Source organism: Carettochelys insculpta, chromosome 12 (genome assembly GCF_033958435.1).
Source record: "Carettochelys insculpta isolate YL-2023 chromosome 12, ASM3395843v1, whole genome shotgun sequence".
Classification (NCBI taxonomy): domain Eukaryota; kingdom Metazoa; phylum Chordata; order Testudines; family Carettochelyidae; genus Carettochelys; species Carettochelys insculpta.
The window spans coordinates 1,130,262-1,252,157 of NC_134148.1; the positions used below are offsets into that span (position 1 = coordinate 1,130,262).

Genomic DNA, 121,896 nt, shown 5'->3' on the forward strand with positions numbered 1-121,896 from the left:
ACAGCAATGACAATATGACACGCACTACCAAGAGTGCCATATACCCAGAGGCTAAAGACCTCACTCCTCCAGCATCTGTCTACACCCAACCTCAAGCCTCCAGTAAGCAGATTTGAGTATTAGTCGAGAACATGAAAAACATCCTTTTTCTTCAGTGGCTACAATGACCTTCCAGTTGTTCCCCTCCTGTCAATTACCACTGCTCCACAACTGACAAGCCATCACCTTGGCTCATTTGGATCCTGGAAATTGCCCACTTGGGTATACCAACTGATTTACATCCCCATGCCTCAACCATTTCTCCATCTTCAGGGACACTTCTCATGTGCAGTTGCCCCACAATGAGGTGCAATGCCTCATTCACCTTGCGGTAGTAGAGCCAAAACCTACTCAACACAGGGGGGAAAGGGTTCTACTCTTGTTACCTTTCTATAGAAAAGAAAAATGTTGGATGGCCATGCACTTTAGACCTCTGAAGTATGAACAAACGTGGACAGAAGAAAAAATTCAAGATGGTTATTATCTCTACAATAATTCTGGCACTGGCTCCACAAAACTGGTTTTCAGCTCTTGACCTCCAGGATATATATTTTCATATTACTATCCACATGGCACATAGGTGCTTCCTAAGATTTACTCATGAAGAACCACTACCAATACACTGTTCTTTCCTTTGGTCTCTAGGCAGGGGTACTAGTTTTTTCAAAGCTACTGGTGGTGGTAACAATGCACATAAGGAAACAGGGCCTTATAATCTTCCCTTAACTGAAAGATTGTCTACTGAAGTCTTCAGCCTCCAAGCAGCCACCATGACAATATAGCGCTTGCACAACTTGGGCCTGTAACTAAACGGAGACAAATCAATGTTAATGTCTACCCAACAAACTTACTTCATAGGCTCCTTCCTCAACTCTACCACAAGTCCTTCCTCATTTCCACCACAAAGATTCAGTGCAATCAGCAGTCTCTTTGCCACCATCTGCAAATTGAGGTCACGGATCAGGGTTGCCTACTCCTTTGTCATCTCCACTGCCCACCTATATGGGATATGCTTTGAAAGCTGGCTAGCTTTGGTATGCAAATTAAAAGGACATAGACCCCCACGTGTTTTCCAAGGCCACCCATTGTCAAGAACTCTCTCCTGTGGTGGACTTTCCCTTTGTATATGTGTTTAGGAGACCTATTCCAACAATAATAGCAGAGAAAAAAGAGGGACAAGGCAGAACTGGGGGGCAAAAACAAATCAGTATTTTAGATGCCTATATAGAGATGCAAGAAACATGGGTAATAAGCAGGAAGAACTTGACATTTTAATAAACTATGATATAGTTGGTATCGCAGAAACTTGGTGGGATAATATGTATGATTGGAATATTGCTATAGAAGTATATAACTTTCTCAGGAAGGACAGGCATGGTTAACAGGGAGGAGTTGTTGCCTTATATATTAAAAATGTGCACAGCTGGACTGAGGTGGAGATGGATGCAGGAGACAGACATGTTGAGTGTCTCTGAGTTAAGTTAAAAGTGGTAAAAAACAAGGATGATGTTGTGATAGGGGTCTACTACAGACCACCTAGCCAGGTAGAAGAGGTGGATGAGCCTTTCTTTAAACAATTAACAAAATTATCCAAAACACAGGACTTGGTGGTGATGGAGGACTTCAGCAATCCAGACAAACGTTGGGAAACTAACACAGTGTGGCACAGAATACGTAGAAAGTTTTTGGACTGCATGGATGAATTTTTTTTTTTTTTTTGTTTCAGAAGGTGGAAAAAGCTATTGAGGGGAAGCGGTTCTAGATTTGATTTTAACAAATAGGGAGGAATTCGTTGACAAGTCGAAAGTGGAAGGTGGCTTGGCAGAAAGTGACCATGATTATCATAGAGTTCATGATTCCAAGCAATAGTGAAAGGAAGAACAGCAAAATAGAGACAATGGGTTTCAGAAAAGCAAATTTTGTTAAACTCGGAGAGCTGGTAGGTAAGGTGCCATGGGAAGCAAGAGTAAGAGAAAAAACAACTGAGGAGAGTTGGCAGTTTTTCAGCAGGACTTTATTAAGGGCCCAAAAGCAAACTATATTCCTTCATAGGAAAGGTAGAAGGTATGGTAAAAGACTACCTTGGCTTAGCCAGGAGATCTTGCGTGACCTCAAAATCAAAAAGGAGTCACATAAAAAGTGGAAAGTAGGCGAAATTACAAAGGATGGATATAAGCAAACAATACATGTACACAGGGGAAAGATTAGAAAGGCTAAGGCACAAAATGAGCTTAAACTAGTTAGAGACATAAAGGGTAACAAGAAGACATTCTGTAAATATATTAGAAGCAAGAGGAAGACCAAGGACAGGATATGTCCACTGAGAAACAATATCAGGAAAGTTGGAAATGGTAGATGTACTTAATGACTTCTTTGTTTCGGTCTTCACCAAAAAGTCTCATGCAGAAATGCCTAACATGGTGAATGCTAGTGGGAAGGGGTTTGGTTTAGAGGATAAAAATCCATAAAGAACAAGTAAAAATTTTTTTTGAAAAATTTAGATGTCTTCAAGTCAGCAGGGCCTGATGAAATGCATCCTAGAATACTTGAAGAGCCGATAGAGGAGGTTTCTGAGGCTTTAGCTGTCATCTTTGAAAAGTCCTGAAAGTCAGGAGAGATTGCAGACTACTGGAAAAGGGGCAAACATAGTGCCCATCTATAAAAAGGGAAAAAAGAACAACCCAGGAAACTACAGACCAATCAGTTTAATTCCTTCATTATTTGCTCCATTATCTTTCCCAGCACAGAAGTTAATCCGCAAACATCTGGAAGAAAAATAAGGTGTTAGGTAACAGCCAGCGTGAATTTGTAAAGAACAAATCATGTCAGACCAATCTGATAGCATTTTTTTTTTTTTTTGGACAGGATAACAAGTTTGGTGGATAAGGGAAAGGCAGTGGATGTGGTATATTTAGACTTTAGTAGTGAGTCTTTGCTCACAAAAGCTCATGCTCAAAACTTTTCTGTTAGTCTATAAGGTGCCACAGGACCCTTTGTTGCTGTTACAGATCCAGACTAACACGGCTACCCTTCTGATACTAGACTTTAGTAAGGCATCTGACGTGGTCTCACATGATCATCTTATCCATAAACTAAGCAAATGCAACTTAGATGGGGTCACTACAAGGTGGGTGCATAACTGGCTGGATAAACGTTCTTGCTGGAGATATTTAAGAACAGGTTAGACATCTATCGGGGATGGTCCAGACAGTGCTTGGTCCCACTGGGCGAGCAGGGACTGGACTCAATGAGGTCCCTTCCAGTTCTAGTGTTCTATGATTCTGTGTGATTCTATGTGCTTGCCGTATTCAAGCTATCAAAGCCCAACTGAGGGCTGCAGCAGGAAGTGTGTATGGTAGGGGGAATAACTACAGCAAATACAGACCCCCGTTCCTTTAATATTCATATTGCTCTTTTTCTTTCAGCATTTGTGATGTCTGTAATGATATCAAGCAGGGCTAATGGAGATAAATATGTTAAAATGAGTATCAAACAAGATACGTTTGTGTTGTGTTGTACAAGCAAGGTACTAGCAAACTTCAGCAGAACTTTATTTATGAAAGTGAAACCTATTTACAAATCTGCATCATTCTGTAGCTCTCCTAAGCCCCTGGCTAATCTCTTCCCTTCTCCTTCCTGTATACTATCCTTCCAGACTCCCAGCAGCCAGTGCTCCCCCTTTCGGCCATTACAAACAGTATTACATCTGAACATCATAAATTGGCAGTGCAAGTGAATTCCTAGGAAACCATGCACTTCTTGTAATAAAAAGTCAAATTATAATAGTGAAAGCTTTCAGGTATGGGTATGGAGGTGCAGTTAGCTGGTCATCTAAAGGTACGTCTGGTTACTTCTAGTTAAACATCCCATACAGTGGTTAAATTTAGATGGTCAAACTTGTATTATCCTACTGCTCCCATACTAAAATCCTGTCAAAGCTACGAAAACTTGTGTTGTGGGACCTGGTTACAGTATGGTTATTCCCTGATGTCAGTGAAACGCTATTGTGACTTTGCCTTATAGAGTGGACTAAGTTATGATTCAGCATTGGACTTTGCAGTGCTGTAGGATAACTTGGAAACATGAGTAAGATGGTTAGAGCCCTGCCTCTGCTGTAAAGTCAGTATTAGGCATTACCTTGGGTGGGGGGTAGCTTTTTGTGGGTTAGAATGATCCCTATATCAAATTACACTTAATATTCTTTCAGCTTGTCTAAGTGTGCAAAGTCAGCCTTAATTCTGGTATTTTTCTTCCAGGGTTTATCCATGCAAACACAGGTGAGGCTAGATTTTATTTTAAACTGTCCAGCAGGGCAGACAACTGCTTGGGAAAAGTAATGTCTCCAATGCTTTGACCCTCCGGGGATTAATATGCTTAAAGCCTAAAGCATCTATTGGGAAATCTTGATAATAAAAAACCAAAGATGATTCAGAATCGAAATAGTCTCTTCTGCCAAAAGATGGTTCCCGTATACTGAATTTTGGGCTATTTTTATACTGGTAAAGAGGTGGAGGGATGCAAATACATTCGCCTTGCTTGCTCCCCCCGAGATCCCTTTTCTTTCTGCTAGAAAGCACAAGCAGAAAGGAAATCAGAAATCTTTAATTTTAGATGAGATTGTTCAACCATTAAGGGATCCCCTTCTGTGGCTTTAAATTGGACTCCAACCAAGATACCATGGAGTTACAATACATATTTAAAACATGCTTTTTAAGGTTTGTATCGCTCCTTAGAAATGTTACTATCAGTCTTTATGCACATGATTGTAACCCGTGGGTAATGTGACCAATGATTAGCTGACAGGTGAGATGACAGAGCTGTCAGGAAAGCACCCTCCCCTCCCCTCCCCTCCCCACAGATTGCACGTTACCAGATTAGGAGATCACTGAACTGGCAGTGCTCTTCCACTGAGTTCTGTATAACTCATGTATACCGAGGAGGCTGAAGTTTAGCTTGGCACCACTCTTGATCCTTGGTAAATCTGTTGTTCTGAAATTAGCTTAATAAAAGATGCATCTCAGGACTATGCTCTTGATCCAGCTGAGAAGTTGCATGGTTTGGCCAGTAGAACCTAGACAATGAGTGCACTGCACGTAAGAGTAAAGTCTGACTTTTTTTGAGCCGTGCTCTCTAAAATTTGTTGTCTCCTGTTCTGTGCTCTGGGTCTGTTAGCATGATGTTTTCCTAGTATTCTGGTGCTGTTAGTTTACCAGTGTTACATTAAGTCGTCTTTTGGTACTCTTTCAATTTTTGAGTTTTCCTAGCTATCCTTACAGAAAGTGTTCCTTCCCTTGAATGAGAATAATTTGATTCTAGATCTTAATGAATCTGCACATGGTACAACTACTGCAGAGTTGGTAATCCGTACTTCCTAGATAAGTACAACAGGGTTATTGCTGGTCAGACTTCATATGTATTGATGGAAAAGCACATGGAAAATGTATCTATACTGACTAGTTCTTAGGCCATGCCATCCGTCTCTTGAGCAGTGTTTCCTGTAACCTGTGTGCTTTTGTGAACACTCAGGAAAGATTCACATGCCATCCTGCTGATTGGTTTCTTCTTCTTGGTGGCCACTCAGTGGCAAGTAAGACGCAGCTGATAGCACGGCAGCGCCCCAGCTAGGGTTTTTGGTTATGTTGATGGTGCATATTCCTACATGCCTTGGTGTATACAGACATTTATTCCACACATGGATGGAAAAGATGAGAGAATATTGCTCCTGAGCACTGTCTTATATACTTTCCAGAAAAAAATCTTAGCTATTGAACTTGTAATGTAATCTGAAGAACAGTGCTGTAGAAGAAATAAATTACAAACATTCAGAGATAAATTTAGGTTGATAACAGCAAGTAAATGTTACCCAGAAATGCAGAGCTTCCTGCTGTATTTTGTAGTGTCATCTGCCTTCTCCTCCATGGCACTATGGAACCATATTGAGGCTTGGTGGTAAATCTTGTGATGAGGGGCTTCTCAGTGCCACCACCTACAGGAGACAGCTTTTGTTTTTTTCTGTGGTGCATTTCTCTCCCTGGCAGCATACATAGCAGTCAGTAATTTACCAGTGATTGTAATTAAGCTCAACTTCCATATCATGCACCTTATTGAAAATGAGACTGTTTCTTGCAAGCATTGCCATTTGTTTATTCTCGGGATATCATGCCTGAGCTCTTTTTGCCTAGTACACCACAGTTATTCTGTAACTTTGCAAAAGGTCCACAGAGCCTTTTCTTTGATCATCTGCTAGATGGACTAAAGACCTCAGTTAAATATATGCCTCTCCCACTCCCTTATCTCCTTTGCTCTATACAGCATCAGCATCAAATATAAGCCCAATTTTTATGTGATTTAGTTAGGCCAGGTGTGCCATCATGACATTTGCAAAGTCCAAGTAAGACTGTAATTCTCACAGAATCATTTTTGGGATTCTCAAAAGTCACTGATGTGACCAGGGTGCATTCAGTTTTAAATCTGTAGGCTAGAAAATCTGAAGGAAGGCAATTTTAAGATGTGAACTTTTTGACCAGTTTCCCTGCCTCATCTGTATAGAGAATAAGCTTCTTTTGGGGGCGTCTTAAGAATACGTTGTTCATCCTTTAGCACTCCCTTCTGAATATTTGCCTTTGTGTCATGCTACAAAACCCTTCAAGTGTGTACATGCCATGGGGCAAAACCAAGTAAGGAAAACTTTCTGGCTCCAGAAGCCTCTTACATAAGCAGTGAAATCGGTACAGTGTCCTTCTGTTTACTTGGTTTTGTACATTTTAAGGCAAATTTTGACAATTGCCAAGCAGCAAGAATTCTTCAGTTAAGTTTCTGATCTTTTCTTCCATTATGGAAAGTGCTCTATGTGCATATTCTATTTTTGAGTAATCCAAGTGATGTGGATGAATTTCATCTCTGCTTATAGCTGCTCCCTGGAACTCTTTCCTTGTAAGAAATGGGTCAGTGAAAGTACTGCCTGAAACTTGCTGATATCATTTGGTGTGTAGCTGTTACTGAACCAGTAAAAATGCAGGGTGCTAAGTCACATGTAAAAGTTGATAAACTTGTGTGACATTTCTAATCATGCTACTAGTCTCTTACTAATAAGGCATTTTCAGAGTATGCTTTGTGTGGAGAGGTTTCCCCTGCCTTCTCACTTGAAAATCCTTCCAGGGTTCCATCCTTTTGTGGAGGGAGCTGTTTTGCAAACCCTAAATATCCTATGTGGTAGAATGTAGTTTTAGTTTATCTCTTCACTTAGGCTGTGTCTACACTAGAGAGTTTTGTTGACAGAAGGGGCCTTTTGTCAGGCATAACTTAGGGAGCGTCTACACTCACAAAGCGTTCTTTCGACAGTCTGCATTTGTCTCAACGGTGTTATCCCTCCAAAATTTGAGGAATAACACTCTGCCTACAGAGTTCTGTTGACAGAAGTGCAGTGTAGACGCTTCTGTCGACCAGAGAGGGTCCTCCATGGCAGGAGTGGAGGGAACAGTGCTGGGCAGAGCTCATGGGCCATGTGGTTGCACTGATGGGTGACTGACAGGCCCAGGCAACCCAGGGACCCCCAGCCAGCTCCTCCGCCCTTCCATGCCCTTGCCCCCTCTTCTCCCCTCCACCCCTGGTGCCCCATTGTCCCTTCCTCAGGTGGTCCTTGACCTGACAGCCTGGATAATGTCTGCCATCGGCACCCAGACCCCTCACCCATGCTAGACCCCATCGTCCCACCAGGCCTCCCAGCCCCGATGTGATCCCTGAACCCAGGGCAGCAGGGGTTGTGCAGACACCATGTGTCCCAGCCACCCTCCACACCCACTCTGGGCTAAGGTGCCCCCCACAATGTATATGGTTAATCATTTTTGAAGTTTTCCCACTGTCCAGGTTACAGGTGTTCATTTTCTGTTAGAAACAAGTGATCACCTATGTGCAGTAAACGTGGTGTTCAATAACCCTCCCGTGTCCCTCGTCACTGGTGGGGCCTCCCGTATCTGCGCCCCATCACAGTGGGCCTGGCGGTTGGGTCCTGCACCTGGCTTGTCATACATGGAGGCGGCATCTGACAGCCAGCCTTGGAGGAAGTCCTCATTTTTGTTGTCTGCTATATTGTGGAGTATGCAGCATGTGCCCACCACCGTTGGGACGTTCTGCACCCCCCATGTCCCAGCTGCATGTGCAGACATCTGAATCAACCCTTCAAACGTCCAAAAGCCTGCTCTGTTGTCAGCAGGAGCCAGTTGAGGCGGGCAATAAATAGCTCCTGACAGGCATCCAGTGTATGGCCGCAGGAGCCAGGGCAGGGGGAATATGCTGCATCTACCAGATTGCTGTGCAGCACGGTGGCATCCCTCATGGGCATCTCCCATTGGGACACGTGTGCTCCTCCATCCTCCAGCAGAGGCTCGAGTTCCTAAAAAAAAAGTCATGTCACGGGCCCTGCCCTACCAGCTGTCGTACACGTTGGTGAAGCATCCCTGGTGTCCTACCAGGGCCTGAATGACAACCGAGTGGTACCCCTTGCGGTTCAAGAAGCAGCCTGCACTGTGGTCTGGGGCACAGATGGGAATGTGTGCGCCAGCGAGCGCAACAATGCAGTTCGGGAATCCCAGTGTTGTGAAGTCAACCATGACTGCCTCCACATCCCCAAGCTGGGTGACCCTCTGCAGCAGGATATGGCTGATGGCCCTGACAACCTTTAAGGGGCAGAGACTAGGCGCACATGTGAGGGGCTGAGGGGGGCTAGCCCATGGCTGCCCATCCCTCCAAGGCCCTCCTGTCCCCTCCAGGAGCCCCCTGCTATGGCAGGCATGTGCTAGAGTGGGATGGCGCATTACCTCGGGGATGGGGCTCCCCCTTGGCTCTCCCACCCCTCCCCTGCCTCCTACTTTGGGTCCCCCCCATGGTAAGGCTTGGGGATCCAGGTGCCTTACCTGTATGACCACAGCCCTGACAGTGGACCTGTACACCTCAAACTTATTCCTGGCAGAGCAGTAACTGTCCTGGGTGGCAAGTTTCCACAGGGCCATGGCCACATGTTTCTCGACAGGGATGGCATGTGGCAGCCGCATGTCCCCCTGGTGTAGGGTGGGGCAAACAAGGTGCAGAGCTCAAGGAAGGTGGCTTTGCACATCTGAAAGTTTGGGACCCAGTGCCAGTCATCCCGTTTGCCTAGCTTGACCCGGTCCCACCAGTCAGCACTTGTTGGGTACCACCATACCTGCCTGATGGTCAGGTGGGGCATCTGGGGGAGGCACCACCACTGCTTCAGGCTCAGGGCCCCCCATGGTGTGGGGGTGCACAGGCCTCTGGAACAGGTAAATGACCACTGCAGCCAGGATGAGCAGCAGCTGCTGCAGCTCCTCTGGGGTCTGGTCCTGGCCTGTGGCTTGGTGGTTGGAGCAGGGGGCTGCCTCGGGTGTTGTGCTGTCGCTGCACCCACCTGTGGTGTTCCTCCTGGTGTGGCACAGGCTCGGGACTGCAGGGGGTGGCTGTTTTGGGGGGACCTCTTTAAGGGCTCATGGTGCTGGCTGACCTGGGAGGGTTTGTTGGCCATGTGACTACATCTGTGGGCTTCCAGGTCTCCACCTGTCGTTAGAGAGGCCTGACTGTGCGGAAGCAATCTGTCAGCAGAGCAGATCACTTCGCCAAACTGCTTTATAGTTGGAGTTGTACTCGTTAACAAAGCAAAAGAGCAGACTAGTGGCACTTGAAAGACTAACAAAGTAATTTATTAGGTGATGAGCTTTCCCAGCTCTGTCAACAGATGTTTCTAGTGTAGATGTAGCCTTGTGGTTTAATGCTAAGCTCTCTTATGTTCATGGCAGAATATTTTCACTTGCAGGGCTATGTAGAACGCCAGTGGGAGATGTTAATTCATGTTTAACTGGAGTGTGTGCAACTGCAGCTTCTGTGCTGTTCCAGATAGGAGACCCCATCTGAGATGCCTGTCTTTGAAACCCATCTCAAGTGAAACAAAACAGCAGTAATGTAGCACTTTAAAAACTTCACAATGATTTATTCAGTGATGAGCTTTCATGGGACAGACCCACCTCATCAGATCAGTAGCATTTCCAGTACACACTGACATCTGTAAGTACAGAGGCCCAGAAAAAAAGTAGGCCTCTGTGTTACTGCTGTTGTGTTTTGTTAGAATGCAGACAACACTGCTACCTCTCTGCTACCATCTCAAGTAGTTCTAAAAGGTAGCTTTCAGTTTCTTTGAATGCGGTATGAGCAGCTGTCTGCAGAGATTACAGATCTGGTTACTCAGATCAAGTTGGAGCTTTGTATTGAGACCTCTAATCTCACAATCAACACTCTGGTCTTGAAGATTGAGGCAGTTGATATTTACTTAAAAATGAAGTTAGATGTAGTGTGAGGGCTCCTGGTGAACTACCAAAATGGTTCTTGATTGACACAGTTTATGCCTAGCTTAAACGCACATGCAGAATTTTAGGCCTTGTTTAAATAACACGTAATGGGTTAGCTCAGTTGCTCTGAAAGTGCTGGAATCAAAAGCAAAGATTTTCTTATCCATACTTCAATTATGGGTGGCTGGAATAACATGCATAATTCCTCTTAGAGAGATGCTTGTTGTAATATTAACTTCCCAGTATACAATTATTGTTCGTTTGGATTTCATTTTACCCCCGTTCATCAGAAGTGTATTGAGTAGCAAACGAAGGAACGAACTTTGGAGCAAGAGTAAAGGGTTGTGGTTCAAACCGTCTGACAAGGGACTGAAAAAAAATTCATCTAACCAGTGTGCTTTGTGGAGCTAAGCATCACATTCCTCTTCTACCCTATCCCTTATAGCAGAGACCAAAGGCTTGTTTTCCCACACCACTTTCTGTAAGGAATTGTTTGGGGCTGGGGAGGCCGATCCTGCTGATATGTCTATTTTATTCATGGTGTACAGGTCTGCCCTCTCTGCTCCCTGGTGCCTAGAGAGAATCCAGCATAGATATGACAGGTTTGGCTGCATAAGCTAGCTGGCTTGCTGCTTTTTCCAGAATTTTTTGTATACAAAAAAACTGGCTTTAAATCTGTACTAGTTTCAGTTGGGTAACTTCCGAAATAGGACTTGATGAACAACTTAAAACATAGTCAAATGCATTGATAGAGTAATTCTAGTAAACAGGGAAATTGATGTCACAGAAGGGTCTCCCAGTGGTTTTGGTATGAATTACAACTGTTCAACTCTTACAAAATGACTTCACTTTTAACCTATATAGTTATTCAGTACTGACAGTTTCTCAATTAGTGAAATAATTTTACCATTTTGAATGTGTAAGAAAAATTCCTATCATGCATTGCAGTGGTAGGAGAATCTACTGCTTCTAGCTGCAATAATCTAGTTACTGAGGGCAAGTAGGTCACTTACATTGAAGGGAATTCCCTGCCTCATAAGTTCATCATAGACAGAAAAAATGGAGAGTAGAATTCATGTGGAAAGCTGTATAGGACAGAAGCTTGCTCTTTTTCTGTAGTTGGTGTTTGAATAGGTGTCTGTTTTAGTGAGAGTGCTGAGAATGAACAAGGGAAAGGCTACTGTTGGACACTTGTAAACCAAACAGTTCAAGAAGCTAGCAAGAGAGCCCCATAATTTGCAGTCTGCTTACCCATAGCTCTCTGATGCTTTTGCTTCACTGTCCAGTTCCAAAAGGGGTTATGTGTTTGCTGTGTGTGGTTCTCCTGATACAGCCTCCTATAATCCAGTTTGACACCGTAGAAAATCCATCTTAAAATGCTGATTCTGGTAGTCTCCCAAGAACTGTTCCTTGAGTAAGGTATGTTGTGGTATGAAAACCATAATACACCTTCAAGCTAACAAAGTTTGCAAGTGGTCAGTGTGTTGTGCTTTCTTTCTATAAAAGTCTTGTTAGCACCTGTTACTGTAAATGATGATGTCTGTTATCTAATCCTTTGTTTTCTGCAACTCACTTGCTTTGTTCTTTATAACATCTGTTGTTTTCTGCTAGTCTATCACTACATTTCTGCTGCCCCTCCCTCTAGCTGGGTTTGTCAAGTCGCCCATGTCAGAAACTAAACTCACAGGGGATGCCTTTGAGCTGTACTGTGACGTGGTTGGGAAACCCACTCCAGAGATCCAGTGGTGGTATGCTGAAGTCAACCGGGCTGAGTCTTTCAAACAGCTGTGGGATGGTGCTCGGAAGCGCCGTGTCACCATTAACACCGCTTACGGGGCGAACGGCGTGAGTGTGCTGAGAATAACTCGCCTTACACTGGAAGACTCTGGGACTTACGAGTGCAGGGCCAGCAACGATCCCAGGAGGAATGACTTGAGGCAAAATCCCTCCATAACGTGGATTCGAGCACAGGCTACGATAAGCGTCCTTCAGAGTGAGTTCAGCACCCTACAGTAGTAGTACTGTAGTAACTAGAGGCAGTCCAGTGATCCTTCTCCTCCCCCCATGACCCTGGATATTACCCCCCTTTGTCTTGTTTTTTGAACCCAAGATTGTTCCTCCAGTTGTAGTGCTTGAAAGTGTCTGCCACCTTTTTCTGTCTCTCTCTTCCATAGGATCAAAGGACTTGGGGAAATCTATGGAACTGTGCTGTAGCACCTGTGGGAAAACAAGCTCAATGTTGGATTTTTTTTTTCTTCCACTCCCCTTTACTTTTTATAGTAGGTCTCCTGCATCCTATCGCTGGCTCCTTCATCAGTGCCTTTCTGTTTTGTGTTTTTATTCTTTGTGAGCTAACCACTTTTATTTTTTCTGTTTTCTTGGAATCCCTGAATAGCTTACTCAGGTACATGGTTTTGAGTTCATAAGTTCCTGTACAAATCCTTCCCATTTTAACTTTGTTACGTGTGACTTCTAAAGCCGTGAGGTTTTCCATAAAGTCATGGAAATTCTTCTCTCTTCTAAACAAAATGTATCCTAACATTCTCTCATACAGCAGCACCTTACTGATGCAGCTGTTCTTACATGGTGGTGTGAAAGTAAGTAACACTCCAAGTGGAGGGATGTTATCAACTTACTGTGCACAAGCTTTAGCCAAATAACTCCCGACTAAGAAGAATACCATTTGCTTTCTCTTGGATGTAGTAATTGTAGATGCAGGCTGTTTATCACACGCTTGCAGTGAGATGTGTGCAGAGACCTAACTGTGTACGAGCATGTGGAGCAGAAGGTGAAGGAGGGTTTTTGGTTAGTGTAAATATCTCACTGTTTAGGGCTGTCAATAACAGAGGCTGGATGTTATCTTTTAACACTAGTCTGTATACGTTAACTGCAGTAGCATAGAAATGTAGTGTCTAGCTCCAACCTACAACATCTTATTGAGCTTCATATTGGATAACTCAAACTCTCAGATTGTATAATGACATCTGACAAATTGATGTTGTAGCTGAGGCTATGTCTAGATTGTGGGCTTCTGTTGGGAGCCCAGACGTCTCCCGACAGAAGTCCGCTGCTCCAGGAGCCCTCTGCTGACCTCCTGGTAATCATCGTTCCTTGAGGAAGAAGGCTGGTGTCAGCAGAGGGGGTTTTCCTGACATTTGGCCCAGTGTAGATAGGCAAAATGTTGGGAAAGCCTCTCTTGACAGAACTATCAGCAGGAGATATGCAGATTGAGCAAATCATTTGTGTATCTTTTGCTAACAGATCTCTTCAGTCTAGACATAGCTTGAAGGAGCCCCCATTCAGATGTAAACCTGGTAGCTAGTGTGCAGGTGAGGTACAAGCTGAACTATCGGAGTATTACTGTGCTGCAATATGAAAATGATTTTGGCAGAAAACAGGCGACCTGCTGCAGTCAGTACTGGTGGAGCCGAGAACCTCTCTCTGGAAAATGGAAAGAACATGAATGTATGTGGAAAAATAAACAGAATTAACCCAATGACATGGATTTAATTTTAAACCCAAGGATCACTGAGTTGTTTGACTTGACACACCTGTTTGGCTTCCAGCCCTAAGACTTAACCTCTTCCTAGCCCTTAGAGGTCACACTTGACACATACCTGTAAGTTATTAACGTCAGTCACAGCAAGTGCCTTCTGATTTCACGCAGGCCTGTGTTCGCTCAAGGCAAAGCTGAATTGTCCTGTCTCTTGGAAGCTGGACTCCTATCTCTGACAGAGTGTAGTTGTACCTATATTGGTCTCAGGATATTAGAGTGGCCAGGTGGGGAAGGTAATATTTTTATTGGACCCACTTCTGTTGTTCAGAGAGACAAACTGTTGAACCAGGCAGAGCTCTTCTGCAGGTCATCAGTAGAAGTTGGTCCAATAAAGATATGAAACAGGAGAGACTAGGTGCACAATATGCCCACCGTGTGTTGCCCCTGCGGGTCTGTTGTATTTCCCATCTCTATTCCTTGCCTACCCAGTCTCCTTTTAGCAGTCATTTGGAGGTGGGAGACCTTTTTTTGAATGAAAAAGCTACTTTAAGTTCTTGAAGCATGTACTTAGGGTGAGTCCTTGTGAAAATGTTTCAGATTGTGTTTTCTCCCTCAAATATATTATTTGAAACTAAGCTTTTTTTTATCTGGATGGAGATTCTGAGCTTCCATCTCTTTCCTGTCAGAAGCCCGTCTTTGCTCTTGCATACTTGCAGTTCAACTATCCAATGTGTCCTAATTTTGGATTGTGTATTATGACTATATTGCCAAGTACCTTGTGACTGTGGCACTCCCCTATTTTTTTTTGTTTCATTTAATTTTGGTGAGGTCAGTGTTTTTCTCCAACACATCCACAAGGGAGGCTTGAGCTGCTACGGTTTGTGGGAATCTGAGCTCTAAGGTTTAAACCTCTAGGTGACTGTACACTGGAAATGGAGCTGAAGGGAGCCCTAGCTAAAGAAACTCAAGCTGTACCAGCAAGGCAGAAATACAAGTCTGAAGTGTCCCAGGGTGTTTAGATTACACAGGCAGAACGCAATAGGGCAGTTTCTACTCCGTGCACTATAACTTTATTTGGATAAATGCATCTTATATGGCTCGTCTACACTAGCCCCCTCCTTCAAAGGGGGTATGTAAATGAGCCTGAGCAGTGAATAGCAATGAGGTTCTGTGCTGCATATACAGCACCTCATTAGCATAATTCTCACCACACACATTTCGAAGTCGCTGACTTCAGTGTGTCAGCGAGCAGTCTCGCTGTGGCACTTCAGAGTACCTGCACAACTTCAAAGTTCCCCTACTCCCAACGTGTTTTGGAAGTAAGGGAACTTTGGAGTAGTTTGAGCACTTCGAAGTGCCCCCAGCTGGACTGCTTGACAGCGCTTCAAAGTTGGTGTGGTGAAAATTATGCTAGTGAGGTGCTGCTTATGCCATGCAACCTCATTGCTATTCACCGCTCGGGCTTGTTTATATGCCCCTTCAAAGGAGGGTGCTCGTGTAGATGAGCCCATAGAGTATTAAATAGTATTCAAAACGAAGGCTTCTGATTTAAACGGTGTTTGAGTTTTCTGCTGGTCTCATATGACACTAGCACCTTGGGTATTCAAAAATAGACACAGTAAGCTAGTAGAACCTGCTTTAATTGTGGTGGCTAAAAACAAAATGCCATTGGCTAATATCAAAAGAGAATGCATTGATGCCTTTCCAGATGATGGTGGATTACAGTTGCATTCAATTTTAAAAATAGCTATGTATAATTGAGACCTTAAATGGAAAATCCGAACTGTACCTTCCTTATGAGACTCTTCAGCATGCACCTGTTTGAACTGAGGGGGGTTTTTTATGGTGCACATGTAACCCTGTACCCCTTCCACAATGCATTATCTCCTCAGAACTAAACAGAAATGCCTGCTTGTTTTTTCTGTTCTTTTACAGATCTGTTTAAGCTTAATACTTAAGAGTTCCCTAATGGCTGACCACTTTGTTACGTTCTCAGTCTTCAACTTTTCCTGCTTCAAACATCTACATTCAGTAATTTCCATATATTCCCAGGGTAGATATGAAAGCACTCAACAAGTCCTGGAAAAAGGCTTGTTGTTAACGTGGTTGCCATTATTTCATTCAGTGGCACAAACTTTTAAGTGACATATCACAGATGTTGCTCTGTAACTGACAGGTGGGTAAGAATAGATATAAATGGGCAGAGGCAGCCGTTAAAGTCCCAAGAAGCTTACTTGTTCTGAGTTCCAGATCATCAGCATACAGAAGAAGAGAGCTAAAATGGTTGTGTTGGCTGAATATCAAAAACATTTGGAAAATAAAGCATTTTCGGATTAAAATTCTGTTACATGCATCTTCTCTGCCTACAGACTAGATTAAAACTGTTTTCCATTACTTTCTTTTTGCTGGTAGCATTCTTGGATAGTGTCATGTTTGCTTCCATTCGAGTCATACTGTAGGGTGTGCTCTCTTCTAACAGCCACCATAATGTGTGTGCTGCGGACAGCATCAGACTGCCTCTGCTAACGACTCTCTTTAAGCATACCCAGTTTGCTATTACAGTGTCCAGGATACTTGTTTTACCAGTTTCCTCTTTTAACAGGACAATGCTATTAATAGTTCATTGACATATGTAAAACGGAGTATATTTCTTTCAATATTAAATGAAAATTTCCTGTAAAACAGAAGCAAATATCAGTCAGTTCTTATAAAGCTGCTGTCTGTTTACAAAATTCCCTGAAATTGAGTTAATATTGCTTCAAAGCGTTGTTTCTGTCAAAGTATTTCCACAGTTGATGGTGTGTTTTGTTTGGATTCTGTGCATGCTCATTGAGAATGATATTGGGGTGTGAAAGGAGAGAAGAGTAGTGGTGGAATTGTGAAAGCAAATGATTTTCCTTCGAGAACCTGATCTCGAGGCCCATGCACAGGTAAAATTCATATTGCAGGACATAGTGGGCAAAAATGAACAGTAGTGGTAGAGGTCCTGTGAAAGAAGAAAGAAGAAACTCCCAGCATTTTAATAGCTGCAGCATTGTGTCTGGGAGGGGAATGGTTAGTACAGGGACTTCTAAATAACTGCAATACAGAGATTTCCTTCCTAATTCTAATAGGTTGGCTATGCAAAGATATGCAGGTGTTAAGTGGTTGTTGTAAGGGGCTTATTGGGCATCAGTAGTGAGATTTCTCACTTTGCCCTATGTTGCAGCAGCAAGAAGGGGAAGTATTATATTATTGTTATAATACGAAAAAACAACCTTCACATTGCCTTTTTTCCCCCATTCAAGTTAATCATTTGCTTTCCAAAGTGCTTTACAAGGTGAGTCTTCAGCAGACATGGTGTGACTTGATCTATACTCCAAATATGTTTAAAATAGCTGTCAGCAAGGCATATGGCACTGACTCTGAATTTCACTGACTTTCAGGTATTCTTAATTAGGAACTATATGGATGTTGGCATAAACCACACCCTCACCTGTCAACCTAGTTGCAGCTTCCTCTCTTACTGACTGGAATGCAAAGGAAATTCTTTTATTCTGCAATATTAGCATTTTTCTAAGCTGACCTAAAAAAGTTATTTTTTAAACTTTTATTTCATTACTTAATTTTTTAGTTTGAAGGTAGGCAAGACTTTTCTTTGATCTCAGTAGAAAAATTACTTGCTTTTTGTAGTTTGGAAAACATTTTATTCACTCGTAGCGCCAGTGGCCAGCTTTCAGAATTCACTGGTCTTGGATATTAGCTCTTAATTATGCATAATGCTGCTTTCAAATTTAAGGGTATAATTCATAATTTTCACGTTCCCAATAATAATTTCTGAAAGGCTTCATATACGTGGTTGGAGTCATTCAACTTACAAAGTCTCACTGCCACTCAGGGTTGAAATGGCTTCAGAAAATAGAATATTGCCAGTAGAGTATGTAACTCTCATGTGTTTCATACTGTTGTTGCAATCACATTCAACCTGAGTGAACAAGAAAATGCTTCCTCTTAAATAAGATTAAGGACATTCCCAGTCCAATTTGAGTAAAGACAGGAAATATATTCTTTCCTGCTGATTTAAAAAGCCCCTTAAAAAACCTTTTCACTCCAACTGCTGTACAAGTGGGAGCTTTGTCCCCTCAACTACAATTGCAGCCCATACTGGAAACTCTCGTCCTTATTGGCTACTGTTCCACACAGCCTTATAATAGAACCTTTTCAGCCCACTTGTGTTAATGGACAACAAATGTTCAATTTTCTCTGTGGGGTGAGACTCTACTTCCCCCAGGAGCCAGGGAGTCCCCTTTCCTCTCCAGTACTTGTTACATACTGGAAAGATGTGTGTAGATTATGCTGTGCAACTGACTTGCATACTGTCGCAATTCGTATATTGTGTGACACAACACTGTAGGCTTGTCTACACTAGCCCCCTTCTTTGAACGGGGCATGGAAATCAGCCCGATCAAGGAATAGTAATGAGGTACTGCATACGCATCGCAGCATCTCATTAGGCTAAGTCTTGCCATGGGAATTTGGAAGTTAGCAACTTTGAGGCACTGGCAAGCTGTGTAGCTGTGGGCATCTCAAAGTACCTGCACATCTTTGAAGTGCCCTTGCTCCCAACACGTGCATCACAGCACCTCATTGCTGTTCCCTGCTTGTGCTGATTACCATGCCCCCTTCGAAGTGTAATGTAGACAACCCCTGTGATAAGTGTTATGGATATATCTGGGCAGGGTCTTCTGGCCTGAATGTAGACTGCAATTATGGGGCCAGAGTTACAGATGGCCTGCAAAAGAGAGGATATGCTGTCTTTATAATGTATGAAGAAAGCTTACATGTGTGTAAAAATTTCTGCTAGTTTAACTTCAGAAGTATAAGGAATGTTAAGTCTTGTCCATTCGCTTTGCAGGAAGACTTGCTGCATGACTAAAATGAGGATGGGGGCTTTGACTTTGGAATAGCATTGAGTGTTGTGTTGAATTATTAATAAAATAAAATTCCTCAGAGTGAAATAAAATGGCTTTAATAAACATGAGCTTTAGGTAGTGTATAAACACTACATTTCTGCTCAGCTAGCTTTGTTCTTTGTTCACGTCCTCATCAAACTTTTTTGTTCTCATGTAGGCAAAAATGCACAAGTTTGAATTCTCAGTATGAAAATACAAGGAGAATATAAATTCATTTCAAGCAATTACATATAATAGGAGCAATGTAGGTGCTTTAATGGAATCTCTTTTCCTTCACAGTTCATCTTTTGGCTTAGCATTGCACATTTCCTGAATTTTGCAGCATTTAGTTGATGTGATTCACTTAGAATAGAAGCCCATGTTCCACATTTCTTCTGCTTTCATTTAGCTTTATGGCACTCCTGAGACATCAGGAGATGGTTGTAGACACGTCACCCATGTGTCCCATGAATGAACATTCTAGAGATCCATGTATGGTACTTGTCAAAGAAGTCAATGCAACATAAATTTACTCCTATGCACTTTAAAGACAACACTCTCTCAACCCCAGTTCAGGTCTTTCAGGTTTGCGACTCTCAACTTAACCTACGCTGGGGATTTGCTTGAATTTCAGCCTTTACTGGCTACCGACTGGTGAAGCTGCTCTTTTGTATGGACCGGATAAAAACTTTATAAACCAGTTTCCACTGGTGCAGCACATACTTAACTTCAAGCAGAACTAAGTTCCTCTAGGAGAAAAAGCAATTCTGCCCATTTCCATTAGGGGTTTCTACTGTTACAGTTGCACTGATGACCATAAAGAGAGCATATCCCCATTACAGACATGGTCTTGTTCCTAAGACTGAGGCTACGTCTACACTAGGAGATAAAATCACAATTACCAATATTGGTTTTGTAACTCCAGCAATTATAAATTCCAATTTGACTGTCCTCACCTCCCCACATGCTCCCACAATGTAGACTTATTGCTGCTACACTCAATTGGCAAACCTTGACTGTTGCAGCGGTGCATTGTGGGAACCTTTTTCAGAGTTCCCTCATCCCATAACAGTCTGGGTATGCTCGCTGGCCTTTGACATCTTCCCATGTTGCATTTTCCTCATTCCCCTCCCCTGTTAAGCAAATGTCCATTTTCCCATTGGAAGGAAGGAAAAGTAGGGCATCCACAGATGGCAAAAAAAGTTAACAGAAATCCCTTCTGTAACTGATTTCTCAAGTGGCCATCTACTGACTGTCCCCACTCCCATGACTGCATCCGATCCCTAAAAATAACAGGGGGACAGACAGTATTCTCAACTGGCCCTCCACCCACTCTTCCCTGTGAAGGGGTCCAAAGTTAGAGGATAGAAGAGGCTGGGAAAAATTTGTTTTGTCTTCCTCCTTCATTACACAGACATTGCCAACATGGGGTATGGCAGTGAAATCTCATACACTGAACTTACAACAGAAACAGCGATCTCAACTGGCCCTCCACCCTGTGTTTTTTGGGGGGAGGGGACAAAGCATGAAGAAAGATAGGAAATGTTAGGAAAAAGATTTTGTAACAAATATCAAACCAGCAGCTGTCTGCCATGGGCAGCAAGCCCCCGAAAATCTTTCCCATCCTTGGAGCCCTAATCATGCACAAGTCAGGGCGTGGTGCTGCCTAGCAGCATGGCCAGCACCGAACAGCAGGCGCGTCCTTTTATTGTGTCGAGGACTACCCACATGATGTGGCTGAGTGTGGAAAAGACCCCAGCTGTGCAGCATCCATGGGGGAGGGAGAGGGGTTCATGCACAATGTAAACTGCTGAGAAGTAGTTTCCTGGCCTCTTATGCAAGCACAACCCCCCACAACAACCATGAACTCCATGCTGGGCTATTTGTAATGGGTAGATGGGTTCTAAGTGCTAATAGTAAAGAAAGAGAGAGACATTTCTCAGGCTCTTATACAAACATGATCTCTCAGCCACAGGCTTCCTGGTCCTCATTTGAAATTCACAATCTTCCTGTTACCTAATTCCCATGTACCTGGAGAGCTGCGGCCAGAGCAGAGCACCAAGGGGCATTGTGGGACAACTCTGGAGTATAATAAATGTGATTTTAAGACACTTCCAACTGGCCTTTTTTTCGAACTTTTAATCTGAATTGATGCTACACCCAGCAGGTGCTGACAATATTGTGATATCAATATTAGTGCTAAATTGAGCTAATGGTATTTACAGTGAAGACAGTCACGTGGTAATATTGAGCCAACTGCCTTAAACTTAAATTTCTCATAGTGTGGATGCAGTCAGACATACGTTTCTTCCTGGGAACTGGACACCCAAATAGATGCATGTTGTTTGCCAAAATAGTCTGGTTGTGTTTGAAGGCTCTAGATATAGAATTTACTTTTTTCTGATTGAATAAGTGCATTATATTGCCAGAAACAATAATTTTCTTCCTTAAGCAGGTGAGGAAAAGAAGCTGATTTTGTTTGCATAGTCACCCGATTTGCAGCTTCTCTCTTTGTATTTCACTATATACAAAAGGTTTGTATATACTGAGGTGTGTAGAAGATGTCTTGAAGTGTGAAAGTGAAAAATCTAAAATCCTTTCTTTTTCTCATTATAGAAAAACTGGTCCTTAAACTGTTGCCTTTGCTAGCGGTTAGCAGTTTGATTCTTTCGTCTCCCAAATTAGCAATGCGTTAGTTGAGATTTTTGACTCTTCAATGTGCACTTTTTTCCAGAGCCCAGGATCAATGCCAGTGAGGATGTGACCATTCAAGAGAGTTCTTCCATCATGCTGCAATGTAACCTCACAACCAGTCCCAGCCCCCTCACTTACAGCTATTGGGTGAAGAATGGGGAAGAAATTTCTGGCACGAAAAAGAATTCCAATACCACAGAGTACAAGTAAGTTTGTAAGAGGAGAATTCTCTTCACTGTAGCATCAGGCATGGTTGTTTTGTGATTAAAGTAGGGCACAAAGTCAGGACTTCAAGCTCTGTCCTGGCTCTGCTACAGGGTGACTGGACAGTTTGCGTGAGATTCATCTGAGGTAGCGGGGTGAACAATTTCTAGCCTCAACAAAACAACTCAACAATTGTAAATAAACCCTAATTCTGAAAGGGATTGGCATCTCCATAGCTATCCAGAGTAGGGCGTAGCACAGACGTCCAAGCACAGCTCCTCACAGCTTTCTTGGAGCAGGTGTGACTGTAAGGACAGAAGTACAGACACTGGTTTCAGTTCCCAGCTGAGCATATTATATGTGGTACGTACCTTGCAAAATGTGTTCTTGCGTGTGTGCATATTGTATCTGAAGAGAAGAGCTGATCAGAGCATATTACTGACATGGTGAGTCTCTGTGCCTTGACAGATGAAAGCCAGTGCTCTGAGTTGTCATTAAAGTATAGGAAGGAGTATTACAAAATTGCTAATTATGGATGGGCTAAGTGAACTAGTGCAACTCCACTACCATAATGGTTCATCTTTGTCAGCTCAGTAATATTTAGACTGAACTCCGGGCTAGTGCATTAGTGCTGGAGCCTGGAATATTTGTGAGTTGTTACTCCTGAGGGCATTCTTTATCAAAAAATTAAAAATTTGGCATGCAGTATCTTAAAATTCTGTAAAATTCCACAGGCTTTGTCAAAATAACGCTACATAATCACACCACTTTCAATTATATTGCTAATTTATTTTAATGTGTGTCAGCAAGGCTGTATTCTTCTTCGAGTGTCCCCGTGGGTGCTCCACATTAGGTGTCGGGCTCGCCCGGAGCCGCAGATCGGATCTTCCAAGCAGTTTCTGCCGAACAGCGCATGCGCTGGTGTGCGCAGCTCCCTTGCGCGCTCCTGGCCACGTGCGCGATCCGGTCCCCGCCAGTTCCTCTTTAACCGCCGTCGGCTGCAGACGGAATCTGACTAGGCTACGGCCAAGTTAGCGTATTCAGTGGTTTTAGCTGTTTTCCTTAAAGTTTTCAAGTTCTTAGTCTATTGTTAAGTTAGCCAGTTGTTGTTTTTCAAAAAAAACAAAACAAAAAAAAAACAAGAAACAACAAGCGGGACGGCATTCAGTCCAGTCCTAGTAACAAGCAGAGCACCGGAGCCAGGAGCCTAGGGCCATTAGCCCTCCTGCCACGGCAGGCTATCCGAGAGGGGGAAAACAGCACAGAGAAGGTGCTAAGTACCCCATTAACAACTAAAAGACTCACCAACAATGTCCTCTTCAGGATTCAAGAAATGTGAGTCTTGCCAAGAGGCAGTGCCAGCATCTGATGGGCACAGTCACTGTATAAGGTGCCTTGGGGAGTCCCATGTCACGCAGAAATGCTCCTTCTGTGCAAAATTAACAGCCAGAGCAAGGAAGGACAGGGAGATGCGGCTTGAAATGCTGCTCTTCGACAAGGCCCTCCAGCCAGACATGCCAGAGCGGCCGCAGCAGGAGGGACCCTCCGAGGCCCATAAAAGGAAAGCTGCCTCCCTCACCCCATCAGCGCAAAAACGGAGGAACGTCTCCCCAACCCGATCCCTGCCGGCAGTGAGCGGGACGGGAGGAGCGCACAGCCCCCAGCCGCAGCAACAGCTGATCGGCGGCGGCACGGAGAGCCACGTGGAGACAGCTCAGCCTCCGATGATCAAACAGCCGCCCCGCACCGCAGGCAGGGCGGCGGCTAAACAAGCGCTGGTACCGGCGGCACCAACCCCCGGGGAACCGGCGGTGCAGAGCGCGCAGGCACACAGCCTGCAGGCATGGGAGGACACCGCCAGCGCGGCACCGCCCAAGAGCGTGCCGAGCGCGGCGCAGATGGGGCCGAGATCCCCTGCACGTCAGGGGGTGGAGCCGCCCCCTCAAGGGATGGGGAAGGCTGCACAGAAAACAAGGCACCACAGCCCCTCTCCAGACGGCGCTGCAGAGTTGCTTTCTCTCAGCCCTCCGCTCATGCTGCGGACTCCAACTAGAAGGCAGGGGTCCCCCCTAGCCTACCCGGAGCCCCCGTCTCCATTTTTACAACCAGCCTCGCCCTGGCTGGGACCACCTTCACCCTTCTTGGGGTTTGAGCCGCTGGAGTACTATCACAAATCGCTCTCTCCAGTGTCCCATGTCTCTCAATGATCTCGCTCCCCCAGACGCAGGGGGTACGCACCAAGGGAGTGGTCCAGGTCACCTTCCCAAGAACAGTGCCCATGCTGCCATGGTCGCCCCTATCACGCGGGGCATAGACACCACCGGCAATCTACCAGGGAAAGATCCCCAGAGACGGTCCCGTATCCCCGAGGGCAATCGCGAACGGGGATAGAGACTCAAGTATCTCAGGGGGAACTGGTTATGGAACCCTGAGATTTTTCCCTCGCAAGCTTCCAGCGAGCGGATGTACCATCGCTAACGGGGACCGGAAGGGTCCAGAGAGGCGTATCCTAGTGGTTCCTCGCTCTCCTCCCCGGACGGGGCTACGGCCCCGGGGAGCGTCCATCCTCCGGACGATCTCAGACAGTTTCAAGAGCTGTTTAAAAGGGTGGCCTTCACGTAAGGCATCGAGACAGCAGAGGTGCAAGAGAAACACCATAAGCTCCTCAAAAATCTGAGACCTCCGGCCTCCTCCAGAACAGCAATACTGCTTGATGAAGCAATCTTGGAGTCCGCCACTACGATATGGCAGACCCCTGCGACTATTCCGCCTGTCCACAAGAGAGCGGACAAGAAATACTTCGTGCTGGCGAAGGGCATGGAGTTCCTGTTCAGCCACCCACAACCAAATTCCTTGGTGGTGGAGTCGTCGCAACAAAGATCAAAGACATCTCAATTCAAGACAGGGGGAACAGACAAAGATGCCAAGAAGCTAGAGCTGTTCAGCAGAAAGGTCTACTCCTCCTCCACACTACTGTTGCGAATGGCAAATTATGCAGCGTATCTAGCGAACCACAATTTCGACAACTACACTAAGTTAACCTCCCTCATGGACTCGCTTCCAAAGGACAAGAAACCGGTGCTCAAGGCCGTTGTGCAAGAAGGCTACGCGGCCTCGACGACGGGAGTTCAGATCGTCCTGGATGTTGCGGACACAGCAGCACTCTCCACAGCTACGGCAGTGTTAATGCGAAGGGAGTCCTGGCTGCAGACTTCGGGTATACCGAGGGATCTGCAGGCAAAGATTGTCGATCTTCCCTTCGACACGCAGAAGCTGTTTGCTGAATCAACTGACTCGGTCCTTCATTCCAGTAAAGATTCAAGAGCCACACTTAGGACCCTGGCGATTTACACCCCTCCATACAGAAAGAAAAAGTACTACCCTCAACAAAGACGGTACCAGTACCAGCCACAGCATCCCCAGTACCACAGGGGTTACGAGCAAGGGCGACATCAACAGCATCAGCAGTACAGAACTCCCAGGCGACGTTCCCAACAGAGCCATGCGTCCTCGGGGCAGGGCCAAAGGCCACAAGTTTAACACACAGATCCAGGGCTGCGCCATCACTACCATCGCACAAGGTCATCCGACACTGTTATTCCACCATCGCCTCCAACCATTCTACGACCAGTGGCAAAGGATCACCACAGACAAATGGGTGCTGGAGATCATAGCCACAGGGTACGCCATCCCCTTCCAGTGGCTCCCACTGCCACGACCTCCACCCAGGCCCCACCTCCAGGAGGCCTCCCACGTAGTGAGGCTCAAGCAGGAGGTAGACCATCTCATGCTCATAGGGGCAGTGGAAAGCGTGCCAGAGCAACTAAAAGGGAAAGGGTTCTACTCGAGGTACTTCCTCACGGAGAAAAAGACAGGAGGCTGGAGGCCCATCTTAGATCTTCGAGGCCTCAACCGGTACCTGCGCAAGCAACGCTTTCGGATGATCACAATCGCCTCCATCCTTACGGCACTGGACGATGGAGATTGGTTCGCAGCCCTCGACTTACAAGACGCATATTTTCACATAACTATCCATCCGGCTCACCGACGATTCCTCCAGTTCATGGTAGGCAAAGAACATTTTCAATACAAGGTCCTACCGTTTGGCCTCTCCTCGGCCCCCAGAGTCTTCACCAAGACCTTGGCAGTGGTCTCAGCCTACCTGCACAGATGGGGGTATTTTATATTCCCGTATCTGGACGACTGCCTACTCAAAGGGGCCTTGAAGGAGGAGGTACTACGCATGATACGCATCACAGCAGGCATGTTCTCTTCGCTCGGCCTGGTTATCAATCTGGCAAAATCAAAGATAGACCCCACACAGGAAATAGAGTTCATAGGGGCACGCATAAATTCTATTACAGCGAGAGTGTATCTACCAGAGACACGCTTTCGGGCCATCGGCTCCCTCGTGCAAGTCATCACCTTCAGCCCTACGGTGCCGGTTCTGATGTGCTTACAGCTGCTGGGCCACATGGCAGCAGCGACATTCGTAGTACAGAACGCCAGGTTACACATGCGCAGCATGCAGCACTGGCTGGCGAGCGTATACAAACCGGCAGCACACACCGTTCACAGGGTGGTGTCACCCACGACAGAGGTGCGCAAATCCCTGCAATGGTAGGTAAACCCCAAGAACATGCTAACAGGGGTACCCTTCCACCAACCACAAATATTGGTTTTTCTTACTACAGATGCCTCCCACGTAGGGTGGGGAGCACACATGGGCGAAGAGGTGACACAAGGACTGTGGTCCTCCACGGAACAGTCACTGCACATAAATATACTGGAGCTCAGAGCAGTGTTCAACGCCTGCAGACACTTTCAAAACCATATACAAGGCAAAGTAGTCGGGATCAGTACAGACAGTACCTCCACCATGTTTTATATAAATCGGCAAGGAGGAGCTCGGTCCCGTGCCTTATGTGCGGAAGCAGTCTGGTTGTGGAACTGGTGCATCGCCAACAATATAACCTTGAAAGCCTCATATTTACCAGGCGCTCACAATGTGAAGGCAGACCAGCTGAGCAGGCGTTTCGCACTCACGCACGAGTGGCAGATCCATCCCGATCTGCCATGACCGATTTTTTCACGCATGGGGCTTTCCCCAGATAGACCTGTTTGCCACTCCAACACAACAAGAAGTGCCCACGATTCTGCTCCAGGGCAGGACTGGGACGGGGGTCCCTGGGGGACACATTCGCTATCTCCTGGAGGGGCCCCCTGCTTTACGCTTTTCCTCCCACAGTGCTGATTCACAAAGTCTTGCAGAAAGCCAGGAGGGAAGGAGCCCAAATGATCGTGATAGTCCCAACGTGGGATCGACAGCAATGGTTCCGCCTACTCCTGCGCATGTCGGACCATCCACCGATGCCCCTTCCGGTGGCGCCGGATCTGCTGACGCAAGCCCAGGGGTCCATAGTGCATCCGCACCCCCAAGGCCTGCGACTACAAGCGTGGTCAATCCATGGCTCAGCTCCCTAGAGAGCACATGTACGGAGGAAGTGCAACAAGTCCTAGAAAGTAGCAGGAGGACTTCCACCAGGAAGACCTACAAGCAGAAATGGACTCGCTTCACGGCATGGTGTTCTACCAAACAGCTAGCCCCTCTTTCCGTGCCTATACCTGTAATATTAGAGTATTTACTGGACCTCAAGAGAGGAGGACTCTCACTATCCTCGTTAAAGGTCCACCTTGCCGCCATTTCGGCGTTCAGACACAAAGAGGAAGGGCACACGGTGTTCGCCCCTCCCATGGTTACCAGGTTCCTCAAAGGGTTGGTAAACCTATACCCCCCTCAGAAACCGCTTCCACTTTCGTGGAACTTGGATCTGGTGCTTAATGCGCTAACGGGACCACCGTTCGAGCCTTTAGCTACGGTTTCCCTCCGCCTCCTTACGATAAAGATGACCTTCCTTCTTGCAATCACGTCAGCTCGCAGGGTGAGCGAGCTTGCGGCAGTTATGGCAACGCTACCCTGCACTGTTTTTTCCAAGGAGGCGGTGACTCTACGGCTGCATCCAGCCTTTGTTCCTAAGGTTTCTTCAGAGTTTCATATTAACGAACCTATTGTTTTACCTTCATTTTATCCAAAGCCTCATAACTCTAACAAAGAGGCGCGCCTACACCTCCTGGACGTGAGGAGGGCGCTGGCCTTCTATATAGACAGGACCAAGCCCATCCGGAAAACGGATAGACTCCTGGTCTCTCTCGCTCCCAAATCAAAAGGAGAAGGTCTCTCTTCGCAGAGAATCTCGAACATAAGAACATAAGAATGGCCATACTGGGTCAGACCAAAGGTCCATCCAGCCCAGCATCCCATCTGCCGACGGTGGCCAATGCCAGGTGCCCCAGAGAAGGAGAACAGAAGACAATGATCAAGTGATTTATCTCCTGCCATCCATCTCTTGCCCTTGTTCTGAAGGCTAGGGGCACCATACTTTATCCCTGGCTAATAGCCATTTATGGACCTAACCTGCAAAAATTTATCAAGCTCTTTTTTAAACCCTAATAGAGTCCTGGCCTTCACAGCCTCCTCGGGCAAGGAGTTCCACAGGTTGACTGTGCGCTGTGTGAAGAAAAATTTCCTTTTATTAGTTTTGAACCTACTACCCATCAATTTCATTTGGTGTCCCCTAGTTCTTGTATTATGGGAAAAGGTAAATAATTTTTCTATATTCACTTTCTCCACACCATTCATGATTTTATATACCTCTATCATATCGCCCCTCAATCGCCTCTTTTTCAAACTGAAAAGTCCCAGTCTCTCTAGCCTCTCCCCATATGGGACCCGTTCCAAGCCCCTAATCATCTTAGTTGCCCTTTTCTGAACCTTTTCTAATGCCAATATATCTTTTTTGAGGTGAGGAGACCACATCTGCACGCAGTATTCAAGATGTGGGCGTACCATACTTTTATATAGGGGAAGTATGATATCTTTTGTCTTATTATCTATCCCTTTTTTAATAATTCCTAACATCCTATTTGCCTTACTAACTGCCGCTGCACACTGCGTGGATGTCTTCAGAGAACTATCCACTATAACTCCAAGATCCCTTTCCTGATCTGTCGTAGCTAAATTTGACCCCATCATGTAGTACGTGTAATTTGGGTAATTTTTTCCAATGTGCATTACCTTACACTTACCCACATTAAATTTCATTTGCCATTTTGCTGCCCAATCACTCAGTTTGCTGAGATCTTTTTGTAGTTCTTCACAATCCCTTTTGGTTTTGACTGTCCTGAACAACTTGGTGTCATCTCCAAACTTGGCCACCTCACTGCTTACCTCATTTTCTAGATCATTGATGAACAAGTTGAACAGGATCGGTCCCAGGACTGACCCCTGAGGAACACCACTAGTTACCCTCCTCCATTGTGAAAATTTACCATTTATTCCCACCCTTTGTTTTCTGTCTTTTAACCAATTCCCGATCCATGAAAGGATCTTTCCTCCTATCCCATGACCACCTAATTTACATAAAAGCCTTTGGTGTGGGACCGTGTCAAAGGCTTTCTGGAAATCTAGGTATATTATGTCCACTGGGTGCCCCTTGTCCGCATGTTTATTAACCCCTTCAAAGAATTCTAATAGATTAGTTAGACACGACTTCCCTCTGCAGAAACCATGCTGACTTTTGCCCAACAATTCGTGCTCTTCTACGTGCCTTGCAATTTTATTCTTTACTAGTGTTTCTACTAATTTGCCTGGTACTGATGTTAAACTTATTGGTCTATAATTGCCAGGGTTTCCTCTAGAGCCTTTTTTAAATATTGGTGTTATATTGGCCGTCTTCCAGTCATTTGGTACCAAAGTGGATTTAAAGGATAGGTTACAAACCACTGTTGTTAACTCTGCAATTTCACATTTGAGTTCTTTCAGAACCCTTGGGTGAATGCCGTCTGGTCCTGGAGACTTGTTACTATTCAGCTTATCAATTAACTCCAAAACCACCTCTAATGTCACTTCAATCTGAGTGAGTTCCTCAGATTTGTCACCTAAAAAGGCTGGCTCAAATTTAGGAACCTCTGTAACATCCTCAGCCGTGAAGATTGAAGCAAAGAAATCATTTAATTGCTCCGCAATGGCACTGTCTTCCTTGATCGCTCCTTTTATATCTTTATCATCCAAGGGCCCCACTGCTTTTTTAGCGGGCTTCCTGCTTCTAATGTATTTAAAAAACATTTTACTATCGTTTTTTGAATTTTTGGCTAGCTGTTCCTCAAAATCTTTTTTGGCTTTTCTTACTACATTATGACACTTAATTTGGGAGTGTTTATGTTCCTTTCTATTTTCCTCACTAGGATTTGACTTCCACTTTTTAAAAGCTGCCCTTTTCTCTCTCTCTGCCTTTTTAACATGGCTGTTTAGCCATGGTGGTTCTTTGTTAGGTCTCTTACTGTGTTTTTTTATTTGGGGTATACATTTAAGTTGGGCCTCTAGTATGGTGTCTTTAAACAGTTTCCATGCAGCTTCCAGGGATTTTAGTTTAATTACTCTACCTTTTAGTTTCTGTTTAACTAGCTTCCTCATTTTAGTGTAATTCCCCTTTTTGAAATTAAATGCCAGAGTGTTTGACCGCTGCAGTGTTCTTCCCAACACAGGAATATTAAAAGTTATTATATTGTGGTCACTATTTCCAAGCGGTCCAGTAACAGTTACCTCTTGGACCAGATCCTGCGTTCCAGTCAAGACTAGATCGAGAATTGACTCTCCCCTTGTGGGTTCCTGTACTAGCTGCTCCAAGAAGCAGTCATTTAAGGCATCAAGAAATTTAATCTCTGAATCCCGTCCTGAGGTGACATGCACCCAATCAATATGGGGATAATTGAAATCTCCTATTATTACTGTGTTTTTTATTTTGATAGCCTCTCTAATCTCCCTTAACATTTCAGCATCACTATCACTGTCCTGGTTAGGTGGTCGGTAATATATTCCTAATGCCATATTCATATTAGAGGAATGAATTGTTATCCATAATGATTCTATGGAACATTTTGATTCCTTTAGGATTTTTACTTCATTTGATTCTATATTATCCTTCACATATAGTACCACTCCGCCACCCGCACGACCTGTTCTGTCTTTCTGATATAATTTATATCCCGGTATGATAGTGTCCCACTGATTGTCCTCATTCCACCATGTTTCTGAGATGCCTATTATGTCAACTTCCTCCTTTGATATGAGGTACTCCAGTTCACCCATCTTATTAGACAGACTCCTAGCATTAGTGTAAAAGCACGTTAAAAAACTACCACTATTTATATGTCCGCCTTTCACAGACGCGTTGGATTTTTTTATATGAGATTGTTTCACATCTGATCTTGCCCATATAGTCTTTCCCACGTTCCCTATCTGACTAACTTCTAGGGAATCCCTATCTATGGAGCCTCGTGTAAGAGAAGTCTCCGTCCGATCCAGGTGCTCCCCCGCACCAATCGGCTTTCCCCCACCTCTTAGTTTAAAAACTGCTCTACGACCTTTTTAATGTTTAATGCCAGCAGTCTGGATCCACCTTGATTTAGGTGGAGCCCATCATTCCTGTATAGGCTCCCCCTACCCCAAAAGTGTCCCCAGTTCCTAATAAATCTAAACCCCTCTTCCCTACACCATCGTCTCATCCACACATTGAGACTCTGAAGTTCTGCCTGTCTATCTGGCCCTGCGCGTGGAACTGGAAGCATTTCAGAGAATGCCACCATAGATGTTCTGGATTTCAGTCTCTTTCCTAGTAACCTAAATTTGGCCTCCAGAACATCTCTTCTACCCTTCCCTATGTCATTGGTACCGACATGTACCACGACCACCGGCTCCTCCCCAGCACTGCCCATAAGTCTGTCTAGATGCCTCGAGAGATCCGCAACCTTCGCACCAGGCAGGCAAGTCACCATACGGTTCTCCCGGTCATCACAAATCCAACTATCTATATTTCTAATGATCGAATCCCCCACTACTAAAACCTGCTTCTTCCTAACAGCTGGTGCTCCCTTCCCCGGAGAAGTATCCTCGGCACGAGAGGATACGACAGCACCCTCTGGAAGGAGGGTCCCAACTATGGGATGGTTTCCCTCTGCTCCCATTGACTGCTCTCCTTCCCTGAGCCTTTCATCCTCCGTAACAGCATCAGGACTGTCAGATTGGAGGTGGGACAGCCCTACTATGTCCCAGAAAGTCTCATCAACAAACACCTCTGCCTTCCTTAGCTCCTCCAGTTCAGCCACCCTGGCCTCCAAAGCACGCACTCGGTCTCTGAGGGCCAGGAGCTCCTTGCATCGAGCGCACACATACGCCACCCACCCACAGGGTAGGTAGTCATACATACTGCACTCGACACAATAAACAGGATAGCCCCCACTCTGCTGCTGGGTTTCTGCCTCCATTTCCTACTCTAATTATATATGAGGGTTAATTAAATGTTTCAGATAGAGGTTGTTATAAAGGATTTACGTTTAAGGGCAATAGAAGTCACTGGCTCCCTCCAAGCTCCCCCTCTAAACTCCCCTCTCAAAACTCCCTCCTGTTAGCACGCACCCTGTTCGCAAGCACCCAGTTGCAAAGCTCCCTGGTCGCTTACTAGCGGGGTTTAAGTGCTCGGCCTCCCTGATAGCTCCTCCCTCTGCCTACAGCTCAGCCAATCAGCACATGGTGTTTCAATTCAAACCTAATCAAGACTCTCAGCTTCCAACTGCCTGCCTGAGCACACGGCCTTTCAAACAAACACTCAGCTCAGCACTCCAAACTCCAAAACAAACAAACACACACAAGCCTAAAACCCCCAAATATAAGCAGCCACTTACCCCAAGGTGCTTTAGTTTGCTCCTTCCTTCTCCTCCTCCAGGAGAGCCTCTCAAAACTCCCTCCTGTTAGCACGCACCCCGGTCGCAAAAGCCCATCGTATCCTGCATAAAAATGTGCTACCAACTCAAGACTCCTTTACTGGCCCTGCCCAGGGCTCACTCCACTAGGGCGGTGGCGGCATCAACAGCCTTTTTCAAGGGCGTTGCGCTAAAGGACATTTGCAGAGCGGCGACCTGGTCATCCTATGACACCTTCGCCAAGCATTACGCCCTTCGCAGGGTATTCCAAGAGGATACCAAGCTCTTGACAGTGGTCCTCTCGGGGACAAGCTGTACATGATCCGATTACGCACCTCCTATCTTGGGTTACTGCTGGGTAGTCACCTAATGTGGAGCACCCACGGGGACACTCGAAGAAGAAAGAAAGGTTACTCACCGTAGTAACGGTGGTTCTTCGAGATGTGTCCCCGTGAGTGCTCCACTACCTGCCCATCCTCCCCGCTTCGGATCTCTGTTTAGTGTTTTGCAGGAGCATCCGAGGCGGTTGGTCAAGGAACTGGTGGGGACCGGATCGCGCACGTGGCCAGGAGCGCGCAAGGGAGCGGTGCGCACTGGCGCATGCGCGGTCTGGCAGAAACTGCTTGGAAGATCCGATCTGCGGCGCCGGGCGAGCCCGACACCTAATGTGGAGCACCCATGGGGACACATCTCGAAGAACCACCGTTACTACGGTGAGTAACCTTTTCCTCTTTTGAAAGAGGGAGTACAAATGAGGGAAATTGAAAATACAAATGACCGTGATTTACATATCTTGTGCTTCATTGCATAATCTCTTTTTGGAAGAGATTCTTTTGAAAGAGGGAAAAAAAAGCAGTGTAGACAGGGCTCATTTGAAAATAAACCCCATCTTCGAAAGAACCCTTCTTCCTGAAACAAAATAGGAAAAAGTATTCCTTCGAAGATGGGGTTTATTTTCAAAAGAACCCCATCTACACTGCTGCTTTTCTTTCAGAAGAATCTTTTCCAGAAAGATTTTGCAAATGAAGCAAAAGATATGTAAATTGATGCCTCATTTGCATTTTTAATTTCCCTTATTTGCATTCCTGTTTCAAAAGAAGAATGCAAGTGTACACACCACCCAGATGTTGGTAACAAGACACGCGCACGCAGTTTCCCCCAGGAGTTTCCAAGTTCCTGTTTGTCTGACCAGCTTCGGCTTTCCTCTTCATCCTTCCCCCTCCCCCAGTCCAAACTCTGGTGGCTGTGGAGTAAAGATTGTTCTGCTTTACCCCACCCAGGGGAAAGTCTCCCTTACAAGACTTCTGTTTGCTGTCTGTCTGTAGTGAGGTAGAACGGCCTCCTTCCCTGACTTGAGAGCGAGGGTACCACTACATAGGCCTAGAGACAGATGTCCATATCTGGGGTCTTCTGTAGTTGGATGAGACCTCAATCCCAGCTAAGTGCGAGCCCAAAGCCCCCCCGGAGCGTCGAATCCCTCAGCTCCACTCTGCCACACAGCTTTCATGCTGCACATAACAAAATTAATTCTATACACACATGGGAAAAATTAGAATATTGGGGCTGTGGCCACACTAGCTCCTCCTTTCAGAGAGGGCATGGTAATGTGGCACTTCGGCAGATGCTAATAAGGTGCTGGTATGAATATGCAGCACCTCATTAGCATAATAGTGGCCGCATGCGCTTCGAAAGTGCTGTTTTTGAAACACATGCCACCGTGTAGCTGAGGCATTTTGAAATGACCTCCTGATTTCAAAAGCCCCTTCTTCCCATTTGATTTTGGGAAGAAGGGGCTTTTGAGTTCAGGGTCGTTTCTAAAGACCCCCAGCTGCGTGGGCAGCGTCTGTTTTGAAGGCAGCACTTTCAAAGTGCACGCAGCTGCCATTATTCTAATGAGGTGCTGCATATACATGGAAGCAGCTCATTAGCATCTGCCGAAATACCGCATTACCCCGCCCCCTCCGAAGGAAGGGGCTAGTATGGCCACAGCCTAGGTGAGACTGATTTGGTGATTCAGTGCTGCACCTTGTGTTGGGGGAGACACTGGCAACTCCCTAGTTTCTCAGCCTTTCCAGCCTGATATACTCCCGGCTCCTCACCATTCCTCTGACATGGGATGAGCCATCTATTTCAACTTTCTGGCTTTGGATTAGTAAAACTGGAAGGAAGTTGAGAGGTCATCAAGTCCAGTCCCCTGCTCTCGCAGCAGAACCAAGTGTCATTTGGATCATCCCCAACTGGCCTGTCCAACTTGCTCTTAAATATCTCCAATGATGGAGATGCCACAACCTACCAAGGCAATTTATTCTTAACCGTCCTAACAGGAACTTTTTCCTAATGTCCAGCATATTCTTCCCTGCACGTTAAGACCATTGCTGCTTGTCCTATCGTCTGAGGTTAAGGAGAATAAATTTTTCTACCTTCTTGTCTTACCCTTTTAGGTACTTGAAAGCTGTTATATTCCCCCCAACCCCTGACTTCTGTTTTACAGACTAAACAAACCCAGTTCCTTCAATCATCCCTCATAGGTCATGTCTTCTAGACCTTTAATAATTTTTGTTTGTTCTCTGGACCTTCTCCAGTTTCAACACATCTTTCCTTGGTCCTGCCTTGCATCATGCACCCAAGAACAGAATCTTCTTGTGCTGGGAGCAAATGCCTTACTCTGTACTTACATCAAAAGTGACAACAGTGACCAAACTGGCCCCTGGATGTGGTATAAGTAGCTGGTGAGAACACCAGAAACACCTTCTTGGTACCTGTAGCATACTTGCCCTGATCTCACACTCCAGGTCTCTCCTCTGACATAGAGGCCTCCATCTCAACAGCAAGGGAGAATTCTATATCCATACCAGAGAGACTCAGTCTTGCAGCAGCGAGGATAGGTAAACTGACTAATGGGGTAGTTTCTGCACTTGGAGGGATAAAGCCATCTTCTTACAATCCAGGAACGTGTCCAATTTGAAATGCTATGAACAAAAATGGAAATGGATTACTACAGGTGTGGGAATCCTACAGCCACAGGCTGGATCCAACCTGTGGCTTGCCTGAAGCCAGCATGTGAGGCTTGGACTCCTCTCCTCCTGGGCCTCTCCTCCCTGCATATGGCCCCCAGTTGTCTTTTCTGGGTCATTGATCCCCGTCAGTGTTCCCTCTGACTTTAGCCATCTCTGGCTGGAATAAATTTTATGTGCCCTACTAGCAGAAACATGCTGCCTCCTATGACTGGCTGTGGGCACTCTACTAAACATCTGGGTGGCAACTGAATCTCTCTTGGGCAGCCGCATGAATGCTCAGCTTATAGGGAACACTGGTAACCATTGCACAAAAGGTTCCCCATCTCTAGTTTTTCCTCTCTGTGTCTCCGACAAAGGATTCTCTTCCTCTCAAGCTTTGTCGCTGTGGTCCTAGCACATTTTATATACCTTGTGTCGAGCAACTGGTGTCTCTAAAGATCCAGATGGCAGCAATGTTATCTGCTTCTCATATTTATCTTAAGGACACAACAAGAAGGCCTGTGGCACCTTACAGACTAACAGATATTTTGGAGCATAAGCTATCATGGGCAAAGACCCACTTTGTCAGATGCATGAGAGGATACACTTCTTTTCTCACCCTAGAGTCTTTAAGGGCATAATAAACATGTTCTTCAAACCTTCACATTCAAGTATGGGAGCCTCTATCCTCGAAGGACCTGCATCTTGTCCTTATGAGCTTCTTCCGCAAGTATTTTTAAACGCTTACCAAAACAGCTGTTCTGATAGAATTTACATCTACTAGAAGAGTTGGGTGAGCTTCCTTTGATCATTCCATCTCAAATGGTAAAGGCAGCATGAGCTCCTAGCCCATCTTCATGCCTAACTTAGGAATCATTAAAAGGAATAGAGACTGAGACAGACAATATCTTATTGCCACTGTATGAATCAATGGTTTGTCCACATCTTGAATACTGCTTATAGATGCAGTTGCCTCACCAAAGACGATGTATTGGCATTGGAAAAGGTTCAGAAAATGGTAAAAATGACTAGGGGCTTGGAGTGATGCCATATGAATGGAGATTAGAAAGACTGGGACTTTTCAGCTTACAAAAGAGGAGACTAAGGGTATTTGACAAAAGTCTATTAAAATCATGACTGATGTGGAAAAAGTGAATAAGGAAAAGTTATTTGTGTGTTCTTATAAGAACTAGGGGACACCAAGGAAATTAATGGGTGGCAGGTTTTAAACAAAACAAGTTTTTCTTCACACGGCGCACAGTGGCCAGAGGATGCTGTGAAGACCTGGACTATAACAAGAGTTCAAAAAGAACTACACAAGTTCAGGAAGGTTTGGTCCATCAGTGCTATTAGCCAGGATGGGCAGGAATGGTGTCCCTGGCCTCTTTGTCAGAGGTTGGAAATGGATGACAGGGGAGGGTTCACTTGATTACCTGTTCTGTTCACTCCCTCTGGGACATTTGACATTGGCCACTGTCAGAAGACAGGATAAGTAGGCTAGATGGACCTTTGATCTGACCCAATATGGCTGTTCTTATGTTCTTAGAGCGTGGAGGCTTGATATTGATACGACACTTAGAAAGTCTCTGGTAAAAGAAGCTATAACAGATGAGTGCAAAGTATCATGTTAAATTTACTGGCTGCTTCTAACAATCTTGACATGTGCCTTGTGCTATTCAGCAGCCCCTGTGCTGGAAGTATCTTTCATAGGCTTTCTGCTTGTGTGCACATTACTTGCTTGCTGTCAAAGGGTTTGTTACCGTTAGTAAAGGGAGGAGTGGGAGAAAACATTAGCAATGTTTGTTTTAGGCAGGATGGAAATGTGCCTCCTATGTTTAGTACTGCAAGCTAAAGCACATTTATTGTTCTGATCTTCCAACTTCTTGTTGGTTAAATCGGTGGTTTTCAGCCCAGGGTATGGGGCCACTGGGGGGCTGTGAGCAGCTTTCAGGGGTTTGCCAAATGAGACCAGACTCCCAGGGGCCCAGAGCAGAAAGTCTAAGCCCTGCTGTGTAGGGCTGAAGCTCAGAGCCCTGAGCCCTGCTATTTGGTGATAAAGCAAAAACCTGAGCAGCTTAGCTTCAAGGGGCACCCTATAGCATGGGGCCCTGGGCAGTTGCCTTGCTTGGTGCTCCTTCATGCCACCCCTGCCTTTTATATGCAGATAACTAGTTGTAGCACAGGTTGGTCATGGATTGTTTATAGCATGTTGGAAGTTGGGGGAGAAGGACCTTAGAAAGAAAAAGGTTGAAAACCTGTGGGTTAAATGTCAAACTTAACAAATACTTTATTAAATGCAGCACTTAATAGAAAGAGGGTCTACCAAAGGAAATTAATAGGCAGCAGGTTTTAAAGAAACAAGTGTGTTTTTCACAACACACATTGTACCTGTGGATCTCCTTGCCATACAATGTTGTGAAGGCCAGGACTACAATAAGGTTTAAAAAAAAAAGCTAGATAAATCCATGGAGAATAGGTTCATCAGTGGCTATGAGCCTGGATATTCAGCGATGATGTCTCTATCCTCTACTTATTTTCCAGAAACTAGGAATAGGCAACAAGGGATGGGTCACTTGCTCCCCTGTTCAGTTTGTTTGACTCTCAGGAACCTGGAGTCTTTTGGTCTCGCCCAGTATGATACTTTGTCTCCAGAACTAGGACTGTAGCATTCTCATAGCTCGCTCCGCAGAGCAGTGCTCAAAAGCCATGGAGAAGACAATGAGGAATGCAAAATGGGCCTGTAAGGTCTCCAGGCTGAAGCCCCACTCCTGCTGAACCTGTGAGCTCCAGCAGGTGTGCCCTATGGGACTGAAAACCTGTGACCCACCCTCCCTCCCTGCTAGGCAGAAGCTTAGCAGCAACATGTAGGGGGGTACGTAGAGTCACACTCCCTCCCACCATTCCCCCAATTTTAGCCAGGGCTTTTTGGTCGTGTGGTGCTACTTGTCCCCCTCCCCACACAGAGCTGACAAGCTGGGAGCTGCAGCCATGGGGAGAGACATCAGAAAACCCTGGGAGCTTGTAGAGAGCTGCTGATTCTACCTAAGGATCTAAAGCAACAGTCCTCTGCAGCTTCCAGCTGTGCGCCACTGCCCCCCAAAGGAGTTAATCCTTGGGAGCTGCAGGGCGGGACTTTGGAGCATAAGGGGGATGTGCACCTGGAGGGGCATGATTCAGGCTACAGGAGTGAGGGGGCTGAACCTTTAAATTGTGACACCCCTGCCCCCACTGTCAGCAGGCATCAGTTGTCTCTGGCAGAAGGTCCTACGGCACGACATAATCTGAGTTCTCATCCAGCTTCCCCTCTCCCTCAGTCTGGAATGTGAATGGGGGACTCCGTGTGCTGCACTTTAACTGTAAAAGAGCCACGTACAGCTCACAAGGCATAGTTTGGCCAGTCTTGCCCTATTTCTAGTATGAGGGAATGGATTGGTCTTGTCAATCTTGATTGTCCCTCTAACCTTAGTCATCTCCTAACTGGCTGTAACTCATCTGTTTATGATGCAGAAGTATGGATACATTTCATCTCTTGGGAAGCAGATCTTCATGTCCCGCAGGGGAATTAAGTATGCCTATTAATGGCAATGAGTGCAGGTGCCAAGGAGATAATTTGAATTGCGGTTTGTGGAGTGAAACTGGTCACAGCGCTTAAAGTCGGAGTGATGCTGAAATTTCCTGTTTTACAGTAAAAGACATTTCTTTGGAAATACTAATACTGATTGTCATTCTGATTGGTCAGACTCTATTGTTGAGGGAATCCTCTACAAACATGTTTCAGGATAAAATCGTAATCGCCTAACATTTTACCAGAGAGGGAGCCATGTTAGTCTGTATCTTTGCAAAACAAAAGAGGTTTCCCTGTAACACCTTAAAGACTAAAAATATAATTTATTAGGTGATGAGCTTTTGTGGGACAGACCCACTTCTTCAGGTCTGGGCCTGTCTCATGAAAGTTCATCACCCAATAAATTATATTCTTGGTTTTTAAGGACTGTTTTCAAGGACTGCTTTTTTGTTTCGTGAACATTTTACCAGTTTGTGATACCATTCTGAAACTGATTACGTTGAATTAAAGTTGTTTGCATGCCGCCTTTCAATTGCTAAAAATAATTACCAGTGCCTCTAACACACATTCTCTCCTTGTGCCTGCAGGATTTCAAAGCCCAGAGCAGAGGAGTCAGGGGAGTACTTATGTGTGTTTATGTTTGCAAACTCACCTGTAGCCAACGCCACTATAGAAGTGAAAGGTATTTTTGGTTTTTCTTTCTCCCGACGACTGTGTCTGAGCAGTATTCTTTTCCATGTCCTCTTTATTGCTAGTCTTCACCATGCTACGTAATTAATTTGAGTGACGCCTTCCTTGTGTTGCCTTCCCAGTGTTAGCATATCTCAGTGAAGAGTGGCCCCATTGCGATAATGTTTTCTATCCACAGTCATCACAGTCACTCGTATGTAGAGCCAAACCTTCTGGAGGTGTATCCTGGTTCATTACATTCTAGTACTGTACCCTGGCTATGACTGTTTTTGCAGTGTATAGTGAAAACTTCTCTGTTCTCTTCTCACTCCATAGCCCCAGGTGGTATTAACCCAGCATCTAAGTAAATTAAACCAGTTCAGGTTGCCATGGCTCTGGATTTCTCTGAGGCCTATATGCCACTGGTTGCCAAAATTTAGCTCCAGGCTGGAGAGGTGATTTGAACCAGATGGTGGCACTGGTTTCTCAATTATTCCCCTTGCACAAGTGGCCGTTCTTCTTGCCCTATCCATTTAACAGTAGTTTTATAAACTACTTAAGAGGCTAAAGATAGACTTGGTGTTGAGCTGAAGCACACATTAGAGCTTGGTCAGTCAGATGAAGAGGCAGCTCAGTACTCCGCATGACACAATCCTTGCAACCAACTATGTAAATGTCATTCCCTTTCAGATTTGCCCTTTTCCTTTAGCTCTATCATATATCAAGTCCCTAAACTTACACTGAATGGGTTTAATTTCCATCCCATCCTACCTGTTGTCTCCAACTTAATTAAAAAGTATAAAACTTTGTTTATTGCTGTTCCAGTCCTAATTTTAAGTAACAAGGAAAGACAGATCATTGTCTTTTAAATGAGTTGTTTGGGCCAGTGATGCCAAAACCCTGTTATATAGGGGTAGATTCTAACCATAGTCATTTGAGATGTTCTTGTGGTATCCTGTAAGGAAGGCCCTTTAGCAGAGGCAAACAGACTGTTAATAGATAAAAAGCAGTCAAGTAGCACTTTAAAGACTAGCAAAATAGTTTATTAGGTGAGCTTTCGTGGGACAGACCCACTTCTTCAGACCATAGCCAGAACAGAACAGAATCGATATTTAAGACACAGAGAACCAAAAACAGTAAGCAAGGAGGACAAATCAGAAAAAGATAATCAAGGTGAGCAAATCAGAGTGTGGAGGGGTAGGGGGGAAGATCAAGAATTAGATTGAGCCAAGTATGCAGACGAGCCCCTATAGTGACTCAGAAAGTTCCCATCACGATTTAAACCATGTGTTAATGTGCCAAATTTGAATATAAAAGTCAGCTCGTCCACTTCTCTCTCTAAAAAGGAGCGATAATGTCTCTTCAGTAACACACATACCTTGAGGTCATTGACAGAATGTCCCATTCCATTAAAATGTTGACTAACTGGTTTGTGGATCTGGAGTGTTTTGATGTCTGTTTTGTGCCCGTTGACCCTTTGTCTAAGGGAGTTAGAAGTCTGTCCAATATACAAAGCATCTGGGCATTGTTGGCACATGATGGCATATATGATGTTAGTAGAGGAGCATGAGAGAGTGCCTGTGATTCTGTGAGTAACCTGATTAGGTCCAGTGATGGTATTTTTTGCTAGTCTTTAAAGTGCTACTTGATTGCTTTTTGTTTTGATAGTGTATAGACTAGCACGGCTTACTCTCTGTTAATAGATAGATCAGGAACTTCTCTGCCTGTACTGAGGATGTTGTATAATTGAGCTACTGAATTAAGCCTAGGAGGACAGTAGAGGTAACAGATTATAGATTTTCCTGGACCAGAGTGCCCCAGGGCTTGGAGGCTAGTGGGAGGAGGGCTGGCAGATGGTTGCCCTACTAGAGTGGGAGCCCAGTGACAGGGCTGGGGGCACTGCTGGGGTGGGAGCCCAGTGGGGCTAGGACTACCAGCAGCTGGGCTGGGGGAACCAGCGGTAAGGTGGCTGTCTGAGATATGGGGGGCGCTGGCTGGGACAGAAATAAAGCCAGAGTAGGGAAGGATGGCAGGTGGGGGCCTGAGGCAGGGTACGCCCCCCAGTCTGGCAAATTCCCTCAATCAGGATCAGTCAGGTTCCAAGGGTGCTGAGCCAGGGAGGTCCGACCTGTGCTTGCTCCTTTTATATTGACTGGTAACAGTTTCATTATTTGGTTTCTACCAGGGAAAGAGATCTCTTCTTAGGCCTTTGGGATCAAAGATGATTGTTCCTAAGAGAGCTCTTTAGAAGTAAATAATCTTTCAGAATAAGGAACAGGTTAAGTGAAGAGTGAGCAGACTTAGGTTTAAGCTGTTCTTGAAAATATCTAAGTGCAACTTCATGGCTTTAAAGGAGAACTGTAAGGATTGGACTTCTAAAAAGAATGTCTCACATTGCTGCAGAGCAATTTCCTGTTTATTTCCTGTTTGTATTTACTTCAGCAAGGTCAGGAAAGTCCTCTCCCATCCTCCCTAGCTTTAGAGGGAAAACCTTTACAAGGTCTCAGGGTTGGTTGGTTGTGCTTTCCAACACCACAAGTGAAGAAGTCCAACTGTGGAAACTCAAAGGTATTACCAACTTATTAGTTAAGTTAAATAGGTTTGAAATTGTGTATTGGGGTTGCCTTAAGTTGAAAGTTTTACCAATTGAGGGGTAAAGGTATTTACTCATCTGTGTCTGTTTTACTAGGTCTCCATGCAGTTTTTAAAGCTTAGACCAGACCAGAATTGTAATGTGATTGTGGAGAGATGAAAAATCTTTCAGGCCTACTTAATGCATACTAAATACGGAAAGTGTACTCAGTCCACTCCTTTACTGGATCACTGTTGTATTCCCACAATCCTTTGTATTTTTAGCTGCTTGCTTGACTGTAGTTTTTTCCCATTTAAAAACTCCAAGGGTTAAGGGAATATGGGCATGCTCCTGAATTATTCTTTTTGCACACTAGCTCTCCCTGCATATCACTTTCTACTGACAGCATATACCTCCCATTGTCTTCACTGGACGATACAGACCAAATTCCACCCACAGGTCAAAACACTTTATATACAGAAAGAAATTTTACTTTTGAGGATCAATTCTAAACATACTATGTCAGACAGCGGTTGTGCTGTTGTACTGTGTGGTCATGACATAACTGTCTGAAGCAATGGGGATGAGAGAGGGCCCATGCCGAGTTCCTTCCCAGAAGAACACGTCTCTGTCACTGGGTAGTGGATTATCTTTCAGGATAAATGGACAGACGCAATTTCTAACTAACAGGAATATGGTGCGTTTAATGTAAAGAATTTTCTCTTGCTTTCAGAACGGCTCTAACTTGTTAGTCTCAAAATTATTAATGAGAAGTGAAATATAGTGCAACATAGCCCCCTGTCTTACTGGTGAGCTTACGTGTTGTGGTGTTTTGCTCTTTTTCGTAATGTAAAAATAAAATGCATGAAAGCATTTTACAAAAATAACTTCTGAGGTGTAATGAATGAGAAATCAATTAGCTTTTTTGTAAATGGGGAAACTGAGGCAAAGAATGTGATGTCTAGGATTACATAGTAAATCTGTATCAAGGCAGGGATTATAGTGTGACTTCCAGTCCCCTGCTTATTCTGATAAACACCACTGCATAAAAACTTGAGTGAAATCTAAATCCAGTTAGAAGAGAAAAGGCTTCATTTCCAAACCTCTCCCTCAGTGCTCCAGCTGTGGATCACGTGTATAAGAAATCCCTTAGTGTAGCTAGAAGACTGTATTAGAGAAGAACTTTGGCCTGGTTATCCTGGTTTTAGTGTTAGTCAATATGTGCATTAGTGGTGTAGGAAAATGGGATGGAAATTTGCAGATTACACCAAGGTGGGTGGGGTAAAGTATTACATTTGTGTGTTCAATTTTGCCATCCTAACTACAAGGTAGAGAATAATTGGAAGTGGTAGTGCTGCTGACAAAGACCATGGGGTTGTAGTGGATCACAAATTGAATCTGAGCTTGCATTTAGTTGATGCAATTGCAAAAAGGCAAATGCCTTTCTGGGGTGAAGTAACAGTGTTTTATGTAAAAACACAAGTAATTTGTTTCACTGTATTTGGCATTTGGTGAAGTCTCCCGTGTCCATGCTGGGAGTGACCCTTTAGAAAAAATGCGAACAAACTGGAGAGAGTCTAGAGGACAGCAATAAAAGCAATAACATCTAACCTACAAAGGTTTAAAAAAAAAACCACCCACCATCTGGAGTTTAGTCTTGAGAAGAGATGACTGAGGGGAAGAGGACATCGTAACAATCTTAAACAGTCCTGATTTGTATTTGAAGAAAAGCACAGTGCTCAACTGTTCTCAGTGTCCCAAGAAGATAGGACAAGAAGCAATGGACTTAATGAGTAGAAAGGGAGATTTAGGTTGGTAATTAGTCAAAAATGAACAGTTTCCAGGGAGGTTGTGAAATCCTCATGACTTGGGGTTTTTAAGCAGAGGTTGGATAAATACCTGTCAAGAATGGTCTGTATTTACTTGCTCCTGCCTTGGTGCAGTGGGCTGGACTAGATGATCTTCTGAGATCCCTTCCACTCCTATGCTTCTGTTATACATCTCGTAGAGCTGGAGGGGACCTCAGGAGGTCATCAAGTCCAGTCCCCTACCCTGTTGGCAGGGCCAAGCACCATCCCTGATGGATTTTTTTTCCTCATCTTCTTTGCCTCAGACCCCAAACAGCTTCCTTGAGGATTGAACTCACAGCCCTGGGTTTAGCAGGGCAATGCTCAAGCCACTGGGCTAGCTTCAGCCCCCACTGGGCTCTAAGTCCCTGATGTGAACCAGTGGGGTGTCTACTGCTTCATTTTAATCCACACAGTAAAACAGATCTGCCAAATAGCCAGTGTTTTTGGCAGAACAAGCATTGGCTCAGTCACTAGTTGAACACCAGCTAGCATTGCGGGCTCTGGAATGTTAATATTCTGTATCATGCTCCCTTCAATAGGCTGTGTGCTAGAAATAGTGTTTGTCCTCGTGGAATTGGAAATGGCTGCTTTGTAACTACCTCCAGAAATAAAGTAGAACGTATCCTTGTCACTTATGCTGTATTTTGAGGTAATCCAGCACAAACGTCCTCTCCTTAAAGGCAGGTAATTATCTTCCTGACTCTAGGAGAATTCTAGGTCATCCTGCAGTTGGAATGACTGCCCTAGAAACTTCTCTTCTGCCCTCCATGGTGTAAAAGTGGGCCAGCATTACTAGTCCTGATTAACTGCACCTTCCTCTCTGCAACACTTGCCTTTTGCTTTCCTTTCTGCTGATACATGGCAGTGAAAAGCTCAGTGCTCACAGATGGAGACTGAGAGAGGCTACAGTTTAAGCCAATAAATCCTGTTTCTCCTTTTCCCTAATGAGAGCAATTTACAGTTTCCCTTGATAAATCCTGTGGTGCCAGTTTTAGGACTGTCACCTTGTCACCTGCTAGCCATTGTCTTTCACCCCTCCCTCCTGCCTATTCTGTTCCATGAAATGGAATGTAATCCCTGCACCTCACGTTCTCAGTGTACAACCCGAAGCATCTTTAGGGATCTCCATGACTGCATGGTCTTCACTTAATTCCCCTGGTCCTGTCTTCCAAACTAGCAGGCAGGAGTGACCACTGGGTCAGGCCCAGGAATCTTCCCACGTGCTCTGTTGGCCCTTGCTTTGTGTCCCCTCCCTTTTAGAATTCTGCTATAAGAATTGGTTTCTCATCCAGTGGAGACATGGCTCCTCATTCCTGCTGGAGGCACTGGAAGTGGGCAGTGAGCCTAGGCACCCCACATGGCAGTGTGGAGCACAAAGGTAGTTTTCCCTTAGTTGATTAAAGGTCTTCAAAACACCCCCCTCCCGCTTTTCTGAATGTTTAGTGCCCATCATGGGCTCAGGTAATGCTCTCCCAGTAATTGGCGGAGGAAAATATTGGTAACTCCTTTCTTTAGTTTGCTTGTGCACTTAATTGTCTCTTTGGATAGAGTATCTCCTGGTTTACCCTGTATAATGTGCATTTGTTTATAAATAACACTCTTGCCATCCCTGGCCAGTTTTGCAATTGCAGCGTCTTGCTATGTAACACCTTGAGAGATCAGAGTGGATCACTGGACTGCCTGAGCTGACCCTTCACTTGGCAGATGAGTTGCACTACCACCTTTAGAGCCATCGCTTGCTAGCCTAATTATGTCACATGTGGCCTGTTATGTGACTCCTGGGCCATGATCTGTTAATCCAGCCAAGTGCTCCAGCAGCAGATTCCCGACACTGGAAGTTATTCCAGTGCTCACTTGAGTGCAAAGCTTCCTTTGCCACTGTCCCCACAGAAGGAATGGTAGAAAATGGCTGTTCCTTCCTGCACAATGCAGCTGAAAATGAATTTAGGACATTAGATACATTTGATTATTCAAGTCAGTACAGCAAATAGAATAAAAAAGACCTCCAAAACAACTCATTGGTGGAGACTGAATCTGCCCCTTGGGATATAATCGCATCCTGCAGTTTTATTGTGAAAATACTTCTCAGCCACAAGGAAAAAGAAGCTCTTGGTATCATCATGGCAATTATTTTGCACTGTATTACTCAAAGAGCATTTTCTAGTCTTTAAATGGAATGCTTGTCTCAGGCTAGTTTTTCCTCAACTTACTTGTTTGGAAGGTAAAGAAACAAGTTGTGCTTATTTGTAAGATGTGAAGTCAGAATAGAAGAGGTCTTTGAACTATGAAATGGGGGGTCATGGCAATACCCAATCTGTTACCTCCTTTCAGTGAAGGAACCAACCAGCTGATTGTCACTGTAAGGGCAGTATCACAGGCAAACACACTCATTCAGAGATCTGTTCACCTTGACTTTTTGCACTTACGTAGTAGTTCTCATCAAAACCTTTATGAGCATTAATCTTACTTGCCAGATAGTTCCACAGATTGTCCACCTATAACATGGGAGAAAAATTAATGTCCTGGTCAGGGCCACTCAGCAAATTCAGTGGCAGACCTGGGCTGAGAAGTCAAGAGCTCCTGACTCCAAGTCCCATATGTCTGAATGACCAAAACCATGCTGCCCTCTCCAAACAGGTGTACAGTATAAGCATTGCGGCACAGAATTCATGTGGTGTATCTTTGACACTGGATACAATCCCCTAGAGTTGGTGAAGGTTAATCCCAAGGTCCTCAAACTGTGTGGCATGTACCCTCTGGAGACAGAGAAAGAGGGAAGGCAGAGCAGGGACCTGGGCCAGTTCCCATGGGGCAGGCAGGGGAAAGAGAACCTCCCTGCTCCATTCCTGGTCTGTCTGAATGCTGGCTCTGCATCTGGGGCTTTGCCTGCTGGGGGTCCTGCCTGCTGACCACACACTTCACTACCAGCCCTGTGGCCACAGCCTCCGCTCCTTACCCCATCTGTGCCCACCCCTCTTCACTTGAGTCCAGGCCCTGCTCCTGGCCCCAACTCTGGGAGCTGGGTGCAGGCAAGGGAGAGGGGCATGCAAGCTAAAAAGTTTGGGGAACACTGGATTAATCTGAAGGAGGCTCATTCTCTACTAGAGGAATACTGGCAATCAGAATTTTTTTAAATTGATGTGAAAAGCTTTCAAAAGCTTCTGGTAGTTCCCTATTTCAAACAGGAAGCTCAGTTTAAAAAGAATCCTTGAAAACAGCAAAGGGGTTTCACCTCTGATTTCAATTTAGGCATCTCTTGGGGGGTGGGGGCGGGAATTGGTGCTGGTATAAGGGCCCCATTCTTTGTGCATAGCTCCCACACGACTGTAATCTTCTTTTGGGGCTTTACCCTACTCATAAGCCTCCTGGGGAATGCAGACTTATGAGTAGGATGGATGGGAGAAACCCAATATAAAGGAAACTACAGTATCTGCAAGCCCTTATATATTGCAAATACCATCCATGTGAGATTGAGAAGTCTCTAAATCATGTCTCTTTAGTGGTGGTGGTTAGAATTCTCTTCACTCCTTTTTCTAAGCCTATCCCTGTTATGGAGTAACAGGCCCTTTCTTAGGCTGTAGGTGTTGGAACCATCCAGGGTTTAGGTCATATCCCATCCTACTCATAATCCCATCCTTACATCATTTTCCCAAGCCTTGGGAAATTTGCTTTTCTACTAGCTTGGCATGACCTCGAGCTCCTGCAAATTAGAGTACAAAGCAGACAATCCATTCAAAATCCTCAGCTGCTCCACCGGGTGAGAGATTATTCTGAGACATTGTAAATCTGTCCATAAATCCGAAAACATCTGTAGGATGAAATTGTTTTGTATATGGGCCAGCTGCAGTTGAGGTCAGTGGAGGAGCTTCAGCCTTATAGGCCTCTTCCCTGAATAGGGAAGGGGACTAATCAGAAGATAATTATTGTGACTGGCTCTCAACACTGAGGGTTAGGTGAGTTCGTCGTCTCCCAGTCTTTACAGCCTGAACTTTTCAATGGGGGTAGACGTGGGAGTTTGCTTCGTGATTTACTTGGATGTGGCTTAGAAGGGCAGATGTTCTCAGAGCTGGAAATAATTATTTTAGGAAGGAATGGTTTGTAAATGCAAAATTTCTGTTTGTGTTTTATAGCTGCTCCTGATATCACTGTCCACAAGCGGAGCGAGAACAAAAATGAAGGGCAGGAGGCAGTCATGTATTGCAAATCTGTGGGCTTCCCACACCCTGACTGGCTGTGGCGCAAGAAGGTCAATGGAGTGTTTGTGGTGAGTGATAGCTATAAAGTGAGTATGCATGTTTGAATTAGCCAGCTGGCACTTCTGACAGGAGCAAGAACTGGAATCATTGTGTTCCCAGAGTCTGGGTATTCTAATACCTTGTAACTTCTTTGAAAAACTGACCTCAGTGAGAGAGTGTCTGTTTGAATTTTTACTGCACTGAAGCGGAAATGATTTCTTTAATAATGACATAAGTAATTCTGCTTAATTTTAAAGTTGAGTAGCTGGAATATTGAGAGCTTTCAAAAATGGTCTCCCTTGCAATAGGAGTGGGGATATAAACAAAGTGCTTGTTACACTGCTGCTGCGTGTGACAGCTAAACGAACTGCCAAGAACATGGCAGGGTGGTGTAATTTGCAGTAGGTAACTTGAACAGGATGCATTGTGCAAGTCCTGTAAAAACTGTTCAGTAGGGTCTAAGAATATCAGTTCCAGAAAGAAATCATGTCAAGAATTAATCACTGACTTTCATTTTAAGCAGACTCTCCAGTTGTCCTGGAAAGGTAATCTTCCAATTATAGCATGTAAAGAAATTACCCTTGGCATTCACGTGAGACACTGCAGCTAAGTTTAGTTATCCAAGTCTATATTAAAATGCAAGATGACTGTTGATGTCACTGGCTGCTTTAATCCTATGCACATTCTGTACTATTGTAGTATAGGTGCATTTCACTGCAGTGGTGGTGATGATAAAAGCAATAATGCAAGCAGATTGGGAGTGGCAAGTATCTCAGCCAAAACATTACAAAATGATGTTTTACCATGATATCTACTAATGTAGATTGATTTTCTTATGAAGTTGATTCATGAAGTTCTCTGTAAGGTTGAGAGTAAGAGTTTTGGCAGTCATATTTTCCATGTGGATGATGATGTGGATATTTGTCTTGGGCAAAAGATTTAATAAGTGGCTGAAATCTTAGATGGTCCTGGCTTTTCTACTTTGTGAGTCAGAAATGTTTATATGTAAAGAAAATATCATGATATATCTGTAATGCAATGAATTCAAGTGAAAATTTCCCCTCTCTTTGATGGTGAAAGCCACATTATTTCTTAGGAAAGCCAAAAATGGATGCATCGCATCCAAGTTTCGTGTGCATGATGTGAGCAAATCTGATGTGCATCAGTCCTAAGCTGTGTGTTTCTTGTTCTGGGTCCCTTTCCCTCACAACTCTGTACTTGAACCTTAGCCTCAAATTGCAGCTCTTTGAGTGTTTAGAGATTTTGCAGCTGACATGGCAATGTGAACAGAATCCCTTTATAGGTTAGATTGAGACAATGCTCACTTTGCTTGTGTGCCACCTGATGCTTGAACTCAATGCTGAGGTAAAAGGCCCAATTCCAAGATGATGTAATTTTAAGTAACACCTTGGAATGCCAAAGGGTGAGGTCTTTCATCCCTGGAACTGAGGGTGGGCTCAGGTATACTAAGCACCCAGACTTGGAAATGACTTAACAAACCTGTTTTCTGTGTATTGATTTCAGTTGAATCTGAAATAAAGTAAGAGTCCATACATTTTAAATGTTAGTTGGAAAGACGATACCCAGCAAATGCATCATAGAACAAACTGTTTTACATAACCCTGTCTTGAGTCCACATACCCAGCTGGGCAACTCTCAGAAGTAACGATAAACATGGCATAGAAACATTTGCAGTCTTTCATAACTTTCAGATCAAAATGTATGTACCTGTTAGCCTTGCAAGTAATTTCTGATGTTTAGCTACATCTGTGCAAACTTACTGCTTAGGGCAGGTCTAAACTGCAGGGTAAACTCAACCAAAGTTACACAACTACACCTACATGAATATCATTGACTTTTCAGTGTCTATTCTTCACTGGGTCGACAGGAGAAACTTTCCCATCAATTTAATGTAAGCTTCTTGTTCAGCTGGAGTACTGAAGTTGACAGGAGCAAGTTTGGCAGTCAATTTAAGTGGGTCTGCGCTAGATCCACTAAATCAATCCCCAATGGTCACAGCATTAATGCACTGGTAGTAGAGACATACCCTTAGTGTTGATAGTTGGGACTTGACGGATCCACTGATGAACAAGACAGAACACTGGGTGCGTCTACACTTGCATTCCTCTTTTGAAAGAGGCGTGCAAATGAGGGGAATTGAAAATGCAGATGAGGTGCAGATTTACATATCTGGCACCATTTGCATATTCCTCTTTCAAAAGTAGAAAAGTAGTGCAGACACTGCTCTTTTGAAAGTAAACTGCATCTCCTAAAGAATCCTTATTCCCATAAAAAAGGAAGAAGGATTCTTTCGGAGATGGGGGTTTACTTTTGAAAGAGCAATGTCTAAACTGCTTTTCTTCTTTTGAAAGAGGCATATGCAAAGGAGGCGCCAGATATGTAAATCTGCACCTCATTTGTATTTTCAATTCCCCTCATTTGCATGCCTCTTTCAAAAGAGGAATGCAAGTGTAGATGCATCCTTTTGTGATCAAGACTGTTTTTGCATGTCTGACAGTGTTTTTTTAAAAAAAAAAAAGGAAGTAATTTTTGTCATTAGAGTTTTCCCACCCAGCACAGTAACTGAATGGACCCTGTGGCAGCAAGCCTCACTGATTGAGGCTTGCACCATAGGTTGTAAATAGCAATGTAGATGTTCCTTCTGGAGCCTGGTCTCTAAGACCCCTTACCCCACTCCAACCCCTTTGCCATGTTTCAGGGTTTGGGCTGCAGCCCAAGGAAAAAGGTCTAAACTTCTGTTTAACCTTGTAGCACAGGACTCTCAGTTGATCCTGGGCCCTGAGACTTGCTGGCATAGATTTTTTTGATTTGCAGTGTAGACATACCCTGATAGTTTGTCACTTGGGATTACTCAAAATTTACATCCCCTTCTGTTCCCTTTCTGTTTTTTTACAGGAAATCAGCAACAGTTCTGGCCGATTCTTCGTTACAAATAAAGACAATTACACTGAGCTGAGTATCACAAACCTCCAGATAAGTGAGGATCCTGGCGAGTATGAGTGCAATGCAACCAATCCAATTGGCTCTGCCTCTGCCACCACTATCTTGCGAGTGCGCAGCCACTTGGCCCCTCTCTGGCCCTTCTTGGGGATATTGGCAGAGATTATCATCCTTGTTGTTATCATAGTGGTTTATGAGAAGAGGAAGCGACCAGATGAAGTCCCAGATGGTAAGTGTGTTCTCAAACCTACTTGTATAACTTACGGAATCAGGTCACTGGGAGAAAATATGCACCACAATCCAAGAAAAAGTTCTTATTTCAGCAGTTGTTCTCTCCAAATAGTAGACCCTTTACTGTAGCTGTGCAGAGTACCTGTATTAATTCCTTATTTGCTTGTTCCAAATTCCTCATGCCATGGACTCCTTATTACAGGATTTCTGAAATGTTCATTGTAAAACTGGTAGCACTTCCATGTTCCCTCCCTGTTATAGCTGTCCGATCTGACACTTCAGTCATGCAACATAGGAGAATAAACTGAACCTGAGTCCATAGTGTATCCTTCTAAATGTGGCAAGCTGTGTTCTACTGATCAAAGGATAGGTTTTGAAGTCACATTAACGGGTTCTTAATTTTGACTGTAAATGACCATAGGGAGACATTGATTTCACTGTTCTTTATAGTTATTCATCAGTTAATTGATATTTAAATAAGACTCTGGTCTCGTAATCTGAGTTTTGCATCCTGGTTTCTGCTGAAAGCATCAGCAATGTTTTCAACAGTGTGTTTTATGTAACTGAGGTTACACAGTGTAAATAAGGAATGATGTGAAGCATTTAGTTTAGCTTTATCCATTGGGTTAAATTCCAAGTTAAAAGGAGCTGGGGTATAAGTCTTCCATGCCGGTAGTAAGATTCATGAGTGTGTACTGTGTTTAGAAAAGGTAGTTTTTAATTTTATTTTTATTTTAGCTCTTTCCTCTCTCTAAGGAAGGGGGACAGTTTCAGAGGAGAAGCTGGTGTTGAAAGCCACGGACTGGTGAACAGAATTTAACGTAACAGCCAGTTTATAATGTTGTCAATCAAAAGCCTAGCCAAGGAGTGCTAGCGAGGAACTTATTGCTTATGCTAAGAATGTGATGTTTTCAAATAATGGATCAGATGAAGAGGGTTTAGCCAGGAGTTACTATCTCCCTATCATAATTCAATATTTTATAATATCGAACAATCCTTCTGTTATATCAGACACTGCTCCAGTGTACTACAGTTTGTGCAACAGTAACTGCTGTAGCTGAAGCAGTATAACAGATTGATCATTCATTGGTCTTCAGATCAGGATGAAAATTTGAAGTTCTCTGCAAAGTTAGAGCAAAAATAGCTCTGTCATTTCTGAGTAATACCTTAGATAACAGGAAGTCTTTATTAAAAGGGTTTTTCTTATAAGCAGCCTCATATTATAACAGCAGAGGCTTGGAGTTGTCATTCTGACAAAGAGCAATGCATACCGCGGGTTCATAGAAAACCTGCTTTGGTTCAGCCAAGTTGGGTGGCTATAAAACTGCCTACAAAGCATGTACTGAGACACTGCTAAGCTTGTTAGAAATGTGCATGGGGACAAAGTGGTGCACAATGATGCATACTCACTGATAGTATAGTGCAATGTTTCTCAATCTTTTTTGTAAAGTACCTTTTTTTTGAGGAAAATGTACCCCCAGCACCTTCAATTTTCAGACACATTTTTTTCTACTATTGCAACATATTTACCATATCAGAGCAAGCTGCATTGTAGTGTAGTGTTACCAGTATATTTAGTGTTCTACAACTTTTCTGCAAATATTTTCTGAATATTTGCCTGAATATTAGAGCAGTGGTTCTCAACCTTTGCAGATAAACATAGCATTTCAGGAGTCTGATGGGAGCATGCTAGACCAAAGTTTCACCTCACTTTTAAAAACTACTTGCTTCCAAAATCAGACCTTAACAGAAAAATGTTGCAACACATTATTATTGACAAATTGCTTACATTGTCATGTTTACTATAAAATTATAAAATAAATGAACTGGAATATAAGTATTGTGTTTAAAACATGGAAATGTTCAAACAAGTCATTGTATGAAATTTCTTGGTACCAACTTCAATAATACTTTATGTAAGCCTGTTATAAAAGTAAGCAAACAGCTGCATGAGTTGATGTACCCCCTGGAAGACAGCTGAGTAACCCCAGGGGTACAAATACCCCTGGTTGAGAACCACTAGAGTAGTGATGGGTGGCAGTATAAAAACTCTCAACTAGTCTCTAAGGTGGCTCTGAACCAACCAGCCCACAAGACTTTACTTGTGGGCTGATAAACTTTGAATTTTAAAAAAGTTCTCTTTACTAGTCTTTTCCTCATTTTACAAACCCCTTTGCTTAGCAGAACATGCACCTGGCTGGGCGCCAGAATAGCCTGTGATATAATCCTACCTTTTTCCATTGGTGGCTTTTCATAATTCATTGCACTTTGACCCTTTATCTAGTGAGGGTTAATCAGGGGTTACAGCAGAAATCTTAACACATGCAATTTGGCATGCAAACAATCTTAAAAATGGGCTTTCACTGGGTCAAGTTCCAAGCATTTGTAACATCTTAAATTTATTGTGTGCGCCCAAAATGATGCGTGTGTCAACAGTTTAGTATACTTAGGCTTCTCATTTGGTCTGCCCACTCTTCTCAAATGCTTAAGGAAACCCAAGATCATCTCCTTCTGTGGAGATACTCTGGTAACGATAAGGCGAACAGTTGAAATAACTGAATTAGCTTGTTTTGTTTGCTATTCTCAAGCTAACTAGGCTCAAGGTTCTGGAGTTCCTTCTCTTCTCCTCCCTCTTCACACTTCCTTTTCTGCATGGCAACATCTATACTACAGCAATCTTACAAAAGAACTTTTGCAAGCATGCATCCACACACAAAAAAGTAGCTCAAAAGACAGCGTCCACACAGCTCCTGCTCTTTCAAAAGAACGAGATCAAAAAATCAGGAACCATAAAGACTGCTTTTTAGATTAAAAAGGGCCTGCAGAGCATCTACATATACATTCTTTTGAAATAAGCTTTCGAAAGAAGGCACTCTTCCTGAAATGCTTTTTGTGTGTAGACCCTTCGCTGGATATTTCAAAAGAACCCCTGTGTCTGCAAAAGATTTCAAAAGAACTTGCTGGTATAGATGTGGCTCATGTGTACCCCATTTAGGTAATTCAGATAAAGGAAATCCCTCAGCTTGAAATCCACTCAATTTACAGTTAAGTTCTGAGTCTGATGTGTTCTGGAATCTTGGCTATTCCTGTGCTTTTACAGTCACCCGTACCGTTTTTCTCTGCTACTGCTGTGGAAAAGACCATCACAAGAAGAGGAAAAGGACTGTACACACAGTGCTGTCAAGTGCACATGTTTAAAAGAACCAAAGTCTGGTAAAGTTGCTGATCTTTCAGTTATATTAAGCAAAACACTTCAAAGAGAAGCACTTTTTAAACTGACCGCTCCTTTAAACACTAATGTCATGAAATGCCAAAGTTAAGGTTGAACATCAGCTGTCCCTTTGTGTGAGCCATTTGCATTGAACTTTCAATTATATCTAAAACATGTAATATCATATTCTTACCATGGACCTGCCAATAGAAGTGTTAAATTGTGAGCTTTACCTGCTAAAAAAGTTAATATTGACCCTTGTGTGCCATACACCAGAGCATCTTGAGGCATTTCATTAGTGTATCTTCCTCTAAACTGATGCTAACACCCAGAAAAACAGCTGTGATCCATATTCTGCACTGGCTATCAGTTTATTTTCTTGTGTGTGTTTTAAGGTGTTGGTTTTGACCTATGATGCTCTAAATGACCTGGTTCCTAGCTGTGTGACTGCTCCCCCATGTGAAACTACAGCCTATCAGTCCTTCTTGGCTTACATAAGAGAAGGAGTTGGTGGCATTGAGTCCTCAATGAGGACCTTTGATTCTGAGATATACTCTCAGCAGATCTATCAAAAACCTTTCCACAGGCTCTACGAGATAGCTCCTTTCCTTGAGCTTTGGCTGTTTTATTTCAGGATGAAATGACTGGAATCACAGCCTATCCTTGCCTATAGACCGCCTGCCAACCTTAAACAAATCCTCACCAGCCACTACAAATCACAAACCAGTGACTGTAGGCCTGGAACCAGCCCCTGCAGCAGTCGTCGCTGCCAACTCTGCTCACATATCTACACCACTGACATCACCACAGGACCTAACACCAACTATGCCATCAGTGGCTCCTTTACCTGCACATCTACTAATATGATACGTGCCAGCAATGCCCCACTGCAATTTACATTGGCCAAACTGGACAGTCTCTACATTAAAGAATAAATGGACATAAATCAGACATCAGGAATGGTAATGTACAGAAGCCTGTGGGGGAACACTTCAATCTCCCTGAACACTCAGTGGTAGATTTAAGGGTGACAGTTCTGAAACAAAATTTCAAAAATTAAATGGAGAGAGAAACCTCTGAGCTGCAGTTTATTTGCAAATTTGACTCCATTAACCATGGATTAAACAGAGACTGGGAGTAGCTCGCAGCTTACAAAAACAGCTTCTCTGCCCTGGGTGCTTCTCTCCCCATTAGACTCTGACAAAGGCTCACATCCCCCTGTCTGATCTTAGTTGTTTTTTTCCCTCTTTTGATAAGTGCTGTTGATACTGGGCTATTTTCACCTTGCTGAATAGACCTTATCAGTTCTGGCCCTCCCTCTTACTGGGACCCCGCTCTTTAAATACCCCTCTGAAACCACCCACCCCCTACTCATGCATCTGATGAAACGGGTCTTTGCTCACAAAAGCTTATGCTCCAAAATATCTGTTAGTCTATAAGGTGCCACAAGACTTCTTGTTCTTGAAGCTACAGACTAACACAGCTACCTCTCTGATACTGCTAACAGAGATTTCCCTGTGAACCGAGGAATAGGAGGAGCAGTCAGGAGAAGGCTTGAAGTGATAAGGCCATTTGTGTGTTCACTTGAGAACTATATGCTCATGGGTCACCAAAGTCTAGCCAAACAGTTTATTCTGCTCCAGGCTACCTACTTTGACTACTAGTAATAAACCAGTCTGAGTAACCCAGCACACCAGATTTTCATCTATAGCCTAATTCTCCATTATACGCTATCCTACTTCAGAGCCATCTGTGGACAGGCTTTGGAGATCTAAGAGATGCTTCCAAATCACAGGCCCTGGTTCTAATGGGACTGTAATCATCCAGACATTTTGTTGGGAGACAAAAATACAGCACCACACAGACAATCCAGTAAGTTTCTGGAGAATGTTGGAGATAACTTCTTGGTACAAGTGCTGAAGGAACTGACCAGGGGCCATGCACAACTTGACCTGCTGCTCACAAACAGGGAAGAAACTAGTAGGAGAAATAGAAGTGGGTGGCAACCTGGGCTGCAGAGACCATGAGATGGTAGATTTCAGGATCCTGACAAAAGGAAGAAAGTTGAGCAGTAAATTACAGACCCTTGATTTCAAAAGAGCATACTTTGACTCCCTGAGAGCTGATGGGCAGGATCCCTTAGGAAATGAAGATGAAGGGGAAAGGAGTTCAAGAGAATTGGCAGTATTGTAAAGTCGTCTTACTGAAGGCACAGGAACAAACCATCCCACTGCATAGTAAGAAATGCAAATATGGTAGGCGGCCAGCTTGGCTTACAAGAGAAATTCTTGGTCAGCTTAAACTCAAAAAGGATGGGTATAAGCAATGGGAAAGTGGACAGTTGACTAAGGAAGAGTATAAATATATGTCTGGAGAATGCCGGTCAGTAATCTAGGCAGCAAAAGCACAACTGGAATTGCAGCTAGCAAGGGATGTGAAGGGTAACAAGCAAGGTTTCTATAGGCATGTTAAAAATAGGAGGGTGGTTCTTCGAATGGTCCTTGTGGGTGCTCCACAATAGGTGTCGGGCTCGCCCGGTGCCGCAGATTGGAATTCTTCTAGCAGTTTCTATTGGATCGCGCATGCGCTGACGTGCGCCGCTCCGTTGCGCACCCCCGGCCATGTGCGCGATCCAGTCCCGCCAGTTCCTTCTCAACCGCCATCGGCTGCAGACGGAATCCGCTCAGGCTAAAGCCAGTGTCAGATAAGAGAGCTGTTTTTACGTGCAGTTTTTGTTTTGTCACTATTAAAAAAAAAAAAAAAAAAAAAAAAAAAAGAGAGAGAGAGAGAATATCAGCTAGCAGAAAGAAGAGGAACGAAGGAGAGGGGGGCGGACAAGAAGGCTAGTTCAGCTGTCTGCTGCCCCGCAGGCCGGTGCTTATTTGGGGTAAAAAGGCACTCATTACGGGTTAAGTACCCTATTAACAGTAAAGACTCACTGTGATGGCCTCCTCAGAGTTTAAGAAGTGTGAGTCATGCCGGGAAGCTATGCCAGCCTCCGATGGGCATAGTGAATGCATTCGCTGCGTGGGGGAATCACACGTTACCCAGAAGTGTTCTCACTGTGCTAAGCTTACAGCCAGGGCCAGGAAAGACAGAGAGATGAGGCTCAAAATGCTCTTGTTTGATAAGGCTCTCTAGCCGGAACCACCGGAGAAGCCTCACGCAGAAGGGCCCTCTGGATTGCATAAGAGGAAGGCAGCCTCTTTGACCCCCTCGGTGCAGAAGAGGAGGAAACTCTCCCCGGCTCGATCCTTGCCGGTGGGCCCAGCGGGCAGGACGAGCGGAACGCAGAGTCCCCAGCCGCGAGCTCATGAAAGCGGCAGCACAGCAGCACACGTGGCAGAGGCTGAGCCTCCGATTACACAACAGACGGCACGCAAGGCGCCGCAAGCGCCGGAATCAGCGCCGACGGTGCAGGGGCACCCGGCACGGAGCCTACCGGTGCCAGAGGAAGCTGCCTGCGCGGCACCGCAGCTGACTGTGCCGAGCGCGGTGCTGACAACGGGGCCGAGATCCCCGGCACAGGAAGGGGCGGCGCCCACCCTGCAGGGGAGGGGCAAGGCAAAAGCAAAAGCTCAGCACCACAGTCCATCTCCAGACAGGGCTGTGCTGCCCTTATCACCTAGCCCTCCCCCCGAGATACACATGCCACACCGGCGGGCTGTGACTCCACCGGCTTATCTAGGGCCTCCCTCTCCATTCCTCCAACCAATTTCGCCATGGCTTGGGCCGCCTTCACCATTTCTGGGCACAGATCCCCTTGAGTACTATCACAAACCAGCTTCACCACTATCTATGTCGTCGCGGAGGTCCCGCTCTCCCAGACATCATGGGTACACTCTGATCGTGGTCCAGGTCTCTCTCACCGGGCCCTTCCCCATGCTGCTATGGTCATCCTCATCATGCTGAACACAGACACCGCAGGTCTAGATCCAGGGGCAGGTCCTCTGCTGCTTCTCAATACCCCCGTGTACACTCTCGCTCTGGGACGGGAACACAGTTGTCTCAGGGGGAGTTAGGTCCAGAATCCCGGGACCTTCCTTCACAATCCTCCAGGGAGCCAAGTATATCATCGACCGTGGGAACCAAAGGATTTGAGGGAGGTTTTACCCCAGTGGTTCCTCCTTATCCTCCCCAGATGAGGCCATGGTCTCCGGGGATGTCTCCCCCCCGGATGACCTTAAACAATTCCAGGAACTGTTCAAAAGAGCAGCTTTCATGAAGGACATTCAAATAGCAGAGGTGCAGGAGAAGCATCATAAACTCCTGAAAAATCTGAGACCCCCGGATTCATCCAAAATCGCTATCCCGCTGGACGAAGCCATTATGGAGTCAGCCACTAACATATGGCAGACCCCGGCCTCTATTCCGCCTACGAACGAGAGCGTATAAGTAGTACTTCGTTCCAGCCAAGGGCATGGAGTTCCTCTTTAGTCACCCACAACCAAATTCTTTGGTGGTCGAATCATCCCAGCAGAGGTCGAAGGCGTCTCACTACAAATCGGGGGGATCGGATAAAGATGCTAAGAAGCTAGAGCTGTTTGGTAGGAAGGTATGTTCCTCCTCTACCCTATTATTGAGAGTGGCAAATTACGCGGCACACCTATCAAACCACAACTTTGACAATTACTCCAGACTTACTCCCCTCATGGATTCACTCCCGGAAGACAAGAAGCCGGTGTTAAAGGCGATTGTTCAAGACGGCTATGCAGCGTCATGGACGGGAGTCCAGATTGCCCTGGACGTGGCAGACACAGCGGCATGTTCAACAGCTACAGCAGTGGTCATGCGTAGGGAATCCTGGCTCCAGACATCTGGTATCCCCAGGGACCTGCAGGCGAAGATCGTGGATCTTCCCTTTGATAAACAAAAGCTGTTTGCGGACTCAACCGACTCGGTCCTCCACTCCAGCAAGGACTCGAGGGCCACACTTGGGCATTTATACTCCCCCATACAAGAAGAAATTTTATCCTTAGCAAAGACGCTACGCTTATCAACCACAGCGTGCTCCATATCAGCGAGGCTATGACCAAGGGCGCCATCAACAGCAGCAGCAGTACGGAACTCCCAGGCGACGTTCTCAACAAAGCCATACACCCTCGGGGCAGTCCCAAAGACAACAAGTTTGACGGGTATGTCGGGGGCTGCACTATCAACACCATCGCTCAATGCCACTCTCATCTCATGTTCCATCATCGCCTCAAACCGTTCCACTCCCAACGGCAAAAGATCACCACGGACAGATGGGTGCTGGAGATTATAGCCACGGGTTACGTGATCCCCTTCCAGTCACTTTCACTGACGAAGCCTCCCGCCAGGCCTCATCTCAGAGATGCTGCCCACGAGGCGAGGCTCAAGCAGGAGGTGGATCACCTTATGTTCATAGGGGCGGTGGAAAGAGTGCCGGAGCAATTCCAGGGGAAAGGTTTTTATTCACGCTACTTCCTAACAGAGAAGAAAACAGGAGGCTGGAGGCCGATCTTGGATCTACGGGGCCTCAACTGTTACTTGCGCAAGCAACGCTTTCGGATGATCACAGTTGCCTCCATACTTACGGCACTGGACGATGGAGACTGGTTTGCAGCCCTCGACTTACAAGATGCTTACTTTCATATAACAATCCACCCAGCACACAGATACTTCCTCCACTTCACGGTCGGCAGGGAACATTTCCAGTACAGGGTTCTTCCGTTCGGCCTATCCTCGGCTCCCAGAGTTTTTACCAAGACCCTGGCAGTGGTATCAGCCTACTTGCACCGACAGGGTGTTTATTTTCCCATATCTGGATGACTGCCTGCTGAAAGGGGCCTCAAAGGCAGAGGTCTTACGCATGATACACGTCGCCGCGGACATGTTTACTTCGCTGGGCCTAGTTATCAACCTCGCAAAGTCAAAGACCGAACCCACACAAGATAGAGTTCATAGAGGCACGCATAAACTCTATCACAGCAAGAGTATACCTGCCCGACGCCCGCTTCTGCACCATCAGCTCACTGGTGCAAGTCATAAGGTACAGCCCCACGGTGCTGGTCCTAACGTGCCAACAGCTGTTGGGCCACATGGCGGCAGCGACGTTTGTGGTACAGAATGCCAGGTTACACATGCGAAGCCTGCAGCGTTGGCTGTTGAGTGTTTACAAACCGGCATCCCATACTGTCCAGAAGGTAGTGTCGCCCACGACAGAGGTGCGCAGATCCCTAGCGTGGTGGGAAAATCCCAAGAATCTGCTAGTGGGGGTGCCTTTTCACCAACCACAAATTTCTATTTTTCTTACTACCGACGCCTCCCACATAGGACGGGGAGCGCACATCGGCAGCAAGGTGACACAAGGGCTATGGTCCCCGCGGAACAGACACTGCACATAAACATACTGGAGCTCAGAGCAGTGTTCAACGTGTGCAGACATTTTCGAGATTACCCGCATGGCAAAGTAGTCGGGATCAATACCGACAATACCCTCACTATGTTCCACATCAATCGACAAGGAGGGGCACGATCCCGTGTGCTATGTGCGGAAGCAGTCCGATTGTGGAACTGGTGCATCACCAACAACATAACATTGAAAGCCTCGTACTTGCTGGGCGCTCACAACGTGAAGGCAGATCAGCTGAGCAGGCGCTTCGCACTCACGCACGAATGGCAGATCCGCTCCGACCTGCTACGGCACATATTTCGTACATGGGGGTTTCCCCAAGTCGATTTGTCTGCCACCCACTACAACAAGAAGTGTCCCTTCTCTTACACGAGGCTGCATAGATAGGGATTCCCTAGAAGTTAGTCAGATAGGGAACGTGGGTAATAATATATGGGCAAGATCAGATGTGAAACAATCGTGCATAAAAAAATCCAACGCGTCTGTGAAAGGCGGACATATAAATAGTGGCAGTTTTCTAACATGCTTTTACACTAATGCTAGGAGTCTGTCTAATAAGATGGGTGAACTGGAGTACCTCATATCAAAGGAGGAAGTTGACATAATAGGCATCTCAGAAACATGGTGGAATGAGGACAATCAGTGGGACACTATCATACCGGGATATAAATTATATCGGAAAGACAGAACAGGTCGTGCGGGTGGCAGAGTGGTACTATATGTGAAGGATAATATAGAATCAAATGAAGTAAAAATCCTAAAGGAATCAAAATGTTCCATAGAATCATTATGGATAACAATTCATTCCTCTAATATGAATATGGCATTAGGAATATATTACCGACCACCTAACCAGGACAGTGATAGTGATGCTGAAATGATAAGGGAGATTAGAGAGGCTATCAAAATAAAAAACACAGTAATAATAGGAGATTTCAATTATCCCCATGTTGATTGGGTGCATGTCACCTCAGGACGGGATTCAGAGATTAAATTTCTTGATGCCTTAAATGACTGCTTCTTGGAGCAGCTAGTACAGGAACCCACAAGGGGAGAGTCGATTCTCGATCTAGTCTTGACTGGAACGCAGGATCTGGTCCAAGAGGTAACTGTTATTGGACCGCTTGGAAATAGTGACCACAATATAATAACTTTTAATATTCCTGTGTTGGGAAGAACACCGCAGCGGTCAAACACGCTGGCATTTAATTTCAAAAAGGGGAATTACACTAAAATGAGGAAGCTAGTTAAACAGAAACTAAAAGGTAGAGTAATTAAACTAAAATCCCTGGAAGCTGCATGGAAACTGTTTAAAGACACCATACTAGAGGCCCAACTTAAGTGTATACCCCAAATAAAAAAACACAGTAAGAGACCTAACAAAGAACCACCATGGCTTAACAGCCATGTTAAAAAGGCAGTGAGAGAGAAAAGGGCAGCTTTTAAAAAGTGGAAGTCAAATCCTAGTGAGGAAAATAGGAAGGAACATAAACACTCCCAAATTAAGTGTCATAATGTAGTGAGAAAAGCCAAAAAAGAGTTTGAGGAACAGCTAGCCAAAAATTCAAAAAACGATAGTAAAATGTTTTTTAAATACATTAGAAGCAGGAAGCCTGCTAAAAAAGCAGTGGGGCCCTTGGATGATAAAGATATAAAAGGAGCGATCAGGGAAGACAGTGCCATTGCGGAGCAATTAAATGATTTCTTTGCTTCAGTCTTCACGGCTGAGGATGTTACAAAGGTTCCTAAATCTGAGCCAGCCTTTTTAGGTGACAAATCTGAGGAACTCACTCAGATTGAAGTGACATTAGAGGAGGTTTTGGAATTAATTGATAAGCTAAATAATAACAAGTCTCCAGGACCGGACGGCATTCACCCAAGGGTTCTGAAAGAACTCAAATGTGAAATTGCGGAGTTATTAACAGTGGTTTGTAACCTATCCTTTAAATCCACTTTGGTACCAAATGACTGGAAGACGGCCAATATAACACCAATATTTAAAAAAGGCTCTAGAGGAGACCCTGGCAATTATAGACCAATAAGTTTAACATCAGTACCAGGCAAATTAGTAGAAACACTAGTAAAGAGTAAAATTGCAAGGCACATAGAAGAGCACGAATTGTTGGGCAAAAGTCAGCATGGTTTCTGCAGAGGGAAGTCGTGTCTAACTAATCTACTAGAATTCTTTGAAGGGGTTAATAAACATGCGGACAAGGGGCACCCAGTGGACATAATATACCTAGATTTCCAGAAGGCCTTTGACACGGTCCCACACCAAAGGCTTTTATGTAAATTAGGTGGTCATGGGATAGGAGGAAAGGTCCTTTCATGGATCGGGAATTGGTTAAAAGACAGAAAACAAAGGGTGGGAATAAATGGTAAATTTTCACAATGGAGGAGGGTAACTAGTGGTGTTCCCCAGGGGTCAGTCCTGGGACCGATCCTGTTCAACTTGTTCATCAATGATCTAGAAAATGGTGTAAGCAGTGAGGTGGCAAAGTTTGCAGATGACACCAAGTTGTTCAGGACAGTCAAAAGCAAAAGGGATTGTGAAGAACTACAAAAAGATCTCAGCAAACTGAGTGATTGGGCAGCAAAATGGCAAATGAAATTTAATGTGGGTAAGTGTAAGGTAATGCATGTTGGAAAAAATAACCCAAATTACACGTACTACATGATGGGGTCAAATTTAGCTATGACAGATCAGGAAAGGGATCTTGGAGTTATAGTGGATAGTTCTCTGAAGACATCCATGCAGTGTGCAGCGGCAGTTAGTAAGGGAAATAGGATGTTAGGAATTATTAAAAAAGGGATCAATAATAAGACAAAAGAGATCATACTTCCCCTATATAAAACTATGGTACGCCCACATCTCGAGTACTGCGTGCAGATGTGGTCTCCTCACCTCAAAAAAGATATATTGGCATTAGAAAAGGTTCAGAAAAGGGCGACTAAGATGATTAGGGGCTTGGAAAGGGTCCCATATGGGGAGAGGCTAGAGAGACTGGGACTTTTCAGTTTGGAAAAAAGGCGATTGAGGGGCGATATGATAGAGGTATATAAAATCATGAATGGTGTGGAGAAAGTGAATATAGAAAAATTATTTACCTTTTCCCATAATACAAGAACTAGGGGACACCAAATGAAATTGATGAGTAGTAGGTTCAAAACTAATAAAAGGAAATTTTTCTTCACACAGCGCACAGTCAACCTGTGGAACTCCTTGCCCGAGGAGGCTGTGAAGGCCAGGACTCTATTAGGGTTTAAAAAAGAGCTTGATAAATTTTTGCAGGTTAGGTCCATAAATGGCTATTAGCCAGGGATAAAGTATGGTGTCCCAGCCTTCATAACAAGGGCAGGAGATGGATGGCAGGAGATAAATCACTTGATCATTGTCTTCTGTTCTCCTTCTCTGGGGCACCTGGCATTGGCCACCGTCGGCAGATGGGATGCTGGGCTCGATGGACCTTTGGTCTGACCCAGTATGGCCATTCTTATGTTCTTATGTCCCCAGTTTTGCTCCAGAGCAGGAATAGGGTGGTGGTCCCTGGCGGACGCATTCATGATTTCATGGAAGGGCCCTCTACTTTACGCGTTTCCCCGCACAACGCTTATCCACAAGGTTCTGCAGAAAGCCAGAAGGGGGAGAGCTCACATGATACTCATAGTCCCAACTTGCGACCGGCAACAATGGTTTCCCTTGCTTCTGCGCATGTTGGATCGCCCACCACTTCCCCTACCGGTGGCGCCGGACTTACTCACGCAGGCTCAGGGGTCCATAGTGCACCCACACCCTCAGGGTCTGCGTCTACAAGCATGGTTAATCCATGGCTCAGCGCCTTAGAGAGCACGTGTACGGAGGGAGTACAACAAGTCCTGGAGTGTAGCCGAAGGACCTCCACCAGGAGGACTTATGAACAGAAATGGACTCTATTTACAGCCTGGTGTGCCGCCAAGCAGTTAGCTCCCCTTGATGTTCCTATAACCGTAATACTAGAATACCTATTGAACCTCAAACGAGACGGGCTTTCTCTATCCTCGCTAAAGGTCCACCTCGCTGCTATATCAGCTTTTTGGCATACAGAGGAAGGGCCCACTGTATTCGCCCACCCTATCGTCACAAGGTTCTTGAAGGGGCTGGTAAACCTGTACCCTCCTCAAACAGCTTCCACCGTCATGGAGTTTGGACTTGGTGCTCCGCACGCTATCGGGACCACCCTTCGAACCATTAGCCACGGTACCCCTCCGACTCCTTACGATGAAAACAATCTTCCTCCTTGCGATTACGTCAGCCCGCAGGGTGAGCTCGCTCGCAGCAGTGATGGCAACACCACCCTGCACAGTATTCTCAAAGGCGGCGGTAACCTTACGGTAACGCCCAGCCTTCGTTCCAAAAGTTTCTTCGGAGTTCCATCTTAACGAACCAATAGTTTTACCCTCGTTTTACCCGAAGCCTCTCAGCTCCAGCAAGGAGGCGCGCCCACATCTCCTAGATGTGAGAAAGGCGTTGGCCTTCTACATAGACAGAACTAAGTCCTTCTGGAAAACGGACAGGCTTCTAGTGTCTCTTGCTCCCAGGTCAAAAGGGGAAGGCCTTTCTTCACAGAGAATTTCAAAGCACATCGTGTCCTGTATAAAAATGTGTGCTACGAGCTTCGAAAGACCCCTTTGCTGGCCCTGCCTAGGGCTCACTCCACCAGGGAGGTGGTGGCGTCAACAGCCTTCTTCAAGGGCATCGCGTTAAAAGACATCTGTAGAGCGGCGACCTGGTCATCCTACGACACCTTCGCCAAGCATTATGCCCTACATCGGGTATTCGAGGAGGATACCCGTCTGTCGACAGCAGTCCTCTCGGGGGCAAGCTGCACATGAATCGATTACCCACCTCCTTACTTGGGGTACTTCTGGCTAGTCACCTATTGTGGAGCACCCACGGGGACCACTCGAAGAAGAAAGAGAAGTTACTCACCTGTAGTAAGGATGGTTCTTCGAGATGTGTCCCTGTAAAAGGAAAAGCTGAATTACTCACTTTTTTTTTTTTTTTTTTTTTTTTTTTGCCTCGTCTTCATGGACAAGGACAGCTCCCACACTACAGTGCCAGATGATGCAGTATGGGAAGGTGGAGGGCACCCATCAGTAGGGAAGGAACAAGTTAAGAGCACCCAGGGATACTGAGGAAATTTGAAGGTGTCATTTCTGAGCCTTTGGCCATTCTTTGAAGATTCTTGGTGATCGGGAGAGATCCTGGATGACTGGAAAAAGGCAAATGTAGTGCCCATTTTTAAAGAAGGCCAATCCAGGGAACTATAGACCAGTTAGCCTTACCTCAGTCACTGGGAAAATAATGGTAACAGAGTAAGCCGTGCTAGTCTATACACTATCAAAACAAAAAGCAGTCAAGTAGCACTTTAACGACTAGCAAAATAGTTTATTAGGTGAGCTTTCGTGGGACAGACCCACTTCTTCAGACCATATCCAGACCAGAACAGACTCAATATTTAAGACACAGAGAACCAAAAACAGTAAGCAAGGAGGACAAATCAGAAAAAGATAATCAAGGTGAGCAAATCAGAGAGTGGAGGGGTCGGGGGGAAGATCAAGAATTAGATTGAGTTAGGTATACAGACGAGTCCCTATAGGGACTCAGAAAGTTCACATCATGATTTAAACCACATGTTAATGTTCCGAATTTGAATATAAATGTCAGTTCGTCCTAATAGAGGGCATCCTCAAGGAATCCATTTCGGAGCACTTGGAAGATGGGAAAGTGAGCAAGTGTAGTCAGCATAGATTCACCAAGGGCAAGTCATGCCTGATCAAGCTGATTAGCTTCTATGACAAGGTAACAGGCTTTGTGGACATGGGGAAGTCAGTGGATTTGATGTACCTTGACTTCAGCAAAGCTTTTGATAAGTGTTCTACAACATTCCTGCCCGTAAGTTGGATTGGATACAGGGACTGTAAGATGGATAGAAAGCTGGCTTGATGATCCCAATGGGTAGTGGTCACTGGCTCAATATGTGGATGGCAGTTGGTTTCAAGTGGAGTGCCCCAAGGCTCGGTTCTGGGGTTGGTGGTCTTCAACATCTTTATTAATGACCTGGATGAGGGACTGGATTGCACCCTCAGCAAGTATGCAAATGACACTAAGCTATGGGGAGAGGCAGAGACATTGGAGGGTAGAGAGAGGCTCCAGAGTGACCTAGATAAATTGGAGGATTGGGCCAAAAGAAATCGGATGTAGTTGAACAAGAAGTGCAGAGTCCTACCCTTGGGATGGAAGAATCCCAAGCATTGTTATAGGTTAGGGACGGACTGGCTAAGCAGCAGTACAGTGGAATGGGACCTAGGGGTTATGGTGGATGAAAGGCTGGATATGAGTAAACGGTGTGCCCTTGCAGCCAAGTGGGCTAACGGAATATTAGGGTGCCTTAGGAGAAGGATTGCAAGCAGATCTAGAGAAGTGGTTGTTCCCCTCTGTTCAGCATTAGTGAGGCCACATCTGGAATATTGTGCCCAGTTTTGGGCCCCCCTGGTATAGAAAAGATGCAGATGTGCTGGAGCAGGCTCAACAGAGGGCAACAAAAATGATTAAGGGGCTAGAGCACATGACCTATGAGGAGAGGCTGAGGGATTTGGGCTTATTTAGTTTACAGAAGAGAAGACTGAGATGATTTGATAGCAGCCTTGAACTTCCTCAAGAGGCGCTCTAAATATGATGGAGAAAGGCTGTTCTCAGTGGTGACAGATGGCAGAACAAAGAGTCAGTGGTCTGAATTTATGGAAGGAGAGGAGTGGGTTGGATATTAGGAAAAACTATTTCACTAGGAACGTGGTGAAGCACTGGAATGTGTTGCCTAGAGAGGTAGTGGATTCTCCACACCTAGAGCTTTAAACTGGCTTGACATGGTCTTGGCTGGGATGACTTAGTTGAGGTTGATCCTGCTTGAAGCAGGGGGTTAGACTAGATGACCATCTGAGGTCCCTTCCAGCCCTATGATTCTATGATCTGTGTTTAGTCTTCTCTTCCTTTAAATTTCCCCAAGGCTTTTTAATAACTCGTTGGACTATCTTGTGAAGCAAATCACAGAAGTAAGAATTTCTCTCCTTAACGTGTGTCTGGGACTGAATGCAAATGAGACAGCTCATCCTTCTCAAAGAGAAAAATTTTATTTTATTCTTTGCTAGAAATTTTTCTGCTATCTAGTAAGTCAACAGGGCTGAATGTCAGCATCTTTCATTTTATAGGACATAAAGCCTGACAAATAGCTAGAGCATAATTATGTCAAACTCTTGAATTAGTTCAAAAGGGGTAATCTTCTCTCTCATTAACTTCAGCCCAGTGTCATCTTTCAGAAATCCGCCTCTTCTCAGACCATAGGAGTAAAAGAGTATGCTTGGGATTGTTATTCAGAGACCTGGAAAGTTATGCCACATTCCCTATCTCAAGGGACTCAACCAGCTTGTGAAACAGCACGTATCCAAGATCCCTCAGCTCAAGAGTGACTCTTGACAAAGAAGAAGGGACAGGGAGTATCAGTGCTGGAAAGGATGATTTGGTGCTGTTCCCCAGGCTGGCTGCTTGATGATGAACAAGGAAGGCCCACCCTATAGCCCATGTTGGTGTTGCCAGGATGTGCACACATGCAGGTGGTGGTGGTATTAAAACACAAAATAACTGACATCTCCTTACTTGCATTCCCTTCTATGCTGCCTCACTGCTGCATGAACGTAACTTTTAACGTTTACGTTAATCATGTCTCCTATTCCAAAGAAAAGAGAATAGTTGAAAACCTCTCTTAATATTTCTTCCCTGACATAATCAAGTTGTTCACACCTTCGCTGAGGCTGCTGCACAGCAAAAAGCGTAAAACCAGTCTCTGATTCCAGAGGAAATTATTATTCCCAACTGTAAGTGTGAATACAGCATCTGAGTTCTTACGCTTTTTGCTATAGTGCCTTATTGACTAGGGGTATCCTTCAGATCCCACGACAGGAGGTTCTTGCAGTGAACATTTCATTCATTTCCTTGCTAAATGAATCGCTTACTTCCATGTATGTGTGGAAGGAGGGAGAAAGTGTGCTTGAGAGGGGAGGAATAGCTCAGAGGTTTGAGTATTGGTCTTATAAACACAGGGTTGTGAGCTCAATCCTTGAGTAGGCCATTTAGGGTTCTGGGGCAAATAGATTTTTTTTAATTATAAAATCTGCCAGAAATGGTGCTTGGTCTTGCTGGGAGGGCAAGGGACTGGACTCAATGATCTCTTGAGGTCCCTTCCAGCTCTACATGTATGTTTCCATATTTTGTTTTATTATTCCTTCATAATTTTTAAAGAAAAAACAGTCCACATGCCCCACATAGCACACCAATCTATTTCTTTTTGCAAATAGATGCAAGGGTTCATAGGGTCTCCTAAAGTAGTTGAATAGTGTGCAGATTCCAACTTCAGGAGCTGCTGAAAAATATCAAATCTAGACCAAGGGTACTGACCCTTCATTGCATGTATTATCAAAAGCCAGTTTTCAGTAAGGCAGTGTTTGATTCATTTTGCCCAACAATTATTGGAGGTCATTTTACAATGAAATGGAGCAAATAGCCCCCTCTTTCTTCCTGCCGTGATAGTTTAAGCTGCTTATATTGTGAGACTGTAATGATAGCTAGATCAGCCATTGTGACCTCTGTAATATTTCAAAGGCTCTAACATTAAGAAAGTGCTTTTACTTAGCAAGTAATTTTGAGTGTATGTGTTCTTTGGTAAGTAGAAAGAAAAACTCCTTGGTTGCATTCCTACCCAAGAATGTAGCAAGTGAAGTTTTTACTTCCAAATCCATTTTCTACATAATTTTTAGCTTAAATCATGAAATAATTATAACATGTACCTTCTTTCTTCCCTTTTCATTTGCTGGCTTAAGTAGGCCATATCCATAAATTTCTGCTCCAGTGGTGCAACAGTTGCATTCCATTGCCCCCACATTTTTTCTAGTACTAATTTTACTTGCTTTTCTCTGCTACTGCTATTACTGTAAGTAGTAATTTTACCAAAATAGTTTATCTTGTTACAAGTTTTTTTTTAATTTCTACTACCCTTGAGCTCTCTCCTCCACACCTGCTCACCAAGGGCAAAAATAGTCAGATGCAAACTGTAAGAATTCTTAGGAGTTAACTATACTGGCAGCTGAGGATCACTGTAGCATAGTGACAAACCAAATGGCATCACTTCTCAAGGGCTTTGCCCTTTAGCACTATCTATATCTGTTAGATTCTATTATATGCCTGATTTGACTACTCTTGGCCATGTTTTGTGTTAAATCTATATTTATGCTTACATTCCATGTTTATACCTACATTCCATTTCAGATTGATTGCTTTTTTAGTATATGAGCTCATCATTAATGTGCCTGTTTTATACTGCCCATGAGTCTCTTATCCCATTTTTCTACTGGTCAGGTAGCATGGTAAAAAAAAAAAAAAATGCATTAAAACAATTCCTATTGCAAAATTGAGACTCTCAGGCAACATTTACAGCCACCAAATCTTTGTGTATAACAAAAGCCCTTGTTGGTTAATAAGAAGGGTTTTAACTGACAGCTCTTCTAAAGCTTGTGTATTTCTAGAAAATTACTAGTTTTTAAGAATCCAATAACATCCTGAATTTTGGAAGTCATCAGATCATCCTGAGTCCTGATGTGCTTTTTGGAAGCTGAAGAATAAAATACAAAACTTAGTGTTGGACAAATGAAGTCTAGAAGAAGTAGAATGTTTTGATTTTTCTCTCCTTAAAAAGGCAAAATATTAAACCATCTTTTGTAGCAATTTTATGGATAAAGTTTTATGAGCAGTTCCATTATAAAACTAAGCTTCCAAGTGGTTTAGTTGGCCCATTTTAAAATAAAGCCAAATTCCAACTCTCATACTTTTTCGTCTACGTTTGGGCTGTGACTATTTATCTGAAATGGGGTAAGAGAGCAGAATTGACTGCTGTTCTGTGACTTATCTGTCTGACAAATACTCATCTCTTGTGCTGCTATTTCTCTATGAAACTTCCTGCTTCATTCACTTGAGTGAAACATTACATTGAAGCAGCAGCATGAGTAAAGGGGTATTCAACAGCAACATGGACTTTGAGTGAGAAAAATACACTTGTCAACTTTTTAAATTGTTTGTGAAAATTAGTTTTCAATGACCCCAGGGTAATTTTTTAAAGTTACTCTTACTAGGAAACTAGATACTAAGCATATGCGAAATGTTACATTTGTAATGTCCGTGGTACTATAACACCATAACGAGCCACACTAAGTACTAATCGAGTACTAAATATGGCTGAGTCTAATATGATTTTTTCCAACATAATGTGCTCTCACATACACCCCTTAAACACGTACAAACTGGGTAATACGAGGAATTAAATGGAAGAAAAAATTTAAATGTTGACGTTGACAAATAGTGAAATTAGAGCTGAATGATATTACTATCTCTGCTCTTTCTGTATATTATAGATGTGACCTCAGACCTGTTATGTACACAGCTATGCAAAGGAGGGCTGGTTAACTATACAGACTTGAAGCTGTAAACTTTTCAGTTTCAGAATTCATTATTTCAAGGCAATATTAAGCAGATAATCACTACCTACAAACAAGGTTTATTGTTAATCTTGCATTATATAAACGATGATTCCATGGAATTGGCAGATCTTCCAGATTAAAAAGCAAATTCCTGATGCGTGAGAGGTATAGTGCAGTTAAATTATAGAACTGAAGATTGACTAACAGCGTTTCAAGAGCCTGGCACAATACTGTTTATCTGCACACATTTGAATGGAATGAAGAGACGTGTTCATATCTTCTCTGACCACTGATTTCAAATACTAGTAAGAGCAGGCCGTCTGACATGAGGTTTTTGGGTTATATTGATATTTGTCGGTTACTATGACTTCTTTTTTTTCCCCCCCTCAATTGCATCATACCCTTTAAAAATGGTGGTAAGTGAGAGATCTGCATGCTTTGGAGTTTGTTTAATCTCCGCTTCAGTCTATACAATGCACAATTCATAATGTTAACACTTTTCTTAAAGTTTCTTCATTCACGTTCACAACTAATTTGGATTTCCGTTCGCTGTTTTTAATCTTTATTTACTCTTAATTTTGTACTTATTTTCCTGTAGTTCTGTTCCTCTCATTTCTTCATTAGGGTTTTGATCCTTTGTCAGTACTGTACTGAGGAATTTTTTTAGCAGTTAAATGGCTGACCAACAAGCTAGTGACATACTGAGGCATTTTTAAAATTCATTTTATTAAACTTATATAATCTAGATGGGTGGAGGGAGGAAGATAGTCTGAGTTTATGCTTAACTGTAACTATTCTTACAGGCTCAGCTACAGTTACTAGATCTTTGCTAGAACACCCACTGGGAGCCTTTATAAATCAGAAAAATATGAGACTAACACCTAAACTATTCATCTGGAATCTGCAGCAATGCTACGTGTATTTTAGTTAAGGTCACAGAATGGTTACAATACCAAGAGATGGCTTCCACCCCAATAGTGTAGTTCTTATGTTTTTGAAGTCTAGCAAAACTTTCCAGAGATGTTGGTTATATTTGTAGAAGGCTGAGGTGACAAAAGTCTTGAAGGAGAAAGTTGGCTTTCACATGGCATTACTAACCATAGTAATCCTTTAAAAACAAACAAAAATACTGTAAGGATGTCTGTCCGATTCCCTTAGAAGGTTCCCAGGTAGTGTGTAGTATATAGTTTGCAGCGTATGTAACATCTGTTTTGAAATCTTTTAGGAATCAAAAGACGTTTGTGGAGGCAGGACTTAGTTTTTACTCTATTGTGCTTTTGTGTTTCAGTTCCTGGATGTGTCTCTGTATATCTCCACTGTATATACAGCACATTGATGTCTGGTTGTCCTTACTAGTCATAGTTTTCTCTGTACCTTGTCTTAATAGTGTATTGTTGCTAGTGATGGACTTCTGTGGACACTGGTGTGTCGCTAGTATGTTACTTTGGCTGTAAAGCTGTTGGTTTGTGGTTAGTTATTTATTTTTTTGAAATATTTTTTGTTCCGGTCACTGTTTGTGCTGGCGGTGGCTTTGCCTATCCGTTGCCTGGAAGGTACAGGTGGAGTAATGTCCTATTTTTGACAGACATTACTCCTAGTGTGTGCTCATGCAGATGCCTACACTGTTTAAGACTGTAATTTCCATAACTGCTTCATGTGCACTGAGCCCCCCTTGTGGAATCCTGCTGAGAGTTTCTTAAAGACTTCTATGAAAAACAGTCTACTTTTAAAATAAAAAATTGAAATGTTTAAAACAATGAAATCAGCAATTGCTCCCCAACAACAGTTCTGCAAGGAGCACTAATACAACTTGGTGAACTGTTATGACACTGTTTAAAGATTCCCAATTACTACTCTCTCTAGTGTAGCCTGGGAGCAAAATAAGGCATTTATAAAATCTCAGAGTAAAATATTAAATTGTTCACGTAAGAGCATATGTTGAAAGGTCACATTGTTTCTCTCCCCACCACCATTATAAATGATGTACCTGTTTGTCTGGCATTTTTGCCAAAAGACACAGGTAGGTCATTGCTGTCAAGTCTATCTGTAGCTGAAGTCTGTTGTCTCAAGGGGAGTTGCAACAGCATTTAACTTTTCCTGGTGTTTTACATGAGTCTTGTCCTGATACACACATGCACTGTGCTTGGCTGCTATGCAAGTGGACTGCTCTTGTTTACAACATTGCACTGAAGTATTACAGCTTCCAGCTCCCCCAAAACTGGTCCAATGTGATATGCGGAAAAAGGGAAAATAAAATGGAGGGGCGGGTGGGAAGAGATGGTATATACCTTTTACGTATATACTGCTACTTGCCCATCCAGAACTGATGAATGTGTTTTTGTTTTGTTATGTTTTTTGTTTTTTTTAAAAAGTTGAGACAAGAAAACAAACAGCAGGATTTTACAACTGAAATGTTGGTTTGTCTTCTCATCTAATTTATAAGATTGAATCACTGGAACTTGGGGACAAGATGAGTATGACCATATTGCAACAATCTGTCCACTATAGTTGCAGTTCTTCATGACAAGCATTCAAAGTGTTAACTCAAACCATTGAAACAACATATTTGCCATTAAACTTGAATCCAGAAAAATAACTTCATGAACCTATGCACTACCAAGTGGAATGGCCTTTAATGCTTTAGATAGATTAGTTTGCTGTTCCATATCCAACTAAAGTTTAATACAGAACCTGACTCCACTCTTTTTCCTTCCTTTGTCTTTCATTGGATTACAATGGAACTCTTGCTGCAGATGATGAACCAGCTGGGCCAATGTAAGTATTTATTATCAGACTATATTAATGCAGTTTTATGTAGTTCAATTGCCATTACTAAGTTTGTAGGTTAAAATTGCATCATGAAAGAACTTGGTGGTTTATGGGATTTTTGTAATGTGTGAAACCTAGATATGGGCATGATAGCAATTACTGTTTGTATTGTAGCACTCTGGAGTTCTAATGGGGATTGGAGTATTGTACTACATGGTATTAACACAAATATGAAAATACTCCCTGCCCCAAAGACCCTGTGGGTTGAGGCCACTTTTTTTTTTTTGGTTTTCCTTCCCAGGCCAAGAAGAGCAATACACATTCAGATGGGTGTGAAAGGTATGGAGGGCTTACTCACAAGGCTGAACAAATACAGCAAAAATATTTGCAAATATTCTTGCAAATAAAACCTAATGATGTTTTTCAATAGTGTTTGAGCCCCCAGATCTTTTACTTGTTTATTCATGAACATGTGTGAGGGAGATAATATTTTCAAAAAACTTCCTGTAAAAGCAAGTGGTGTGAATCAGTGACAGCAAATATTCACAAGATTATTCAACATAGAAGTGCTCTCCTTGGCCCTTGCCTTCAAATGTCTTAGAGAAGACATGGAGGATGACCAACTTGCATTAGGAGGACAAGTTTATGCACTCTTTGTAAGCTTGAAAACTTGGCTTGTCACCAACAGAAGTTGGTCAAATAAATGATATAACCGTGCTTCTGTTACATTTTCAACAATTTTGATGTCATTTTTTTCCCTTCTAAAGGAAAAGCAACTCTACAAACAATCACAAGGATAAAAATTTACGCCAGAGAAACACAAATTAAAAAAAATGCATATAATGTAAGTATTATATTTTATGTGCTTGAGAAATATTTTTACTATTTAAGTACATCTTTTTTCAGTAAAGTGTAAATAAAAATATAAAGGAAAAATAATTAAAAAAAAAAAAAAAAACCCTGATCGAACAAGTGTTGAATAGGTATTCAGTGAATTGCAAGGTTGCCTGACTGTTCTGAATGAAGCATCAATTCTGTTGAACTCTTCCATATGCTACTTGAAAGAATACAATACCCAATTATTCTTTATAAAAAAAAAAACAAAACACTGCCATAAGAGCCTAGGAATGGTGGTTAGTGCATATTCATACACCATGATTCTTACCTGTGCAGCACTTATGGCTTCAGTAGCAATATCAGTCTCATCACGTTCACAAACATACATCCTAAAGTGTAATTTCTGCAGATTTTATGCTATGGAAATAAATGTTTGCTAGGTACGGGCAGTTACAGGATATGGTATATAACTGATGTTTCTCAGGTTGAAACAAGAATAGGCAAGCCCTTATCTTAAATCAGGCACAGGCAGTTTTATTTTGTGTATTATAGCATACTGTATTCAGGGTGGCATTAATCATAGATTAAAATCTTTGTTTGCTCTTTTTTTCCCCCACAGAGCTTTAAATTTCTGAAAGACTGATGGCAATATAACTGCAAAATTAATGGTTGGAGCTCTTGGTTCTAGAACTCCAGTTCTATTTGATTTTTTCCTTTCAAGTGAGCAACGACTGTCTAAAAAGCATGCCTTATTAGCCTGTTCTGTAAGGATGACATACGCAGATACATTTTAACAATGCTTCAGTGTAGAAGGTGTAAACGATGTTGGGCTTGACGTGCTGTGAGTGTTGCTTTTTTTCCCTTAAGGTATTTAAACATTAGAAGTAAGAAGTCAAATCATGCATGCACCATTGTTTACTTTCTTAATGTAGCTGTTATATTGGCAAATCTCTAAAATGCACTGCTGCCATCTAGTGATAACTTTTTGTAAAGTACAGCAAAACCTAAAAATATATACAGTATATATTTATATTTTTTGGGAAGAGGAAAACCAAAATACATTAAGTGTTTCATTTCTAAGCTGCTGATATTCATTCCTTGTATGTCTGAGAGGAGAGAATTATACTGTTCTGGTACTTAAAGAAGAGTAATATAAACTGAAATTATTTTAAGGGCTTAACTGATATAGAAAGATTTTGGGTGTCCTATAATCAAAGACTTCAAAAGCTGGAACAGTTCAAGTGGTGATGAATTGTAGTAAACGTCAGTCAGTCTATATAAATAAAAATATGAGTGCTTTTTAAGTGATTTTTTTGGTTAAATCATGTAAATTCTCAAATCCTTTTGCACTGATGTGTTCAACATATTCTTGTACATTCAGTTCAGGCAAACTTTTATAATTTACTTTTTGTTTAAAATGATGAAGTGTTACAGCATGGTGATATTCTATGCAACTAGTTACACTCTTAAGTTTGACACTGTAATGTCTCATGTTGATTTGCAGATTGATTGTAGAATTAGACTTAACAGGGTTCACATGCCGTGCATAAATGTAGATGCATGAACTTTTGTTCTGTATATTTGTTGATGTGCAATGATGTATAAAAAGTGGATTCACATGTTTTTAAAAATAAAACACTGACCAAAAAAACTTTCAGATTTATGCCCACTCAACTTATTACCTGATATACAGTATTGACATTTCTCAGCCTTCTGTCAGTTTTTTCAACTCTTTCTCCACTTCTTCCACAAATGCTGGGAAGTTCTGATCCATGAGACATAGGCGAATGAAAGGCCCCAATTCCTGAGGACTCCATACAGAATGCTGATATGCAAGGGGGAGCTCAAATGTTGATGATTTCAGCACAGACTGCAAAGGCAAAGGTGATTTTTGTTTAAGCTGCATTTCATTGCCAATGTAATTGAGTGTATTTTTTGTTGTTTTTTTTTAAGTAGCATTCAGTGGTTCACAGAAAAGCTTGTACGTATATGTGCACTCTCAAATTCTACATGGGACCTATTGATTGTAAGTATGACAGTCCAACTAAATCATATCTTTCTTTTCTTAATTGCTAACGTTAAAAAGACAAAACTACAGCTTTTGTTTGTTGGGGTCTGGTAACTAAATAGTAGGCTTTTCCAGGTGATGGCACATTCTAAAGTATTTTCCAAACAGCACTTAATGTAAGTTTGACCTCTGCATACAGGATAATTTGTACCCTTTTCTTTCATGGCCATAGTCTTACTCTGACCTCTTTCCAGTCTCTATCCCTAAATCAAGAACTCAAAAATTAGGAAATGCCAGTTTTACAGTTGCAGTCTCATTTCTGCCCTCTGTGTGTCCATCCTGTACACTGAACAATATAAAGGTTCTATTCTTAACTGAGCTTGCCAGGCCAGTATGCAGTAGTCTCATCAGTAATGTGTGCAACGTTTAGACCACCAGTGGTGAGAGGGCCTCCATGACATCAGTGACATGACCCAGCTGCACATGGGAATCTTCATGCTAGCCTTAGCGATGAAGGGTGGCTGCATGTAGACCCTGCCCCTTTTAAATCAATTTAGAAGCAGCATTGTTGGGTCTGTTATAAGAGACTGGTTTCTGACATCAGCTGCAGAGAAATCTGGGTAGGGCAAATAGTTCCACAAAGAGTTGCCTCCATAACAAGCACAGTCCTGGAGACTCTGTGAGATGGGTATTTACAGATAGGATCAGGTTTCCCTGATCTCATTCTAGCTGTAGCATCCTCACAACAGATATCTGGAGGAGTGATGTTGATTAATGCAGCGAGCCACAGTACTAATATGGGTTGAATCATCCCACTTACGATGTGGAGAGTTGAGTTGTTTTGTGTCAGACAACTTGATGGTGACAGGAATGGAGCCAGAGTGTTGCACGATATTCTGCTGTAGAGTAACAGAGGGCTAAGATGGATAATCAGAGTTTTAAGTGTTTACTCCCTATGAAGTGCCAGCCACTTTGCTTAGAAGCCTGTTAAGCACTTAAATACTGCCACTAAGATAAAGATGCATAAGACATGAGACCTCTACCTAGGTTTTCTCTGAAGTAGAGTGAATGGATTCAGATTTCAAGTGCTGTCCATTAAGACATTTACTCTATAGCCTGCTCTAGTGTTATAAACAAGGAATACACTCAAAACTGTTTCGGTCATACTGGGTTGTAAATGTTACTGACACAATATTGACCAACTTCATGTATGGTCAAATTTTGAGAATGACCAGGCTTGGGTGCCAAAGAAAAGGCTGCCTTCCACATACTTCAGCATGTAGGACTGTGTGAGTGGGATGTCATTCGTCTACTGCTTGAAAAGTGTTGGTGCCAATGCAGAATCTGAAGTTAGATTGTTGGTTTCCCTTTTCCATGTGCTAACTGTCTCCTGCGTGCATGATCAGTGGTGTTGATTATCCATGCTGGAAGTGATCTTTGATAATCTAAGTTTGCATCTACACTATGAGATAATATCAATTTAACTCTGGATTTGTAAATTCAATTTTGACTGTCCTCACCTCCTCACGTGCTCCTCACAAAGTCGACTTATTGCTGCCACACTCAATTGGCAAACAATGACTGTGGCAGTAGTGCATTGCAGGAACCTATCCCCCAGTTCCCTCATTCTTGTAGCATTCTCGGTATGCTTGCTGGTCTTTGACATCTTCCCACATTGCATTGTCCTCATTGCCCTCCCCTGTTAAGCAAATGTCCATTTTTCCAGTCAGAGGGAAGAAAAAATAGGGCATCAAAAAAGATGGCAAAGTTAACAGAAATTTCTTCTTCTGTAACTAAATTATCAAGGATTTCATAAAAATCAGCAAATGTGTGTTTTAACTGGCCATCCACTGACTGTCCCTGCTCCTGTGATCGCATCCAATCCCTGAAAATAACACAGGGACAATGAAAAGCTTGAAGAGAGATTTAGTAGTAAAGTTTTTGAAAAAAGAGTTGCTAAGGGGAGGGTATTTGGCTTTCCAGCGCACTATACAGCTTCTGTGCATAGTCTGTGCTCCCAACCGGCCAACCGTGGACACTCTCCCACCCACATGATTGCATCTGATCCCTGAAAATAACACAGGGCCAGTCTGTATTCTCAGCTAGCCCTCCACCCCCCCCCCTTCCTTGCACAAAGGGGTGCAAAGTTAGAAGAAAGGATAGAAAAGGCTAGGAAAAGAGATTCGCCTCTTCACTACATACATTGCCAATACAAGGGCTGGCAGTGAAATCTCATACACTGAGCTTATAACAAACTACTTCAGGTCCTTTCCCTCCAGAATTTTAATGTTTTGGCATGGTTGCATAAATGTGCACAACTATTAAAGACAGCAGAAATTAATATTGCCCAGGAACTAATGTTACACAGACTGCGTTGTGAACATTAAGCAGCCAAACTAAGTTTTGATGATAATGCTGCTCAAATGGTTAAATGTGTAATTCAAATGCATTTTAAATTATCTAGTGCCATCTCTACTCTTAGAGGAATAGCAAGGCTGCCAGGAAAACCTCCTGCCAAACTCGCAGACGGGATTCAAATGTACCTGAGGGTAACAATGTGGGAAATTGATCCACAAATTAATACTAAAGAAATTGGTACTGAAAATTTAAAATACAGAGTTCAGGAAGTACTGCCCCTGGAGTGATGGAATGAATGAAGGTATGTTGTGAGAATGAGAGTAAATACACCTGGGAATGAATGGATTGAAAAAGTTAAAATTGCTTTCAAGCAACAGGAGGGAACCCTTGTGCATGAGTTAAAAACATATTTAGCATAGTGGAAAACAGATCAGGATACTCTCGCCCTGTGACTGCAGCCAGGGTTGGAGAGATCGCAAAATGGCAAGAGGCACAGTGAGTCAAGTGAATGAGTGGGTGCTGCCTTACATCTTAAAACAGGAGAGAATGAGAAGCTGCAACCGCAGCTGCAGGCATGCATGATCAGCAAGAAATCTAAGAAGTCAGAGGAAAAAGCCGTAATAAAAGTTTTTCTAAAGTAAGTACGTTAACTCATGAATTGAATGATCCTCATGTGAGTGATCCAGTAAACTACCTTTTCAGGTTGGCGAACATTCCATTCTGGAGATGTGTGGTGTTTCTGGGGGAGAGAGCTTAATTGGAGCAGAAAATATAAAATGATTTGGAAATTTTAAATTTTCCAAATATGTGTATTAAACAAATTCTTATTGCAGCAAAGGAAATTAAATGATGTGACTCTGGTCCCAATGCAACTTGCTACTCAGACTGTAAAAGCAATAAAGTGAAACAAACAGCCCCCAAACACATTGGAATGTCTGAGCAGTAAATTCCCTACAACAGTGGAAAGATGTAAACCTTGGTAACCTTGGAAAGAGATGTGCCTTCATATATTAAGTAATATCTCATACCCCTGAAAGCAAAAGGTTTCACTGAAACAAGTCATTAAAAATGAAAACTAATCCCCAGTGTTCAGCACCTAACATGGCGCCTATTTGGCTAATCAGGAAACTTGATAGAACATGAAAATTAACTATTAACTACAGAGGGTTAAAATGAAACCGCAAAGCAGGAAGCGCCCCTAAAATAAAGTGGCTCACAGTGTTTGATGTGGCAAATGAATTTTGAAGTTTACCTCTGAATCCAGAGTCTCAGTATCGAACAGTCTCTGTATTCCAGGGTATGTGGTACTGCCAAAATGTTTTGCCTATAAAGTACTGTGATGCATTCATAATCTTTCACATTGCTGTAAAAATATGCTGGAAACGAAAGGATTGTTGCAAACTGGAAAAATAAAGCAGTATGGTAGACTCCTGACTTATGTGTGGGTTTCATCCTTGCAACCTCGGCAAAGTCAAATTTCCCGAGAAACTCAGGGGAGCCAGGAAACTCACAAGCGGACTGGAGGGGAGCTGGGGACCAGGCAGCAGGTGGTGCTGGTCAGTTTCCCAGCTCCTGCCAGGCACAGCCTCTCCCTGGCTTCTCCCAGTTGGGGAGAAGCCATACCACTGTGGCTGCCTGCCCAGCTTCCCCCAGCTAGGGGAGATGGGCAGGCAAGCAGCCACAGAGCGGCTTTGAGTTGCATTAATGGGGGGCGGGGACTATATGTGAGTAATATCTTGGTCAGTGAAACTGAGCAAAACAAAATTTCTAAACTGTTGTGAAAAGTGTGGTTTGAAAGTTAACCCTTCTAAGTCCTGGATTAAACAAAGAAAAGTGCAATATCTTGGGATCAAAGTGAATGAAAAGGAAAGGTCTGCTGACCAAGAAAGAGTTAAATGTATTGTTAATCTTCCTATGCCAGTAGACTCTAAGTCACTGCAATCTTTTCTGGGATGAAGCAAGCAACTAGTTCATGCAAAGTTTGAAAACTAACAAATTCCCCTTGTATTGTATCCTAATGTAAAAAGCTGCTGTAGCGAGAGCGGCAAACCAATCTGCACCCCATTCCAGCACTGGAATGATTAGGCCCAGGGATAGCATATGAAACCTGACCTGTTTTACTGACTTGTTTAGGTCCCATGAGTCCAGTATGAGCCTTAGTCCCCCTTTTGCCTTCAGAATTAGGAAATAAGGGGAATAGAAACCCCTGCCCCCAAAATTGATGGGGGACCTCCTCTATAGAGGTGGTATTGTATCTCCTTCCTGAGTAAAGTCTTGTGAGAGGGGTCCCTGAAGGAAGGAAAGGGGATACAAAGAAAATTGGATGGCATATCCCCCTTTCCACTGTGTGTAGGACCCTTGGTCTGAAGTTATGTTGCACCAGGCACAGCAGAAGGGGGACAGGTGGAAAGAAAACAAGGGGTGAGGTGGAACTAAGGTGGTAATTGGTGTGCTGTTCCTGACTGCACCATCAAAATGCTTGTTTCAGCCCCAACAAGGGTTTTTGATGATCGTGGCCCATGGTCTGCTGGCAATGGGTGCCTTCTGCTGGCTCAACCCCTCCCCCTATTAGTACCCTTCTGTTGCTGGGGAAACTGCCTAATAGGAGTCCGAGGGATAAAGTGCCTGCGCTGGATCGCTGGAATATGAAGACCCAGGGAGCGTAAAGGGGCCTTGAGTGCTTAACTTTGTGTAGCCTTTTATAGGTCTTTTCCAAAAATAAGGTCAGGCTTTCAAAAAAGTCCTGTATGGGCTGTCAGACCTCACAGGGAAGTCTGGACACTTGTAGCCATGCCCCTTTGTGCATGGCTGTTCCTGAGGCCATGACCCAGGTGGCAGCATCCACCACATTCCCATGACACCTGCAGCACTGTCCTGGATATAAGTTTATTCTCCTCCACTACCACTGTAAAGTCTAGTTTTTTCTCAGGAGGGACCAGCTCTGAAAAAGAGACAGGGAACTAGCAGTTTTGTACGCATATTTGCTAACTAGAGCTTGCTGGTTAGCCCCTCTCAACTGTAAGCCTCCTGTCGAATAAACGTTTTTGTCATAAAGGTCCTAGTGTTTGGCCTCTGCCTTTGGGGATGGGCCCTGAAACCCCTGCCTCTCCCTATGATTTGCCACGTCCACCACTAAGGAATCAGGGGAGGGTGGATAAAAAGATGTTAGGTGCTTTGGGAGGGAACAAAGTAACAACATTCACTCCTCCTCACCATGGGCAAGGCTGCCGTAGGGGCAATTGTTTTGATGATGGGCAACGCCACCCTCGTAGGACCTGAGGCAGACAGGACAGCTGTTACTGGCTCTGTTTTGTTCCTGGCTTCCTCCACCTGGACACTCAGGCCCTGGGCCACCTGGCGCAGCAGCTGTTGGAATGCCCTGCCATGTTCCATGACTGGGGATGCTGAGGACCCTGCCAGGGCCTTGTCCGGTGAAGAAAAGGATGACACACCTGCCACCTCAGTGCATACAGGTAAGAGCAGCAGGCCCAAGTCCTCCACTTGAGTCCCCAGCACTAGCCCTGTAGTGCAGTGCTTGGCCCCTGAGGCAGTATGTTTGGCATCAGGGCAGACTGCATCATGGGCATTACTTGGTGCAGTGGCACATGGCTCAGCACCTGGCCTGCCAGTGCTGCTGCTGACGGTGCTGAAGGTCCTGATGTCTGTGAGGATGGCACCCACAGTTGGGATGGTGCCATTGCTGGTGCTAACACCAAGGAGGGGGCATCTGACGTGCTAAGAGGACCCTGAAGTGTTCTGAAGGGGGATCCCCCAATGATGCTGATGGTGTTGAACGCAGCACCTGGGGAGTACCAGGCACCCTAGATGGGAGTCCTGTGGTTTACCCCTGTGTTTCGTGGAATGCCAACAGAGTCCAGAAGGACCACTGCGGTGCCCCCTGTGTGGACATCTGCCACCTATCATCCACAGTGATCTATGGCAACTGTGGTGTGATGTCCTCATGCTCCTGCTCCGCACCAAGCTGGAGTAATGAATCCAATTTCAAGGTCAATTCCGATGCAGACGACCAGGGCAGTGCCATAGGACCTGGTGCCTGCATGTATTCCTGATGGTGCCCTTGTGCCATTACCACCGGGTAAGGGAAACTAAGTGGGGTCAACACAGGCACTCTGGTTTGTTGAAGCTGGTCCGGCACCAGAAATGATGTCGGTGCCAGTAGTGGAGGCACCTGCACCTTGGGTAGTGACTCACATGCAGTACAGTCTCCTCCTGCAGTGCCAGGCCTGGCACTGTAATTTGTAACAGGCCCTGCGCTGCACTAAAAGCCTCCAGTGTTGAGGGCAACCTCAGAGAGCGCAGGTTCCTACCTCGTGCCGGCGCTGACGCACGCCCTTCATGGCATGACCTAGCTGATGCCTTGGAGGTCTCCTGGTGTTTCACCCTCTCTGGGGACTGGTCCCAATCATGCCTCTTTTCCTTACAAGGCATCGGGAGTGGGACTGGATCCTATGGTGCCTTGGATGGTGCTGGAGTTCTCTGTGCCGACAACGCACCACTCTGAGCTCCTGCTGGAGATACGTCTGGCTGCAAGGCAGCTTCTATGAGCAAGACTTTCAGGAGTTGCACTCTATCTTTCAGAATCCTGGGTTTAAAGGTTTTGCAGATGGGGCAACGTTCTCCAGGATGCCCTTCATCAAGGCAACTCAAGCAGGTTTGGTGTGGGTCACTTTTGGGCATTCATTTGCCACATTTTGAGCAGCTCTTAAAACCTGGAGAGCCAGGCATCCCCTAGCGCCAATGCGCTGAGTCCCGTCTTGGTCCTCCAACCACTGAACACTAACTATAACATTAAGAAACTATTTGCAGCTAATTACGACTACCTACACTACAGGTAACGGCTACCAGCAGAAGTAGAAATGAGAAAAGGGAGCTTCGAGCAACCAACAGCACAGTGAGAAGGAACTGAGTTGGGGGCGGTGTGGGCAGTGCATATATTGGTCACCATATCAGTGCCACTCCAGGGGGCTCCACTCTGACGCAAAACGCTTCCAGTAACTAGGCATGTGCCTGCACACACCCAGTTTGGAATGCACAAGAGCAATCACTCAAAGAAGAACAGTGTTTAGCCCACTGGGTCACCTTCAGTTTATGCATTATGCTTTTCAGGGACGATGAGTAAACATCCCCCCCTTAAAAAGACAACAAGTGGGGGAATGCAGCAATGAGGGGGCCTGACAATCAAGCCTGAACAACATAGGGTTAAAGCAAAAACTGTGAGCTAGATAGATTCTACTCACAGGAATGCAGCAAAAGACAGAGGGCCGATAAATAACAGGGCCTAAAAATGCCCAGCACAAGGCACTCAGTGATACACAAGCACATTAGTAAGGTAAGATGGGTTGTTCAGGGAGGGTCAGAATGACAGCATGATGGATACTGTTGTTTTGATGGTACTACCGCTATCTCCAAGTTAAAGGGTAAGATCTGGTTACATTAAGGGGGTTGACTTATTACAATTAAGGGGTTGTACCTGGGATATGTAATGGACATGTAACTTGTTTTTATACCTGTGTATAAAAGTGTGTGTAACAAGGGCTGCGTTGAGCAAGCTAAGAGATGATGGAGGCCCCTTGCCCTCAACTGAGTTGGGTCTATTGTCAAGGCACATGCATGTATTAGTGTAAAACTGCTGGCGTCCTAGTGGGGACACCCAGGGTACTAAAGCCCACGTGTCAATGACAATAAACCTTGTTTCAGTTATTTCATACCTTGCTTGATTTGTGGTTATTGGGAGTCCCTCAAAAGTCTGCAGTGTGGGCTAACTGATCAGAGCCAGCATTACCGTTCAGAGAAGGCAAATATGCATGTGGCCAAAGGTTATCAACACAGCAGGGAGCAGAACAAACATCCATACACTGCACCGGTTAACAGTATCTCACTACAGCAGCCATTTTAGATTTGATTATGACTGATGGAATACATGGCAAATGTGAAGATAAGAGACAACTTAGGTAAAAATTATCATATGATATGATATAATAATGTATTCTAAGAAAGAAAGGAGTGAGGACAAGAAAATAAGAGCATAACTTCCAAAAAGCAAACCAACTGGTACATAAAGTCCCACAGGAAGAAGGTAAGGAGAAATTGGCCATTTCCCAGAGATATTAAAAGTACAATACCCATCTAGTCTGATGCAAAGAATAGTAAGAAACCTGTCTCCCAGCAGGAGATCTTTAATTACCTGACAATCAAAAAGAAATCTAACAAAATGTGGAAATATGAAGTGTTAAGGAAGAATAAAAAACAGAACAAGCATGTAAGGACTAAACCAGATAGTCGAAGGCACAAAATGAGTTACAACTGCAAGGGCCACAAAAGGTAGTAAGAGGTTTGATAAATATATTAGGAGCAAAAGAAAGCCAAAGGAAAGTGCAGGTTTACTATTTAACAGAGATGGACAGCTAATAAAAGATGACATCAAGACAACTGGGGTGTTTAATGATTATTTTCCTTTAGTCTCCACTAAAAAGATTAACTGGAACCAGATGCTTAAACACAATTAATAGTAATACTAAGGGTGAAGTATCATGATCTAAAATAGGGAAAGTACAGGTTAAAGAATATTTTTAAAAGTTAGATGTATTCATGGCAACAGGGCCTAATGAAATTTGCCATAATGTATGTGAGCAGCTAAGTGAAGCAATCTTTAAAAATGGGAATAAAAGGGACCCAGGGAATTAGACTGGTCAGCCTGACTCTAATATCTGGAAAGGCACAGGAAAAGATTACTAGCCAAAGTTAGTATGCAGATAATAGAATTATAAATGAGAGCCAAATGGATTTGTCAAGAACCAATCATGCCAAACCAATCTAATTTACTTCTTTAACATGGTTACTGGGATAGGGGAAAGCAGTAGACATGACATACCTTGATTTTTAGTTAAGCTTTTTGACTCACGTGGCATTTTCATAAGCAAAGTAGGGAAATGTAATCTACATCAGTGATTCTTAAACTATGGGGCAGGCCTCCCCATGGGGTGTGCAAGCTGTGTAATTAGTCAGCCCTGGGTGGCTGGGGCTTGTACAGAAGGGACATGCATGGTATGTATAATGTAAACAGTCAGAGCCCTGTCACCCAACTCAGGCTCTCTTTCCCTTCTCCTTCAATTCTCAAATCGATGCAGGGTGCTGGCAGCAACTGTGCAGAAGTAAGAATGTCAATGGGGCGCCAAGTCGGCTATCAGAACTGTTATTGACAAACACCACTTTTCACATTACTACTCTTAGGCTACGTCTACACTTACTCAAAACTTCGAAGTGGCCATACTAATAGCCAAATCAAAGAATACTAATGAGGCACTGAAATGCATATTCAGCACCTCATTAGCATGCCGCTGGCCACGGTGCTTCAGAAGTGCTGTGGTTCACTTGTCCGTGGCTCGTCTACATGGGGGTCCTCTTCGAAAGGACCCCCATGTAGATGAGCCATGGGCGAGTGCACCATCTGCATGGGGGTCCTTTTGAAGAGGACCCTCATGTAGACGAGCCACAGGTGAGCGAACCACGGCACTTTTGAAGCACTGTGGCTGGCAGCATGCTAATGAGGTGCTGAATATGTATTTCAGCATCTCATTAGTATTCTTCGATTAGGCTATTAGCATGGCCATTTCGAAGTTTTGAGTAAGTGTAGACATGGCCTTATTTCCAATGCTGCAGCCAGCATGGAATTGCCTTCAGAACTGGCTGGTGGTATATATATTGCAAGGAGGAGGATATAAAAACACATTGTTTTCTAGAATTGTTCCAGATGAGGGGTGGGCAATAGATTTTATGGATGGACCACTAAGAATTTGGTAAGTGGTCAAGGCTTGCACTCTGATATTAATGGAGGAGGTGTGGGGTCTGGGATGGAGGTCAGGTGCAGAAGGGAGCTCAGGGTATGGAATTAAGGTGCAGGAGGAGTGTGGGGTCCAGGAGGGAGTTTGGCTGGAGAGGATTCTGTGGGAGCAGGGGGTATAACTATGGTATATGCTGTGAGAAAGTCTCATTAATTCCTACTGCACCACTACCAAAAAACTTTGACCTGGAGCAGATACTATAAGCCTTACTTTGGTATCTCCCAGCTAGCAGCACAGCAGGATTCTCAGTCAGGCTCCTTACCCGACACACCCCCATTTGCTGCTCAAAGTGGATGGCTGCTCAGGCTAGCACGTGTCAGCACATGGAGGCATGCACTGTGCAGACACACACATGGCCCTGCAGCAAGCTGCTTTGAAGAGCATGTGGGTGACCAGCAGGCAGGCAGCCTGCCAAACTCCCCCATCTATGGGGTAGTGGCAGGCTCGATCTGAAAGTCTGACTGCATATAACGGTTGTTAAGAACTGGAATAGGCTTCCAAAGGCAGCTGTGGAATCTCCGTCATTGGAGGTTATTAAGAACCACATAATCAACATCTCTCATGCCAAAGAGATAAAGTAGTACGGATTGGATGAATGGATTTATAAGGTGGATAGAAAGCTGGTTAGATTTTCAGGTTCACTGGGTAGTGATCAAGGGCTTGATGTCTAGTTGGCAGCCAGTATCAAGCAGACGGCCCCAGAGGTAAGTCCTGGAACCAATTTTGCTCATCCTCATTAAGGATCTGGATGATGGGATGGACTGCACCTTCAGCAAGTTTGGGGACAACGTTAAGCTGCAGCGAGAGGTAAATAGGCTGGACAGCAGAGACAGGCTCTAGACTGACCTAGACAAATTGGAAGTTTTGGCCAAAAGAGTTCAGATTAAGTTCAACATGGACAAGTGCAGCGTCCGGCACTTAAGATGGAAGAATCAAGTTGGGGACCAACTGGCTAATCAGCAGTTCTGCAGAAACAGACCTGTGAATTACAGTGGATGAGAAGCTACGTATGAGTCAACAGTGTACCCTTCTTGCCAAGAAAGCTAATGGCACATTGGGTTGCATTAGTAGGAGCACTGCCAGCAAATCAAGGGATAGTCCTCTATTTGGCACGAAACCGGCCACATTTGTAATACTGCATACCTCACTACAGAAAGGATGTGGACAAGTTGGAGTGAGTCCAGTGGAAGGCAACACAAATTATTAGGGTGCTGAAGCACATGACTTTTATAAGGAGATGCTGAGGGAACAATGTCTTCAGAACAGAAGTTTGAGGGGGTATTTAATAGCAGCCTTCAAATACTTGAAGAGGGTTCCACAGAGGGTGGAGAGAGACTGTTCTCAGTGGCAGCAGATGACAGAACATGGAGCAATGATCTCAAGTTGCAGTGGAGGAGATCTAGGTTGGATATTAGGAGAAATTATTTCACTAGGAGGGTGGTGAAGCACTGGAATGTGTTACCTAGGGAGGTGGTAGAATCTCCATCTCTTGAGGTTTTTACGTCCCGGCTTCACAAAGTCCTGGCTGGGATAATTTAGTTGGGGTTGGTCCTGCCCTGAACAGAGTTTTAGACTAGATGACCTCCTGAAGTCTCTTCCAGCTCTTCTAAGAGTCTCTCTGGGACTGTTTTGGTAGACTTGGTCCTGTCACACACTGCCATGTACACTAAGACAATCTCTCATGGTCCCTTCCAACCTTACATTCCTATGATTCTTTGAAGTCTCTTTCAGTGGCCTCTCCACAGATCAGCTAGTAGGAGATGCTGCTGTTATTGTCCTTGTGCTTTGTATCTCCTACTCTCAAAACCAAAGATGAAGAAAATAAGAATTCAGATTTGCTCTTGCATAGAAGTACATTAATTGGACTATAATTTTTGAAATGAAAGTTTATTTAAAATTTTTAAAAAAAGGTAAGTAAATCTTTGGCTTTTTTCCCACAAGAAGGATTCCACAAAGAATGTTCATTCTTGCTACATTATCATTCCCTGGTCTTGTGCTTCTAGTACAAGGGAGCAGATTTGCTCCTAATTCTATGACTCAAACCTCTGAGATAATGGCTCCTAGCAAAAACAGTCCAGCTGCCCCTCCCAGTTAGTTTGTGGCAACAGCTACCACAAGTCAGAAGATCTTAAAGCACGTCTAAGCCCTTTTGAAGTCTATGTCCAAGGCAAAGAAAGTGGCTGAAAGTAGCCCCTACAATTCTGTACAATGTAGCAATAGTGGAAAACACAGCCACAAATTTGAAAGGACTTACTCGTCAACAGCCATGTGGCTCAAAGTGCCAAAGATAAGTAACCTCATTATACAATTTGACAACATGTTAAGCGCTGACTTGAAGTCATACAAATCCGTGAAGGATTGTTTGACTGCTAGTACAATCTGCGTGGATGCAGAAAGCAGTCCTTACAAAGGGGAAGACAGCTGAAAGGTATAGAAATTGTAGTATGGGTTGAACCTCTCTAATCTGGAACTCTCTCATCCGGCAACAGACGTAATCTGGCACGATTTTAGTTAGCTGGACAATCACTTGTCATGAGGGTGGCCAAGTTTCCCACAGTCTTATAAAGTTTGTTTACAATCACCAGTCCTGGCTCTTCGTGTTCTGTGCTGTTATTTAACTCTAGTTTATGTCTAAATATCTAAGAGCCCAGTAAGCAGTGGAAGTGTTGGTAATGTTCTCGATGATATTGACCACCCGTGGTCTGGCAAACTCTCGTGTTCGGCACTGGTCAGGTCCCAAGGGTGCCAGATTAGAGAGGTTCAACCTGTAATGTGTAACTACAGTGTATGCTGTGAGAAAAGTCTTATTAATTGCTACTGCCCTGCTACCAAAAAAGCTTGAACTGCAGCAGGTAATATAAGCCTGAGATAAAAGGGTATCTATTTTTAAAAGTTTAGTCTGCATTTAGACCATTTTGTTTTGGGAGCCCATCTTGTGACTGAGGCTACGTCTACACGTGCCCCCAAACTTCGAAATGGCCACGCAAATGGCCATTTTGAAGTTTACTAATGAAGCGCTGAAATGCATATTCAGCGCTTCATTAGCATGCGGGCGGCAGCCGCCCTTCGAAATTGCTGCTGTGCGTCTCGTCCAGACGGGGCTCCTTTTCGAAAGGACCCCGCCTACTTCGAAGTCCCCTTATTCCCACGAGCTGATGGGAATAAGGGGACTTCGAAGTAGGCGGGGTCCTTTCAAAAAGGAGCCCCGTCTGGACGAGACGCGCGGCGGCAATTTCGAAGCGCGGCTGCCGCCCGCATGCTAATGAAGCGCTGAATATGCATTTCAGCGCTTCATTAGTAAACTTCAAAATGGCCATTTGCGTGGCCATTTCGAAGTTTGGGGCACGTGTAGACACGGCCTGAGTGTGTTACATGGGAGCTGATGGGAGAAAAAGAGGTCAAAAGAGTATGTTTCTGCTGCAGTGGAGTTCAGAGCCATGCAACACAACTGACCCTAAGCACAAATGAGCTGTCTACATTATGTCTGTTCTTGGTGAGCCTCTAATCTACCCCCTCAAGGCAATTTCCACAGCAACCCCTATTCTGCTTTCAGAATTAGTGAGTCAGATTGCTCGTTTAGCAGAAAATCAGTGGCCCACTCCCAGTAGTCATCTTGACGACTGGACAGTGGCCACATTCCTCCCTCTGATACTACAGCTGATAAATTAGCATTAGGCTTTTAGCATGGATAGCAGTATTCTATAGTTTGAAAACAGATCTGTACACAAGCGAGAAATAGCTTGTGTGCAATTCCATCGTTACTCAACAGCAGACACTCAAGATCCTGCCCTTTTTTCAATCTCTGTTCTGATGTCTGCAAGTTACTGTTTCACTGAACAAGCTGGTACATCACGAATATAGAAAAAGTTTAATATCACACAGCCTATCACAAACTGTCTTGCCCTGCCTCAGCAATGCTGTCTTGTCATAGGATGGTGTTTAATGCTACCTGTGCTAGCTCTGTCAAGGACCTCCGTCTCTCTGGAAAACTTGTGCATGACTGAGCTGGAGGTTTATCTGTAACCTGATGTGACTGGAAAATATCAAAACAAAATATAAATTCACAAGGATCAGTTCAATCACTGTAATAAAGACAAATGCAAAGTACTCCACCTAGGAGTGAACAGTCAGTTGCACATGGGTGAAAGTAACTTAAATTTCTTACTGGTATTGTATAGCAATCCACCTCCCTTTGTGGTGGGGTGGGGCCTCAGAAGGTGTGTGAGAGGGTGTTGTGATACAACAGAAATTTAAGTGAGGGATGGAGTGCAGGGGGCTCGGGGCTGGGTTGTCTCTTGGTGAGCTCAGGGCAGGGCGTTTGGCAGTGTGGGGGACTCTGAGCAGGGGTTAGGGATGTGCATGTGGAGCTCAAGGCTGAGTGTGAAACCACTGCACTAATCCACTGGATTTCCAGGGCTGGCTAGGGCAGCAATTTCACTGCCCAGCTCCAAAAGAATCAGAGCAGGAATGTGTGTGCAAAGTGGTCCATGGGTGCTGACTCAGGCCCACCAGGGCTGAGACTTTGTGCCCACCCCAGCCACCCACCACTTGGGCTTGGAGCCATGGGCGGATGGCAAGAGAAGGGGAAGGGTGGGCTGCCTATGCCTAGCCCTGGCACAGGAACCATACTAGTGTATGGAGGCTGGCAGCACCAAAGCCCCAACCCCAATTGGCCACTCTTAGCAGTATATGGCACCAGGGCTCACCTGCTTGCTTTCACCTTCAGGTGCACAAATGGTTACAAAATGGAAAATGACCACTTAGGAAGGAGTACTGCAGAAAAAGAGCTGAGGGTTATAGACAAATGCAAAGTTCCTCTCAGCTGAGAGGAATAAGGGGATTTCGAAATGTGTGGGGTCCTTTTAAAAAGGACCCGTGTAGCTGCACACATTTGAAGCGGCACTTTCAAAGCACCGCGGCTGGAAGCATCCTAATGCAAATGAGGCACTGAATATTCAATTAAGCGCCTCATTAGTATTCTTCGATATGGCCATTTCGAAGTTTTGTTTCAATGTAGACACAGCCCAGGTCTGTGCGGACACTAGCATTCCTCTTTCAAAAGAGGCATGTAAATGAGGGAATGTAAATGAGGGAATTGAAAATGCAAATAAGGTCCAGATTTACATATCTGGCACATTTGCATATTCCTCTTTTGAAAGAAGAAAAGCAGTGTCGATGTGGCTCTTTTGAAAGTAATCCCCATCTTAGAAAGAATGCTTCTTCCTAAAAAAAAAAAAAGGAAGAAGGGTTCTTTCGGAGATGGGGGATTACTGTCGAAACAGCTGCATCTACAATACTTTTCTTTTGAAAGAGTATGCAAATGAGGTGCCTGATATGTAAATGTGCCTTATTTGCATTTTTTAATTTCCCTCATTTGCATGCCTCTTTCAAAAGAGGAATGCTAAAGTAGATATAGCCCAAGTGCCTTTTCAGTCACATACTAATGCAGTTTTTCCTCCCAAAAATACAGACTGATAAAGGATCTACCAAAATAGTTATAATAGACCAGTTCACCATCTGCACGTTGAACTAGTCTGCAAATAGGACTCCTGCTCCAAGTTCCCAGATCTTTACTACCTGGTTCAAAGGAACAATAATCTAACTCCACCTTGAAGCTAGAGACGACAACACAGAACCTGAAAGAACAGGAAGACAAAACAAAATATTGTACAATTGGCTGAAGCAAACTGAGAAACTCTACTACGTGTTCTGTGGCAAATTCCATGGCCTTGTAATCAAAACACAGAGCACCCTACTAACAGAATTCATTATAAACTAAACAGTATGTCTTGTCCTCTGAATACAGGTTAACCTAAGCAGTGAACCACTGTTAAGAATTCTAAATATCACGCCATCCTTACTTCTGCACTGCTGCTAGCAGCAGCACTGCCTTCAGAGCTGGGCACCAAGCCAGCACTTGCTGCTTTACAGCCACTTAGCTTGACTGAGCCCCATGACCTCCTTCATAACAAATTAAGCACTGCTAACAGTTATTAGTCTACCCTATTCATAAAAACCTCTGATGACAGAAAATCCCCAACTTACTTTCTTAGTTTGTTCCACTGCTTTGCTACTGCACCAGGAAGTTTTTCCCCAAATCTCCCTTGCTGCAATTTAAACCCATTACTTCTTGTCCCACCCTCAATAATTAAAAAGAGCAATTTATCACTCTCCTCTATAACAGACTTTACACAGTCTTGAAAACTGTTTTACCTCCCCTGTCACTCTTCTCTTGACCAAACCCAATTTTTCGTTTAATCATTTTTGTTGCTCTCCTTGGACCTTTGTCCAGTTTGTTCACATTCTTTGCCAATTGTGGTGCCCCAAACTAGACACAATATCGCAGTTGAGATCTTATCAATGCTGCTCAGAACTGAAGTTACTTCTCATGTCTTGCTTACAAGAGTCCCTGCCAATACATCACAGAGCAAGACTGACATTTTTCCCCAACAGTTTTACACTGTTAACTTGTTTTTAGTTTGTGATCCACTGTAACCCCCACATCCTTTCTTGGAGCACACCTTCCTAGGCAGTCATCTCCCATTTTAAACAACTGATTATTCCTTCCTAAATACAGTACTTTCCATTTTTCCTTATTGAATTTCATCCTATTTCAGACCATTCCACGAATTTGTCAATATCATTTTGAATTCTAATCCTGTCCTGCTGAGCACACGCAACCTCTGTTAGCTTGGTATTGTCTGCAAACTTCATTAGTGTACCTCTATTTTATTATTCAAATAATTTATCAAGATATTCAATTAACCTGAGTCAGGCCAGATTCTTTCAGGGCCACACTTCATAAACCTTTCCAGTTTGATGGAAAATCATTAATAACCTCCCTGTATGCTTTTCCAACCAGTTCTGCACCCATATTTTACTAGGTTCATCTAATCTCCCTATCTTGTTTATAAGAAAGTCATGTGAGACAGTGTCAGAAAGTGTCATGTGACATTTCCTGCTGAGCAGAAAAAGAAGCCAAGGATAGGGGAATCACAGGCTGCAGCTGTACAGGGTAGTAGAAAATTTGTTACTGCATTGCTATAGTTCTTGTTCATAAAAAAGGGTTTATCTTGATATTCGTCTGCTTGTCAGTAAAATACTATGTTAGCAGATAACATAGTTTTGTATCTGGACAAATATGCATATATAAAATGTCACTTTTCAAAAATTTATATTATTAAACAATAGGATTAAAATATAGCATTCCCCCATGCCCAACAACCACACACAGACCACATTCTTATTAGACTACACATTGAAGCTGCAGGCCTAAAGCAGTGGCTTTCATCCTGTGGTCCATGGACATTTGGGGGTCAATGGACTTGTCTTAAGATTTCCAAAGGGGTTTGCACCTCCACTGAAATTATTAGGAGTCCTCAAATTAAAAAAGTTGAAAACCACTAGTTTAGGAATTATGGATGTGGCACTTTAAAGCAGGCAACCATTTTTTTTCTGTTTCACACACACTGCCAGCTTACCCCATGCAGCATGGATGTATTTTGTTCGGAGTCCTTCACTTGACTTTCACTGTTAGCCAGCTGACTAGGACATTGATGTTGCTCTTGGCTTTGTTCATCTGTTACCTGAACTGTTACATAGTCTGCAAGTTTCTGCACACAATTATAGCAGTGTTCCAGTGCCTGCTCTTTTGAATCACCACCAAACTGAGTACGAAACATTCGGCATTCATTCTGTTTAAAGCCAAAGAGAAATTAATTTGACTGTGCTCCCTGCCAAGGAATTTTGTTTTTAATTAAATCTGTATTTATTGTAGCCAGCACAAAATAGTGATAAGTATTGGAGGGGTAGCCGTGTTAGTCTGGATCTGTAACAGCAACGAAGGGTCCTGTGACACCTTATAGACTAACAGAAAAGTTTTGAGCATGAGCCTTCGTGAGCACAGACTCACTTCATCAGATGCTGGTCTTGGAAATCTGCAGGGCCAGGTATAAATAAGCCAGAGCAAGGGTGGGGATAACAAGGTTAGCTCAGTCAGCAAGGGTGAGGCTTACTACCAGCAGTTGATCTGGAGGTGTGAACACCAAGGGATGAGAAGCTGCTATTGTATTTAGCCAGCCATTCGCAGTCTTTGTTTAAGCCTGAGCTGAGGGTGTCGAATTTGCAGATGAATTGTAGCTCGGAAATTTCTCTTTGGAGTCTGGTCCTGAAATTTCTTTGCTGTAGGATAGCTACTTTTAAGTCTGCTACTGTGTGGCTTGGGAGATTGAAGTGCTCTCCTATGGGTTTTTGTATATTGCCATTTCTGATATCTGATTTGTGTGCGTTTATTCTTTTACGTAGAGACTGTCCAGTTTGTCTGATGTATATAGCAGAGGGGCATTGCTGGCACAAATTATATTGGTAGATGTGCAGCTGAATGAACTCACGATGGTGTGGCTGATCTGGTTAGGTCCTGTAATGGTGTTGCTGATCTGGTTGGGTCCTGTAATGGTGTTGCTGGTGTAGATATGTGGGCAGAGCTGGCAATGAGGTTTGTTGCATGGATGGGTCCCTGAGTTAGAGTGACTGTGGTGCGGTGTATAGTTGCTGGTTAGGATTTGCTTCAGGTTGGCAGGCCGTCTGTGGGCAAGGACTGGTCTGCCTCCCAAGGCCTGTGAAAGTGGGGGATCATTGTCCAGGATGGGTTGTAAATCCCTGATGATGCGCTGTAGAGGTTTTAGCTGAGGACTGTAGGTGTTGGCTAGTGGTGTTCTGTTGGTTTCTCTCTTGGGCTTGTCCTGCAGTAAGAGGCTTCGTGGCACACGTCTGGCTCTGTTGATCTGTTTTTTCACTTCCTCAGGTGGGTATTGCAGTTTCAAGAATGCTTGGTAGAGATCCTGTAGGTGTTTGTCTCTGTCGGAGGGGTTAGAGCAAATGCAGTTATATCTTAGTGCTTGGCTGTAGACAATGGATTGCATAGTGTGTCTGGGATGGAAGCTGGAAGCATGAAGGTAGGCGTAGCGGTCAGTGGGTTTACGGTACAGGGTGGTATTGATGTGGCCATCGTGTATTAGCACCGCAGTGTCCAGGAAGTGGATCTCCTGTGTGGACTGTTCCAGGCTGAGGTTGATGTTGGGGTGAAAGTTGTTGAAGTCCCAGTGGAATTCCTCCAGAGTCTCCTTCCCATGGGTCCAGATGATGAAGATGTCATCAGTGCAGCGTAAGCAGAGACGTGGTGTTAAGGGATGAGAGCTAAGGAAGCGCTGTTCCAGGTCAGCCATGAAAATATTGGCATATTGAGGGGCCATGCGGGTACCCGTAGCTGTGCCGCTGATTTGAAGGTATATATCGTTGCCAAATCTGAAATAGTTGTGTGTGAGGATAAAGTTACAGAGCTCAGCCATCAGATGTGCTGTAGCATCATCAGGGATACTGTTCCGGACAGCATTTATTCCATCTTTGTGTGGGATGTTGGTATAGAGAGCCTCTACATCCATGGTGGCTAGGATAGTGTTTTCTGGTAGGTCATCAATGTATTGCAGTTTTCTCAGGAAGTCAGTGGTGTCTCGGAGATAGCTGGGAGTGCTGGTGGCATAGGGTCTGAGGAGAGAGTCCACGTAACCAGACAGTCCTTCAGCAAGAGTACCAATGCCCGAGATCCCAGGCCACACAGTAGCAGACTTAAAAGTAGCTATCCTACAGCAAAAAAAATTTCAGGACCAGACTCCAAAGAGAAATTTCTGAGCTACAATTCATCTGCAAATTCGACGCCCTCAGCTCAGGCTTAAACAAAGACTGTGAATGGCTGGCTAAATACAATAGCAGCTTCCCCTCCCTTGGCGTTCACACCTCCAGATCAACTGCTGATAGTAAGCCTCACCCTTGCTGACTGAGCTAACCTTGTTATCCCCACCCTTGCTCTGGCTTATTTATACCTGGCCCTGCAGATTTCCAAGACCAGCATCTGATGAAGTGAGTCTGTGCTCACGAAAGCTCACACTCAAAACTTTTCTGTCAGTCTATAAGGTGCCACAGGACCCTTCGTTGCTAAAACGGTGATAGTTACTGGATCACTACACCAACTATAAACATAAGCTTGCTTAAATTTCTCCTTGCTGCATAAGAAATCATGCTGGGTCAGACCAAAGACCAAGCTATCCCACGATCCAGTCTTCCAAACGGTCCAACTCCAGGTGCCCCAGATGCAATGAACAGAACTCGTAATTATCAAGTGACCATCCGTTGTCACTCATTTCCAGCTTCTTGCACACAGTTGCTATAGATACCATCCTCGTTAACAGCCATCTTCCATGAATTTGTCCAGTTCTTTTTTGAACTCTATTACAGTCTTGGCCTTCCCAACATCTTCCAGCAAGGAGTTCCACAGATTGACTGTGTTTTGTGTTAAAAAAATACTTCATCTTTGTTTTAAAACTGTTGCTGGTTATCTTCATTTAATCCAAAGAAGCTGCACCTGCAACATTGTAACCCATAATTAAAGCTGTTTCTCAGTGCAAATACGGAACTAAGAAATGTGAGTAATAAGCTTTTATTTTTGAAAATGCCACTGTATATAAATTTCAGAAAAGGGCAAGAAATGTGATTGGGGTATGGAATGTGTGCCATATCAAGAGAGAGGAATAGGATTGGGACTCTTCATCTTGAATATTGGTTTAATAATAACAGAAGGAATGTGGAATCTTTTAGAAGATACAAGCCAAGTTCTGCCCACTGAAACTCCAATGGCACTACTGACAGGAGCAGAGAGAGGTATTAGTCATGGAATCCAACTCAAATTTTTACTTTGATATTATTATTATTAGGTAATTACATTTTCTATGTCTACATTTTCAATTTATTAGGTTATCCTTCATTTCAGGCTCTCCTGGACCAGGATTTAGTGTGAATGTGACTAGATAACAGTTGTTGCCTTTCAGGCCACAGATACCTGCACTTCAGCGATAGAGAAAATGCTGAGTATAATCTGTACAGAGTCACAAGCTTATGTAGTGAGGCAGAATAGCCTCCCTCCTAACTGAAGTGTGAGGAACACTACACTCACCTAAGTGGGTGAAGCCAAACTTGTCACACCCTGCCTCCTTCACCAGAAATACTGGGTGGGACATGAAGTAGAAAAGGAAAGCCCTGGAGCTCAGTTGCTGCTCAGTCACAGGAGAGGTCAAACATCTTTGCAAGATCTCAGCCCCAGAGTGGACCGCTGTTTTACTGTCAATGGAGGCTAACGAGAACCTTGAGGAGCTGCTGGAACTACCATCAGCTGAATACTCCAAGGAGACAGAGGATCTTTGAACCACAGGACCCTTGACTCATTCTTTTGTAGGAAGTAGCTGAGAGTGGTCCAGCTCTACTGCCAGAGCGTGACTGTTATGACTGTATCAGAGGGGTAGCCGTTTTAGTCTGGATCTGTAGCAGCAACGAAGGGTCCTGTGGCACCTTATAGACTAACAGAAAAGTTTAGAGCATGAGCTTTCGTGAGTTAACTCACTTCTTCAGTGAGTTAACTCACGAAAGCTCGTGCTCTAAACTCTTCTGTTAGTCTATAAGGTGCCACAGGACCCTTCGTTGCTGCTACTGTTATGACTGGATTCCCCACTGACCCAATGGTAACAGTCTCACATAGGGTTACCTTTTAATTATATAATGAATGGAGAATATTTCTAAATATTGAAACAGTATTTTACTCCTCATCAGAGGGATACTGAGTAATTTCTAAGATGACTTTGGTAACACCCATCTTAATAGAAGTCACATCACACAAAATGGAAACTGCAGCTAAGATATAATTCTGTACATTACTTTGAAAACACAAGCCAAAAAGGATTTATACACAACAGTATACAGTAACAGAGAGTAAGCCGTGCTAGTCTATACACTATCAAAACAAAAAGCAGTCAAGTAGCACTTTAACGACTAGCAAAATAGTTTATTAGGTGAGCTTTCGTGGGACAGACCCACTTCTTCAGACCATAGCCAGACCAGAACAGACTCAAAATTTAAGACACAGAGAACCAAAAATAGTAAGCAAGGAGGACAAATCAGAAAAAGATAATCAAGGTGAGCAAATCAGAGAGTGGAGGGGTGGGGGGGAAGATCAAGAATTAGATTGAGCCAAGTATGCAGACGAGCCCCTATAGTGACTCAGAAAGTTCCCATCACGATTTAAACCATGTGTTAATGTGCCAAATTTGAATATCAAACTCAAAAATAAACAAGACATCATAATCAAACCAGCTGAAAAAAGGGTGCTGTTGTCATCCTGAATCAGCCAGACAACTCTCCAACACCACATTTTACAGACCTCTCTCCGCTGATCCCACTTTGGAATTCCAAAGGAAATTATAACAACTACTGAAGAAACTCCCTGCTGCTACTCGGGACCTCATTAACTCAGACACACCATCTCAGCCACAGCCTGGATTATTCTATTTACTTCCCAAAATCCACAAACCTGGAAACCCTGGACGCCCTATCATTTCAGGTATTGGCACCCTTACCACCGGACTATCCAGTTACGTGGACTCCCTCCTCAAACCCTATGCCACCAACGCTCCCAATTATATCCGAGATACCACCGACTTCCTGAGGAAATTACAAAACATCGGAAAAGTTCCTGATAACGCCATCCTTGCCACAATGGATGTAGAGGCTCTCTACACTAATATTCCACATAAAGACGGATTACAAGCAAGCAGGAACACCATCCCTGATGCCACCATAGCCAATCTGGTGTCTGACCTCTGTAACTTTGTTCTCACACACAATCATTTCCGTTTTGGGGACAATTTATACCTCCAGAGTAGTGGAACTGCTATGGGCACCCGCATGGCCCCACAATATGCTAATATATTTATGGCTGACCTGGAACAACGATTCCTCAGCTCTCGTCCCCTATTACCACCACTCTACTTAAGATACATTGATGACATCTTTATGATTTGGACCCATGGTACAGAGGCTCTAGAAAAATTCCACAGAGACTTTAACAATCTACACCCCACCATCAACTTATGCCTCGATTACAACATGCAAGAGATACATTTCCTGGACACTACAGTACTAATCAAGGATGGCCTGATCAGTACCACACTGTACCAAAAACCTACTGATCGCTATACTTATCTACACCCTTCTAGTTTCCATCCTGCACACGTGACTAGATCCATTGTTTACAGTCAAGCTCTTAGGTACAATCGCATTTGCTCTGATCCAACTGACAGAGACCAAAGACTACAAGAACTTTACCAAATATTCATAAACCTGAATTACCCACCAGGAGAAGTAAAAAAAACAAATCGACAGGGCCAGACGCATACCCAGAGACCAGCTACTCCAAGATCGGCCCAAAAAAGCCAAGAACAGAACACCACTGGTCATCACCTACAGCCCGCAACTCAGACCACTGCAACGAATTATTAAAGACCTACAAACTATTCTTAATCAGGATGTTACACTCCAGAAGGCCCTGGGTGACATGCCTGTTCTCTCCTACAGACAACCTCCCAGCCTCGTGAGGATCCTTACTAACAGCCACAGCCTATACCCCAGGAACACCAGTCCTGGAACCTTTCCCTGCAACAAAGCCCGCTGCCAGCTTTGTCCACATATCTTCTCTGGAAGTACCATCACTGGACCTAACCAGGTTACTCACAGAATCACAGGCACTTTCTCATGCTCCTCCACTAACATCATATATGCCATCATGTGCCAACAATCCCCAGATGCTTTGTATATTGGACAGACTTCTAACTCCCTTAGACAAAGGGTCAACGGGCACAAAACAGACATCAAAACACTCCAGATCCGCAAACCAGTTAGTCAACATTTTAATGGAATGGGGCATTCTGTCAATGACCACAAGGTATGTGTGTTACTGAAGAGACATTATAGCTCTGTTTTAGAGAGAGAAGTGGACGAGCTGACTTTTACATTCAAATTTGGCACATTAACACATGGTTTAAATCGTGATGGGAACTTTCTGAGTCACTCTAGGGGCTCGTCTGCATACTTGGCTCAATCTAATTCTTGATCTTCCCCCCCACCCCTCCACTCTCTGATTTGCTCACCTTGATTATCTTTTTCTGATTTGTCCTCCTTGCTTACTATTTTTGGTTCTCTGTGTCTTAAATTTTGAGTCTGTTCTGGTCTGGCTATGGTCTGAAGAAGTGGGTCTGTCCCACGAAAGCTCACCTAATAAACTATTTTGCTAGTCTTTAAAGTGCTACTTGACTGCTTTTTGTTTTTACAACAGCATACAGGCTGCAAAAGCTTGTGATGCATAAAATTATTCAGACTTCCATGATGCACTTGACATTTTAAAACAGAAAATGAATGGGCTTAAGATATCAAACATGAACAATTATCAAAACAAAAAGCAGTCAAGTAGCACTTTAAAGACTAGCAAAATAGTTTATTAGGTGAGCTTTCGTGGGTCAGACCCACTTCTTCAGACCATAGCCAGACCAGAACAGACTCAATTTTAAGGCACAGAGAACCAAAAACAGTAAGCAAGGAGGACATGAACAATCATCATTAAGATGGACAATGCTTATTTGATCATCCATGTTTCTGAATAGAGCTTCACATCACTAAGACAATATCATACTTATCCTATCTTTTCTTTAATGACCAAATCAGTGCACTATTCACTCACTTGTATAAATTCAGAGGCCTCCTCACATAACTTCCAAAATCACTTGCCTATCTAGTAACTCATCACAGTAAGTACAATCTGGCATGTTATTATGGGAACATTATTTTAAAACACCACTAATATACAGTGTGATTTAAAGGCATTGTAGGTAAATAATATTGTTTTGATGTTTTTAAAATAGAAAAATGTCAATGTGATGACAAAGGGTTTTAATTTTCTCTTTTATCCATTGTACCATGAGAAGCTTGTAGGATATTTCTTATACTTCATTGAGCAGATACAGCAATTTGTTCAACTTCTCATAGTTCAAAAATCATTTATGGAGATGCAAGGCCTATTTTTAATAGGAGAATTTACCTATATGGGACAAAAATCAGAAATTACACCTTAATTTGGACTAATTTGGGGAGAGTTTCACAAGAAACATCCATAAATATTTAAAAAACAAAAAAGCAATCAAGTAGCACTTTAAAGACTAACAAAACAATTTATTAGGTGAGCCCTGTTACTATAAATATTTCAGTGCCCCCAAAGACCCTGAATCCATTCCAGCTGTGATGATATTTTTTAGTGTTCCCTTGCAGGACATATGTGGATATGATTTAGACAAAAACTATCACATCTGTACTTATAACCTGAATTGCAGTTCATCACTGATTCAATTTTGTTGTAGACATATATTTTCTTTATATAGGAGGAAGTTAGCAATGATCTAGCTAAGGGGCATAATAAATGATATGAGCATAAACCTCAGGTCTAATGCATAGCTGAGTGTGCTGTTCAAGTGCAGAGTGTACCTTGTAAGGATGCAGGGAGGGATAGCTCAGTGGTTTGAGCATTGGCCTGCTAAACCCAGGGTTGATTTCAATCCTTGAGGGGGCCATTTAGGGATTGGGGCAAATAGATGTTTGGGATGGTTCTTGGTCCTGCCAAGAGGGCAGGGGACTGGACTAAATGACCTCTGAAGGTCCCTTCCAGTTCTAGGAGATGTGTATCTCCAATTATATCTTATCTAAATAATCAGATCATGTATATTTCTAATATAATGAAATTAATCACTAACAGAGATTAATCATGAATACTTTTTCAGTGCAAATGAGGTGCAGTACAGAAAATTGCTTCCTACAACTACATTAAATGCATGCTGTACAACTGGAACAGAAGAACATTTTTCAGTTTTATATACGAAGGTGACTAAAAGACTATACAATTTGGGAAGACCAAGAGTTAAATTACCTGAGTGAATGATAAGCATTAGCATGAATAACAATTACAAACTTATTCATAATTGTTTGCTCACAATGTTTTAAAGTTTCCTTCATTAGCATTCATAAAATATTTATATAACTTGAGTGCACTTCCTATAGTGAAGTATTAATCCTACAGCTGAATAAACAAACTTGGAGTCTGAAAGTGCAGCTACTCACCTCAGTGCAGTAACTATTGTTCTTCAAGATGTCTTCCCCGCATGGGTGCACCACTGTAGGTGCTGGGCTTGTCCCAGTGCCACAGATCAAACACTTTTCCAGCTGTATCTAGCCAGTCTGTGCATGCGCTGCTGCGGCATCTCTCTGTTCACGCTCTTTTGGTCATGTGCGTAGACCGGCTCAAGCCCATTCCTTGAAACCACTCCAGAATCTGAAAAAAAGACAGTCAAGGCAGACTCTGAAGCAGGGAGGAGGGTGAGTAGTGGACCACGCACCAGTGGGGGGAAATCTCAAAGAACAATAGTTACTGCACTGAGGTGAGTAATTTTACTTTCTTCTTTGAGTGATGTCCCGGTGGGTGCTCCACTGTAGGTGACTGTCAAGCAGTTCCACACAGATTAGAAAGAGGGCGAAGGAGTCACCATGTAATTGACGTGGAGAGGACCACTGAGGCCAGCGAAGTGTCTGCAGCCAAGGTTCTGGATTGCATGATGCCTCGTGGAAGTGTTGTGGGATGACCATGAAGCTGCTCTGCAGATATCTCTGAGGAGAACTCCCTGCAAGAAGGCCACAAAAGTTGCCTCTGTTCCTTTGGAATGAGCTCACGTCTGACTCAGAAGAGGCACCCCTCTGGAAGTGTAGCACTGGACAATGCACGCTGTGATGATACGCACTGTGCATTGGGATGAGAAGGATTCACCTTTGGAGCGCTCTGCTAGTGAAAACAGCAGTCAGTCTGTTCTCTGCAAGGATTTGGTTCGCTCTATATAAAAGGCTAGTGCTCCGCACATGTCCAAAGAATGCAGCACCATTTCCTGCAGCGACGCATGCAGCTTGGAGTAAAAAGCAGGTAGTAGTATTGGTTCACTAACCTGAAAGTCTGAACAAACTTTTGGGATAAAAGCCAGGTGATGTCTGAGGGTTAGTCTGTCCCTAGTGAAAATAGTGTACGGAGGCCCCAGTGTGAGCATGGGCATCTCACTAACTCTGTGTGCAGATGTGATAGCAAGGGGAATGCCACCTTCATGGTAAGTAACCTGAGGTAGTCAGTGGTTCAAAAGGCGGCTTCATTAATACCTGGAGAACTAAATCCAGACTCCAAGGAGGAGGAGTTGGTTTACATCAGGGGTGCGTATTCATGAGCCCCTTAAAAAATCTTTTGGTGATCAGATGCATGAATACTCAGAACCCGTCAACGTGTCTCTAAATGCCACAATGGGCTCCAGATGCACTCGCAGGGAAGTTAGCACCAGTCCCGAATCTTTAAGTTGCACTAGATAGTCCAGAATAGTCTGGAGGGGAGATGACAGTGGGCAACGTGACGCATGGAGCACCAGACCACAAATCCGCGACATTTGGAAAGGTAAGTAGTCCTGGTAGTTTGTCTTCTGCTGTGTATTAAGATGTCCCTGACTTGTGCAGAGCCCATGAGTTCAGAACCATGGAACCAATTAGGAGCCAAGCCGTGAGGCATAACATCTGCACCTGCGGATGTTGCACAGTTCTGTAGTTATGAGTAAGAAGGTCTGGCAGAAGGGGCAGCGGAAACAGGGGTATGTCAACATTCACTGTAGAAGAGGAAACCAATGTTGCCAAGCCCAAGCGGGGGCCACTACTATCATAGTGATGCCGTACACCCTAACCTTGTAAAGTACCTTGGGAATGAGTACTGTGGGGTGAAAGGCGTAGAACAGAGGGCCCTTCCACTTAAGTAAGAATGCATCCCCCAATGAGCCACACCCCTTTCCAACTCCAGAGCAATACTGGCAACATTTCTTGTTGTGACAGGTGGCAAATAGATAGATAAGGGGAGTGCCCCAACGATGGAACAAGGAACGAACCACTCCATCATGGAGTTCCCATTCGTGATCTGGTGCAAAGCATCTGCTCAATGAGTCTGCAACTACATTGTTGAGCCCAGGTACGTAAGATGCCACAATTGTGATGTCATTCCCAGTGCACCAGTTCCAAAGTCAGACTGACTTTGCACAGAGGGAGAATGAGTGAGCTCTTCCCTTGTGGTTGATATAATACATTGTCACCACATTGTCTGTTAGTATTTTGACTGTGGAACCCTGGATGTGCTGTTGCTAACATTGACAAGTCCTCAGGACGACTGAGTTCCAACAGGGTGACGTGTAGGAGGCGCTCCTGAGGAGACCAGTGTCCTCGAATAGAGAGACTGCTCATGTGGGCTCCCCAGCCCAGCAGGGAAGTGTCTGTACCTGGGAGGGTTGTCTGGGATGGAACTGAACCCCAGAAAACAGGTTTTTCCTGCTCTGCTGCTGTTGGACAGAGGAGAGAACTGGGGGTGGAGGTACCACCGAGTGGTGGAGACTGCAGTGTCTACTGTTGTAAATTGTTGCCACCCCAAGTTGCAATGATTGGAAGTAGAGACTGGCAGGCTGAACAACAAATGTTGTGGCCACTATGTGGGCCATAAGTTTGAGACATGTGACCACCTGTACTGTAGGGCTGCCCCTGAGGACATCTATACGCTCCTGGATAACTTGAAACCTGGGAAGGGGCAGGTAGACCCATGCCATAGTCACATTGAGACAAGCCTCAATAAATTCCAGTTCCTATGTGGGCTGAAGGGTTGACTTCTAAGTAACAAGAAGACCCAAAGAGTGGAATACAGCCCTTGTGGTATCTATCATCTGCTCCTTTCTCCACAAGTGAAGACCCCTTCAGGAGACAGTCATCTAGATAGAGGAATACCATGACCCTTTGTCAGCGCAGGTGAGCAGCAACCACTGCCAGAGGCTTGGAGAATGCTCTGGGAGCCATATAGCCTCTGAATGGGAGGACCCTGTGCTGAATATGATCCTTCCCTAGAGTAGATCAAAGAAACTGCCGGTGAACAGTAATGTGAAAGTAGGCACCGTGAAGGTTGAGAGTAGCAAACCAGTTGTTAAGGTCTAGGACTGGGATTATCGAAGTCATGGTCACCATCTTGAATTGCTGCTTCTGCATGCAGCAGTTCAGCAGACATAGGTACAGTATTGGTCTCCAACCACTGCTCTTCTTCTGCATGAGGAAGTAATGGGAGTTGAAGCATTTGCCCCAAACTCATCAGGAACTTGCTCCACTGCTCCTATAGCTAGGAGATGGCTCACATCCTCGTGCAGCAATCTCTCATGAGAGTGGTCCACGAGGAGGGACAGGATGGGTTGTGTGGAAGGTGGGATGGAAGTGAATGGAATTGTGTATCCAGATTTTATCATCTCCAGAACCCACCTGTCAGTAGTGATGGAGTCCCATTGGTGGAAGAGGAGCCTTAGCTGGTGGTGGAAGATGGAAGGTGACATTGACCATATTGCCACTTTTGACCAACAATCAAACTTTCTGTCTGTTGGACTGTGAGGATTGGTTATGTGCACCTTGGTGTCCACAGTGTGTCTTCCACTGTTGAGATAGGAGCTGTTTGTAAGGACTGGTAGATTGTTGGAACTGCAGCCTACAGAAACCAATATCATAACATCTCTGGTATGGGTGGTAGCACCACCTCCTGTAGGGAGGGGTATACGTTGCAAGAATATGTATGATTGGTTGCGAGTCCTTGCTAGAGCGAAGGACTGCATCTGCATCTCGGCATATGATTTCTTTTTATTGCATTTCTTTTATTGTCTGGCTTTTGCCTGTAGCTCTTTCGGTGTGGTGGCAGTTTGTAAATATGAAGCCTGCCGCACTACCCCTGCAGTGACTGTGGCCCTTGCCAACGTAGCCGCTACAACCAGGGCCAGCTGAACCACTACAGTCATCGGCCCCACCAATGGCCACAGAACGATTAGCATCGACCTCACCATGCTGATTCCTGGCACTGCTAGCAAGCACTGTCAGCACCGGAAATCCAGCACAACACGGCACCAAGGAAGGCACCAACCAAGTCATGGCACTAAAATGTTATCCCTTGGTTGCCATCATCAACTTTCTCTCCAGCATTCTCCTCATCTTCAGAAGTACCAGCACTGAGGTCACCTCCTCCACGTTCTGGCAGGTTCCTCCTTCTTCAGACTATTTCTAAAACATGAGCTGAAGATAGGAGAAACATAGTGGATAGGACTTTTGTCACATTTCATTACTACAGATATTAAGGAGTGGCTGTCCCATTCTTTATGGTCCTTACACAGACAGGGGAACAAGGAGACACAGTGACTTCCACTCCCCCGGTACTCCAAACTACTATCAGTATCACATGGTCTGGTTTCATACCAATGCATACTTCACTGAGTCATAGCATCAATTATTCAAAAGTTGGCTGATGCATCCCTAGGTGAGGATAAACCTTCTCCATGACCCACTTTCTTTGTTGATAGACAATTACATTTGAATAGGCTGCACATAACATGCTGGTTAACATGAATGTAAATAAATCTTTGGGTGTTACCCAGGGTAAACACATTTGAAATACAAATATATAGTCAATATTCATAACTTCAGCTACAACAGTAATACAGCACAATTATGCTTGAAGCAAAACAGAATAAAAGCAAAAATGAGTAAGAGTGAACTTCTAGAGTAAAGAATAAATTACAACTAACATACTACCACATGGAACTTTAAACAGCTCTCAAAGGACTTATACAGAGGAAGATATAATAAATCTTATTTTATGTGTATGAGTGAGTTCAAGGTCTTGATGAGTTGCCTTAAATTGCACAGTTAGCATCAACCTACTCTTCTAATTCATATTCTTGTGCCCTTCCTCCTTATAAGGCAAGAGTGCCTTCTGTACTGCTAAATTGTGCAACTACTACCCAGATTTCCTACCACTATCAGTGGGAATTTCAAACCTGGGATGGTTATATAATCAAGGACTTGAGGAAATATCATTTCAAGACCAATATGCCTGTGGTGCAAAATATATATCTGCTTTACTTTTCCTATTTTCTTAAATGCTCCAGTCATCTAAATTGAGAAATTTAGTTTAGGAACTTCTTAATTAAAACTGTAGTCGAGTGTGTTTCTGAACTACCCCGACAGCTTGTAAGGCATTATTTAAAAACAGAATATAGTATTTCATTCAAAAATGGGTACATTTCACTAGAAATGCCATATTATCAACTGTGTGAATGTCAACAGATGGGTTTTCATAAATCTTTTTCTAAAGTACATAATCCCAGTGATTAGTCTCCATGTTTCTATGATGAGGATCATTTTTAGGTTCTGTACAGCTGTGAAGCAGGTAACTGGGAACATGGAGAAAAGAGAAGCAGCAAAATAAATTAAATGTTCTTAGTAGGAAATGAAAAGGCAACAAAATAAAAAACAAGGAGCACAGCAGTGGGAAAGCAAGTTTATCTGTTTACTGAGAAATAGAAATCCTGGTTCTGAAAAGAAATAAGGAGTTTTCCCCTATTCAAAGGGCTCCTGCTTCTCCCTCTCTGTCTTGATACTTTGCAGAAACTATAGTGTTTTTATTTTACAAAAACGTAGAGAGACAGGCCTTAATAATGTGTCACTGGATCCCAAAGTACTTTAAAACCTGAAATTAATACACCAACTATGCACAGAAATATCTTCTTCACCAGTGAAGCACAGCCATTTCTGGTGTGAAATAGGGCAATTGTTGTAAAGCCATTACATCCAAGTGAAGTGCAGAAGGAACATAGGAAAACTGAATGTAGCCATGCAGATTGAATTTACCCAATATACTGATGTTAGTATTCCTTCTCTTCTGAAACGTGTCCTGGTGCTCCATGTAAACATTCAAAAACACACTAGTTTAGATAAAGCATAATCTACATGTAATTTATAAAATCTGTTTAAAGTGACAGCAAGCAAAATAAAGTAGTTTACTTAATAAACAAACAAAATCTACTACTAATATACTCCACAGGATTTGAATCAAAGTTTCTTAGCCAGTTCAATAGTACAAATAGTTGTAATTGTCTCACATGGAAGACTTCCTTCCTTCCTGCCTAGGACCAGCACTTCCCCAGTTCGAAGTCTTTGTTCTTCTGGGGTATTTTCAAGCGTTGAGTTGTGAAGAAAGTGAGGCCCTTTGATAATATCACTTCCTACTTTTATAGCTTTTTCCACATGGCAAGACTCCCTTTGTTCCAAGCCAGGTTCTCAGCCCGATATGTGCAAAAAAGCAGGTACCAACACTGACTTCATTATCATGTGGTCTGGTTCCATACCCTCACTGAATCATAGCAGCTATACTCAAAGGCTGGCTAAAGGACAAATTTTTGCACAGCCCATTGCCTTTGCTGATTGGTCATTCTATTTGAATAGGCCATTCAAGTGCTGATAGCTTGAATGCAAACAAATCTCCGGGTGTTACCCAGCATTAACAAATTTCATATACAAATAGTTAATATTCATAACTTCAGATAAGAACCTAAGCACAGCCCTACAGACTCAGACCAAAGATCCATCTAACCCAGTATTCCATCTCCTGACAATGGCCAGAGTCAGGTGCACCAGAGGGAATCAAAAAAATAACAAGAAGTCCTGTGGCACCTTCCAGACTAAAAGGTATTTTGGAGCATAAGCTTTCGTGGGCAAAGACCCACTTTGTCTGACGCATGAGTGGGGTGCCATGCATCTGACAAAGCGGGTCTTTGTCCAAGAAAGCTTATGCTCCAAACATCTGTTAGTCTATAAGGACAGGACTTCTTGTTGTTTTTGAAGATGCAGACTAACTTGGGTACTCCTCTGATACTTATCAAAAATACGCAGTCCTGTAGTACCTTAAAGACTAACAAACTTATTTATCAGGTAGTGAGCTTTTGTGGGTAAATTGCCCCGCCCTCCGACAGCTGCCAACACCTGCCCCTCAATACAAAAAATGAAACTGCAGATATTTAAGTCCTGACAGGACATTCAGATTTTTATATCAGAAACATTAACAACAATGCAACTTACTTTTAACTTTGATCCAAACAACAGACAATCTGCCCTTTTTACTATCTTCAACCATTTATGGGCATCAATTAATGAAAAACCTTCCTGAAATTAAGAAAGAAAAAGGGTGATTTGTACAGAAAACCGGTAAGCAGAAGGACCCAGTTTTGCAATCTAATAAACTGATCCTAGTTGATCAATAAGAAAATATTTACAACATGAATTTAAAGCAGAAGAAATCCTCTTAGAAAAAAGAATGCAAATACAAATCTTACAATGTTTGTCATTCTTTTAGTGAGTGGTAAAACTAAGAAACTGATAACTAGCTGTACAAATATTGCATACAAACCGGCTGTGCACTTCAAATATATTTCACTGACTGCTGTACAGCCAGCATTAGACTTCCCCTATGGAACTCAAGTAAACTGCTGTGCAGGTCAAAAAACAAAATTTAAATACCACCTTAAATACTCTAAACTGTATTCTAGGAAATGATCAATGTATTATCTCCAGCTATTGCCTTCAGACTTCCTTTGACTATTAGCTTCTTGGGATATAGCAATGAAAAAGTTGAAGTTGTATGCTTATTGAAATTATGTAGATTTGATTTTTAAAAGCTTTATCAGCAAAAGAATTAATGTGAAATCTCTATGTATTGAAAATAAAATTAGATTGCTCAAAAACACAGCAAGATCTCACGTGAAGTTTTTATTTATTCTTCAAAAACAGTTTAGTGGAGTATGAAGGATTTCTGAGGCAAAAGATGAAAGAAAATCAAAGAGGGTAAATAGCAATAACAGCTCAGAAGACTATTTAGAGAAGGAATATGAAACACAGGCAAGGATGGAGGATGAGAGCAAAAAGCAGCACAAAGGGAGTTAGCTAAGCATGAGAGCTATACAAGATCTGAAACACTACCAAATGTATGCCTGTTGACTCAAATCAAGTATATCTATTTCAGTTTAAATAGACTTTTATTAAAATAGCATAAATCTACTAGAACCACAGTTCTCAAACTTTTTATTCATAGTGAAGACCATATCTTAATAGAGCAACAGTTGATGATTACTAACCAGTTGGAAGACAAGGATAGTACAGGAGACACAAAAGCTATGAAGCGATGACTTCTTGAGGTCTCTTCCAGCCCTAGGATTCTATTAAATGTCTGGCTTTTTAGAGAAAGGATTTTTTGTTTCTGCAAAGTAACCAGTAACAAAGGTGTTCTGGGAAAATGTCCTTGGAATTCAAAAGTACATTTGTTATCCTGCTGAGGAATGAACATGTGTAACAGTCTGAGCCCTACCGGGTAATCCAACCCAGACGATTGCAAAGGAAAGAGTCTCTCAGACAACTGCAAAGTACAAGTAAATGGAAGAACAGATGCCCCACCCTGGGGTACTGTCATTCCACCCAAAATTGGAGAGTTGGGGAAAAAAAAAAAAAAAAAAGGAAAGTTTTAAGTGTAATTTAAGCCATATTTGTGGTGTGACAGCATGTTTGGTTCTTGACAGCAGGGAAACATCCCAGCAGTTGGTCATTCTTTAGCTCTGCTGCTCTTACACTGAAGCATTCCTAGATGATAAAGCAAGGAATAGCCAGCCCAGGAGAAGGAGAGAGGAGAGAAGAGTCAAGCAGCTTTTCAATCACAGTGGCTGGGGGTAGGCAGCAGGGGGAGCTTTAGAGAAACAGGAAAGAGAGAGATACATAAATAAAGGGTCCTACATTCCTTACACTCCTGAGTAGTACAAGGGAGGCAGGAGTCAATGTCCTGCAGTGGCAGAGTTCTTGAGGGGCCGGGGGCGCTACTGCCCCCCTACCTCCCAAATATCATGTTGAATCAACGTACATGGATGTGATTACTACCTGGAACACTATTTCTTACAAGCGTGCCTTTAATCTCAGTAGGTGTTCTCATTCCCTCCATTTCCCAGTTTCAGCACTGTGCACCTTTGGCATATAGTGAGCATGCTTGATTCAGTTCCCAGCAAAGACCCAGATAGTCATTCCTTAAGACACCTGACAGAAATTCTGCAAGCGGAAACAACCCATTCTTGCCGAGACTCTGATGCCAGCTTCTCTGTTGTTGTTGTTGTTGTTGTTGCGACATCTTGAAAATCGTACAAGCTGATTGTACACTACACTATACTACAGCACAATCAACTGACAATTTCCAAGTCTACCTATCAGCACATGGTAGTCAGGTATGTTTTAAATCATGTTACCCCATTCCATTCAAAAATACATCTTCCCCATCTTTGAGAAATATCTCTAAATGCCACTGGCACTTAAACAATATCAAATCTGGAATTCCAAAGGAAATTACAACAACTACTGAAGGAACTCCCTGCTGCTACTCGGGACCTCATTAACTCAGACACACCATCTCAGCCGCAGCCTGGATTATTCTATTTACTTCCCAAAATCCACAAACCTGGAAACCCTGGACGCCCTATCATTTCAGGTATCGGCACCCTTACCACCGGACTATCCAGTTACGTGGACTCCCTCCTCAAACCCTATGCCACCAACGCTCCCAGCTATATCCGAGATACCACCGACTTCCTGAGGAAATTACAAAACATCGGAAAAGTTCCTGATAACGCCATCCTTGCCACAATGGATGTAGAGGCTCTCTACACTAATATTCCACATAAAGACGGATTACAAGCAAGCAGGAACACCATCCCTGATGCCACCACAGCCACTTTGTTCTCACACACAATCATTTCTGTTTTGGGGACAATTTATACCTCCAGAGTAGTGGAACTGCTATGGGCACCCGCATGGCCCCACAATATGCTAATATATTTATGGCTGACCTGGAACAACGATTCCTCAGCTCTCGTCCCCTATTACCACCACTTTACTTAAGATACATTGATGACATCTTTATGATTTGGACCCATGGTACAGAGGCTCTAGAAAAATTCCACAGAGACTTTAACAATCTACACCCCACCATCAACTTATGCCTCGATTACAACATGCAAGAGATACATTTCCTGAACACTACAGTACTAATCAAGGATGGCCTGATCAGTACCACACTGTACCAAAAACCTACTGATCGCTATACTTATCTACACCCTTCTAGTTTCCATCCTGCACACGTGACTAGATCCATTGTTTACAGTCAAGCTCTTAGGTACAATCACATTTGCTCTGATCCAACCGACAGAGACCAAAGACTACAAGAACTTTACCAAATATTCATAAACCTGAATTACCCACCAGGAGAAGTAAAAAAACAAATCGACAGGGCCAGACGCATACCCAGAGACCAGCTACCCCAAGATCGGCCCAAAAAAGCCAAGAACAGAACACCACTGGTCATCACCTACAGCCCCCAACTCAGACCACTGCAACGAATTATTGAAGACCTACAAACTATTCTTAATCAGGATGTTACACTCCAGAAGGCCCTGGGTGACATGCCTGTTCTCTCCTACAGACAACCTCCCAACCTCGTGAGGATCCTTACTAACAGCCACAGCCTATACCCCAGGAACACCAGTCCTAGAACCTTTCCCTGCAACAAAGCCCGCTGCCAGCTTTGTCCACATATCTTCTCTGGAAGTACCATCACTGGACCTAACCAGGTTACTCACAGAATCACAGGCACTTTCTCATGCTCCTCTACTAACATCATATATGCCATCATGTGCCAACAATCCCCAGATGCTTTGTATATTGGACAGACTTCTAACTCCCTTAGACAAAGGGTCAACGGGCACAAAACAGACATCAAAACACTCCAGATCCGCAAACCAGTTAGTCAACATTTTAATGGAATGGGGCATTCTGTCAATGACCCAAAGGTATGTGTGTTACTGAAGAGACATTATAGCTCTGTTTTAGAGAGAGAAGTGGACGAGCTGACTTTTATATTCAAATTTGGCACATTAACACATGGTTTAAATCGTGATGGGAACTTTCTGAGTCACTATAGGGGCTCGTCTGCATACTTGGCTCAATCTAATTCTTGATCTTCCCCCCCGACCCCTCCACTCTCTGATTTGCTCACCTTGATTATCTTTTTCTGATTTGTCCTCCTTGCTTACTATTTTTGGTTCTCTGTGTCTTAAATTTTGAGTCTGTTCTGGTCTGGCTATGGTCTGAAGAAGTGGGTCTGTCCCACGAAAGTTCACCTAATAAACTATTTTGCTAGTCTTTAAAGTGCTACTTGACGGCTTTTTGTTCTTATTAAGGATGTATTTTATTTAACTATTTCTAATTGTATTTTTGCTGATCTACTCAAATAGGTCAGCTACACGTGAAAATATTCAGCATATTGCTGAGAGTGACTTCCTTTGTAACACCAAAGGCACAGTTTCACCAGTTTTTAAATTAGTCAGTCATGGAAGTTAAATACTAGTATTTAATACAGAAAGAAAAGTGCACGGTATTACATAGATAAATTCAGGATTTCTTCCACCATGTGAATTTTCATATGATTGATACTATCTTGAGTTGAGAAACTGAAAGTGAAAACTTACATGTACTGCCCGTCTTTGAGAAATGAATAAATGGCCAGATACAACAATGGTGAGAATAAGATGGCCTGATTCTTCATTTGACTCCAAAACCTTTAAATAGAGAGAAAGAGAGCATGCAATCAAGTATCTACATTAAACCTGAATCCCCTACTTCCAATATAATACATACAGATAAAGACAAAGTTTTTTATCTTGGGTGCCAAGTAATTAGGCACCTAAGTAAGCTGCTTAAGTTTCAGTGATACTGAGAACTCCACTTTTATTGATAACAATGGGAGTTGAGAGTCCTCACTAGCTCTGAAAATGATGTCTTATTCAGGCAACAAAATATTGATTTGATACCTAACTATAGGTACAAGAACAACAAAAAGTCTTGTGGCACCTTATAGACTGAGGTATTTTGGAGCACAAGCTTTCGTGGGAAAAGAGCCACTTCATCAGATGCATGAGATCTCATGCTAGTGTATATACTAGTGCTAGTGTATATACTATCCCGTGCTAGTGTATATACTATCAAAACAAAAAGCAGTCAAGTAGCACTTTAAAGACTAGCAAAATAACTTATTAGGTTAGCTTTCATGGGACAGACCCACTTCTTCAGACCAGATTGGTTGGAAGAAGTGGGTCTGTTCCATGAAAGCTCACCTAATAAATTATTTTGCTAGTCTTTAAAGTGCTACTTGACTGCTTTTTGTTTTAACTATAGGTAGTGAACTTTGAAATGTATTCATCTGAACCAGAGGTTCTCAGTATTTTAGATATAACAGACCACTTTTGAAAAGGGGTAAAATGATATATCAATATTTTATTAATTTTAATGGGCAGCAATTATGACTTCATGAACAATTCAATCTAAAGTGATAATGATCTATTTAGATATTTAAATACAGTGGTTGCTGCTTAATCATTTATACAAGAAGTTAAAGACAGTACAAGTGAATTTTCACTGTACCGCTATTTGATTCTCAAGTCCTTTTTTGTCCTGACAAACTCTATAATAAACAGTGCTGCAGCAAGCAAGATTCACATTGACCTTCTTCCCTTCAACCCTCAATCTCTAGAGCCCTGCACAAAACTTGTATCCACAAAAATTAGCCACAGATACCTGCAGTGATATCTGTGGATGCAGATACCCATGGATATAAAGAGGCTATACACAAATGTGCAGGGTTCTAGGCATAGAATTTCCACATCCATATCTGCAAAAATGAGCCACAGATATCTGCATTGACATATATGGATGCCTGCAGAGATCTGCAGGGCTCTATCAATCTCCTGACATGCAAAGTATACAATATACACTTTTATTTTGTTTTGTTTTCTTTCACACAAGAGGAAAATAGGCCAGTTTTATTCTTTTAATAAAGTTTCAGCAAGTAGCATACTTCAAAAATTGTATGGTTAATTTTTCAGGCATTTAATAATATTAAAAACACTGGTCTAGATTTTGGAATCATAGAAATATACGGAAGGAAGGGTTGACAAGAGGTCATCTAGTTTAGCCTTCTATGCTGAGGCAAGTTTGTAAGCATCTGTGCTTAAACCCCACAATAAAAGGGATGCCACAACCTCCCTTGAAAGTTTATTCCAGTACTTAAGTATCTTTATTATCAGAAAGTTTTTCTTAATATCTAACCTAAGACTAATCTGCAGCAAGGGTGAAGTGTTACTTTTTATCCTACCTTCAGTGGGCATGCAAAACAACCAACTACAATCCTATTTACATTAGCCCCTAACTTCTTTGATTATCAAGCCTCCCCTCAGCCTTCTATTATCAAGACTCAATATGCACAGATTTTTAAATCTTTTCTCAGAGGTCAGGGCTTCTAAACCTTTTTTTTTATTATTTTTGAGAGGCATGGTAGTCCAGCAAATCTTTTGTTATCTTCAAATTTTCATGAACCCTCTCTTGCATTTATTTTTGTTACCACAAAAATGCCCTACTACTTCTGGGTTGGTTTTGCTTTCCTGCTGCTAAATTATGAGACTTTTAGTATGTAAACTCCCATTTTCTAAGGCATAAAACTGAACATTTATGCAAGGCTAAATATTGAATGCACACTGCAGATGGACCTGTCCAGCCTGCTCAGTGCCATAAAAAATGACAAAACAGATATAGTCCTTTACAATATAGTTTACATTCCCCACATCTATTTAGGAGATCATGAACCATATAGACATGATAAGTTCTACTGATCTTGATTGGGTTTCCAGATAGTTAAAATTAAAAAAAAAAAGTATCCATTTCACTGGCATTCTTTTTGTTCAAAATCATTTACAGACATGTGAAAGGAAGGCTTATTTCTCTTAAATTCTGCCAAGTTATGGTCCTTTTATATAGTATGCAAACAGCAAAATATTGGTTTCTGAAATCACACCAGTGCCCATATTCTTAATGACTATATGTAACACAAAGCATCTTTTGAGATTATGGGGAAGTTTAACAGCACCATTCAACATGAAGTTATTTCCAAAGTATTAATTCACTGTGTCTCTCAGTACTGTGGAATTCAACATCTTGGGCCACTTCTAAGTTAATTCATTGCACACTTGAAAGCAGCAAACACTGCATATTGTGGAACAGAAGTGAACAATGATACAAAAAATTACAACCAAATCTTAGATCTGCTTAAGGCTACAAGAGATTCTACAAGGATAAATTACTGCACAGATATCCACTAATATTTCACATAGCCCAATATATTCCACTGATCAATCGTTCTGTGCTTTTATTTACACCAATGCAAAGTCAGTGTAAATCATAACCATTCCGATTCACCAACCTTTTCCATACCCCTTGTATTAGTATTAACGACTACTACCAAAATAGTTGGGCAAAGGAGAATCCAGCCCAACACTTCATTTTAAGTCATAAAAGGCTATTTCAAATTATTTGTTAAGAGCAGCAACAGTATATTTCTGTACTGTCAAATGCTCTATTCCTTCTCAAGGACAAGTCCCATTACATTCAATTTTAAATATTAAGTAGAGCGATCATTCCATGTCCTTTACTGTTTATTTTAAAAGTGAATATTTTAAAGTATAAAATCACCTCAATAGAATGAAATCCCTTCTGAATCTTCAGGGCCTTAAAAAATAACTTATTTGTGCATCTAATGAAGAAGGATAAGCTTCTGTCATTAAAAATTCTTATTAAAATTATTTTCAAACCAGAATAAAAAAGATAAACTGTACAAAAGTCATGGAATAAAGCAAATGTAACGGACTACCTAAGAATACATGTAAAGAGCAGAAAGATGCAGCAAAAAGGTTGGAGGGCACATTTAACATCAGGCCAGGGCTGTCCCAAGGGAGCAGGGCCCAGGGCTCCCTCCGCCAGTGTCCCAGGCATGCCTTTACAGGGCAGCCCCACCCCTTCCTGGCTCCACCCTAACACCCCCCCCCCCCCCCCCCGCAGCCTGGGCAGTGATTACCTGGGATAGGGTGTGAGCTGAGAAGGGCAGCATCAGCAGCTGGGAAGGTTGCTTCCCCTCCAACACCATACTCACTGTGCAGCTAAATTGGCCACCTGCTCCACACCACCATGGCCTCCCTGCCTGCTGAGCCATGTTTCTCCACAGGCAGTAGGGAGCAGAGATCACCTGCTTTCTCCTGCAGTGGGCTGGGAAACTACTGCTCACACCACATAGTGAGTGTGGGGTGAGATAATCCCGTTGCTGTTGCTGCTGCCCCCACCACCTGTGCCCTGCGCCAGGTAATCCTCCTCATTCCTGTCCTTGGGATGGCTGGGGCATTCCCCCCAGGACCTGTGGCAGCTGCCCCATATTGTTGTATGGAGAGGACAGCGCTGCATCAGTCAAATTCAAGGTTTCTGTATGGCTACGTCTACACGTGAAGCCAACATCGAAATAGGCTATTTCGATGAATAACGTCTACACGTCCTCCAGGGCTGGCAACGTCGACGTTCAACTTCGACGTTGCACAGCACCACATCGAAATAGGCGCTGCGAGGGTACGTCTACACGCCAAAGTAGCACACATCAAAATAAGGGTGCCAGGCACAGCTGCAGACAAGGTCACAGGGCGGACTCAACAGCAAGCCGCTCCCTTAAAGGGCCCCTCCCAGACACAGTTGCACTAAACAACACAAGATACACAGAGCCGACAACTGGTTGCAGACCCTGTGCCTGCAGCATGGATCCCCAGCTGCCGCAGCAGCAGCCAGAAGCCCTGGGCTAAGGGCTGCTGCCCACAGTGACCATAGAGCCCCGCAGGGGCTGGAGAGAGAGCATCTCTCAACCCCCCAGCTGATGGCCGCCAGGGAGGACCCAGCAATTTCGACGTTGCGGGACGCAGATCGTCTACACGGTCCCTACTTCGACGTTCAACGTCAAAGTAGGGCGCTATTCCGATCCCCTCATGAGGTTAGCGACTTCGACGTCTCGCTGCCTAACGTCGAAGTTAACTTCAAAATAGCGCCCGACGCGTGTAGCCACGACGGGCGCTATTTCGAAGTTAGTGCCGCTACTTCGAAGTAGCATGCACGTGTAGACACAGCTTATATGTTTTATCTCAAGGAATGAAGAGGTAAATATACTTCTCAATTCTCTGTTTCAGGTTCTGTTTTACTTCACTTTGGGTGTGTCTACACTAGCCGGCTACGTTGAAGTAGGCGTCACATCTACAGGCGCCATGCGCTATTTCGCCATTGAAATTGACATTAGGTGGCAAAACGTCGAAATTGCTATTCCTATCTGAAGATGGGAATAGTGCCCTACTTTGACATTCAACGTCAAAGTAGGGCACGAATAAACGACCTGCGTCCTGCTACACTGAAATGGTGGCCATCAGCTGAGGGGTTGAGATGCTCTGTCCAGCCCCTGTGGGGCTCTATGGTCGCCACTTGCAGCAGCCCTTAGCCCAGGGCGTCTGGCTGCTGCTGCAGCTGGGGGTCCATGCTGTGGTGCACAGGGTCTACAACTGGTTGTCGGCTCTGTGGACCTCATGCTGTGCAGTCCGAGTGTGTCAGGGAGGGACCCTTTAAGGGAGCAGCTTGCTGTTGCCCCAGAAGCGCTAGTCTGCCCTGTGACCCTGTCCACAGGCTTTCCTACCCCCTTATTCCGATCAGCGCTGCTTTTGTGTGTGGATGCTCCCCTGCGGGGCCCATTTCGATGTAGCGCTTTCTTAAGTCAATGGCACCAGCCCTGGAGGATGTGTGGACGCTATGCATCAAAATAGCTTATTTCGATTTTGCTATGTCGACATAAGCTATTTCAACGTAGTGTCCCTGTATAGATGTATCCTTTGAAGCAAGACCAGCGTTCTCACTTTAGTTGCAATTGTATATGGGAGCACAACAAGGCCAATGGAATGCGTTGCCTAGAGAGGTGGTGGATTCTCCATCCCTTGAGGTTTTTAAGTCCAGGCTGGACAAGGTCCTGGCTGGGATGACTTAGTGTGGGTTGATCCTGCTTGAAGCAGGGGGCTGGACAGGATGACCTCCTGAGGTCCCTTCCAGGCCTGTGATTCAGTGGAGTGGTAGTAGGGACAAGAGCGCCATTTGGCCTCAAGCTCAAAGGGGGCCTCAGATTTATTTGACATTTGGCGAGTTTCACAACTTGTTTTTATGCACATCCTGCCACAATTAGTGAATTTGTGCAGAAAAAGGCTAGAAAAGCATTTGCTAAGTCAACATTAATTAATTAATTAATTAATTAAATTCATTTTTGGTCACTTTTTTGGTCCTTATCTTGTTTTCCAGTGTCATTTTTTAAAATTTCCTTACAGTCAGTGGCCTCAAGAGCTGTAGGTGGCCCAGGCCTCACTGCATCAGCAAGCCGGCCTGAGCATCATGGGAGACGCAGCCACAGGTTGGGGCGCAGCTAGGCAGCAGCTCTGAAACCGCCCCCGCCCCGGCCCCGGCCCCCATTTTGGGCGGGCGGGCGCAGAGGGGTGTGGTTTGAGGCGGTGGCCCTTAAGACGCAGGGCGCCATGCGATGGGGGTCACAGCCCCAGCACCGCGCTACCCTGGCTGTGTGGGCAGCAGGACGGCCGCAGCCGCCCACCCTCTGTCCGGACTGGACTGTCTCCACAGAAGGATGGGGCGCAGGCACGGCCCTTCGGGGGATCGTGCTAAGACAGCGGGGGACGCGGGCGCTCCGCCCGGGGCACCCCGGCCAGGCCTCACCTTCCAGGAGGCCGAGCCTCCCGCCCCGCTGCCAGGGGCGCCCGGGGAGAGGAAGCGGCCGTAGCGCTTGAGCGGCCACGACTCGGCGCTCCAGAGGGGAGGCGCGGCGCCGACGCCGCGCGGCTGCTCCGCAGGGAGACACTGGAGTGCCTCGGCCGGCTCCACGGCGGGGCCCGGAACCTCCCGGTCAGACCTGACGCGACCACCCTCGTCCGCAGCCGCCATTGCGGTGCCCTCGGGCAGCCGGCCGCCGAGCAAGAGGTGAGAGGGCGATGGGAGCCAATGAGAAGCGACCGGCGATAACCGGCCCTCAATCAGCAGGTGAGAAGTAGAGGGCAGCCAATGGGAAGCGTCCTCCTTTCCCGCTCTAACCTTCCCGCCCAAAACCTGGAGCGCGCCCCTCAGGAGGGGGCGGAGATAGTCGCGTCCTCGCCCCTGAGGGCTCCCTCAGCCCCTCCCCGGAATTGCGGCCAATGGGAGTCGCGGGGGCGGTGCCTGGGCGTGCCCGGCGTCCTCAGCAGCACCTGTGGGAGGGAGCTGTGCCAGGTGAGCCCTTCTCCAGCCCTCACTTCCCCACATCTCCTGTCTGTGCCCTGCACCCACCTCCCAGCAGCCTCCTCCCACCCCACCCCTACGTTGTGGCTCAGTCTCGGAACTGGGGGCAAAATATCCATTAGCCTTGGGCTTGCAGAAGACTCAGTCTGGCCTGAGGGAAGCCCTGATGCCTGGTTTTCCCCCACCCTCTTCCCTTGGGGCTGG

At 43.9% G+C, this 121,896-nt stretch overlaps 2 protein-coding genes across 2 annotated transcripts; one reads left to right on the top strand and one right to left on the bottom strand.

The window, feature by feature from the left end:
* The first annotated feature begins 12,056 nt into the window (after window positions 1–12,056).
* Window positions 12,057–77,026, top strand: NPTN (neuroplastin). The gene is made up of 8 exons (XM_075006803.1): window positions 12,057–12,384; window positions 21,553–21,718; window positions 39,683–39,777; window positions 48,317–48,450; window positions 51,338–51,611; window positions 74,517–74,538; window positions 75,300–75,376; window positions 75,989–77,026. The coding sequence occupies exons 1-7, from the start codon at window positions 12,057–12,059 to the stop codon at window positions 75,358–75,360; spliced, it is 1,080 nt and encodes a 359-aa protein (XP_074862904.1). The 3' UTR covers window positions 75,361–75,376; window positions 75,989–77,026.
* A 48-nt stretch (window positions 77,027–77,074) lies between these two features.
* On the bottom strand, window positions 77,075–121,362 carry REC114 (REC114 meiotic recombination protein). Its single transcript, XM_075007183.1, has 6 exons — window positions 121,138–121,362; window positions 114,990–115,079; window positions 110,515–110,598; window positions 95,079–95,291; window positions 91,547–91,630; window positions 77,075–77,239 (listed from the first exon to the last, which is right to left on the bottom strand). The coding sequence occupies exons 1-6, from the start codon at window positions 121,360–121,362 to the stop codon at window positions 77,075–77,077; spliced, it is 861 nt and encodes a 286-aa protein (XP_074863284.1).
* Window positions 121,363–121,896: the final 534 nt, after the last annotated feature.

Bases quoted from the DNA above. Each gene is read 5' to 3' on its own strand.
- REC114 (XM_075007183.1), bottom strand. From the start codon at position 121,362: ATGGCGGCTGCGGACGAGGGTGGTCGCGTCAGGTCTGACCGGGAGGTT. The intron at 110,599-114,989 runs GTAAGTTTTCAC...TCTTAATTTCAG, and splicing joins CTCAAAGACGGGCAGTACAT to GAAGGTTTTTCATTAATTGA. The intron at 77,240-91,546 runs GTAGCATTAAAC...TTGCCTTTGCAG, and splicing joins CCTTGACAGAGCTAGCACAG to TCTGTGCTGAAATCATCAAC.
- NPTN (XM_075006803.1), top strand. From the start codon at position 12,057: ATGTCAGAAACTAAACTCACAGGGGATGCCTTTGAGCTGTACTGTGAC. The intron at 21,719-39,682 runs GTAAGTTTGTAA...TTGTGCCTGCAG, and splicing joins TCCAATACCACAGAGTACAA to GATTTCAAAGCCCAGAGCAG. The intron at 48,451-51,337 runs GTGAGTGATAGC...GTTTTTTTACAG, and splicing joins AGGTCAATGGAGTGTTTGTG to GAAATCAGCAACAGTTCTGG.